At 47.5% G+C, this 144,179-nt stretch overlaps 3 protein-coding genes across 8 annotated transcripts in view; 1 reads left to right on the forward strand and 2 right to left on the reverse strand.

Annotated features, from left to right (window-relative positions):
- Positions 1 to 21,929, reverse strand: part of KIAA1671 (KIAA1671 ortholog) — a 186,173-nt gene extending 164,244 nt beyond the window's left edge. Inside the window, exon 1 of one of the 2 annotated variants that reach the window (XM_030860670.2) lies at positions 21,852 to 21,929. The gene's annotated coding sequence lies outside the window, so the exon portion shown is untranslated. Of the gene's footprint in view, positions 1 to 21,297; positions 21,354 to 21,851 lie in introns of those variants that run through there. The other variant, XM_030860667.2, reaches the window with a different exon arrangement.
- Positions 21,930 to 32,179: 10,250 nt separating this feature from the next.
- Positions 32,180 to 36,524, forward strand: LHFPL7 (LHFPL tetraspan subfamily member 7). The gene is given in 4 exon segments (XM_060310134.1): positions 32,180 to 32,380; positions 33,168 to 33,306; positions 35,343 to 35,597; positions 36,505 to 36,524. Coding segments are annotated over 4 exon segments (615 nt in total).
- Positions 36,525 to 41,287: 4,763 nt separating this feature from the next.
- On the reverse strand, positions 41,288 to 119,152 carry SGSM1 (small G protein signaling modulator 1). Of its 5 annotated transcripts, none has more exons than XM_060311150.1 (25): positions 118,919 to 119,152; positions 118,778 to 118,821; positions 97,016 to 97,091; positions 93,669 to 93,831; positions 91,058 to 91,210; positions 88,106 to 88,173; positions 87,710 to 87,855; positions 87,446 to 87,577; positions 86,034 to 86,158; positions 81,317 to 81,384; positions 79,986 to 80,149; positions 79,665 to 79,797; positions 72,905 to 73,034; positions 70,360 to 70,424; positions 68,338 to 68,483; positions 64,803 to 64,931; positions 59,720 to 59,902; positions 58,405 to 58,473; positions 56,497 to 57,087; positions 54,809 to 54,933; positions 52,494 to 52,576; positions 49,133 to 49,242; positions 47,661 to 47,757; positions 46,388 to 46,555; positions 41,288 to 43,447 (listed from the first exon to the last, which is right to left on the reverse strand). In XM_060311150.1, the coding sequence occupies exons 1-25, from the start codon at positions 118,935 to 118,937 to the stop codon at positions 43,359 to 43,361; spliced, it is 3,276 nt and encodes a 1,091-aa protein (XP_060167133.1). In that variant the 5' UTR covers positions 118,938 to 119,152; the 3' UTR covers positions 41,288 to 43,358. The 5 variants fall into 5 exon arrangements, with proteins under 5 accessions (XP_060167133.1, XP_060167132.1, XP_060167131.1 ...); XM_060311149.1 differs by lacking the exons at positions 118,778 to 118,821; positions 118,919 to 119,152 and adding exons at positions 109,120 to 109,282; positions 111,645 to 111,691 and having other exon boundaries at positions 87,710 to 87,852; XM_060311148.1 differs by lacking the exons at positions 118,778 to 118,821; positions 118,919 to 119,152 and adding exons at positions 109,120 to 109,282; positions 111,645 to 111,691.
- Positions 119,153 to 144,179: the final 25,027 nt, after the last annotated feature.

Consider the following 144,179-nt stretch of genomic DNA (forward strand, 5'->3'; position numbering starts at 1 on the left):
CTAATTACACCTGGTAATAAAGAGAGCAATACCCTTGGGGGTGGCAGCATTTACAGTCTGGTCTCCGCCTACGCACTTTCCGCATCCGGGGTTTCCGCATCCACGGATTCAACAGACCGCGCACCGTGTACTGTGTTTCCCACCCGCAGTTGGTTGCATCCGAGGATGAGGAAGCCACCGATACGGAAGGCCGCCTATCCTAGACTGGACTTAAGCATCCGCGGATTTGGGTACCCGGGTGACTCTCAAAACCAATCCCCCTCAGATACCGAGGGATGACTGAATTTAGTTGAAATCTGCTGACACGGTTTGATTGCCTTTGTACCTTGAAAGTAAACTTCTGTTTATGGCCAGAGATACTGGCTTTTCCAATTTTGTTGTTGTTGTTTTCGTTTTTTGCGGTACGCGGGCCTCTCACTGCTGTGGCCTCTCCCGTTGCGGAGCACAGGCTCCGGACGCACAGGCTCAGCGGTCATGGCTCACGGGCCCAGCCGCTCCGCGGCATGTGGGATCTTCCCGGACCGGGGCGCGAACCCGTGTGCCCTGCATCGGCAGGCGGACTCTCAACCACTGCGCCACCAGGGAAGCCCGGCTTTTCTAATTTTTACATAGATTTGTTTCAGTACACCTAGGTGGGGTGGCTTTAAAGTGTTAGGTGACTGGGGCTTCCCTGGTGGCGCAGTGGTTGAGAATCCGCCTGCCGATGCAGGGGACACGGGTTCGCGCCCCGGTCCGGGAAGATCCCACATGCCGCGGAGCAGCTGGGCCCGTGAGCCATGACCGCTGGGCCTGAGCGTCCGGAGCCTGTGCTCCTTAACGGAAGAGGCCACAGCAGTGAGAGGCCCGTGTACCACCAAAAAAAAAAAAAAAAAAAAAAGTATTAGGTGACTAATAACATAGAAAGTATACAGGCATACCTCGTTTTTTGGCCCTTCGAAGATACTACGTTTTTCACAAATTGAAGGTCAGTAGCAACCCTCCGTCGAGCAAGTCTATAGGTGCCGTTTTCCAACAGCCTTTGCTCACTTCCTGTCTGTGTCACATTTGGTAACTCTCGCGATATTTCAAACCCTCCACCAGCAAAAAGGTTACGATTAGCTGAAGGCTCAGATGATGACCAGCATTTCTGAGCAATAAAGTATTTTTTTAATTAAGGTACGTATATTGTCTTTTTAGACATCATGCTATTGCATCCTTAACAGACTACAGTATAGTGTAAACATAACTTTTATGTGCATTGGGAATCCAAAAGTTCATGTGACTCGCTTTTTTATCGTATTGGCTTTCTTGTGGTGGTCTGGAACCGAACTCGCAGTATCTCCGAGGTATGCCTGTAGAGACGGGGCAAAAATTATGAAGATGGTGTGGGGATGACAGAGCTTGGGGAACTCAGCACTCATTCATTCATCATTCATTCATTAACTCACTCACTCTAGCGAAGATGCAGACACACACATGTCCCTCGGGTATTTTTGTGATAAATTCCTAGCTTTAGCCAGAGTCGAGTGACATGTTATATGGGCGTGCCTCTTGGGCCAGGTGCCCGTAAGAATCACCTGGGGAGATTTCTTTTTTAAAACAGATGCTCGGGCCCCACCCCAGACCCACGGAGTATGAGCCTCCAAATGGTGGTCCCAGCACCTGTATTTTCTTAAAGCTGCCGGGGGTGGGAGGGTATTTCTTCTGAACAGCCAAGTGCCAGGTATTCAGCCGCTGCTTCCTCCCCAGTGACCCAGAAGGTGGGACTACGTTGCCCAGAGAGCATCCCGGAAGAATAAGATCCGGGCCGTAAGCGTTTCTCCCAAAAAAAGACACGTGCCGGGGTGTGCCCTGGGTCAGTGAGAATCGAGTTCTTTAGCGTTTCCTCAGCATCTAACCCAGTCCAGCATCCCCGTGGCGGCCCTGGGGCTCATCCTGAGAAAGTTCCCAGTCGGGTGGGAGAGGCCAAAATATTTCCAGAAAACGCATCCCGTGATGCAGCAGACATTCTAACAGGAACTGAGGCCTCACAAATACAGCTTCTAAGAATCTCTCACAAAAATCAGATGCCAGCCACACCTATTAGGATGGCTGGTGTTTTTAAAAAAAAAAAAAAACAGAAAATAACAGGTGTTGGTGGGATGCGGTTGTACGTTGCTGGTGGGAATGTAAAATGGTGCAGCTGCTGTGGAAAACAGTATGGTGGTTCCCCAAATAATTAAAAATAGAATTATCATACCATCCATCAATCCTAGTTCTGGGTAACTACCTAAAATAATTGAAAGGAGGATCTCAAAGCGATATTTGTACACCCATGTTAATAGCAGCATTCTTCACAACAGCTAAAATGTGGTAGTAACCCAAGTGTCCAGGTACACGACTGAGGAATGGATAAACAAAGTGTGGTGTTTATGTACAATGAAATAGTATTCAGCCTTAAAATGGAAGGAAATTCTGACAAAGGCTACAACGTGGGTGAACCTTGAGGACATTATGCTCAGTGAAATAAGCCAGACACAGAAGGACAAATATTGCATGAGCCCACTTACATAAGGTATCTAGACTAGTCAAATTCACAGAGACAGAAAGTGGAGTAACAGTTATCAGGGGATGCGGGAAGCTGGGAATGGGGAGCTAGTGTTTGGTGGGTGCAGTTTCAGTTTTGCCAAATGAAAAGAATTCTGGAGATGGATGGTGATGACGGTAGCATATTTAATGCCGCTGCACGGTACACCTAAAAATGGTTAAGATGCTAAATTTACATTATGTGTACTTCACCACAATTTTAATATAATTTTTATTTTTGAAATCTGGTGCCAGATTTTGCTGCCTGGGTTCAAATCCCAGTTCTACCATGGTGGCCTTAGGCAAGTTATTTTGCCTTTCTGTACCTTAGTTACCACAACTGTAAAAAGGGTATAAAAATAACAATCCCTGCCTTATGGGGCCACTGGGAGGATGAAATGAGTTAATCGTTATAAAGCGCAGAGCAGCGTGCCTGGTTCACAGCATGTGTTCAATGTGTTAACAGCTATATGATGGTGGTGGCTGTTATTACCATCCCCCCTCTGAGCTTTTGGAGGACACCCACATGAAAAATATGTAGGTACAGGGGAGTGTATTTTTGGCCTCGTGGTTTGGTTAATGCCAGGTGCCACTTATGAGTAAGGAATAAAGACTATGTACTGCAGGTGAGAAAGTGGAGAAATTAAACTCAGTGAGGACAGAGGCCAATTCAGCAATAAAATGTCCCTGCCCGGAGCCCAGAGTCAAGAGCCCTCTGCCCTCAGCTTGCTGGGTGACACAGGTCAAAGACCCTGCCCTCTCTGGGCTTCAGCAACCCCAGCTCTCCCACCCCACCCCGCTGCGAATCTAAGGGTGAGAAACCAGTCCACAGAACAACCTGTGAGCACATCACACCCCTGGGCCCCACCAGAACCCCGGGGGAGGGAAGGGGGGGGAAGGTGGGTGCCCGCAAGTGACCACAGGGTTAGAGGGACTTGGACACACTCAGGCCTTTCTGTTTCTGACTCACACCCCAGCAGGAAGTTGGGGGTGGATCCTGCCTACCATCCACCCATTCGCCTCACCAAGGCCAATGACCCCATTTGTCAAGGGCCCAGACAGCAGAACACAGAGTCCCTGGCCTTGGACCAATATTTTATCCAGCATCTCTGGACAGGAAGGGCCCCTGAGGGTTCACATCATCCATCCCTCTGCCTCCATCACCCTTTGGTTTCCCCCTTTTCAAAGAAACACATCCCCAAGTTTGCAAGGTCATCCAATAAACACACTCAGATGCATCCAATGCTGATACTGTGGAAACATTATTATTATATTAATATAATTTTATATTATAATTATATATATAATAATATAATATAATATAATATATAATATATAATAATATATTATTATATTATATATTAATATACTAATTATAATTAATATATATTATATTATTATATATATATTATTATTATTATATATTATATATTATTATAAATATATATAATATAGAATATATAATAATTATATTAATATAATATAATATAATATATTAATAATAACAGCTTCCAAAGACATGCCAAGCTAATAAGAACTTCACAGGCAGCATCTCAATCGATCCTCATAACAGCACATTCAAATTGGTTCTCCCGTCATTCCCATTGTACAGACAGGAAGACTGAGGCTGGGGGCTCAACTTGCCCAGAGTCACACAAGCAGCAAATGGTGAAGCCAAAGACTTGAGCCCAGGCTTCCTGGACACAAGAGCCTGCCTGCTCTCCTCCATCTACCCCCTCCCCCATTACATGGCCATTTACTGAGCCCCTACTACAGGCCCAACCCTTATCAGTCCTTTGAAGCAGGCCTATCACACCCATTTGGCAGATGAGGAAACGGAAGTAGAGGCAGGTGATGTGACTTGTCCAGAGGCAAGACTGGAACTGGGGTCTGTCTCTTTGTGGAACCGTGGTCCTCCACACTGGGCTGTGATTCTGCTGGTCCAGTTACCCCGCCTCGGTCTCCCCCTTCCCCTCCCCACTGGCAGGGTCCCTGGAAGGCTTTGTCCTACTGGGGCGGGGAGGACCGAGGCAGCATTTCTCCTGCAAAACCCGGCACACTCAGGCGCTGCCAGAGGTAGGTGGCCCATGGGCTGAGCCGGGGGTGGGCCCCAGCATGCGGGGGATGGGTGGGGGAAGGGCCAAACCCATTCCTCCACCTGCTGGGGTGCTGCGTGCTGGACTATCTTCAAGCCATGACCGGCCCGGTGGGCTCCCCAAGTCACCTGGCGGGTAGCCAGTGGGTGCTGGAGCTCCACCCAGACAGCTCGGGGGCTGTGTAGCACCCCCAGCCAGCTCACACTTGCTGTGGGGGGCAGCAAGGACGGGTGCCTCCAACAACAAGGGGGCTCAAGGGGGCCGGGAGGGTGTCGGGGGGAAGAAGCAGGAATTAGGTGGCAGGAATCCTGACATCTTGTCCCTGCGCAGCAGCTCCCAGCTGGCTCTGTGACCTTGAGAGAAACACGCACTCGAGGCCTTTTGTTCGCTCCCCTAGAAAGGAAGGCTTCCAAAGGAAAGGCACAAAACTCCAGACAGCCTGGTTAGGGCCCGGATCCAATGCCCGCCCCTGGGGATTCTGCCATCCTGCTCCGTAGACAGAGAGTTGCCAAATGTGGACCAATCCTCCAGGGAGGGATGCGCAGGGCTCAGCGTTCCCGGCTGCAGCGGGGCCAAGGGCCCCGAGTCGCCGGCTCAGGATGGGGAGAGGAAGGAGCAGGTTGTCAGGGGCCTTGGAGACCAGTGATGGGTAGACTTGTTTGGTTCCCAGCCAGCGGCCTCCCGCAGGGCATGCAGTAGGCACGTGGCCAGCCCACGCGGAACGGAGGGGAGCGTGGATGGTGCAGGGAAACCCGTCCCTGCTGCTGAAAAAATAAGCCAAAGCTCCCATCCACCGCCGGTGAGTCAGCAGTGTCATTGCAAGAACCAAGGGAGGCCATATGAAATGAGTAGGGACTTTGGCTCCCCGTTCTGCCCGTGCTGGCTGTGTTTGCTGAGTCACCTCCCTCTTGAGGCTCAGTTTTCTCATTTGCAAACAGGGACCAATATTGCTGACCTGGTAGGGTCATCCTCAGGTTGCACCGTATGAAATTACAATATTCCACCATTGTTGGGCTACAAAAACGGCACTTTCACACGTTCAACCCAATACGTGGACGGGGGCAGCGTACAGCATGCGAGCGGTCAACGCTGAAATTTAAGTCTCTCCTCTGTTCTAGCAGAAGACTGTGTTTTTCTCATTCATGGGACAAAATGGAAAATATCTCATCACACCCCCCTCCCCCAAATATAACAACGACACGACAGGATAAAACACCTCACTTTGTGGGTGGCCCGTTAAGAGTTTACAATGTATGGTCCCAAGTACATCAGGGCATGGGGTGTGTATGTACCACAGTGATAACGCAGCGGAAGGAAGGCTGGCATTGAAATATTTTTATCCAAAAAAAAAAAAGGAAAAGGCACTGTAAAGGCCCAGTTGTGGCAGATAGGTTTTTTTTTTTTAATTTTTAAAAATTTTTTAACATCTTTATTAGAATATAATTGCTTTACAATGGTGTCAGTTTCTGCTTTATAACAAAGTGAATCAGTTATACAGCAGATAGTTTTTTGAAAGTAACTTGTAAAGCATTTACCATATTCTTAACTTGCAGTCTTTGCAGACTTGCGCACATATATTCCTCTTTCAGAATAGTTTTGCAAATTGTACACAGACAAAAAGAGAGGGAACTTTTGAGTAAAGAAATTGCATTTATAAATGATCTGTATTAGAATGTAATAAATCTCCAGTTATAGTAAAAAAAAAAAAAACAGGCTTTAAGTGATGTATTTCCCCATGCTTTAGATCAAATATAACCAGCACGTTGAACATCTTTTTTCATATTTTTAAGTTTTTAAAAAATGAGTCAAAATGTCGTCGAGCCATACAATGGAGTATCATTCGGCCATAAAAAGGAATGGAGTCCTGATACACTTGACAACACGGCTGAACCCTGAAAACGTTATGCTGAGTAAAAGGAGTTAGAATTAAAACTACGTACAGTATGATTCCATTTATATAAAATGTCCAAAATAGGCAAATTCGAGAGACAGAAAGTAGATTAATGGTTACCAGGGGCTGGGGGAATCGGAAGGAAGTGGGGAATGACTGCAAATGAATACGAAATCTCTTTTTGTGGTCATAAAAATGTCCTAAAATTGTGAATATACTAAAAACCACTGAACTATATACTTTCTTAATTCTTTTTATTTAAAAGTTTTTAAGGTATAATTGACATACAATATTATATTAGGTTCAAGTGTATATGTTGCAAAATGATTACCACAATAAGTCTGGCTAACATCCATCACCACTCATAATTACAAAAAGTTTTTTGCTTGTGATGAAACTTTTAAGATCTACTCTCTTAGCAGCTTTCACATATGCAACACAATATTATGAACTTAGAGTCACCGTGCTGTACATTACATCCCCAGGACTTGTTGCATAACTGCAAGTTTGTACCTTTTGATCACCCATTTCAACCCCCAGGCCCCCAGCCCCCACTTGGCAACCACCAATCTGTTCTTTGTATCTATGTACTGGAGGTCTTGTTTTTGTTTGGGGTTTGTTTGGGTTTTTTTTAGATTACACATACAAATGAGATCATCTGGTATTTGTCTTCCTCTATCTGACTTATTTCACTTAGGTTAATCCTCTTGAGGTCCACCCATGTTGTCACAAATGGCAAGATTTCACTCCTTTTATGGCTGAATGATATTCCATTGTATATATATGCCACACCTTCTTTATCCACTCATTCATCGATGGACACTTAGGTTGCTTTCATATCTTGGCAATTATGAATAATGCTGCAATGAACACGGGGGTGCAGATGTCTTTTCAAGATAGTGTTTTCATTTTCTTTGGATAAATACCCAGAACTGGAATTGCTGGATCATATGGTAGTTCTATTTTTAACTGTAATTTGAATTGTACGCTTTAAATGAATGAATCATATGGTAAGTGAATTGTATTTCAATAAAGCTGTTACTTTAAAAAGTGAGTCAAGTTCAAGAAAAACATTAACTGAGGAACAGTCCCAGGTGGTACATAAATATGAAAACTTTTCAAGGTGATACAGGAATGACTGGAGTTTGGAAAACACAGAGTTGACGCATTAAATCCTCAAAACAGAGGCTCTACATGGGTTCACATCCCGCCTCCTGAGTGACCATGGGCTAGGGACTTCACCTCTCTGGACCTCAGTTTCCTCATCTGGAAAATGGGAACAAGAAGAGTTCCTGCCTCTCTGAGTCACCATGAGAATGAAGTGAGTTAGCACGTGCCTGGCACATCCTAGGGGGTCGATGGAAGGATCAGTGGGGGACCAGATCTTTCGGGTGGTTCTGACCATGCGTTCATGAGCACAGGGTCCCGAATTCAAATCTCTCAGAAATACCTTTTCCTGAGTAGGTGAAGTGAGATAAAGCATGTAAAGCATTTAGCAAGTGCTCAATAGACATTAACTTATTATTTTCGTTGTTGTTATCACTGTGATATCTGCCTGGGTGGTAACATTTTGGTTGATTTTTATTTTGTTTTTTATTTTTTGCTTGTGTTCTATAATGATTCTGTCTTGTTTCGGTACTAAGAACTACCCAAAGAATTATATTTCGTACTTAGCATCTTTCTCTAGTACGATCTTAGATTTCAGATAGAAGGGAAAACCAGCTGGGGTCCCGGCCTGTTCCAGCCGCCTACCCCGCCCCCTCACAGTAGACACACGCTGGAACTGAAGATTTCCCAGCATCGGTCGGCCTGTGGAAGCACAGTTAGAGGGAAACCCCCCGCCCGTACTCCAAGCCAACAGAAGGTGAAGATTGTAGCCAGAGCCCGAGGCAGCAGCCCGCAAGAGCAGTTATCCTCCCAACACCCTGCCTCCACGATCCACCCCCTAAAAGTACAGTTTGCGGGTGCAAATTTTGTACCATCCTCCACAACAACAGCCAGATTAATCACGCCCAAATTTGGGAGAGACACTTGGGATATACCGTGTCGTGGGTACAACATTCACTCTGGAGGATCCTGGGGGTACCCCCAGGATGCGGAGACCATCCTTCAGGGCAGCTGAAGTGGATAGACGGCCAGGAGGACTGCCGATGGGGGCAGGGGCATGGCACTGAAATGGACAAGGAAAACCTGGTTTTCTTTTTTTTTTTTTGGCTGTGCCATGAGGCATGCGGGATCTTAGTCCCCCAACCAGGGATTGAATCCACGTCCCCTGCATTGGAAGCACGGAATCTTAACCACTGGACCGCCAGGGAAGTCCCAAACCTGGATTTCAAGGTCAGCCCCAGAAGAACACTCACGGGACAGGTGCTCCAAATGACAGGCGTTGGGTTGGTGAGGGAGCTGCCTGTCGTCCACCAGCTGCGTGTAGTGCCAGCAAACCCAATAATAACAACCGCTGTGGTTGCCTTTTATTGATCACTGACTGTGTGCTGAGTGTTTCATCACACTCTCAAAGGTGTGAAGCCATGGTTAAACATACTCCCAAGCAGTGTGGAATCAGACAGCAGGACAATGGTGTTAATAACAGCAACGACGATTCATGACTAGGAAATAACGCATAGCGAGCACTTAGCATAGTGTCTGGCTCAGTCCATGTTGTTTTAGATGTACAAATGATGACGATGAGGTGCTGACTATGGGTCCAGTTGTGCTAGGACCTTTACATATCATAGTACAACAACCCTATAAGGTGAGACCTACTATTAGCCCCATTTTACAGAGAAGAAGACTGAGGGCGGATGAGGTTGTTTAACTCGCCCGTGGTCACTGAGCTGGTAAAGCACGCCATCGCTTGACCCCATGGATGTCGCCAACCCCAAATTCACTTCTGAAAGCCAGGCTCCATTAACTGTCCTGCCCGATGGCTCCCCAAACCCCTTCCCTCTCTCTGAGGGTCCCCACTGGTGCCAGGTGACTGCCTAATTTCAGACCTGCTTAGAGGTGGCCAGCCGACCCTGTCCCTCTTCCCAGCTGTGGCTGAGCCCATCCTTCTGAAGCCACTGCGGGCGCCCAGGGAGAAAGAAGAAGGGTTCTCGGTGAGCTCATTTACAGGGGCCACCTCCAGCTGCTGGGACCAGCCAGCGGCTTTAATTTGGACAAATGCCCAGGACTCAGTGGGGACAGGAAGCATCCCTGAGCGATAAAGATCAGGACCGGCTTGTGAGCGTGCCAGGAGCGCTCTGTGTCGGCCAAACCAGCTGGCCCAACCCCCATTCTCAGCAGCCCCCACTGCTGGCCCTGGCCCTGCCAGGAGGTGGTCAGGGTGTCCCCCCCAGCCTAACGTCCAAACCTGCCAGTTGTAGATTACAGCATTGCTAGAAAGGGGCGCAGCGCTCAAAACAGGGGAAAATATGCATAGTGTAAAACGGTAGCTCGTAAACATGAAGCATTTGCTGTATCCCAGGCATCTCTCTAAGCACTTCACAGACATCGACTCATTTAATCCTCACAGCCACCTTACTTCACGGAGGAGAAACTGAGGCTCAGAGAAGGAAAGTGACCTGCCCAAGGTCACACAGCTAGGAGATTCCAGAGCCAGGATTTGGATTCAAGCCACCTGAGAATAAAGCCCACACTCTAAACCGCAGAATGCAGTGCTGACATCTCTCCATCACATGTACTGTGCACAAGTCTAAAACTCACACCGCAAAACATGAGCCCAGGTTATCTTTCGACTGTGGGATTGTATGAGTCTTACCTCCTCCTTTCTGTTTATCTGTATTTGTAAATGTTTGACAATGAACATGTACTGTAGCATGACGTAAACATATTGTACTAAGGATAAAAAGAGAATAAAAATTATTAATTTGGAAAATGAACTGAGAATCATCCGTTAGAGCACTGAACAGTTATCTCCTGCCACCACCTTCAGGCAGAAGGGCTGGCCAGGTGTAAATAGTAAAGGATATAGAAACCCCGTGGTACTGCAGAAGGATGCATGCGCACAGTGGGGGCTTTACTTAACATCACCACCCACCCCAGTAGACCAGCACAAACATCAACTGGCCATTCACCCCAACATTCACCTACGTGACCTCGCTGGGAGCTCCCGGCCGGGCTGAAAGACGGGCATCAGCACCCACGCTCCATGGCACAGACACCCATGCAGAGAGAAGAAGCCACGCCCAGGGCTGGCGACAAAACAGAGGCAGCAGGTGACCCCAGGGCTGCATGGCTCTCAACCGAGCAGTGTCATCATGGTGGGCCGCTGCCGCGGTCCACAGAAGAGCCACCTTCCCGGGGGTGACCCGGGCCTTGGCACAGGAACTGGGCGACGCCCAGGAAGCCCCTGCGGTCGGCCAGCCGAGCTCACTAAAGCCAGGGCAGATGGCTCACACTTGCTCTGCTGGGTCAGCTAGCATTCTGGGCATTCCAAAAATTCCTCCAGAGCTTTTTGCTGCCCCCCTTCACCCCATCCCCCCCTTTAATGAAGGAAAAGGAGGAGGGCAGAGGGGCTGAGATGAAGGCATCTGGCTAAAGGCGACACTTGGACATCTCATCATCTCCTCCCTGCAGTTAAATCCCACAGTAACCAGGCACACCTCACCTCTCCAAGAAGGAGGTGGAATGCTGGTTGCCAAAGCTTCCCGTCTCATCCAAGTCTGAGCTCTGAGCGTGTCAAGGGAAACGGTTTTGCTTCGAGGCTGCCAGGAGGCGGGGCCGGGAGAACAGGGTCCCCACCCCGGTGCCCCCATGGGCCCCACACCCGCCATCACAGCCCTGGGCACGCTGCCCTGTAACCCCTCATCTGTCCCCTCTGGGAGGGCAGGAGCTGTATCCCAGGCACCTCTGAGACCCAGGGCCCAGCCCAGGCCCTGGTACACAGTAGGTGCTTAATTAATAACAAAGATGAAAATGACCAACTATCCCAAAAGAGGACAGGGATACACTGCCTGGGAAGTTCTGAGGGAAGAGATGGTATTTTCAACATGGTCATGGGGAGGTGGGAGGACACACTGCGTTGAGTTATTATCATAGGGGTTGGCAGGTGGCAGACCTGAGTTCAGATCCAGCCTCTGCCACTTCTTGCCTCAAGCTAAGAGACTTGAGGAAGGCTTCAGGTCTCTGAGGCTCGATTTTCTCATCTGTAAAATGGGTTAGTAATACCACCTGTCCAAGTCATTCTGAGGACTGACAGAAGACGTAGATGTAATACCTCCGTAACAAGGCAGTTGGTACACAGTAGGTCTTCAACAAAGGGTGGGATTTTGTTGTTGTTTTTTTTGGTTTTTTCCTGGGCCCTACGTTTCAAAGGTCTGGTCTTGAGTCTTCCCAAAAGGCGCAGCAAGAATAAAAGGCTCTGGGATCTACTCATCCAGTTGCCCCTCCCCCTGTGAAAAAGGCCCAGAGCGGGAAGGGGCTTACCCAAGGACACACAGCAGAGAAGTAGGTACTCAGGGGTCCTGACTAGTGGCCGATAACTCAGTCTAATATACTCTGTATTCTCTCCCATGGCCTCGGACCCCTTCTCATGCCAAGCAAGTCCCTGGCAGGCAGGCAATCCATTCTAGAAACAAAGACATGAGATTTCCAGGGCTGGGGCCTAAAATGAAAGGGAGAGACAAACTTGGGCAGCTTCCCAGGCCAAAGGGCCCTGGGAGTTCCCCAACGAGTCACTCCGCAGCCCAGCCCAGGGCACTGGGCAGGGCTTGGCAGGCACTGTGCCCACTAAGGCCCAGGCTCCATGTCTGGGCAGGCAGGGTGGCGGGAGTTCACGGAGTGACCTCGGTGGACCCAACGTGCCCGCTGGCCTCCCTCTGCCGGTGGGCCCCGCACACCCTGGGCTTCCTTCCCACAGCGGCGCCTCACCACGCCTCAGGTAAACAGGATGGCACCCAGAAAGGGCTTCCTTCACTGAGGAAGCAAAACAAAAAGAAACGTCAACACAGAGCCACAACCCTGACCTGGAGCCTTTGAAAGTGCAGCTGACTCTCCAAGGAGAGTCACACACAAAAGGGCTGCCACTGGCTGGTAGCTCTGGGAGAGGAGGTTCACCACACCGGGACTCCGTTTCCTCATCTGTAAAATGGGAACGACACTAGCATTGAGAAAAGATTGGATATAATAATGCACAAGGAACTAGAGTATAAGAAGCAGTCCATCAACGCTAATTATTATTTTGAATTACTGCTACTATGACTACTTCTGCTACTACAAACAAGGAAGATTTATATAGTGATTCATAAAGTCATTCCTTGGTATAACTTACAGAGAGTTTTTAAGAATACTAAACTGATCTTTTTATGGGTCAGCGATCCCATTTTTAAAGTGCCTACTATGTGCACGGTTATCTCACCTAACCCCACAACCACCCCACAGGGAAAATCCTAGAGTCTTCTTTCTGCAGATGAGGACTGAGGCTCAGAGAGGCAAAGTCACTTGCCCAGAGTCACACAGCAATGACACAGTACAGATGGGACGGAACACTAGGATTGTCTAGCTTGGCCTGCTTTACCGCCAGGGAGGCAGCAAAGGAGGGATTGAAGGCACATGGGCTGAGTCAGGCTGCAAGGATCAGCATTCCCCCTTCCTAGTAGAGGCCCTGGGCATGGGGCTCCCTCTCTGAGCCTCAGTTTTCTCATCTGTAAAATGGGGACATAAGAATCAAATAGGGCTTCCCTGGTGGCGCAGTGGTTGAGAGTCCGCCTGCCAATGCAGGGGACACGGGTTCGTGCCCCGGTCCGGGAAGATCCCACATGCCGCGGAGCAGCTGGCCCGTGAGCCATGGCCGCTGAGCCTGCGCATCCGGAGCCTGTGGTCCGCAACGGGAGAGGCCACAACAGTGAGAGGCCCGCATACCGCAAAAAAAAAAAAAAAAGAATCAAATAAAACAATGATGAGCACAGTGCCTGGGACAGAATGAAAACTCCCTACTTATTATTTTTATTTTACTCTAAATAACATTTAGTGTTCTCAAAAGCCAGGTCTCAGCAGATGGAGGAAGAGCAGACTCAGTCATCTCCCCAAACTTCTGAAGGCACAGGAGCCAAGGCAGACCATCAGGTACACACAGGTCAAAGGCTGTCCTCTCTCACCTTCAGTGACACCTTGGCCCATCTGAGACTCACTTCACCGATGGGGAAATGCCCAGAGAGGTGAAGTGACCTACACAGGGTCACACAGGTATCCCATGCTGGCGCTACCCAACTCTTCTCCAAAAATCCAGCCCTGACATCAAGCAGATCCCATTTTCCCCATGGCCAGCACGGGATTTGCCAAGCGATAGCTACAGGATAAATTTTCATTGAATGAAAGAGTCAGTGTGACTTCTAACCCTGCACCTAGCTCAGGTGGCCTCCAGCCGATACTCATAACCAGGGGCTCCCTGAAACCTGCTGATTGTTTCCACAAAGGGAAGGTGTGAATATTCCTTAAACTCAGAGCATCCAAGACCCCTCCCTGGCCGGAAGGGGGCTGAGTGGATAGTCAAGGCTCGCCTTGGGGACAGAACGTCAAGTAAACAGTGATCCGTTAACTGACAGCCCTCCAGCTACAGCAGAAGGGGAAAAACACTTGCTGGGAAGCAGGGGTCCTAAGTCACTCCTTTCCCCAGGACCCTGGTGCTCCAAGGACCAGAAGCAACCTCACAGACCTTCATACATAACAATGATACTAGTAATAATGACAATAGTATTATTGTAAAAATGACACATGTAGGGACTTCCCTGGTGGTGCAGTGGTTAAGAATTCGTCTGCCAATGCAAGGGACACGGGTTCGAGTCCTGGTCTGGGAAGATCCCACATGCCTCAGAGCAACTAAGCCTGTGCACCACAACTACTGAGCCTGAGCTCTAGAGCCCACGAGCCACAACTACTGAACCCGCATGCCACAACTACTGAAGCCTGCGTGCCTAGAGCCCGTGCTCTGCAAAAGAGAAGCCACTGCAATGAGAAGCCTGCACGCCGCAATGAAGAGTAGCCTCCACTCGCCGCAACTAGAGAAAGCCCGTGTGCAGCAACGAAGACCCACGCAGCCAAAAAAAAATTAATTAATTAATTTAAAAAAATGACACATGTACATTCATTATAGGGCACTATGTACTAACTCATTTAATGCTCATCCACCTCAGGAGGAAGGCACCATTGTTACTCCCATTTTACAGAGGAGTAAACTGAGGCACAGAGAGACCAACTGTCTTGCCTAAGGTCGCACAGTTGGAGAATAGTGGAGGTGGGGTCTGAACACAGGCAGTCTGGATCCGGAGTCTCTGCATTATTCCCAAGGGATGTTGGGAATATCTAATTCTAGAACCAATTCTGCAGAACCGATATCCAGTTTTGCAGAATTCCTCACTCCACCCTAATTAGGAACCCCCACCCCCATCCCAGCTCCGCAGTCACAGGACCATTTATATGTCATCTACTTCATGCCAAGTGTTTCACAGTCCTTCTTGCTAATGGTCATAAGCACCCTGCGTCCATTTTACAAACAGGAAAACTGAGGTTCCGAGAGGTGATGAGACTGGTTGAGGGTCACGAGGACCATAAGGAGCAGAGCTGGGATTTGAAGCCAGATTGATCACCTCCACAGCCTCCCCTTGGCCTCACTGGGATCTCCCAGTCCACTGGCTACAGGTACCAGAGCCTGAGGAACAAAGTCCAGAGCAAAAACCACCATCAAGACGATTATCCCTCACCTTCGCACCTCATGTCACAGAAAGCACCTCCTTATCCAATACTGTTTCAAGCTTCACAGCAGCTCTGCCAGAGAAGACGCATTATTCCCATTTTCCAGATGAGGAAACTGAGGCTCAGAGAGGTGAACTTCCTGTTCTGGGAGTTCTCACAAACCGGGTCGCCTTACCCAGACCCCTGCTTTGATGTGTCCCCCACAAATCATGAGCCACGATGCTCACTGCCACCTCTGGGCGGACCCTCCACCTTGGCAAGGACCTTCCTGACCCATGTGGCAGGCTGTATTCCTGCTCAGAAGATATATACTAGCTCCCTCTCAGCCTCCATGAGAGGATCGTACTTCCATCTCATTGATATTGAGTTTGGCCACGTGACTTGCTTTGGCCAAGAGAATGAGGGCAGAAATGACACCTTCCCAGTTCCAAGGGGAGGCTTTCGGAGTCTCTGCAGGTTCCCAGTGAGCTCCTGAGCATCTGTTGTCCACCACAGAAGAGCACGTCCTGGCTGGCTGCTGCCTGTCAGCCTGGGTACCAAGATGAAGATACACAGGGCAGACGGGAACCCAAACCAAAGCCTGGAATCCAGCCTCCCTGCCAAGCCCAGGCAAGGTCAGCCAAGCCATCTGATGACCCCCAAGTACGAAACAAATGTTTGCTGTTAAAAGTCACTGCAGGGACTTCCCTGGTGGCACAGTGGTTAAGAGTCTGCCTGCCAATGCAGGGGACACGGGTTCGAGCCCTGGTCCGGGAAGATCCCACATGCCGCGGAGCAACTAAGCCCATGCGCCACAACTACTAAGCCTGCACTTTAGAGCCCGCGAGCCACAACTACTGAGCCCGTGTGCCACAGCTACTGAAGCCCACATGCCTAGAGCCTGTGCTCCGCAACAAGAGAAGCCACCACAATGAGAAGCCCGTGCACCACGATGAAGAATAGCCCCACTCACCACAACTAGAGAAAGCCCATGCACAGCAACAAAGACCCAATGCAGACAAAAAAAAAAATCACTGTGATTTGGGAGATGTTTGTTACACAGTATTATCATGGAGAAACCTGACTGACACAAAGGACTATGTGTTTCCAGCCTTGGAAGGAGTAGGAAAGGTACAGCCACTCTGGAGGGAAACTGAGCAGGTGAGATCAACATTCTAAACACCCTATATCCCAACTGTTCCCCATCTTGGAATGTGCCCTCCCATCGACTACAACAAGTATGCAAAGACACATGAGCAGGGATGTCACCGTGACACTGTGTGTTATAGCAAGAAAACAAACCACTCAATGCTCACCAGCAGGGCATGTGCTCAATAACTAATAGCACCTTCAGGCATTGAAGTATTGTTCAGTTTTTTAAAAGAGTGCAGTAAGTCAACACGGTCTAAAATGGGTCCACATTTATTTTTAATTTCTGCGTGAAATTCTTTGTCTTATGATTGTTGTTGTTCAAAGCATATGTCCACATATACCGATTCATTTCTTTATTCCACAACTGTTTACTAAGGAAACAGCAGTGAAGACAAATAGGGTTTCTGCCTTCTTGGAGCGTCATCTAGAGGGGGAGGAAGCAATACCACCTCCACTACAACCACCACAAGGAACAAGAAGCAACACATACCGAGCACTGACCATGTGCCTGTTCCTTTTCACTTCCTCCTCACAGCAACCCTCAGAGGTAAGACCCGTTATTATCTCCATTTGCCGATGAGGAAACTGTGGCTCAGAGAGGTTAAGTCACCTGCCCAAGGTCACACAGACAATAAGTGGCAGAACCAAGATGCAATTCTTTCCATCTGGTTCCAGAGTGGACCAAAAAAACCCCAAAAAACAACTTAAGATAGCAGAGTGTGATAAGGGCTTGGGAAGAAGTAAACAGAGCATATGTATGTGGAAAGTTTCTGGAGGGTCGAGGGAACTGCTGACTGCGTTATCTCTGAGGAATGGGATTGGGGGTCTTGGGCGGGATTTTACTTTTCACTTAACGTAAATTCATTTTGCCGTTTTTGAAGTGTTTGGTATGTTACATGTTATTTTACCATAATATATATATTATATGTTATTATTATACTGTGTGTGTGAGTGTGTGTGTGTGTGTGTGTGTGTGTGTGTATGTGTATCTCTTCTGACTCAGTGATGTAAATATCCAAAGATCAGCCTTTGGGGATGTATTTTATATTCTCAGTGGAGACAAGGCTATACAACATTTCAAAGGTCACTCAACTGAGCAATTAGCAAATGTGGCAGTGATAACTACTTCTCAGAAGTCAATCCATAATCATTTCCATATTTGTCTCAATTTGCCTTCCCCCTCCCTTCCTCCCATCCAATTGACCAGATTTCTGTGGAGTGAATTCCTAAGGGCAGAGGCTCTTTTGACTTGCCCATAGAAGATGCTCAATAAAATATCCATCACATTGAAGGAAAAAAAAATTTGTGTGTGCATGTGTGTGTATCTCTCAATTCAAACTTTGTTAGCTTCTTTGTGAATGACGGGAGTTTCGGTAGTGGTCTTGGGCAGAAGGACCCCTCAAAGCCTCAGTTTTATAAACTGCAGAATCAAGGGTCCCCAAAGCAGGCATCGCCTGTGTTTGTTGTGAAGAATAAAAAAAGAACAAAAGAGCTTCGCCCAGAACCCAGCACATGTAAAGGGTTCAGTGAAAAGCAGTTGCTCTGATGTGTTATGTGCTTTCTCTACATTCTCTCCAATCCTCCCATTTTACAGAGAAAGAAATTGAGGTCCCAGGAGGGGAATGGCTTGTCTGGGGTCACACTCCTATAATCTGGATGGGTGAGTGGGGGAAGAAATGTGAAACTCCTGGACAGAGATTCCCCCTGCCCTCCTCTCAATCCCAAACCTGCCAAAGCCTTCCTGTTTGGGTATTTAGGGAGCGGCAGGGGGTGTAAAGAGAATTTTTGTTGCCAATGGTCTAACTTTTATTTCTTCAACACACCCTGTATTCTGGGTATACCAATGAGCACACAGTTCTCCTAATGGCCCTGCCTTTGCCTGTCCTGCTCCTGCTGCCTGCAATGTCCTCATCCCTGCCCTCTCCTCCTTTAAGACTCAGCTCAAGTGTCACCCGTGGTCGCCCAACGTCCCCCCCGCCCACCCACCAAACACACCAGGTTGGAAGAGGCAAGCACCACATGCCTGAAACACTATATATATATATAGTGTGTGTGTGTATGTGTGTGTGTGTGTGTGTGTGTGTGTGTGTGTGTATATATATATATATATATACACATAATGACATGCCGTGATGACATCTATTATAATAATCATACCCACTACTTAGTGGGCACAGACCAGTGTGGACACTATGCCTGGTAATGTCCATGCACTGCTTCTCTCAACTTGTATAACAACCCTTTGAGGGAGGGGAGTATCCTATCATGAGCCCATTTTACAGATGAGGACACTGAGTCTCAAACCAAATACCATGGCCTCAGACCACAGCCAGGAAGGGGCAGCGCCAGGGTTTGCCCCCAAGTCTCCCTGGCCGACTCCCTCCTTTCTATCCCTGCCTCCTCCTGGAAGCCTCCCTGGGTTTACCCCTGCTGCACCCTGACCCAACCTCACCAACATTTGTGGCTTCTCTATTCAACTTCCCTAACTCCAAACATCCTGGATTTGCAAGCTGGAAGCAAGTTCAAATCCCTGCTCTGCCACTGGCAGCTGACAAAGACCTCACCGCCACAACACTGAGTCCTGAATCTGTAAAATGGGACTGACGAGCCCCACCCCCTCACACAGGAAGATGGTGAGGGTTCCAAGGTAAAGTCCCCTCAGATGTTTATGACCCTCCCAGGGCAGGTGACAACAGATGCTCAGGAAGGTTTGCTGACTTGAATGAAATACTGACACTTAAAATATTCAGGCCACCTCCACTGGGGGTTTCCTTCTCCAGATTGACTGCCATGCCTCCAGGAAGGGGTCTTCAACCGCGTGGCTCTTGAAACACAACACTGACCACTGTCTCTATCCAAGTTCAGTTCCGTCATCACCTCTCACCTGGATTTTTCGAGCAGTCTCCAGCCTCCTGGCACACCATCTCCCATCCAGCCTCCCCAAGAGATGGGCAAGCTTCCCAAAACACACATCTGACTCCATCCCTCTCCCCCAGAGAAACTCCCACAGTGCCCCAGTGCCCCAGTATAAAGTCCAAACCCCTGGGAATGGTTGTCCTGGCCCCTGCCAGGATCTCCAGCCAACACCCTATGCTCCCTCCTCCGTCCAGGCACCCAGGCCTTTCTGTTCCCTCTTTCCAGCACATAACGCCATCCTCTACCCACGGGCACGCTCTCCAAGAAACAAACCCCCTGCCCACCATCCCCCACTCCAGGTCAGAAGCCCTCAGCCCCTCTTCCCATTATCACAGCTCTCTCCTTCTGAGCAACTGCCTCTTTTCACAAAGAATTTACCCCTTAAGGGTGTGCCTCCTCTTTGACATGGTGTCTTGAAATATTTGTTGAATGAATTAATTAATGAATGCACATTTAAAACATCCCTCTGGGGCTCTTTTTCTGAGATGGTCAGAGATGTATTCTGGTGATGCTGAGAGGGGAGAAAGGCTCGCGGCCAGATAGTGGGCTGTTCCATTCTCCTGCCAAAGTCAGCCCTGAATAAAAGCCAGCCCCCAGGACCTCCAAGGGGGGGTGGGGCACCTCCAGACTAAGAATCTGGGGTGAGGGTTATACCCCCAACATCAAGAATCAGTACAGCTGCCTCACTGGACTGCAGGGCAAGCTGATTGCTCACAGCTAGATCGCAAGCCAGGAGGACAGACCCTATATTGCCCTGGGTCCACCATTTCTAGTGTCTGCCACATAGTAGGTGCTCAATACACACACTGGTTGACCGAATGAGCTTCTCACATGTCTAGACACTGTACTGAATGAAACCCTGTACTTCTGTAGGATAATTGCACCCTTGTCAAGCATGCAAATCCTTTAAAAAGGATTCCCCATAAAACCACCAGGACCGTGCCTAGTGGATGCACAACTCCCTCTGGAACTGTCCCAAGGATGAGACACCGGTGTCTGAGGGTGAATGCATGTTTGTCCAGGAGCTTCGATGGATTAGCGAAGGGAAAGCTGGGCCAAGGGAGAAGTCTTGTCCAAATGCCCTGGTTACTGATTAGCCAAACCCTAGAGCTTCTCTCTGCAAGGGGGATCAGAGGGGCAATTAAACCCCTTTGGAAGAAAGACTAAGTTAAATATCTGCCTAATCCTGCAGTTTAAAAAGACGGCAAGTTGGGTTTCTGGAGCCTTCCTTCAGATACCTGAGGGGAAGCGGCAGGGCATGAGACAAGGGAGAGACCACAGAACGAGGGCCCACTAATATTTACAGAGCCTGTACCTGTTTCAGACCTTTTATACCTATTAATCCTGCCAGGCACCCAGACGAGAGAGGACTGTGACCCCCACCCCCACTCCATTTCGCCCGAAAGGGAGACCCGGGCTCAGAGAGGTTAAGTGTTTTGTCCAAGGTCACAAAGAAGCTGCAAAGAAAAAGCACTTTCTTTGTGCAACAGGTATAGCCCTTTCCTTTCCAAAAGGTAATGGCAGCTCCTGTCTGGAGAAAGTTCAGTCCCGCGGGCAGGAAGCCCTGGCCACCTAGGCGGCGCGCGGAGGTCACACGGCAGCCCCACTACCGACCGGCTACCGACCAGCGGAGAAGCAGGGTTTCAGGGCGCGGCGCCGCGGCTCCGTGCCGAGTGTGTGCTAGGAGGGTGTGGAAAGGTCGGGCCCGGCTCGGGGGTCAACGGGCCGCTTCCCTTCCCCTGGGTCCCGCCTGTAGCCCTAGGCAGCGCCGCCAGCGGGGTGGGGGCCACCCGAGCCTACCGGGAGCAGGGGGATTGAGCCTTAATCCCATCAGGGCGCCTCTGCCCTGAGAAGGCGCGCGGAGGGGTGCGCAGGCCCTGCAGGGAGGGCGCGTCCGGAGCCCCGGAGCCCGTGGGGCCCCGCGCGCTGCTCTCTCCACCGCTCCAGGTGCCCGGAGGATCCCTTCGCCCCGGGCTCCGCCTCGATCAGCACCCCCGCTTCCCAGTGTCCACCTCCTGGGCCTCCAACCTGCACGGACGTCCGGATCCTAGCAGTTCCAGGCTGGGTACGGATCTCCAGCGATACCCCAGCTCCCGGCCACCAGATCTCCTCTCGGAATCACTCCCAAGGCTCGGACCAGTGGGGGTCAGAGGAGAGGGATCAACTAGCTCCCAGTTTCCAATCACCGTCCACAGTCACCCCCAGGCTGGGGATCGTATGGGACCCCAGGCCACCAGTGCCCGATCCACTCCTGGGATCGACTCCCAAGTCTTCAACCGGGTGGCGTGGGATCCATTGGCTGCCCAGTGAGGGATCTTCCCGCGGGATCCACTCCCAAGTCTCGAGAGACAGACCTCCCGGCTCCCAAATCGAGATGCCTTCTCCCCGCAGACCCAAAGCCCCGGGAGATCCACCGGGTCCCCACCTCTTCCCCGGCCAACTTTGCCAACTTTTCTCCCGGGGCCTCAGCCGAGCAGAAACTTGGCGGCCATCGCCGGCCGCCGCCTCCCCGGCCCCCTTGCAGGCCGGGGACAGGGGGCGGATGGCCTGCCCCCATCTACCGCCGCCGCCGCTCAACCTACCCTAGAGCCGCCGCCGCCGGCCCGCCGTGCCTCCACCTGCCCGCAGCCCTTGGCACCTGCCCGCGCCGCCCGCGGCCCAGCGCAGCCTAGCCTGCTGGGGGCGGGGCCTCGGGCGTGGAAGCGCCCCCGTCGCCGTGGGAACCGTGGCCGGCGGCGCCTGCGCGGTGGGCCCCGGGGCGGAGCGCAGCCGGCGGACCCGTGCTCTCGGCCGGCGCCGGGGCCGGGGGACGGTGAGACAGGTCAGGGGTCACGAGTTTGCCCCGACACTCCTCCCAGAAGCGGTCCCGGCCCTCGAGCCCCGACCCCGCCGCGCTGGACTCAGAACGTTGTTCATGATCCCCGCCCGCATTCCCGGGGTCAGCCCGCGGCTCTGGCTAGGATCCCCCGCAATGGACACAGACCGGCCGCCGGGTCTGCGCCCCCAAGAGCCTAATGCAGCCCGGGAACTCAGGAGGCGCACGGTTAGAGCCTCGCCCATTGAATCTCTTGGGCTGCGGGCGCCGGCTTGGGTGGGTGGGGGTGGAGGGGCGGTCTGCGCGAGGCGCTCGCGTCGCCTCGCGGCAATCAGGGGAATTGCACCCGGGACCGCACGACCAGGGGCTTGGCAGGAGGTTGTTCACTCCCGCTGGGGCGCCTACTGTATGCCACGCCTGCTGCCATTGTGTTGAGGTAGGGGTTGAGGTGTGAGGCATTTAGAGACTTTTTGGACAAGTTGAGAGAATCGAAGGAAGTTGCTCCTGAATGGGAAAATGCCTGTTTTGCTATCCTTTACTCATTTCATTCCACAGGTCTTTATTAAGCACCTGCAGTATGCTGGATGTCAGGGACCCAGTGGTGAAGCATCTGGCAATATACAGGCTCTCGTGGAGCTTACAGACATTGTAAACAATATTTGCACGAATAAATTGAATTGTATTTGTGACTCGTGCTTTCTTCCTTAGGAAGGAAATGTACGGAGAGTTAACTGAAGGATCTAAAATCATACATGAATTTATTGTACGTCAGTTAGACCTCAATAAAGTCAAAGAGAGGAAAAAGAACATCACGCTGTGTGGCTTCAGGAGAATTGGCAGGGATCTCTCTTACCTGTCTTTCTCTCAATTTGTGTGTGTGTGTAAGAAGGCACCCCTGTTACAGGAGATACATACATCATATCTCTTGTTTCTTTTAATCTGCACTTTTGGAGTAAGTATCAGCATTTTATCAAGCAGCAGCCTGAGACTTGCCCACAGTGATGGAACCCAGAAGTGGTGAGGCAGTGGCCCCATGACGCCCATGGCTGCATTGGTTCTTCGTTGCTGCACGCGGGCTTCTCATTGTGGTGGCTTCTCTTGTTGCAGAGCACGGGCTCTAGGTGCGCAGGCTTCAGTAGTTGTGGCACGTGGGCTCGGTAGTTGTGGCTTGCAGGCTCTAGAGCGCAGGCTCAGTAGTTGTGGTAGACAGGCTTAGTTGCTCTGCGGTATGTGGGATCTTCCCGGACCAGGGATCGAACCTGGTTCCCTTGCATTGGCAGGCGGACTCTTAACCACTGTGCCACCAGGGAAGTCCCAACGTCTTACATCTTAGAATAATCTCCTGTATCTGGATGTCTTGAGAACAGCCATCAGTAGGACCCAACTGAGTGGCTTTTAAATACGACTACCACTCCCAGGGCGGAGTCTTTGTGGTGGGGGACAGAGAATGGTTGGATTGAAAGTTAAAATGCCTCAAAATCAACCTTTAAGCAGGACTTTTGCATTACATGTATATTATATGAGCAAAGGCAAATCGTCTGCTGTCCTCTCCAGAACTTCTGGAGGCAGGGGCTTTTATCTCTTTAGTTCACTCCTTATTCTTAGTGCCTAGAGCAGAGCTTGGTACATAGTAAGTGCTCAATAAATACTGCCCTTAATAAATATTGGATTAAATGCATGAATGGCCAACAGCTGATGGGGTACCCTCTACTATCTCTCCTCCATAACCTTATCAGAACTTCCTGTCTCTCCCAGGCACATCTCAATGAACCAGAACATGTGGGCTGAGGATTCTGTTGAACTGGATGTCTCTCAGCTCCCCATCCAGCTTAGTCCTCCATCTTGGCCTCTCCTCTCTATCCCAGAACTTAAGTGGGGGAAGGGAGAAGACAGTCCTTTTTCTGCCACCTGTCACAGAAACCCCAAACCCAGATGTGTCCCCAGCCCTAGCCAGCCCACCCCCAACTCTACACCCCAAGAAATGCCCAGTGTCAGTTCTACCCACATCAAGCTTTGAGGGGAAATCTCAGATGTGCCAAACTACAACTCCCAGAGCCCTCCTGGCCCCAGAAGGGGCGGGACTTCCTGGCTCAGCCCCACCTTAGCTGATTCTCTCTGTGTTCCTGTGTCTTCCTTCCCAGGTGAGAGGCTGCCAGCCAGCACACACCCAGAGATTACACCCTGACCAAAGAGGTGTCAGGTTGTACATTGTTTTCAGAGCCAACACCCCACCCACCACTCCCAGCCCTGGCTTTTCTCTTCCTGAGGAGAGAGGACAGTGCCACCCAGGGACTTTCCCAGAACCCCTTCTCTGCCGTTGTTTGCCCCCTCTTCCAGAATGTTTGTCCTGAACTGGCAGCTCTGTCCAGTAGAGCTTTCTGCAATGACAGAGATGTTCTATATCTGCACTGTCCAACATCAATCGCAGATGACTACTGAGCACTTGAAATTCGGCCATTGTGTCCGAGGAGCAGAATTTTTTATTTCGTTTCATTTTAATTAACTTAAATAACCACACGTGGCTACAGCTACTGTATTGAACAGAACTCACACACTCCTTGGCAAAGACCATATTCACACATTTTCATTGATGTATATTTATTCATTTTGTTTCTCCCGTAATTTACCTGCTCCTTGAAGGGGAGAGCCAGTACGTTCTTTGAAATGTTTTCTCTCAACACCAGGCCTTTGCCCATGCCGTGGCCTCTGTCTGGAACACTTTGCCCTCCATCATCTGTAACAACTATGTGTCCTTCAGATCTTAGTTTTAAAGTCAACTCCTCCAAGAAGCCATCCCTGATTACCATCCCTTACCCACATGCCGAAGCTTCTGAGTCTTCTAGCCCCAACTAGACACTGATGACACTGTAGTATAATTGCCCAATTACTTCTCTGTCTCACTTTCTAGACTATGAGCTCCTTGGGAGCAGAGACTAGCATAATACCTGAATCAGAGCTGACCCCCAATAAATATTTATGGAGTTCAACGTTGAATAAATGTTTTCACATGATACAATCCAATGCCTCATTCACAGTAGTGATACTAATGAAAGCTGTAATTTATTGAGCTGTCTCATTAAACGCCACAACAATCCTATAAGAGATGCTATATTATCTCCTTTTCACAGGTAAGTGATCTGAAGCTCAGAGAGGTTAAGTAAATCATTCAAGGTCACACAGCTAGGATCACAGCCTGGGTTCCCTAGAAAACAGAGCCTGAGGCAAGATTTATAAGCTAATGCCTTATTAGGGATGAAATCCCAGCTTAACAAGAGTGAAGGAAAAGGGACTGTGAGACTGAGAAGGAGAGAGAGCAAATATAAGACGTGTCTTACTAAGTTGGCCACAGCTTTCCAAGAAAATACGGCTGGGAGTTCCACTGCTCAGGGCAGCTCTGGAGAAGCCACGTGAAACATGCAGGGATAAAGGGCAAGAACTTCATCTGCCGGCCCGTCCCCTTTCCTGTCTGCCATTAGTGACCATTGGGCCCAACTGCTCCTCATGTCTGAGCTGCGTTACCTACACCTCCAGGCAGCCATGAGGGAAGCCAGTTCTACACCCAGAGCTTCACCTGAGTCTAGAAGAGGAGGAAGCAGAACCCTATTCCCAGCCCCCAGCCAAGGATCCAGTCAGGTCGGACTGGACCACAGCTGGGGTCGTTGGGAGACCAAGCCACGACTCAGGCCTCATCACCGCAGGCTGAGCTGGCCAAGTGGCTGCAGCAACTGACCCAGGCCGCCTGCAGGGGCAGGTGAGCGGAGGCTTATGGCATCCAGTGCTGCTGGGTGGCCAGGAAGGACACAGCTAAGCACACCTGAGAAGGTGCATCCTTCAAGCCTGAGAGATATCACACTGGGATTCAGATCCAGTTCAGACTAGCTCCAAAGCCCTTCCACAAATACTGATTGAAGGAAAGAAAAAGAAAAAGAATAAATACGTGACTGAATGAGTGGGGAAAAAACCCTGGCAATCATCTCTTCAAAACCCTGGTGTATTCCAGAGGCTCTCATTTTACAGTGGAAAGACTGAGGCCCAGTAAAGCAGAGATCCCCTGACCAAGGCCACACTGAGTGTGGGTGGCAGAGCTGGGACTCCAGGCTCGGTCTCAGGCATCACTGAACCTTCCTGCTTCTGACAGCACCAACTGATGTGTCTCATTTGTCGTGTCAGCATTCATAGCATCAGAGTGACGCCTCTTGTTCTCACCTTCCCAGCATCCGCGGCCCATCCTCTGCTAATAGCACCTTGGTTTTCCTCCTAGAAACCAACCCAGCCCCCACCTTTAGTCCATGTAGTTCTAGCGCGGTGAGCCTCATGACATGCTTACTCTAATCCCCATTCTCCAACTCTCAATCCCTAATCCTTGAGCCCAGGTCCTAGGTCTGGCCAATCAGAGCATCCCATTTCCCTGGCCACAATGATGGGACCCAAGCTTGTCCAGTGAGCGTTAATCACAGCAATTGCGGCAACTATGTGCAAAGAGGAGCTTTTTTTTCTCTGGGGCTGCTAAGCCTGGAGGCACCAGAAGCCAACACTGTTAGAATCTGCCTGAAAGCGAACCTAACTCAGCAGAAAATGGAGCTGAGAGATGGAGAGAGAAAGAGAGGTCCATTGCTTGTTCACCTGGAGCCAGCTGTGCCTGAAGCTGTCCCACAGAATTTTCAGTTATGTAAGCCAATGCATTTCTCGTTTCTAGTTGAGCCAATTGGAGCTGCACTTCCATCACTTACCGCAAAGACAAGACAAGCGCCTATTCTGTGCCAAGTTTTATGCTGAATGTGGGAGACAAAGATTTTTCAGATCCAGTGCCTACTCTCCGCAGGTTTACAGCCTGCAGGGTAGGTATCCAGATCCCAGAGAAATATCCCTCAACTAGAATTACCAAGGCAGAAAAGTAGAGAGCACAGTGGCAAGAATTTCAACACCTGGTGTTTAATCGTAGATCGGTTAATCCCTATTCATGCCTTCTCCTACCCAGGAAACCCCATACCCTCACCCCATCCTGATTTGGGGCTGCCTTTTCCCTCTTTGCCCAACCCACCCAGCAGCCCAGTGAAAGCCTGTCGATTTAAGGAACTGGGAAGGAAAATACACACACACATGCACGCGCACACGCACACACACACGCGCACACACACACACACACACACAAACCCCTCAGGCCAGCTTATCACACACTTGGGCTTTGTTCAGCAGCCTGAATGTTTCCTTCAAACAGAAGGACACCTGTTATGAGGTCGCAGACGTATGTTCAAAGCTGGAGCCTGAGAAGAAGTGGCCACGTTGGAGGGTCTTGACCTGAAGTGTGGTGAGTCTGGAGGGAAGAGGGATGTGAGGTCAGGATGGGGAGAGAGGAAAGTATTGTCCAGGAACCATAATGGGCTTTAAGGGTCCATGAGTCCCTGAAATTACAATACTGTGTGTGTGTGTGGGGGGGGGGTGTATACAAGTAAATCTGCATGAAGAATGCATCCATGCTTTTAAATCCTATTTTCAAAGGAATTCATCACCTTCAAAAGGTTAAGTCCCACTGGTCTAGGATATGGCCATCTTTCTGCAGGTGGGTGTTTTAGTCTACTCAGCCTGCTATAACATAGTGCCACAGACTAAGTGGCTTATAACCAACAGAAATTTATTTCTCTCAGTTCTGGAGGCTAGGAATTCCAAGATCAGGTAGCTTTGGTGTCTAGTGAGAGCACGCTTCCTGGTATATAGATGGCTGTCTTCTTGCTATGTCTTCACATGGCAGAAGGGGCAAGAGTGCCCCCTGGGGTCTCTTTGTAAGGGCACGAATGCCATTCATAAGTCCACCCTCATGACCTCATCACTTCCCAAATGCCCATCTCTCAATACCATCACCACTGGGGTTAGCATTTCAACATGTGATTTTGGGGGGCACACAAACAGTCCACTGCAATGGGGAAACAGAGGCTTGGAGCCATTACATTACATCATAATTCGACCAGCTCACACAGCCAACTTGTAATGGAACTGGAAAAGCACCAGAAGTAGGGCTGACCTGGCTGTGCAGCTAGGAGAATGAGACAAGGGATGCGGGTCAAAGTCCTCCCCTAAACCCGACTTGCCCATCTTCAGATCTCAGCCTGGATGTCACCTGGCACCCAGGCTGGATCAGGTGCCCCTCCTCTGTGCCTGCCCCAACATCGCCCTGGGCTTTCTCTTGGTGTGACGCTGTGTCTGTTTGCATCTGTTGATCGATGGGTTGGCGAAATACACATCTCAGACTTCATTTAGGCTACACCACACTCAGATATCTCCACCTCTCCTAACAAACCGGTCCCTCCTGCAGCTTCCCTATCTCAAGTAAGGGCAGCCCCTCCATTCCAGGGGCCAAGGTCAAAAGCCCTGGCGGCATCCTTGCCTCCTCTTGGTCCCTCACACTCCAAGTCCAATCCATAAGCAAAGCCGGTTGGCCGGACCTACCTTTTTCCTTCAACAAAGATCCAGAATCCGCCCCCACCCTCCCTCTCTCCTCTCTCTCGGGTCCACTGATGTCTCTCACCTGACTGACTGAAGTTGCCTCTGGTTGCTTCTTCCTCGCCCTTCCTTCTGCCTCTCCTCCATGCAGAAGCCAGTGATCTTTTTTTTTTTTTCTGTATGTGGGCTTCTCACTGTTGTGGCCTCTCCTGTTGTGGAGCACAGGCTCCGGACGCGCAGGCTCAGCGGCCACGGCTCACGGGCCTAGCCGCTCCGCAGCATATGGGATCTTCCCAGACCGGGGCACGAACCTGTGTCCCCTGCATCGGCAGGCGGACTCTCAACCACTGCGCCACCAGGGAAGCCCCAGAGTGATCTTTTTAAAACACTGGGACAGGTGACGTCACATCTCTGCTCGAGACCACCCACAGACTCCCCATCTCACTCAGAAAGTAAAAGCCAAAGATCTATCATTGCCTACGAGGCCCACCACTCTCCCCCTTTCCTCATTCCTTCCAGTTACCGGGTCCTCCTCGCTTCTGCCAACACGCCAAGTACACGCTTACCACAGGGCCTTTGCACCTGCTCCTCCCTCTGCCTGGAATTTCCTCCCCCATAAATCCACATGGCTTCCTCCCTCCGCTCTTACTCAAAGGTCACCTTCTGGGCTTCCCTGGTGGCGCAGTGGTTGAGAGTCCGCCTGCCGATGCAGGGGACACGGGTTCGTGCCCCGATCCGGGAAGATCCCACATGCCGCGGAGCGGCTGGGCCCGTGAGCCATGGCCGCTGAGCCTGCGCGTCCGGAGCCTGTGCTCCGCAACGGGAGAGGCCACAACAGTGAGAGGCCCGCGTACAGCCAAAAAAAAAAAAAAAAAAAAAAGGTCAAAGGTCACCTTCTCATGGGGCTTTCCTGACCATCCCCCAGTCACTCACCATCTCCCTTCCCAGCTTCATTTTCCTCTGTGGCACTTATTTACATCAGGCATCTTATATATTATTTCCTTATTGTCTCTCTCTCCCACTAGAGTGTAAGCTCCATGAGGACAGTCGTTTTGTCTGTTTTCCTCACTGCTAAACCCCCACCACCTAGAACAGTTCTCGGAACATAGTAGATACTCAATAAATATTTGTTGACTGGATGGACAGATGATGGACCATATTCTTCCACCCTGTTTGTCTGCCTTGCCCACGAAACCCTAAGCTCCTTGAGGGCAGGCACTATGTTCTGTTCACCACTGTATCTGTGAAGGTCACACAGGGTTGGGCACATAAAAGTTGAATGAATGAATGATCAATTCCTTCCAGTTCACAGACGAGGACACGGACAGCAGGATGATGGGGACATACCAAGGCTCTAGCAGCCACCTCTAAATACCCGAATCCCAGTTCCCCTTCTGCCATGGCTGGCTATGGCTACCCTGGCCATCCATGCTCACTGGCTGGAGCAGGTGGGAGCGTTGACCAAATTCTAACCCTGGGTAGCTCCTAAAAAACGCTGGGGTATTTGACTTTTAAACTAATTTCTTAATATCACTTTGGGTTTAGGTCCCAGAGTCAGGAGCCTGATTCCCTGAGTTTGAGTCCCTGGTCCACCACTCATTTCCTGAGGCTTCGTTTTGTCATCTGTAAAATGGGAACTCAGATAACAGTACTACCCACCCTATCATAGAGGGACCACAGTCTTGAATTGAATGAGGCACTGAAAGAGTTTAGAATGGGGCTTGATGAGTGCTCAGGAATTGTCAACTGCCATTAACAGTTAAGCACTGAGCTGGAGGAGAAAATATTCAGTCCCTTTCATGTTTCCCTTAGGTGGATTCCAGGTAATTGAAGCCTGGCCGGATGTGGTTTCGGGTTATAATGCCTCATTTAAGTTTCTGGGCACCTGGACGGTTGGTGTGATTTTCCCAGGTGACACTGAGCACATTATCTGGAGAACAAAACTTCTTTCAAGGTCAGAAACGCCCGGAGAGGCACTGGGGCGGCCAGAGAGAGGCAAATCACGGGCCTCAGTCAGCTCTGGGCTCCCCAGCTTCCTGGCTGGAATTACACCCCTCGGGATCCTGCCAGCCCCAAAGTTGAGGCTGATTTTGGTGTAGGACAAAAATCCATCCTCCCTTCCTCAAGGGGCCATGTCTCATTTGCTGGCTAGCTGCCGTGAGGTTTTTCTAATCCTGGGAATAAAATGTCTGTGCCACCTTACCCTGACCTACCTTCCCAGGCTTAGCTCAGCCCCTCTCCCTGCAGCACACCTGCATTTGACCCCCTAGAACCTTCACAACACCCCTACCCCCATTTCCAGAGAGACGAGGTGACCTCCCCAAGGTCATGGGGGGAAACGTGGTTTGTTGCTTCTTTCTACCACATCATCCTGCTCAGTGATTGAACCCAACACCACGTGCCCCCTGGGATTTAGAATCTGCTTTTACAGATGGAGAAGCTGAGGCCCAGAGCAATGGGGCAGCTTGCTGCAGGTCACACAGCTGGGAAGTGGTAGAGGGACTGGCTGGCCTCCAAGCCCAGGATTCCGGCCACGTTTAAAGTGCTGGCTGGGCTTAGAGTCCCAAAGTGAAACCCAAGGTTGAAGTCCTGGAAAGTCTGTGTAGGTGCCCTTGGCTGGCTCAGCTGCTTTTGATCCCGGGTGCCCTTAGGCTGCCTCAGCCCTTCTGGGCCTCACTTCTGACCATCAATGACAATGCTGGCTATTAGCAAACCACCATCCTGCCTCAGCATCCTCACCCAACCTCTATTATTATTTTGGTAAGACTGGACTTGAAATCAACTCTCTTTCTCCTTAAAATAGATTTTAGTTTAAGATGGATAACCAGTATCATGCCAAAAAATAGAACAAAAACACCACAACAAACACAAGGAAACTCCAACTACATCCCCAGAATCTCACTAGACCCCACTGCTTGCTCAGGGCTCCCTGTCTTTTAAAAAGAGGAGATTGACAGATGCTTGGGAGATGATTAAGACCCTTTAGCTCCAACAGACATTTTCTCCTTGGTGTAAAGAGAAGGAGAATTAAAAACTAAGTAACTCTTGGCATTTAAGGCTGGGTTCAGGTGCCACCTGACTGTCCCTCAAGGGTCATATGTGGCACCGCATGAAACAGCGATATATAAAACAATGCCATTTACATACATGAAAAATACACATATACTGAACAATATTGATTTTGCAAAAATACCTCCAAACAAAAAGATACACATTAAATAAGGGTTAGGGATTGAGAGGAGATAACTGATGGGCAGGGTAGAAGCAGACCTTTTGGAAAGTGCAAGCCTTGGTAGGCAGAGCGAATGAATGAAGGAATAAATGAATGAATGAATGAAACACGAGAGGGGGCTCACATGGACCAGTGATGATCATTTCCCGAGGACTGGTTGTGCTCCAAGGTCTGTTTAAGCACTAACATTCATTCTAAAATTTGGAGTTTCGACTTCCAGAACTTGTTGGGAAAAGACCCACCCTCACCCCAGTTATTAACACCTCCAAGTCCACCTCCCAGGCCGAAGGGAGGCTAATGACCTGTGATCTGAAGACAGGACCAGATCCCTGGCTGGCCGGGGAGCGGGGGACACCTTTGCCAGCCCCTGTTTCTCTCCTTCCACTAATCTTGTCCCTTGACCTCTAAGTCACTGACATTCCCTGATGGTGGGCAGCGTGTGGGCAACTCTGGGGCTTTCCCTAACCTGCATCTCAGCCCTCAGCCTCATCTCTCCTGCCTGGTTCCAGACCACCACTTTCTCCTTTGGTGTCCTCACCTGCTGCTCCTGGCTTCAGGGTAACAGCTGGAACCAGAGCTGTGGGACCTTCAGGTCCCCAGATTATATTCCTGACTTTGCCTGGAAGGTGAGGCGTGGTCTCATCCATTCACTGGGACCTGGCGGTGGGGCACTCTTAAACCCATCAGAGTAAAAAAAAAAAAAAAAGCCAATTTCTGCTCACCTTCTAACCTCTGACTCGGTAGGTGCGGGGTGGGGTCTGGCTATCCGCATTTTAGCAAACACCCAGGATGATCCTGAAAGCAGCTGCCAGCATGCAGTGCCTTTGTACAAATTAGGAAAAGGGCGCCCCTTCTTCAGGACACTATACTGCCACCTGCTGGAAAAGTACTGTAGTCAATATGCATTTCTGTGATGACTCCCAAACGCGTCTCCTGGAGTTGTGCAGTGCACAACCTGTACACACCTACCTGGTCAGCCTCTATCTAAGCGCTGCTAGGTTTGAAAACCACAGCTAAGGTGTTGAAAGTCACTGCAAATTGCCAAATTCAACAATGGGCACAATGGGTTGGGACTCCCAGTTCAGCACCTCTAAGGAAGATTACACAGCCTTCAAAACCGATTACAAAGGTGCCTCTCTTGGTGACTCTGCTGTATAGCAGGTACTCAATAAAGGGAGGGTATGGTGGTTGTAGATCTAGATCTTAATCCTGACTCTATCTCTTAAGTAGCTGTGTGCTCTGAGGGAAATGACTCCAATTCCTTATACCTCTGTTTGTTTATATGTAAAACAGGGATAATAATAGCACAGACCTTGTGGGATTTTGAGGACTCAGTAGCTGATCAGTTAAGCAGAGAGAGCAGAGACTGCCCCCACCCCAGACAACACCCTCCCTCCTTTCTCTTCCTGGCAGGTCTCAGCTGTGATGCTCCTTGGAGGCTGACTCCTATTGGCCTTCAGTGCAATTCTCTTCCTGTCCTGGGCCTTAGCCCCCAAAGGGCTGTGCCCAAGGAGGGGCAGCGGCCCAATGCCAGGGGTGCAGGCAGCAGCAGGTAAATCTTCTATCACATATGTGGTCCAGACATGTTTGTGGAATGAATGAATGGATGGATGGATGGATGGATGGATGAGCCTGTAAGCAGAGTCTTGCCTCCTAGTTGAATCTCAGAGATAAACCCTAGGATTGTAGACTATTCCAGGTCCTTTAACAAGCCAGAAGTTGGAGGTAGGGAATGGTATCCTTAACATCACCCTCTCTTGCCCTTATCCAAACCCAGTCTTAATAGTCTGTCCTCCTTTGTTTCTCTCCCATCCATCCACTTTGCATCATTTTCACCAGGACCATCATATACAGTTGGGCAGGTTGTGCACTGCACAAGGGCATCCAGCTGAGGGCTGAGAGCTGCTGAAATCTAGCCATGCTCCAATTCCTAAGCTGTGAAACTGCAGGGCTGCGTCTGCCCGGCTGCATCTGCTTTTCTCTAATTCACACATCGGCTTGGGATGATCTAGCTCAGGTCTTGACTGAACCTTCATCCAATTAATTCTCCACCATCTCTCACCTGGTTTAGAGGTGACCACCTCACACGTCTCCCTGCTGCCACCCTTGCCCCCTAGAGTCTGTTTGCCACACTCTGGCCAAGTGGGTCCTGTTAAAGCTGAAATCTGACCATGCCACTCGGACTGGCTTATCCACGCCAATGACTTCCTGTTACCGATGAGGCTCCACTGATGAAGCCCTCATTCGCTCACTGACCTCATCTCTTACCTGCTCCGCCAGGCTCAGCATGCTCTGGCCAAACTGGCTTGCTTTCTGTTGCTCATGAAAACCAAGCTTGTTCCCTCTGCCTGGAATTCTCTCTTCTCAGATCTTCACATCTTACTCCTCCCACTTCATTAAGGGCTTTGCTCAAATATCACTGCCTCAGTGGGGTCTTCCATGACCTCAAGGTAAGGGAGCTTCCCTCTCCTTAGAGTCTCGTTCCTCTTACCTTGCTTTCCATTTTTCATAGCTCTTACCTGCCTGCTTGATAATATCTTATCTGCCTGCTTGATTACTGTGCATCTCTCTCCACTAGAACATCAGCTCCATGAGGGCAAGGACATATCTGCCTTGATATCACCAGCATCTAACACGGTACTTTGCACATAATAGTTGCTCATTAAATATTTGTTGACTCAATGGATGGAAAATCAGTCCTTGTCCTCCAATGTCTACTGGGGATGGGGTGTATTAGGCAGTTATAACTCAGTGGATATTTGGCACAAGAGGATGAGCACAGGATGCAAAGAAAAACTCCAAGAGGTACCAGACCCAGTGTGTGGAAGGTGTTAAGGAAGGCTTCCTTGAGGAGGCATCACTGAGATGAATCTGGAAGGATGAGTGGGAGTTAACCAAATGTAGAAGGGTGTTTCAGGTAATGGGAACATCATGGGCAAAGGCATAGAGAAAAGAGCAAGGCATGTGCAGGGAACTTCAAGTGGACGAGAGTGGCTGAAGGGTGGCTGCAGGTCACGTGACTCTCCTGCACGGGGAGTGCCTTCTAGGTGCAGAGGTGTCGGTTCATTTTCTTAGTATCATTAGTACCTTTGACAGAGTGCCTAACAGTTTTGATGAATGAGTGCATGGATGGATGGATGGGTTGGTGAATGGATGGAGTAGGTGGGTAAGTAGGTGGACGAGCTGATGGATGCATCAATAAACATATTACTGGAAGGATGGATGAATAGATAGATGGATGGAAGGATGGGGAAGATGGGTAGACTGGAATACGGATAGATGGATGGATGGATGAATTGGTGCAAGGCAGGTGGCTAAGTGGGTGGATGGTTGGATGGATGGATGGATGAGTGAATGGATAGGTAGGTGTAGGAATGGAGAGAATGAGTGGATGGGTGAGTAGATGGACAGATGGGTGGAAGGCTAAGCTGAGTGATAGGTGGATAAAAGGATAGATGAACCAATAAATAAGTGAGTGGATGGATGGATGGGTGGGGGGATAGGAGGGTGGATGAGTGAGTCCTGGGATGGAAAGGCAGCCCAGAGCCCCTTGACCGACACACTGGTTTTCCTTGCTGCTGTTTCTAGCCATCGCCACCATTGTGGGCCTGCTGGTTTTCCCGATCAGCTTGGCCTCCCCATTTGCCAAGGAAGCCTGCTCAGCCTCCTCTGTGTACCACGGTGGTCAGTGCCAGCTGGGCTGGGGCTATGTGACTGCCATCTTCCACACAGTCCTGGCCAGCCTCCTGCCCATGTTCAGGTGGCTCCACGTGACCGAGGTCCAGCGGAGGACCATCCTCTTCTCCAGTGACACTGAGAGCATCATCCTTGTGCCAGAAATGAGCAAATTAAAATATCTCAGGAGGAGCAAAAAGAGCCCATGCAACAGTAGTATGAAATCACCACGCACCCAGGTTCAAATCCCACCTCTGCTGCTTCCTTGCTGTGTGACCTCAGACAAGACACTTCACTTCTCTGGGCCTCGGTGTATACTTCTGTAAGATGGGAGTGTGTGTGAAATAATGCCTACCTCATAGGGTTGTTATGAGAATTAACTTAAGATGCTGTGTATAAATAAAGCCCTTAGCAGGATGTTAGGCACTAGTATTCAATAAACTTTAGCTATAATTATTATAATCCCTATCTCACAGGACTGTGGTGAGGATAAATCTATTCATGAAAAGTGCCTGGGGCAATTCTGAATCCGTGGTCACCACTCAAATACTACATCTTTTAATAAGTATGTGGATATTCTCTATGAGAGAATAAAATAAAAATATCCTTCCCTTTTTATAACTCCTCCTCTTGGAGAATTTGAAAATTTTTCATTTTCCCATCAAACGTCTAGTGAGTGCCCCTTATAGATGAGAGTTGGTCCAGTGCTGGGGTGGGGATTGAGGGGGTGTCAGGCAGTAAGGACCTATCTCACCCCTCCATGGACAATCCCACTGACGTGGAAACTTCACTGTTATTTGGGGAACATGAGGCCCCTCACGATCCAGTCCGAACCTCTCTCTCCAGCTTCTTTCTTGTCATTCACCCAACCCTGCACCTCTCCCTCCAGCCACACTGAATTCTGAGCTCACAGTAGGTCTCTTCACAGCTCCACCCCTTTGTACACATTGCTCTCTCTGCCAGGGATGGAGTCAGTCTGTTGCCTTTGCTTATCAAGACCCATTGCCCTTCTTTGGGAAGAGCGCCCTAATCTGCCCTTGGGGAATGACCCTCAGCAACTCTCTGACCACCCCAGGCTTTAGGATGGACAAATGAGTCCTTCTGGCCAGTCAAACCCAGTCAGAATGATTGGTTCAGAGATGGGCATGGGACCTGTATAAGCCAACATGGACAAGAGTGGAACCACCAGATAGACAAAGATGGAGCTCTAAAGACTTCACTTGAGTAGCTGGATGCAGCCACGCCTGCTCCGCTACCTGCAAGAGACATAGTCACAGGCAGCTCCAGGCCGGTACCCCTCTAGTTAGACTGCCCAGAAGAAAGAGTGAACTGCTCTCTTCCCAGGGATGGAATCTGATTGGCCAGAACTGAGTCATGTGCCCACCTTGGGGGGAGGGGCTTGTCAGCAATCTCAATAGACCATAACTATAGTTATAACGTAGGAGATACATTTCCCCAGAAGATGGGAGAAGTTGCTGGTCCTAGAATGGGGCAAGGATGCCAGGCAAGCAAAAACATTTGATACCAAACTCTCTCTTTAAGGGAAGCTTTATTATCTGCATTTCACAAAAGTGAAAACTGAAGCTCAGAGAGACAAAGTCACTTGCCCAAAGTCACACAGCTGATCAGTGGCAGAGCTGGGATTTGAATCCAGGTCTGTCAGACTCTGTGATGGAGGCAAAATAACACCTGAATTTGTGATCTCTGCCCCGACCCAGCTCACCAAACTCTTTTGGTTTTAAATGTTCAACTAAGAACATCTGTAAATAACAATATTATATTATTAGAGCGATTCTATTATTTTGAAAACACACAAACCACAGAGAATGCAGCTCGCATTCGTCTTTCAGAAAAAAACAATAAGGACAATAATTACTTTAAAAAGTAATAGAATAATGGAATAAAGTAATAGAAAACCTAGGAAGCCACCACATGGTATCCAAATGGACTCGAAGACCAGTGGTATGTTTCAAGTGTCATCAGCACTTTGATGTGAGTCAGGCTTCTGTGGGAAGATTCCAGGAGGCCCAGGCAGCATCCCAGTGCAAAAAGCAGCAAGTAGATGCCGCCAAGAAGAAGCCCAAACTCAGCTTCAGGTCACCCACCTGCGCTAGGGATGAGCCGCCTGCTCTATGTAATAACCTTACAGTAGCTCCCAAGTTCCTTAATTTTCTCCTTCAGCAATTTCAGCAATGCCAAAGGGAGCAAATCTGCAGGCTATGAAGCAGAAGCATTTACACAGACACTGTCTTTATTTGACAAGAGCCAGAGGAATCTGTCTGTCTTATTTTCTGTTCAGCATAAGAGGTATTCTTTATTTGCAGGAGCCCTTTACCTGCTGAGGCTGGAAATCATTGTGCCCACAAGACTGAATAAAGCAAGCCAGGAAGATACTGCAGGATTCCTGCCCAGCACCCCGATGTAATGGAAAGTCCCTAGGGAACGGCATCGTTCTGTAGGTCATTTGAATTCTACTAGGTTGACTTAGCAACGGATTGGCAAGCTGGCACTTCAAAGAGGATCAAACTGTGCTCCTTGTAGAGTCTATACCTGTCCTGGGCTCAAGCTCTCAATGTGCAGCAGCTTAAAAGCCTGCAGCACAGAGACCCGAGAGCCCTTCCCTGACTCAGCAGAACCCGATGCAAACTGCAGAGTCAGAGCGGGTTTTGCTCCTGCCAAGAACTGATGGCCTCACCACACCTAACTCCAGTTGCTCTGTCATAGCCCCAGAGGGCTCAGAGCTCATCCCTTCCCCAGTTCTCCTTCAGGAGCTGTGTCAAAGATTCACCTGAGAACCTGAGCAAGACAGATGATGGGAACTCAGGGAAACTGAGGTCCCAACCAGGAAATCATCCCCAGTGATGCTAGGGGCAGAGGGTCCCAGTGGAAAGAGGGGGGCCAGGACTGAATCCAGACCCAAGGGAGGCATTATTACCCCCAGTTCACAGAAATGAAAACCAAGGCTCAGAGAGGCAAGGTCACTTGCCCAAAGCCACACAGCCAGGAAGCGGCAGAGTTGGGATCCTAAGTCATCCCTCCCCAAGCATGTGGATAAAGATATAGGACCTGATTTTAGTTGGTGTGGTGAGAAAGTCACTCCCACTTCAATCCTCCTTGAAGTCCTCCAAGAAGAAAGGCTCGTCTGGTGCTAGCACGTCTTTAACCTCTCAAACCCTTAGCGCATCTCTTCTTAACGGCAAGAGAGCAAGCTTCAGAAAGCCTTTGGTGGGAAATAGTATTTTGGCAAAATAAGATTTATTTTTACAACCATCTTCTGTTTATGCAAATGATTCTGGCTTGCCATAAGTTTGAAGTTTTAAAAAATGAGTTGATTTAAAGAAAACTAGTAAAGGGACTTTCCCTGGCGGTCCAGTGGTTAAGATTCCACGCTTCCACTGCAGGGAGTGCAGGTTCGCTCCCTGATCGGGGAACTAAGACCCCACATGCAACACGGTGTGGCCGAAAAGTAAAAAGAAAAAAGAAGACTAGTAAAGATATAATAGTACAGATGGTACACAGATATGGTCCAAATCATAAAGGTGGACTGCAGGTGACTTGAGTTTGATGCTGTCATAAAACCTGGGGAGAAGACTCATTGATTGATGGATCTAATGTCTCTCAGACTTGAGTATCTGTTGAAAAGGAAAGAGATCTAAACTACTTCCTCCCACTGCCCTTGACTGTACCCTCACCTCCTTTCTCCGATGGGCTGCTGGGACCTCAGGCCTGGGAGAGAAGGAGGGAGGGGTAAGAAGGAAGATGAAACAGGATGGCATAAATGGTTGCAGCCGTTCTGAAACGGGATGGTCGGGGCCTCCCAAACTCTTTGCATGAGTGCTTCTCAGTTGCCCCATGGCCTCTCCCACAAGCCAAATGGAAAGCTCGAGGTGAAAAGAAAATGGAATGTGATTTAGAAGAGAGATGACAGAGCAGCCAGAGGGTCTAAACCCAGCAGTGTTGTTCTGAATGAGAACAGCAACATTCAGTCAGAAGACATGGTGACGGACAGTGTCCACATGCCCATGGCTACAAGGAAAGGAGGCAGAAGGGGCAGAGGAGAGGAATCGGAGGGATGGGGGAAGGAGAAGATAAAGAAATGGAGGAAAAGATGGAGGAGGTGGCGGAGGAAGAAGAAGAAAAAGGGGGGAGAAGGGGTTCACAGTGACAACTGTGTGTGCCATACGCATGGCAGCAAAGACCCCTTCTCCATTCCTGCTTCGAGTCACGAAAACGTGCCTAGTGGCCCAAGACTCATCTTCTCACATCTATGCAAGGTGCAAATGCATGTGTTTAGGAAAACCTTTACAAAAGCAAAACATTCTCTTAGGATTTTTTTCCCACAAAATACATCATCCTTTACCGTAAGTCAATAGTGCATGTAACTGCCCATTTGTACACACATAACAGGTATGCTGGTGGTACCCAGGTCTGGTGGTTCCAGGCAGCTGCAAGAATAGTGGGGTCCTCCAGGAGGAGGACCATGTGTACCAAGCTATGGCTGGAGCTGGGGAAATGAGACCAGTGGCTTCAAAGGATGGTCAGAACATCAGGACCAGTCTTTGCTCTCAGAAGTTTCTCCCAGGAAGAAGCAGACCTTCCCACTAAGACAGCCCCATGTGGGCCAGCAAAAGACAAGTCCCCACCTTCCCGCTGCTGTGTGGCTTCAGACTTACCTCTGCTGACAATCTTCCAAGAAAGTGGTGACTTGGGCTCAGCCAGGCCACCAATGCCACCTGAAACTCCTTTACTTGGCTGGCCTATTTGGAAACTAACTTTTTCTATAGAAAACCTGAAGTTTTGATGGGTGCTCATTAGATTAAATCAAGCTTTGCTTCTGCAGCGGAAAACCAGAAGTTTCCCTTGGTGCATGGTTCGAGGCTGCTGGGGGTGGAGATCCATGTGAGGTCTCCATTGCCCAAAGACTGTGGTTCAGAATGACAGCCGTGAGTGGGAATCATAGATATTGAGGAGATAAGTTGATGGTCTATGGGAACACTGGGGGTGAGAGAGGAGCTAGCTCAGCAGTGGGGATACAGTGAGGCATCAACTTAGAGGTATACTCTTGAGTCCAATGGCTGACCATCTTGGGACCCCTCCTGTGCATGGACCTTGGGATACATGGTAGACTGTTTGCAAAAATACTCAATTATTTCCGTGCCTGTATTTACAGCCCTTTTCATTGTCACTTTTCAAAACCTCCCATCAACTGGCGGAATCTATTTCTCCATCCTTTCAATCTGAGCTCAGCCATATGACTTCTTTGACCAAAAGAATATAGTAGAAATAACTTTATGCCAATTCCAATCCTAGGTCTCAAGAGGCATTGCACACTTCTGTTTGCTCTCTTAGAAACTGCCATCATGGCCATGTAAACAAGCCTGAGCTAGCCTAATGGAGGATGAGAGATACATGGCCCAGTTTCTCCCACTATCCTAGCCAACAGCTGGCCAACTGTCAAAAGCAGAGTTGCCTGGCTGGCCATCAGCTGATCAGAGACACACAAAGAAGTCGAGCTGAGACCAGAAGAACCGCCCAGCTGAACCCAGCTCATATTGTTGACCTACAGAATCATCACAAGCTAAATAAATGGCTGTTTGAAGCCACTAAGATTTGGGGTGGTTTGTTACACAGCATTACTTGTGGTAACAGCTAACTGATACAAAGGATGAGATGAGATTCACCAGCCTTGAACTTTCAGGGGAAAGACCAGGGAGCTATCATAAGAATACGTCCCTCTCTGTGTCTGGGTCACTGAGGTGGGGTGGAGGGTGGGGTATGAGGACACAGTCTTCAGAAGCAAGCATGTCTTTTTTTCAAATTAAAAAGAAAATCCCCAAAGAAACAAAAAATAACCCAGGTTCACATGTTTCTGTTTATATATTTTCTCTCTATATAGACACAAGTCTGTAGTAAACTGTAACAAGATATGTTGGCAACACTGAGAAAAGGAGGGCACTCCATAGATAAAACAACTCGCACGCATACGATTCAGGGACACAAGGACACACACAACGTACAAAGATCCAAATAAACACAGTAAGCCGAATAAATAGGAGTTATTCCAAATCACAACCACGACGCTCTCTGGAACACCACGAGAGAAGGCAGAGAAGAGATTTTGTGCTGTACTTTCAGACTAGTCTGTCAAAAAATAAATAAGAATCGGAAGGTCTAGGACCTGGGTCTTGCTAAAATAACATCCTCTGTAGTGAACAGTTGAATGGCAATATAAACTTTTATCTGGAGGGGACTTTCATACATTTTCTCCCATCTTGGGAAGGTGGGGGACTAGGGCGAGGAGATGCATTTCTCACGGAGCGTTCTTTGGAAGCGAGGGCCATCTAGTCTCATCCATCCTGCCCAGGAGACCATACTCAGGCGGAAGTTCAGTGCAACCTATAGTGCTGGGTCCAAGGGAAGTGCCTTCACAAGCACGCCAGGCAGGGATTGCTCCCCTTCCTGGTTTGCTCAGGACGGAAGGACTAATGCACTCTCTCTGCGAAGGCTTCAAAGTGCTTGACGAGTCTCCTACCCTCTCCAAAATCCCACCTGCCATTCTTGGGACGAGCATCCCTCCCCAACTCTCCCTGTTTCTCCCGACTCTCGTACACTCTCGGAAGAGAAGGGCTGGCAGGACCACTCTCTTGGGAGGACAGGTAGGCAGGTAAACTAGCTTGCTTAGGGTCTGTTTGGGGATTGGTGACCCTGCGTGTGAAGACATGGAGGGGACCATTTCCAGTCTGGTCTGTGACCCTGGCACCAGTTCATCAGCTGATGTTTCTTTCCCAAGGAAACCACCCGCCATACCCTACCTGGGCCAACCTCTGTCCTCCTTTCCCTCCTTTGTCCTGAGTGAGCAAGGGCACTTAGAGAAAAGCCAGCCTCCCTAAACAAGTGGCTTGCACCAACACACATCTTCCAAGCTTCTGGAACATCAGACCCGATGTATGGAAGGAGAGGCGAGGTCCTCCCTAGGAAGAGAGGAAGGGGATGTGGACTCTGCCCTGCCCGGGGGCCCCTGAGCAGGACCCGGAAGAGGCCTATCTCATGCTTACAGACACTTCTCACAGGCAGACGTCTTTCTTTAAAAGAAGAAAAAAGTCTCTCCTGGGCCAGGTGGAGGAGAAAAAATGAGAAATATACAACGGTTGAAATCCCGGACCCCAAGAGAGATGTGCAAAGGACCCCATGTGCCTTTTCTAAATGGAAGAAAGTCTCAGGATGTAGGCGGCTCAGGTACAAAGAAAGTGGAGAGGGAGATACACTTGTAGCCCCTCCTCCAAGCCAGTGGTTCTCAAATGGGGCTATTTGGCAATGTCTAGAGGTGCTCCGGGATGTCACAAGGGGCTGGGGAGGAGGGTGCTACCGGCACGTAGTAGGTAGGGGCCAGGGATGCTGCTCAAATTCCAACAGTGCACAGGGCAGCATCCCTCCAAAAAGCATTAAATGTCAACAGTGCTCTGCTCCAGGCCAACCTTCCAGCCATGTTCTGGAACATCTCCAAAGGCCCCTTTCAAAGTACAGAGGTAGCCCCACAGACCTCTCCTATACCAGTTTCCAAAAAGTTCCCTCCCCAAGTCTCATCCGACAAGACAGTTGGAGGGATGGGAGAGAAGAGGGAGGAGACCATTCTGGGGACCATGAACGAAGATGTTCCCTCCGCACACCAACAACTCCCAACTCCCACAAGGGAGAAATCCCAGACTTGGGCAATCTTTGGTCAAACAGAAAAACGTAAGGCTGAACTGAAGGGGCAATCCCTCAATCCCACCTGCCTGGTGGCCAAAGTTGGGGTACTTTCTCTTTGCACAGAGGTCCATGCTCGGGAACAGATGCCAGGACATTGCTCCCTGGGCGGCCAGGAGGAGAAGCAGGCAGGACAGGCAGGTGGGCAGAGGCTTGGGTGACGCTGCCTGGGTGACGTGGTCCTCACTTGTTCTCAATCAGGGTCTGCACCTTGTACACGAGGTCCCGGGCCAGCTTCAGGACCTGCTTGGTGTTGTGTCGCTCGGCCATTTCTGAAAGAGCGGAAGTAAGATCTCATGAGCCTCCTTCTGTGTCCATCCTCGGGACGCACCTTCAGTGCCCAGAGAGGTCTCTGGGGCATCCCCATCATCATCATCATCTGGCGTCACCCCCAGAGCAGTTCTGGAAGCAGAGACTTTGGGGAAGGCCTGCATCTCCAGACCTCGGTTTTCTCATCTGTAAAATGGGAACCATAACAGTACCTACTTCACAAGGTTACTGTGAGATCAAACGAGACGAAGCTGACTCTCAGTGTGTGTGTTTAAAAAAAAAATTAGGTCCTGCCACCACCCTCCTACAAACATGATGACTGGACACCTTTTAAGAAAGCAATGCCAGGCACATGGTAGATGCTTAAAAGTAGAGAAGGAAGGAAGCAACAGAAGGAGAGGGGGAGGGGAGGGGAGAAAGGACCAGTAATCACTTTGTCGAGAGTGACATAAAATGATCAGCTCTTCAAAGCAGAATAATCCTAAACTTAGACATTTATCATAAAGAACTCATTTGGGGACTTCCCTGGTGGTCCAGTGGTAGTCCCCACCTTCCAGTGCAGGGGACGTGGGTTTGAATCCTGGTCAAGGAACTAAGATCCCACATGCCACGGGGCAACTAAGCCCACGTGCCACAACTACTGAGCCCACATGCTGCAAACTACAGAGCCCACGCGCTGTGGAGCCTGCGCACAACTAGAGAGAGACAACCTGCATGCCACAGCTAGAGAGAAGCCCGCATGCTGCAATGAAAGATCCTGCATGCCGCAACGAAGATCCTGCGTTCTGCAACTAAGACCCGACACAGGCAAGTAAATAAATAAATAAATAAAAGTTGAAATAAAAACAAATAAAATTAGGGATAAGTAACATTAAAAAAAAACCTCAGAAAAACAAAACAAAACAAGAAAGAAAGAAATGATTTGGTAGAAGAAAAACAAACAAAAAACACTAACACCGTGGTTCCCAAACTGGGTGCTGAGGAATCCCAGGGTGCCACAGTGAACACATGGAAACTTTGAGGGAAATACAGCTATCTTCCACACCTACTGAACACCACATAAACTGCTAATGCAAGTGAGTTTGCAAATTTCATGACATTCCTATTAACGGCTTTCTAGCTTTGCAAAAACTAGGTTTTCAGCAAGCAGTTGCCGTGATAAAAGCAACTATCATGTGAAAATCACTGTGGAATAGGAAATGAAGGTGGTGGGGTTCAAAATGATTCCAAGGTTTGAGAAGTTGTGCAAAGCCCAACAGGTGAACACACCCATTAGTAACTGTACTTATTTATTTATTTATTTTTATTTATTTATTTTGGCCACGCCGTGTGGCGTGTGGGATCTTAGTTCCCTGACCAGGGATTGAACCCATGTCCCTTGCATCAGGAGCACGGAGTCTTAACCACTGGACCGCCAGGGAAGTCCCAGTAACTGTACTTATTTAAATATAAAATAAAAATACGATTTTCTTTTGACTTACACGTATTATTTTTTCAAATGGCTACTAAGTTGTTAGGAGAGATATACTTATTAGGTGGTTTGGACCTAACTAGTTAGTGAATGGAACTTTTGGTCCGAGTGCACGAAAACTTTACGGAGACATCAGGGGTGCCATGAACTGAGAAAGTTTGAGAACCTCCACGCTAAGACAGGAATTGCTTTGGGTTCTCAATCACACCCTCAAACCAAAAACAACCTAGATGCCCAATCAGAAGGGACGGTTCAGTAAGTTATGAACAGTCACTTGAGGTATATTCTGCTGTCTTAAAAAATGATTATATAGAAGATGGTTTTTAAAACATTAAGCGGAAAAAACCCTAGATACAACTGGATTCTGAAATGGTAACAACATAAAAATATCCATTACTTTGGGAAAGACTAGATGGAAAAAACATTTTTTAAAAAATGAACCCACTAAGTACAGCGTGGTTTCCTGGATTGGATCCTGGAGCAGAAAAAGGACATTAGTTAAAAACCAAGTGAAATCAAGTCAGTCTGTAGTTTAGTTGATAATAATATATCAATGTTAATTGCTTTGTTCTACAAATGTACTAGGATCAGGTAACATATTAACATTAGGGGCAGCTGGGTGAAGTGTATTGGGAACTCTCTGTACTATCTTTGCAACTTTTCTCTAAATCTAAAATCATTCCAAAATAAAACAGCTTCTTTAAAGGAAACTAATAATGTTTCCAGTGTAAGGTCATCACAGGTGGCTTTTTTCTTCTTTTGCTTTTTCCAAAACCTTCCTTAGTTTAAGAAAATGTTTTAATAGTGATAATATTGATAGTAGCAACAGCTTCTATTCAGAGTAACAGCTATGAGCCAAGTACCATCTGACTGATGGGCTTTATATCCTTGTGGTCTCATTTAATCCTCCTGACATCTCTGTGAGGGAGGTGTTAGTACCATTTTATCCCCAAGGACTCTGAAGCCCAGAGACATAAAGTCACTTGCCCAAGTCACACAGCTCCCAGGTGGCAAGGCTGGGATCAGAATCCATCTCTGTTTGATTGTAAAGACTGTGCCTTTTTCATGCCATTTCAACTGCTTTCCTGTATCTGCTTTCCCTACACACGTCAACCTTCTGAAGAAGACACTGTTACTCCATTTCCCAGATGCGGAAGCAGATGTTTAGAGAGAGGGGAAGTGACGTGTCCATGGCACAGCTGATTAATGGCAGAGCCAGGGATGCTCCCTGAGCCTGATTTCAACACCTAGGCCCCTTCTGCCAGATCCCTGAGAAAAACACACAGGGATCACTCAGCATTACAAGATGTTAACTCATCCATTTGGAAATAGCTGCAAGAAGTGGGGAGAACCCTCCTCCATCCCCTTCATGGTGTATCAGTCTCAGTGACCCTCCATCCCTCTCCAGGCCCCAGGAAGGGGCCCTCCAGAAGCCTGCATCCCTCAGATAAGACCCTGGTCACATGGATACCATTAAAAAATTTGATGATGTCTGTGAAATCCATGTTGTTCTCCAAGATGATGTCACGGTAGACCTCCACCAGCGCCAGCGCGATGAACAGGACATAGTGGGCGGACGACACATGTTTGGCTGCCCAGATGGTCTCCCAAACAGAGAAGACGTCATCATAGATGAGTTCTGCCGGGACACCAACACACACGCGCAGGGGAAGGGTCAGTCACTGAGCTCACGGTGCTGCCCTCCCTCCGGAAAGATCCCAGGCCAGCCATGGTCCGCGCTTCTGTCCTGGAGCAGTGGACAGAGCTCAGGCCAGGAGACAGGAGACCTGGACGCTGTCATTTGACAGAAGCCTCAGTTTTCCCCTCTGTAGAATAGGCTATGCAAACCACGTGGGTTGTAAGTTTCCAACTCTGACATCCTGTAAGTGGAGGAACCGGGCACATGCAGATTTGATTTACATTGACCTGTCCTTGCCCTGCCCCTTGGTCAGTGTCCCCCTCTCTCCCTGCTCCCTCCATCTCTTTTAGCACCAGTGGGGGTATCTCCTTTTCCCCCTGCACCCAGGCAGAGCTGGCTGCTGTCTCTGGGTCTGGTAAAGAGATAGAATAGAGCAATGATGAAAAGTAAGGCTTCCTATGTCCAATAAACTCAGTCTGAATCCTGGCCCCATCACTTACTAGTAAGGTGACCTTGGGCTAGTTACTTCCCCTCCATGAGCCCTTCTCTTTCCTCATCTGTAAGTGCGGTGATACTAACAGTAATAAAGGACTGAAGAAATAATACATAGAAATGGCTCAGCACAGTGCCTGGACCTTAATAAACACCTCCGTACAGGTTAGATATTATTAGCATCACCCCAAATTGGCATGACAGCAATGCACCGTGTCAGACATCATTTCTAAGTCACGTGTGAAAGATGCTCTATGGGCTTCAGAGTTCTTGGCCTCTCATGAGCAGCTTAATAGAATGGAAGGGAACTGGGCTTAGGTAGCCAGAGTGGGGCTCAGATCCTGGCTTTATTATTCCTAGCTCTGAATTTAGTTCTTCTCAGTCTTAGTTTCCTCATCTGTAAAATGGGGATTGTGACAACACCTACTGCATAGTGTCTCTGCAAGATAAGTTGGGTGAACTGATAGTCAGAACTTAACAAATGGGCATTACTCTCTTCCACTGGCTTTGTTACAACACCTCCTAGCCTCACCTCCCTGGTACCTTTTCCCCTGAGATTCTGCTACAAAGAGTCTGAGAACAAGTTTCCAGTTTGAAGTCTTGAAATCAGTACCTCGCTTGAAATCCAGCAGGAACCAGCGGTAGCAGAAGTAGAAGTGAGTGTAGTCCCCATTCTGATGCATCAACTCGAAGAGCTCTGAGTCCAGGATCTGTCAGAGAAAGGAAAGATAGGCATCAGTCTCCTGGGCAAAGGCTAGACTAGAGGGGACAGCTGAATAAATGATGCTACCTCCCCACACCAGATACCACACAGCCCTTAACAACCAGGTGGAGTTTAAAAATGGGCAAAGGATTTGAGGTGGAAGTCAACCTAGCTCAACCTAACCCCATCATTTCTCTAAAGAAGATGTGCAAATAGCCAATAAGCACGAGAGATGCAACAAATGGGCATCATTAGCAATTAGGAAAATGCAAATCAAAACCATAATGAGAGACCACTTCACATGCACTAGGATGGCTATAATAAAAATGACAGACAACAAAACGTTGGTGAGGATGAAGAGATACTGGAACCCTTATATGTTGCTGGTGGGAATGCAAACTGGTGCAGCTGTAATTCCACTCCTAGGTATATCCCCAAGAGAAATGAAAACCTATGTCCATATAAAAACTTGTACATGAATGTACACAACAGCATTATTCATAACAGCAAAAAAAGTGGGAACCACTCAAGTGTTTATCAGTAGATGAATGGATAAACAAAATGCGGTCTATCCATGCAATGGAATATTCGGCAATAAAAAGGAATGATGTACAGATATATGCTATAACATGGATGGACCTTGAAAGCATGATGCTAAGTGAAAGAAGTCAGACACAAAAGGCCACATATTGTGTGACTCCATTTATATGAAATGTCCAGAATAGGTAAATCTATAGAAACAGAAAGTAGATTAGTAGTTGCCAGGAGCTGGGGAGGGATTGACATTAATGGGTATGGGGATTCTTTTTGGGGTGATGAAAGTGTTCTGAAATTAGATAGTGATGATGGTTTCACACCCGTGAATATTCTAAAAATCACTGAATTGAACATTTTAAAAGGGTGAATTTTATGGTACATGAATTGATCTCAAAAGAGGTGTGTGTGTGCATGTGTGTGTGTGTGTGTGTGTGTGTGAGAGAGAGAGAGAGAGACAGACAGACAGACAGACAGACAGAGACAGAGAGAGAGAGAGAGAGAGAGAGAGAGAGAAAGCAAGGGAGAGAGAAATATACTCAAATATTTCTTTGCAGAAAAGGACCAATACATTCAAACATCCTGTTAAGGGCGAGGGCCATGTCTTGTTCATCAGTGTAGCCACAGTGCCTGAACCAAATAAATGCTCAGTGAGAATGAATGTAGTGGAGTTGAGCTGTTGAGTGAAGGTTGAGTTGAATTGAGTTTTTTAGTTTAACTCAACTGGGCTGAGTTAAGTAGGATTGAGAGACTGAATCAAGTTAAACAAGGCGTGGCTATTAAGTTGGCTTGCGGTCCATTGGGCTGAGCCGGAATAAGTTATATTATTGAAAAGCACAAGGTCCTACCTGGATTAGCGACCTCATGTTGGCAAAGTGCGTGTCCATGGCGCCTCCGTGGGGGAAGTTCTGGTTCATCCTCTTCATGAGCTCGGTGAAGCAGCTGAAGGCAAGCGCCTCTGCGGGAAGAGCACAGGAGGAACAGTCAACTGCGCCACTGCCCAAGGAACCCGAGGTCCCAAAGTGATGGTCCGAGGCCCTGAGCTGGTTCACAAAGTCCACAGCCAAATGAGAAACATAAAGACAATGGAGTACAAATGTATACCATTTCAAGGAACACTCTCCAATTAATTACATACTTCCCACCTTTAGAGGTACTGAAGTGTTTTATTTTAGGAAACAATGGTGACAGCAAAATGCTCTGTTTTAAAGATCCCTATTTGCTATAACGAAAAGTTGACAATGTTTGGTCCCAAACTTTTTGAAAAAAAAATTCTACAGGGTTCATGAAATTCTCATGTCTGGGAACCACTGTATTAAAAGAGCAATTGTTAATATTGGAAGGGTGTTTGCAGGCCTTATGCAAAGAAAAGGTCAAATAACATTGGGAAATGCTGCTTAGAGAGCCACTACCTATATTAAGAATGAAAAGGCTCTGAGAAGTCATGTAATTTAAAAAATCTTTTATATTGTTCAACCCAGTGTTTAAAAAATTTATTTGAAAATAGTACCTTTTTTCTCTCTTAACACCTAGTAACTTTGGGGAAAGTTATGAGAAGGTTTCCAGAGGCACAGTAGGATCTCATTTATTTTTTAAAAGACTTTATTTTTCAGAACAGTTTACATTTACAGAAAAATTGGGAAGAGTGTACAGAGAGTTTCCATATACCCCACACCTCGTTCCCCCTATTACTAACATCTCCCATTAGTATGGTACGTTTGTTACAATTAATGACCCACTGATGATACATAATTGACTCAAGTCCATAGTTTTTTTACCTTATGTCCTTTTTCTGTGCCAAGAACTCATCCAAGGACTACATTACATACAACTGTCATCTCTCCCTAGGCTCCTCTTAGCTATGGCCGTGCCTCAGGCCTTCCTTGTTTTTGATGACCTTGATAGTTATGAAGAATACTTGTCAGGTATTCTACGGGATGCCTCCCTATTGGAATTTATCTGATGTTTTTCTCACGATAAGACTGGAATTATGGGTTATTGGGAGAAAGACGTAGGTGAGGTGCCATTTTAATCACATCATATCGAGGGTATACTGTATCAATGTGACTGAGGATGGTTGATGACCTTGGCCAGCTGATAGAGGCAGTGTTTTCAGGTTTCCCCACTGCATAGTTTCTCTCTCACCTCCCACCCCCTTCTACACTGAACTTTCTGGAAGCAAGTCACTATGCTCAGCTCTGAAGAGTTGGGAGTCATACTTCCCATTTTAAAACAGCCTTACTGAGGTTTACGTACCATAAAATCCACTCTTTTAAATGTATAATTCACTGGTTTTAGTATATTCACATCTGTGAACCAAAATCTCTAATTTCAGAACATTTTCATCACCCCCAAAAGACACTCTCTCTATATCAGAGGTCATCACCTATTCCCCTCTCCCTGCAGTCCCTGTCAACCACTAGTCTATTTTCTGTCTCTACAGATTTGTCCCTTCTGGCAGCAATCTTATTTTACTGTTGCTAAAAGGCCCAGCTTCTCACATGATCTTGGAGGCAGTTTTCATATCTTACTGGCTTCCTCATTAATAAGTTGAATAAAATCTTTGTCATGTGTTTATTTTATTTGTATGAGAGAGACACATTAACTTTTTGAAAATTGTATTTTATCAGTTCTGAAGGTCATCCACTGAGATGTTTGAGGGGATTAATCCAATGGAGACAAATTAAATCAAGTTACCTGTACATCCTCGGTGGCAACAGAACTTTTTCTGACCTTCTAGTTCTTTTTTTCTTTTTCTACTGATATTATGTATTTGTTTTCATTTCTGGCTTGTATACCTTCAGTAAGTTAATCTGAATTGGTGGCAGCAATGACTGGGGATTTGCTCTTATGGTCTGACTATTTGGTGATCTCTGTTGGGTGTATAATGAAAGCCTATTCTCTCTTGGGCGAGAGATGACAGAGAATCCAATTTTGTCGTCTTTTTTTCTTTGTTGTTTTTTTTTTTTTTTTTACCTGTTTGTCTATTTGCAAACTCAAATCAATTAAGAATTACATGCTCACTGGAAGAAAAACAACTAAGTTTTTGTGTTTCTGGTTCACTGTTTTCAGCAGTGTTTTATAGTTTTTGGTGTACAAATCTTGCACTTCGTCTGTTACATTTATTCATAAGCATTTTATTCTTTTAGATGCTATTGAAAATGGAACTGCTTTCCTAATATCATTTTTAGATTATTCATGGCAATTGTATAGAAATTCAACTGACTTTTATATAGGTCCTCTATCCTGCAACCCCGCTGAACTTGTTTATTAGTTTTAATGTGTTTTGGATTCCTTAGGATTTTCTATAGGCAAGATCATGCCATCTGAAAATATACATGGTTTTACTTCCTTTCCAATCTGGATGCCTTTTATTTCTTTTTCTTCCCTAATTGTAAAGGCGAGGGCCTTTTGTGGCAAAAGTGGGCATCTTTGTCTTACTCTTGATCTTAGGTGAGAAGTGTTCAGTATTTCACCGTTGAGTATGATGTTAGTTGTGGGTTTTTCTGCTGAATTTTGTCAGATGGCATCTCTTTGTCAACTGAGATGATCATGTGATTTTTGTCCTTTATTCTATGAATGTAGTGAATTACACTGATTGATTTTCATACATTGAACCAGCCTGGGATTCCTGGGATAAATCCCATTTGGTCTTGAAATATAATCCTTTTCATATATTGATGGATTCTAGTTTGCTAGTGTTTTGTTGAGGATTTTTGCCTTTGATTTCATAAAGGATGTTGGCCTGCAGTTTTCTTTTCTTGTGATGTCTTTGTCTGGTATTGGTATTAGGGTACCAGTGGGTCCTCGTACAAGAACCTGCCTTATAGGATGAGTTGAGATGTGTTCCCTCTTCTTCTCTGTTTTAGAAGAGTTTATGAAGTATTGGTATTCATTCTTTGTTAAGTGTTCGGTAGAATTCACTAGTGAAGCTGTCTGTGTCAGAGTTTTCCTTTGTTCTCACTCATGTTTATAAAACCAGTGGCTAGCAAAAGGTTGGATGGGTGTTGGACACCTGGAAATAAGTGTTGGTCAACATGGAATAAGAGAACTTTTTATTTCACTAGGACCTTGATGTGTTCACTGGACAGGCCTTCTGAGCACCTGTACTGACCCATTCCATGGAGTCACAGAGTCAGGTTAACCTCTCTTCTATGTAGTGGGAAGGAAACTGCATCCCCAGGTCTGGGGCAGGGAGGATACACTCACCGTCATCCAGAATGACCAACAGTGGAGCCAGGAGGTCACACATACCCTGGACATAGCCAATATCAATGTGCTGCCAGATGTAGCTACAAGAGAGACACAAGATGCCCAGTGATGGCCCCCACAATATGCCTCTCCAACCCCCTCCTCCTTTACTTCCATCCTGGTTTGGTCCCCATCTCTCACCTGGACCACTCCCTCAACCTCCTGCCTGCATCCCCATCCCCAGTCTCACTCTCTTCAAATATCCTATGCTCAGTCACCAGGGTGTCCTTCTTAAAGCTCAGCTCAAGGAGACCACTACATGCTCAAAAACCCCACTGCATGACAGGACAGTGTCCATACTCCTTAACTGGGGGTGCAAGGAGTTCATAGTTTCCTCCCAATCCCTCTTTACAGTCTCACACTTCACTTCCCAGTGCTTCTTCCCCTCCAGCTGCAGAGGTATTTACCTTTGTACAAATAAAGCATACATTCATGCCGCTGTGCTTTTGTCCCAGCAGCTTCCTCTGCCTGGAATTTCCATCTGTCCCTTAATAATAATAACTAATATTTACTAAGCATTTACCGTATGCTCTGTCCACTATACATGAACTGTATCATTTAATTCTCAAAATAATCATATGAAAAAGTTACTATTATTATCCCATTTCACAGGTAGGGGTAATGAGGCACAGAGAACCAAGTGACATGCACCAGGTCATACACCTAACAATAAACGGTAGAGACAGGATTTGAACCCAGGTGGCCTCACTCCAGAGTATGTGCTCTTAACTTCAGTGCTAAATGATTTATTTCTTCAGTGTCTTCTCTTTTTGCCAAAATTCATCTTGAAGGTCACACCACAGTGAGGCCTTCCGTGATTTCTCCTGGTGCCATACCTAGGTAAAAGTCAGTCTATCCTTCCTTCCCCTCCAGCACTATTTAATTTTAAGGTAGCATGCTATATTAAAGTTAATTATGTTTGTATCTCATCAACTAAATTTTGAGTGGCAGTAATTGCTTGGGAGACCATAAGACAGAATAGTTAAGAGGTGGTATTTATTAATAAGAACGGTTTGAACAGGGTTTGGCAATCCTTTTCTGAGAGGTCCAGATAAGAAGTATTTTCAGCTGTGTAGGCCATATGTTCTCTTTCTCAACTACATAACTTTGCAGAAGCAATCACAGATAATACGCAACCAAATGGGCATAGATAAATTCTAAAAAAAAATTTATTTACAAAAGCAAGTGGTAGGCTGGATTTGGCCCATGGGCTGTAGTAGTAGCTTGCAAACCCCTGAGTTAGAGTAGCATGTAAAGAAGTCCAGGGTGCACTGCTGAGTGTAAAAAGCAAGTTGTAGAAAAATAGTTTATAGTATAACCCAACGCAGATAAACATTTTTAAAAAATTAAAACGTGTGCATTCATATTATATTATACTATATATTACATAGTATAACTATATATTATATAGTATAATTACATGCTATATATTTATATAGTTATATAGCATTATATTACATTAAATATTAATTACTATCTAAATATCAATATATTAACATGTGTATATTCATATTATACTATATATTTATATAATTATATACTACATATGAAGCATAACTATATGTTATATAGTATAACATTGTATATTATATAATATACTATCTATTATATATGTGTATATATAGATATCTCATATATATGGCTTGGGAGGATATTCACTAAACTGTTAGCAGTAGTTTCTTCTTCTAGGTGAGTGGCATTAATGACTGGATATAAAAGGAGAAGTTTCTCTTTATACTTTATGAACTTCTGATTTCTTTGGTTGATTCAGGTTTTTAATAAGCATGGGTTACTTTCATATATCAAGAAATAAAATATTTACTATTTAATGAAAAGTAACAAGTAGCCCCAAATCCTGGCTTAAAGAAATAAAGCAGAGATTCTAGAGTCCGAGAGAAATGGGTGAGTTCCCGTACAGCCACTGCCCACCTGGAGGGACCCTGAGCAATGTGGTACCCCTCTGAGCCTCTATTTCCTCACCTATAAAAGGGGATAACACTTACCTCATAGGCTTGTTGTGAGGACCAAGTGACATGATGTTAGTAAAGGGCTCAGGACAGTGCCTGGTATACAGTAGGTGCTTAATAAATGCTCTCTATTATTATCATTACTGTAATTTTTATATAATTGTCAGGATGGGCTGGAATGAGATTCAAGGTGGGCATGGTGCCAGCTGCAGAGAGTGCAATTCTAAATGGGCTCCCCGTAGCCCACACCAGTGCCATCCCCTCCCAATCCCTGACTGATCCATCCCCCCCACCCACCCCAGCCACCTGCACATGATGTTCCGTAGCTTCTCCAGGTTGGCGGGTGTGAAGTACCAGTAGTTGCGGTCACACCTCTGCACGTCCTTCTCGATGCGGTGCAGGTTCACCGTGTACAGATCCAGCAGCTCTGGCTGCAGGCCCCCAGGAGGGGAGGAAAAGAACAATTACACCCCAACTCCTCACAGAGGCTGTCTTCCAGAGATTCTCTTTCCTCCTCCTAGCCCTCTCCTGCCATCACTGAAAAAAACTTCCTCTACCTGGACCAGTCAGATGTTCGACTTTATTTTTGTTGCTATTGTTTCCTGAGAAAGCCTCTTTCACTTTGTATGTTGAAAATTCTCTTTTTTTCCTTTATAAAACAACACAATCCTGGGACTTCCCTGGTGGGCCAGCGGTTAAGACTCCACACTCCCAATGCAGGGGGCCCGTGTTTGATCCCTGGTCAGGGAACTAGATCCCGCATGCTGCAACTAAGAGAGCCTGCAGGCTGCAACTAAAGATTCTGCACACCACAATGAAGATCCCGCAAACGGCAATGAAAATCCCGCATGCCGCAACTAAGACCCGGCACAGCCAAATAAAAAAATATATTAAAAAAAAAAACCAAAAAAAATAAAACACCACAATCCTATGAGATGTATAGAATTACTATCCCCATTTTATAGATGAAAAAAGTAAGATTGATATATATGTGTATCTATATGCTACAATATATATGTAGCAAACTAATAAAAAGCAAACAAAGAAATGAAAATACTTCTAGGAAAAACAAAATTTTTTGCAGGGAAAAAAAAACATATACAGGTTACTACATGGATTATGCATTAAATTCGTATAATAATATAACCATCGAACAGTCATTTAACTAAAATTACTATAACCATAGTGAATGGGTGGGGATTGGGATGGTTTCACTCGTGTGGTGGGTGGGGGCGGGGGGGGGGGGGAAGGAAGAAGACCGAATCCTCTTCCTCCTCAGTGGGGAGTCAATAGATATCAAAAACTGAAGAAAAACAAAAAAAAGATCAGTAAGTAGCAATACAAGTGTATTATTTACAGACATGAGGGTAAACACCAGATAAGTGGGGCAGAATAAGTAACTACTACTGCCTCTGGGGAGAGCCTAATGGGCAGAGGTGGGGCGCACAACTTCCAGTGTTTGGATCCAGCCTTGTCTGACTGTTTGACTCTTTGTGATAGAAATAAAAAGTCCTTTAAAAGAAAATGGATATACAACACCTGGCCCAAAAAAACCTCCCTTTCAGTTGATGTCCTTTGCTTTGGGCTTTTTGGCAAGAAAGTAAAATATTTAAAAGATACTGGACCTGAGTGTAAATCAGGATGCTCACCATCAAGGTTTCTATTGATCGCTATGGGCTGAGCACAGAGGCCTTGACTCACTAATTCTGAAAACAACTCAGGGAGGAAGGTACAAGATAGATAGGGAAACTGAGGCTCAGAAAGATAAAGTGATGGACCCAAGCTGGGATCTGAACCCAGCACTGTTTGTCTGCAAAGCCTGTGTTCTTTAAGTATTATATTATCTTCTCTCCCAAATGGGTTTCTACAGTGAAACCTTCGTGATGGGAAAAGGCAATGAACCAGAGGTCGTTCTGGATAACTGAGGTTTGTGGGACACTCCCACCCTCCTGAGGCTGCAGAAAATTGAGTGGAGGAGAATCCTGGTGACTTACAGAGTAGGTGACGCCACTAGAAGACACAGGGGATGCCTCGTTGTTGGCAGAAGTGGTCACGGCCAGAGAAGCGAGCACAGGGAAGAGACTTTCCATCTCAGGCTCCTCTGAGAGGTCGTCCTCACTGCCCACCTGGCTCTGCTTCCCTACCTCGATGCCCCTCCAGCCCTCCATCGCAGGGCCCTCCCTTTCGGGCAGAGCTACATCCATACTGCCAGTGATGGACACGAACTCGTCCATGCTCCCGTTGGCCAGGAGGTCGCTCTCCAGGCTGTCCTGAACAGCCAGCTCCTCACGGGGGACCTCATCCCGGGAAGTGGTGGCCTCGCTGCTCTGCCCGTCATCCACACTGCTGTCCCTGGGTCGAATCACCAGTGGGGCAGGGCGCTGGGCGTCCATGACGCTGTCCTCCGTGCTCAGGCTGGGTTCTGAGTGCTCCGAGAGGCCCGAGGAGAAGTTGTGGGAGGAAGGGTGGCCGGAGTCTGGGGAACAGGTGCCATTCACCAGGTTCCCGTTGGGGATCTTGGGCTGCTTCTCCTCCAACCTGCATTCTGCCTCCACCTGCTCCACCTCGTCCACAGACTCGAAGACCTGCAGACCAGGTGCACAAAGACAGATGGACTAGGATGTCTACTGTGGTGCTACTTCCAGCAGCAGCCTGAATATCCATCCACAGGGGACTGGTTCAAATACGGAACATGCCTGCCAGGGAACACTACACAGTCAGTAAAAAGACTGAGGCAGAACAAGGTGTAATATATGCTCCCATGTGTAGAAAATAAAAAACTGCTCCATATGCACACATAAGCGTAGAATAATCCAGAAAGAAACAAGGAAGCATTGCAGTTGACTCTGAGGAAGAATATCTTTTGTCATACAAAATTATGTGCACACAATTTTTTAAAGTAAAAAAATTAGTTAAACACAGAAGGAACAGGCTAAAAAAGCATCCATGGGGTGGACTATTATGGATCAATTTCCAAAATTAGTTAGATGCATATGAAATATCATGGAAAGTCTCCAGGACACATATCTAAGATTTATTTGTGGTTCTTTGTGTCTGTAGGCCATTTCCCGTCAAGGCAGACAGTATAAGATCATGTCCCAAGATCACTTGAAATATTTCTTCTGTGTGGTTATGTCACCAACTTGATTTACTGTTAATTTCATGTGCTTCTGGTTTTAAAAAGATTTCTTTTCGATTAAATTGCTTTTGGAGTTAACTTACCTAACTCCAAAGTCAAAACTAGAAAACAAAGTACATTCAGGGAAATGTAGCTTCTTTCCCTGTGCCCCTCACCCCACTTAAGTAACCATTTGATCAGTTTCTGGTTTATCCTTCCATCATTTTAGAAGACAGATGCAAATACATACATATATTAATATTTCCTCTGTTTATGCAAAAGGTGACATACTTTGCACATTTTTTCACTTTGTTTTTTTCTTTAATATTGAATGAGAATGTGTTAACTTTTCTTTGCACTGAATGAAATGAAAGGCTGTTGAACAATACATCTGATGGTATTTATTTAGAAATTTTAAAAGATTACTAAACATCGCAATATATTACATACTGTCTATGTATTTCTGTGTATGTAAAGGCATACAGAAGGGTCTGGAAGGATACACAGCAAATTGAAGATAGCAATGTTATTTCTAGGGAGGGCACGTGGGGATTAGGGATGGTCAAAGCCAAATTTAGTTTTCTCTGTAATATTTTAATTTTTTTAACAGGCAAAAGAGATTCATGTATTACTCGTGTAGGTAAAACTTCAATTTTTAATGCTAGCATAAAAAGCTAAAACAGATCAACCATGAGTGACCTGTATATGAGGGACCTCCAGTCCCATTATTCCAGGTTGGAGGGAGGGGGATGGGTGGGGAGGGGCGGGGCCTCCGGGAGGTCACCTGTGTGCTGCTGCTGGAGTCGCTCTGCAGGCGGATGTTCTGGCGGCCCGAACTGCAGCTCTGGGAGGACTGAGAGAAAAAGGGGTAGGATGGCGTGTGGGTGAGGCTGCATCCGGGCTCAGGGTCCCCACATTGAGCTCAGGAGGGGCTGCTGGGCTGGAAGTCAGTAAGTGTGGTCTTATCTCTACCCCTGACTCAGGCAAGTCCCTTCTCAGGGCCTCAGCTTCCTACCTATCAAATAAAAGTGGGGCGGTGGCTCACTCCCTACTCCCTGGAGCCTCCTCGGAGGCCACAGCAGCCACTGGACCTCCACCTCCCACCCACAACCAGAGAACCCCACCTTTAACTGCTCTGCACTTGAGACTTCCAACTAATATTTTAGTCCAACTCAAAGGACTGGTTGTATGCATGTCTATGTTCTACTCCTTCCCTGTATACGTGCTCCTTGCCCTATAACTTCTAGTTTCTGTCTATCCTGATGCTAAGCTTGGCCAAGTGACCTGCTTTGGCCAGTGGGGTGTTAGCAAACTCGACAGGGCAAACACAAAAAAAATGCTTGTGCATTTCTGCTTTCTCTCTTTAAGATCTGCTTTCACTGCGAGAACATGGCCAGGCTAGCCTGCTGGAGGATGAGAAGTGAGGAGCAGGGCCGAGTCACCCCAGATATGTGAGAGGCCAACGAAGATCAACAAACCTTCTAGCTGAGCAGAACTGCCCGGCTGACCCACAGACTCATGAGTAAAAAACATATGTTTACTGTTGGACATCATTGGCTTTGGGGGGTTGTTTGTGACACAGTATTAGTGTGGCAATTGATGGTGGATTTACCACTGGTGAAGGGAATTGACTTTCTTTTCATCCCCTGCTTTGGGATGCTAAACTGGAGATTCTATCAGGACAGATATGTCTGACCTGGTCACTGGAGCATTCTTGACATTCCTGACAGTACCTGGCACATAGTAGGTACTCAACAGCATTTGCTGAACAAATGAAAGTCTAACACTGTGCTGGGCACTTTATATATGCTAGCTTGTTTGAGTGGTACACAAATCTCCCCTATACAAATGATCATTCCCATTTCATAGATGAGGAAACTGAGGCCCAGAAGTAAAGGTGCTTGTCTGAGCCCCAGAGCTAAGAAATGAAGGGGCTGGAGTTTGAAGTCAGGTCTGTCTGACTCCAAAGTCACCTTCCACCTAAAAGCCAGGGGTGAGACTCTGTCCCAAGGCCCCAAACACCCAGCCCTCACCCTTCCTACAACAGCCTGATGGAGCAGAGCCCCGCCCCCTGCTCCCTGAGGGGAGCCACCCGTCACCTCATTGCTGATGGTGGAGTCCCGGTGCATCATCCGGTGCAGGTGGCTGTCCAGGCTGGCCCCCGAAGAGCACTTGGCCAGGGCGGCCGCGTGGGATTCCCGCTCCCTCTGCCGCACAATCGCTTCGCAGCCCAGCCACTCGGACATGGTCTGCGCATAGCAGGCATGCATCTGCTCATCCACCTGCCAAGGCAGACGCACGGTCACCTGGAATGGTGGGATCCCAGGGGACAACCAACCCAACCCAGAAGATGGTGGCTCTGACCTGGGACCCTGAGCCCTAGAAACACCCATCCAACGTTCACGGAGTTAACATCCAACAGACGTTAACTGAACACTATGTGCCAGGCACTGGCTAGGCCCTGGGGATGCACAAAAGTGAGCAAGTCAACTTCTTTCTTTCCATTTTTCCCTCCTTCCTTCCTATCTTCCTTCTTTTATTCATTCATTCATTCATACACTTATTCAAATATTTGTTGACAACCTACTCTGTGCCAGGCAGTATACTAAGCCTTGGGGATACTAAAGTGAGCAGACTGTTCCTTTCCTTCTTTATTACCTTCTTTTCCTTTTTCCTACTTCATTCATTCATTCATTCATTCACTTGTTCATCTAAGTTGATAAGTACCTACTATGTGCTAGGCACCAACCTAGGCATACGAACATAAGATGAGCAAGATGCCTCATTTGTCCATTCCTCCAGTCACTCAATGCACTTACCAGGGGCCTCCCAGGTGCCCAGCATGGGGGTAGGTGCTGAGAACACAAAGATGAATAAAAGTGACCCTTTCCTTTACTTACAGCAATGGCTTTAGAGAAGGGCCACAGGTTTCTAGTGTTTCCCTTGTGAGATTTCAGCAGAGAAGATCGGAGCTTACTTCATTTCTGTGTTGCACAGCCCAGGTAACTGAGGTTCTGAATCTGCCAGACCTCTGGGCACAAGTGGGGCAGACAAGCTGATGAAAGGGTGTGAGGGGGCAGGAAGGAGAAGAGGGAGGGCAGGGAGCCTGCCCCATGCCAGGGTTAGGAGGGGCGGGCGTCCTTTAGCTAGTCAGGACTTCCAGAGAGAGGCTCTGGGTCCACCCTGCCCAAGCCTGTCATGGGCAGCTCCCTCCCACTGACCTCCCGAAGACTCATCCAAGCCCACCTCCCTGTTCCCACTGCCATCCTAGGCTAGGCTTCCAGGACCCCTCACACAGATGACCTTCTTTCCTGGTGCCTGCTTGTCCCAGCCTGGCCCCTCCTGTCCATCTCCCACTCGGCAGTCTTCCTCCTGTTTCCTCTCCAGCCCTGCTTCTCACTGCTGCCCCCACCCCCCTCATCCTTTATGTCCGCACGCCCTTCCACCCCTCCCCACACAAATGCACACAGACACACACACATCGCATCATGCAGGCATCTCTCTTCCTAGAAGCCCTTCCTCAGTCTCCTCGCCTGGAAAGCAACCTCTTCAAAGAATTCAGGTAGGCTTCTGCCCGGTGGAGGTGCCTCCTCTGTGCTCTTAAAGCCCCTGAGTTTGCCTCCATCTGATTTTGCATGAACCCCCCTAAACTGGCAAAGACCTTATCTAATGCACCTCTGGGTTCCCAGTCCCGAGCACGGGGCCTGCCACACCGGAATCCTCATGCTGGTCCTGAGATCATTTTCGACAGCTCGTGGCACAGCCTCAGCATACGGAACCACAGTGTGAGAAAGTCTCCATATTCAACTTTTCTGATTATGAGGAAGGCCAGTCTGGCACTACCGTGTCTTTAATCCATCCTTAATACCTTATAATCTCCCTTCTAAACAAAGAGAGAGCGGCCTCAGGCAGCCTGTGACATCTAGGTAGAACTGAATTATTTCATTTTGTCACATTCTATTTATTTTTGGAGTTTCCTTCTCTTTTGGCAAGTCATATTGGCTTTCCATTGATGGCAGGGATATAAAATGCCTTTTTAAGTAAGTTATATAAATTTTTAAGTGAATCAATTCAGAGACAAATACTTAGTAAATCGTAGCACGGATGGTACACAGACATGGAGTGTAAAGTATGAATGGGTTTTGAAAACTCAGTATGAATAAAAGAATGTAAAATATCTCACTAATAATTTTTATATTGAGTACATGCTGAAATGGTAATATATTGGATATACTGGGTTAAATAAAATGTTATTAATTTCACCCTGATAAAATGACATAGAACCACACACACACACACACACACACACACACACACACACACACACAGAGGAGCGGATGCAAAAACTAATGAAATCCTAGGTTGTACTGTACCAATGTAAATGTTCTGTTTTTTTGTTTTTTGGGGTTTTTTTGGCTGCGAGGCCTTTGGGATCTCGGTTCCCTGACCAGGGATCGAACCCAGGGCCCCGGCAGTGAGAGTGCCGAGTCCTTACCACTGGACCGCCAGGCAATTTCCTTAATATGCTGGTTTTGATAATACACTATATATAATAGTTCTGTAAGATGTTTCCATTGGGGGAAGCGGCGTGATGGGTACCTAGGACCTCTGCATCACAACTTTTGCAACTTGGCATGAACTTAAAATTATGTTAAAATTAAAACTTTAAAAATATTAATTGTGTCTGTTTCTTTTTACTTTTTAAAATGTAACTACTAAAACATTTAAAATTCCATATGTGCTACAGTAATGAAGACAGTATGGTATTACCTGAAGATTACTAATTATAGTGTGGCATTAGATCAAAGGCACAGAATAGAGAATCCAGAAATAGATGCCACTCTATAAGCCCCACTGATTTTTTCTCCTTCACTTTTTTTAAAATTGAGGTATAGTTGATTCACAATATTACGTAAGTTTCAGGTGTACAACGCAGTGATTCACAGTTTTTAAAGGTTATACTCCATTCATAGTTACTATAAAATATTGGCTGTATTCCCTGTGCTGTACAATATATCCTTGTAGCTTATTTATTTTATACATAGTAGTTTGTACCTCTTAATCCCCACCTCTATCTTGCCCCTCCCCTCTTCCCTCTTCCCACTGGTAACAATTAGTTTGTTCCCTATATCTGTGAGTCTCTTTCTTTTTTGTTCCATTCACTAGTTTGCTTTATTTTTTAGATTCCAAGTATAAGTGATATCATACAGTATTGGTCTTTCTCTGCCTGACATTTCACTAAGCATAATACCCTCCAAATTCATCCATGTTGTTGCAAATGTACCCCAAATGATTTTTCACAAAGGTGCAGAAGCAGTTCAATGGAGAAAGGATAGCCTTTTCAACAAATGGTGCTGAAGCAATTGGACATCCAGAGGCAAAACCCAAACCAAACCAAACCAACAAACAAAAACTCTTGACTTAAATGACACACCATATCCAAAGATGAACTCAAAATGGATCATGGACATTTTAGGAAAAAATAGGAGAAAAACTCTTCAGGATTTGGGGCTGAGCAAAAAATTATTAGACTTGACACCAGAAGTACAATCCCTCAGAGGGAAAATTGATACACTGAACCTCCTCAAAAATCTAAAAATTTGTTCTGCAAAAGACCCTGTTAAGAAGACAAAAAGACAAGGTACAGACTGGGGGAATATATTTGCAAATGACATATATGACAAAGAATTAATATCTAGAGCATAAAAAGAACTCCCAAACTCAACCATAAAAAAATGAAACAATTCAACAAGAAAATGAACAGAAGCCATGATCTGACATTTCACTGAAGATTCACAGATGGCAAGTGAGCACGTGAAAAGATGTTCAGTATCACTAGTCAATTGGGAAACGCAAATTAAAACCACAATGAAATACCACGTACACATTCCTGTAAGTGGCTAACATAAAAACTAGTGATAACACTGGTGAGGATGCAGGTGTGGATCGCTCCTACAGTGCTAGCGGGAAGATAAAATGGTACAGCCACTGCAGAAGTTTGGTGGTTTCTTATAAAACAAAACAAAGTGTGAACTACCATGGGGCCCAGCAACTGCCTTCGAGCATTTATTCCACCTTATGCTCACATGGAAACCTGTATATGAAGGTTCACTGCAGCTTTATTTGTGATCACCAAAAAACTGGAAACAACCTGCCTACCCATCAACAGGTGGAGTTAAACTGTGGTCCATCCATACTGTGGAACACTACTCAGCCGTAAAAAGGAATCAAGAACTGATACGCACAGCAACTTGGGTGAGCTGCTACAGATTTACACTGAGTGGAAAAGGTCAATCCCCAAAGGTTATACACGGTACGATTCCATTTCTACAACATTCTGGAAACGACAAAGTTATAGAAACAGAGAATAGATCAGTGGTTGTCAGGGGTTAGGGATGGGAGTGAGTGGGAGGGAGGGAGGTTTGGCTATAAAAGGACACGAGGACCCTAGTAGCACTGGAAATGTTCAGTATGTTGACTGTGGTGGTGATACACAAACCCACACGTGTGATAAAATTGTAGAGAACTAAATAGACACACACACGAGTACAAGTAAAATGGAAAGCCTGATTAAGATTGATATATATATATATATACACACACACATACATATGTATAAGGATGTATTATACAGCACAGGGAATATGGTCAATATTTTATAATAACTATAAATGGAGTATAATCTATAAAAATTTTGAATCACTATGTTGAACACCTGAAACTAATATAATATTGCAAATAAACTATCTCTCAATTAAAAATATATACATATTTATTGTAAACAACAAAAAAGAAATGCAATAAAATATGGACTTTAATGTAAAAATAAAGATTGATACATTGCCAGTATATCTACGTCAATGTCAATACCCTGGCTGTGATATTATAGTTTTGCAAGAAGTTACCACTGGGGGAAGTTGGATAAAGGATGAGATATCTCTGCGTTATTTCTTACAAGTGCATGTGAATCTATCACTACCTCAAAATGAAAAAGTTATTCAAAAAAATGACATCTGTGGCGTTTGTTGTGTTTCTATTGGACTGCGCTGCCCCCAAGCTTCCTGACTCCCCAACATCTCCCTGCCCCACCTTGGTCCACCATGGGACCAGAGCTCCCCCAGCCCCACATTACCTGGGTCTTCTTGCTGCCAAAGACCCCACTGCCCATCAGGGGTAACCAACCTCCTTCCTTTCTGTTTCTGTCATCCCAAACTGGTAGTGGCCCAGGAGGAAGGGCCACACGGCTTTGCGGATCTCTGGCTGGATGCCCCCGTAGTAGATGAGACGCAGCAGCTCCCGCTCCTGGTAACTCTGTGGTAGGTGCGGGGAAACAAAGGATTTGCTCAACAGGAAACCAGGGGATGGACTCTGTGACCCAGCAGTCCCGCTTCTCAGACTTAGCCCTCAGTGATCATGCTGTGAACAAGCAAAGCCACATGGGCCCAGATATCCATCGCGGCATCATACAATAAAGCAAAACCCCAGGAACCCCCATAACTGCCCACCAATGGGGGAATGCTGCATCCCCACGTGGGAATACCACACGGAGAGTAACTGGGCAGCAGGCGCATTTATGAGAACCTACATAAAAGGACGTTCAGTGTATATTGTTAAGTGTAAAAAATAAGATGCAGAATAGGTCGAGGGTGAACCCATTTTTGTAAAAAACAAAAACAAACCCCAAAGGTCAGAATATAATGAATTAACATTTCTACTTAATTTTTAGTCAATTTTGTGTACTGTGCTTATTGGGGAATATTATCTCGGAGTTATTAATCTTGACTCAGCACTAAGAAAATTGTTTTAAAGCGAATTAAACCAAAAAGGAACCATTTCCATCTGATTCTTCGTACACTAATAGCTTTTGTGCACACAAGAATGACTTTAGCAACTGTTTGTTGTACTGTGGAATAGATTTGTCCTCTTTCTTTTTAAAAATTCATTTCCAGGCAAAGGCTTTGCAGATACAATTTGTCAAGCAGTCACGCTGGGGGACCAGAGGGTCCTACCTGTGTGTGTGTGTGTAAAGTGCCAATGACTGCCAGAAGGTTACCCTGAAGGGAACTAGGGTCCTGTTTCCTCCCACCTCTTTACTTCACATTATAAAATTAAAAGCATGTTTCATTTCTTAACACTAGTCTTAAATGTACCCAACCACAATGGCAAAACCAGCCATTTTGTTCCTGTTAGGAATTTTTATTCATATTGTATTGACAGCCTTGTCAATGCTGTATAAAAATTAGGGAGCTATTTGGGGCTGAGGCTGTGAACGCTTCATCAAAAATCTGTGTTCTCTTCTCCCGGAGTCCATAGCGGGACTCCATTTCCCAGCCTCCCTTGCAGGTAGGTGTGGCCAGGCGACTGGGTTCTGGCCAAAAGGATGTAAGAGGAAGTGACGTAATCCATTTTCAAGCCAGGGCTTTGAAGAAGCGGGTGTACTCCCTTCACGCTTTCCATTTCCCCTCTGCTGGCTGGAAGCAGATGACCACAAGGCCCCAGAAGATGGTGGGGCCACAAGACTGAGAGATCCCTGACCCTCTAGAGGGAGGAGAGATGCCCACTCACCAGGAATGCCCACCCAGGACTGTTAAGTGAGCAATAAATACACCTCTATGGTGTCAAGCAACTAAAATAGCAGGGACTATGTGTTACTGCAGTGCAGTCCTCCCTGACACAACGATGCAACCAAGCAGATTGTGAAAGGGTTGGAGGAGTGTTAGATGAAATATATTCATTTTTGACTATTTATTGTTTCAGCCAATTTGTCCTTAGGATACTGCCTCCCAGACTGGGGAGATTGCGAGGAGCATTGGGGGAACTTTCTTCTCTTTTTTTTGGCCACAGTACGCAGCCCATGGGATCTTAGTTCCCTGACCAGGCATCGAACCCGGGCCTTTGGCAGTGAAAGCACGGAGTCCTAACCACTGGACTGCCAGGGAATTCCCTGGGGAAGGGGAAGTTTCAAAATATAAATTCTTGGGCTCCACTCTTAGAGGTGCTCAATCAGTAAAGCTGGAGCCCCTGGAGTGGAGCCCAGAAGTCTATAAATCTTACGAATTCCTCAGGAAATGTGCACTCACTCTCACAGACTGCCAGGGATTATGAACACTATAACCTTTCAAGAAAGGTAAGCTGGCATATCTATTTAAATTTAAAATGGACATCAAACAGTTACATTTCTAGGACTCTACCCTCAAAATAAGAGAACTAGTACAGAAAGGTATATGCTTATAAAGATGTTAACTGCAGCACTGTTTGAAATAATTAAAAAAAAAAGAAAAAGGAACAGCCCAGATGTCCATCATTAGAGGAAGATTTGACTAAATTATGGTCCACCCACATATAAGGTGCTAAGGTTCTAACGTGTAATAGTTTACTTAGAGATCTGAAAGATGCCTTTGATATAAAAGTAAGTTGGTCACTTAAAATATGTTACCTCATTAAAAAAATGAGTTTCAGTTTTATCTATATAGACGTACCTGTGGATGTATAAGTACGGGAAATGTATAACAGGGTCTACACCAAACTGATACTATTCATTAATTCAGGGGATCAGAACTAGGGGGGTGCAGCAGAGAGATCATATTTAAAAACTTAAAAAAAATTCTGTACACCTGTGTTCTGCATTCTTTGAATCGTTACAGTAAGAAGGCATTCCTCCTGTAACTTAGAAAAACAACTATTTCTGGCAAAAAAAGAAAACCACCCTTCTGCTTGTCCAGGTTTGGGAATCAGTTTGTTTTTCCCACTGAGTCTCCTGGCATCCCCAGATTAATACACAGAATAGCACCTTCCCCCAACGTGGGGAAGCCAGGCTGAGCCAGGTGCTCACCAGCTTGGCGCTCCCCAGGGAGGAGGGATGCAGCTGACGGAGCCACCGCATTTACCCAGCGTGGAGGAAATGGGTATCTCCTCTGAAAGCCTGCACTTGGCAGCAAACCAGTATTTCTTAGAGTGGATTCTGCCTTCCACCATAGGTGGTACTTTTCCAACGAAGGTCCCTGTGGCCACATACATTGGAAGGAACGTTCCATATGCTCTCCCACACTCCCCCAATTTCCTGAGCGTGACAAGCATATCAGCATAGCCAAGGCTCTGACAAGTCCTGCAGGATACAGAAAGCTGTTTAAGCTTGTTTCCCAAATTATTTCTCCATGAAACTCTTCTCACACATAAACATTTCCCTTCCAGGAATATTTGTACTCTAATAAGAAAATCTTAGAAATCTATCTCCAGGTGAAATAGCTAATGGTAGAATTCTCGAGCCCTAAGACAAAGATGAGAGAAAAGGGTTTCATGTAGTGGTGGGTTTCCTTGGTCCAGCTGCCTCCCTCTAACTTAGCTACTCTCATCATTCTAAGTAGCCAACTGGACTGTAAATTCTTCTGGCCGGGAAGTCACAGCACATCATACAGGACCAAGCATACAGCTGATGCTTAATAAATGCTTACTGGCTGACTCATTCTTTACTCCTTCCAGACAAACATATGTATTTTCCACCCTCCCTGATCCTCATCCCAATGGGCAGAAGCAGGCTGTGGGTGTTGGAACTCTCGAGGAGGGGACCTTCAATTTGTGTATGGAGAACCCAAGGATGTCACAACACCTGAGTCCCCACGCAGGTGCGTCTATTCCTCAGATGATAAGAAGTCCCCCCATAGTCTCTGTCCCCGCAAAGTCTCTGCCCCACGGCAGGCCGAGCCAGGCCAAGCCTTACTGTGCTGTCCTGCAGGTACTGCTCCCAGATCTCGGCCGTCAGCCCGTGTCCAGCATCGCAGGGCAAGTCCGGAGACACGATCATGTGATTGACCAGGGCTGACAGGTGGGTCCTCACAGTGGACAGGTGTCTGCAGTAGGCAAGCCCTACCAGGGAGGAAGGAAAAGTGTCATTGTCCACCATCCAACACCCCCTGGCTTGTCTCACGGAGTCTCCAAAGTACTGTCCTACCCGCAATCTGATTGAACCCTCATGACCAGCAAACTGTCATCATCCTCCTTTTCCAGATAAGGAAGGTGAGGCTCGGAGAGGCAAAGTCACTTGCTGGCTTAACTGCTTAACAGCCCTGTGACCCTGGGGAAGTCATGTCACCTTTCTCAGCCCCAGCACCTCCTCTGCTGGAAACCGAGGCATTTAATTCACAGGCTGGAGGCAGGAAGAGGCCAGTGACTCCACGGGCTTGCTGTGCCCTGGGGTGCCTCCAATCCATACCAAGAGAAAGAGAATGGGAGAGAGGGGATGACTCGTTCAAACTGCAGCGGGATAAAGAAGGCCCTGGCCAATCAGTAGCTGGGGAGATGCTGAGGGCACTGGTTTGCTTTCAAAGATGGCCCTGGCCCTTCGAGCAATTCCCACCAACTTGCCCCCCTTCATTTGCTCCACCCTGGGTGCCGGGTCCACAGGAAGCACTCAGCCGGTGCTGGCCTATGTGCGCTTTGACCATGCCCGTTCCTTCTGGCTACCGACCCCCAACTCATCCTCGAGTCCCAGAGAGGACCCTGGACCATCTGGAGCCTGAGGACTCACCCCTACCAACAACAGGGGTAATCATGATGATTACGATGAGGATGATATGATAGCTAACATTTACATAGCACACTCTGTTCCAGGGAGCTGTTCCCAGAGCTTACGTAACTTAGTTGATTCTCACTACAACCCTGTGAAGCAGGCACTCTTACTGCGCCCATCTTATAGGTGGGGAAACTGAGGCACAGTCTGCGTGCATCACTTGCCCAGGTCACGTTGCTAGGTGTTGAGCTGGGATTTGAATGCAGACTGTCTGGCTCCAGAACCTGGGCTCTCAACCATCATCAGGGAGGAGCCACACCATGTGATGACATCAAGACCCATCTCAACCCCCAACCCTTCTACCAGGAAGCTCTTCCATTGTGGTTCCATAAATACTCACCCAATGCCTTCTTCACACCAGGCCCTGCATTAGGCACTAGGGATGGTAGTAACAGAACAGGCAAAAACCTTGATCTTGGGGAGCTCATGCTTTCCCTGTTTCTCCAGGCCGATACGACCTGCACTGTTTTTTCGCAGGCCCCAGCAGGATATACTAACACTTCCCTAGAATCCCTGAAATACACACATTGTACCTTCCCCATCTAGGCTGTGAGACAGGGGAAATAAAACCTGCTAAGAATCAAAATAGCAGAGTGGAAAAAACAGAGGCTTTGCCACCAGGCAGGCCTGGGCTTGAGTCCCAGCTCTGTCGCTTATTAGCCGTGTAACCTTGGGCAAGTCACTTTGCCTCTCTGTGCCTCAGTTTCCTCATCTGTTAATTGGAAATAATCAGAGCACCTGTATTCCGAATTTAGTTTTTAAGTTTTGGGGAAGGGATCAGGCCATCTTACTCTTCTGCTCCTGCCTATAGGAGAAGGGGACTGACACTTACTGAGCACCGACTGCATGCAATGCCAGGTGCTAGGGGCTTTATACACGCTTTCCATTCAATCCTGAAAACAAACCCTCTAAGGTGGGCACTGGAGATGCAATGGTGATTAAACCAAACCCCTTCCAGCAAGTGTTCACTGCCTCCCCTTAGGACCAAGGGAGACATTTTATGCCCAATCTGTAAATGAGGAAATTGAGGCTAAGAAAGGTTAATGTAACTTCACCAAAACTAGACACCTAGGAACTAGGAGTCAGGCTCCTTCCCCTGATATTGATGGCATGCAGTAGGCACTGAATAAATGCTCCCTGGAGACCACAATGGCAAATAAGGCCAATACGCACATCCATAGAAAGCTCTGGAAAGAATCTGGTACTTCATATTGTCACAGAGAAGCTTCAAGGGAGCCCTGTAGGAAGGAAGGAAGGGAAAGAAAGACACTTAGTACAGATCCACACATAGCCCAGGTTTGCTGGAGAGGAGCATAACTCGTTATCTCTAGGGAGCAGATTACAACCAGCCAGTCAAGTAGACTGGGGGTGTTACTGTTTCTATCTACACAGCATCACTGCCCCTTCCTCTGCTATCAGCTTGGGAGTTACCTCCTCCCCAACTCTGTCCCTAAGGTTTGGGTAGAGCTGATTCTACCCAGTACGTGACTCAGCTTGGAGTCACAGTTATTGGGTCGGGGGTGGGGGGCAGTGTCACATGATCCAACCTGGGCCAATGAAAATCAGCCCTGGAACTTTTGTTGGAACTACTAGAAAACAGACACTCTTTTCTCTGCTTGAGTTCCTAAGCCAGTGGGATGTAGGGCAGCAGCTGCTGGGATCCGTTTTTACTACTGCACAGGAAGGGCCAGCTTGAGAATGAAACCATCATAGACACAAGCAGAGCCAAGAGCCAAAGAAACAGACATCCCTCTGTGGAGCATCTCGATCCAGCCATGCCTGAAGCCACCATACCTCTGGATGTCTCAGTTCTATCAAGAGATTTTCATTTGCACCAGTTTGAAGTGGGTTTCTTTCAGCAGCAGAAAGTGTTTTGACATCTTTTTATTTTTTGATTGGAGTATGGTTGCTTTTCAATGTTGTGTTAGCCTCCACTGCACAACAAAATGAATCAGCCATACATACACAGCCACATGTCCGACTTCTAAAGTGACCCCGCTGAACCAAAGTGGAGCCAGACTGCGATTCGGACTCTGGCTGACTGCAAAGGCGGTAATGCCTCAGAGCTTCTCCTTGCATGGGAATTTGCGGGGGTGGGGGTGGGGGAACTGTTTTGGCTGAAAGAAGGCCTCAGAATTGATGGAGAAAACAGGACTGCTGAAGGTAGCGTTGTGCATTCTTGGAGAAAACAGAGTGGAGGAATATTACACCCGTTAAAAACCCAGCGAGACTGGGAAGGAGGCATGGCTGAAGTCCTCCAGTTATGCACGTGGAGGCATTAAACATTAAAGTCACCCTCTTTGTGCCCTCAGGCTGGTGAGGCTTGGCTTCCTCGGGTTACATAAGGACAGCACCACACTGACAGCTGCCCCACAGTGGCCTTGGCCATCTGCAAGGTGGTGAGTTCCCTATCATTACAGACGTGGAAGCAGATACTATGAGAGGTACTAGGTTAGAGCAGCATTTGTCAATTGTCCATATGCACCATCATCACAGAATCACTTGGGGTTTCTCCAGCATGTGGATTCCTAGGTCCTGCACAGACCTACTCAGTCACGATCTCCAGTAAGTGGTCCAGGAAGCAGTACGTGATGCCCAAAGTGATTCTGATGCCTATGAAAATGTGAGAATCTCTGGTCATTTCAGTGCTTCTCGAGCTTAAAAGTACACACGCGATCTTGGGACCTTGTTAAATGCAGAATCAGCTTCAGTAGGTCTGGCGTGAAGGACAGAGAATCTGCTCGGGTGATGGTACTGCTGGCGCGGAGACCACACCCTGAAGGCCAGGAAGTAAGTATATGGCTTTATCTGATGCTGGCCCCCATTTACACGCCCATGACTGAAGACTGGACCGCCCACTGGGACAGAGGCCCAGCAAGGAAAAAGGAATTCCATTCTCCCAGGCCAGGCCAGGCGGGGTCAATGGGAAACCTGACCAGTCTCAGGAATGGGCTGCGTAGTTCCAAGGAGACAAAGCCCTGTGGGCAAGGAGAGAGGTGATCTGGGGATTTAACTTTATGCAATAAATTAAAAAGCGTCATTTATTGAACATCACCATGTGCCAGGTACACGTGCTGGCCACTTCAAACCAGTATGTGATTTGTCCTTACAACAGCTACATGACGTAAGCATTAGTATCCCCACTTGTTGGAAGAGCAAACTGAGGCATGTTTGGTTGTCATTAAGTAATATTTCCAGCTTCTGCCTTCCAGGAGTGTGGTAGGACACACTTCCTGGTCCCTTGTTGGTGGGGCCAATGAGGTGTGAGTGAAAATGTAAGTGCTGCACTCGGGCTGGAGCATTTAACCACTGGTTAAACCCCATCCAGAGCTCCATTTCCCTCAGTCACCGTGATTCGCAATGTTCAAGATGGTGGTGGCTCCATCTGCCGGGCCCTTTAATGTGGAGAAACCAGAGCCCCCAGCTGACCCAGGATAGACACACAGCATGAATATGCACGATGGACAATCCTTTATTGTAATAAGCCACTGAGATTTCAGGATTGTTTGTTACAGCGTCATAATCTTGTTTATGCTGACCGATATATGTAAGGAAGCTCCAACAGCTAGACTTCACATGGCTAGGATTTAACCCAGACATGGACGATTCTATAGCCTATGTTCACTCCTCTGAATACAAGGCAAGGCAAGAAATGGGCATCTGCAAATCTCTGGTAAATGCTTCCGTTCCCTCCAACCACAGTCCAAGCCCCTCATACCTCTCATGGTTGCAGCCATTGGTTGAGCCACCATCAGCCGAGCCACTCTGTGAACAGGAAGATTTCCGTGGGCTGGGTTGCCATAGGGATGGCAGGTTGCTCACGGAGACATCCATCAGGTCCTGGGGGACTGTGGTGGGTAGAAGGGGCAGAGGAAGAGCCATGGTTAAAAGCCTATGTGGGTCACAGAAACCTCACCCCAAAGCAAGCAGCTCACCCCTAGACCAGCACAGGGATAGGGAAAGACTCTGAATGTCACAGCAGGAGACAGCGACCCCAAACCAGGTCCTTGAGCCCATCCGAGCCAATGAAAGCCACCACCAAGATTTCGGGCCCCCAGCAGATGGGCAGAGCCGATGAAAGCTGAAGAGACAGAAGGAGAACAGACAGAAAGAGATCAGAGCCAAGGAAACAGGCCCAATCCCCGAGCAGGAGGCCAAGCCTCACCATGTTGTCATTCAGTTGTCCTCATAGGAGGCTGGCAGGAAGGAAGGGGAGCCTGCTGGGGACGTCTGGGGAAGGCTGATGGCCTCGAGTCCCCAGAGGTAGGTCTCATGGGGAGCTCCTGGTGGTGAGATGTAAGGAAGCCTGACTCAACAGGTGAGGCAGGCCACCCAACAGCAAGGGGACCCAGTGGAGTCCCCACTGATGAGGGTGCCTGCACTGTCCATGGTCCTGGGCCTGTAGCTGCTCTACCAAGAGAGCCTCAAATAGGTTGGCAACCCCCCAGAATCATGTTGAGGGGGCATGTTGAAAAGCCATATGCCTGTATCCCACCCCTGACCTACTGAATTAAAGTAGGTCCTACTATATGCAGGCTGGATCCTGGAGATACAGCCCTTGAGTCCGTGCTTCAAAAACAGTTTTGAGGTAGCAGCCACATTTGAGAACCAAGAGGGCACAAATGATCTCCTAACTCTTGGACACTGGTGGTTCCCGATCAATTGCTCCCAAGGATATAGCACTTATAGTTTCCCTTACTGTCTTCTTTCCCAGGTCCATGGAAACCTCAGCATCTGCAATGCTGCAGAACAAACACACCGGTGACCCAGGCATTAGAATTTCTACAGTTAATTTCCTGGTCTCTTGGTGCAAAAAAGTTGTTTTCTCTGGGACAGGGCTTGGTAAATATTTTCTGTAAAGGGCCAGGTAGAAAATATTTTAGGGTTTGCAAGCCACTATCATAACCACTTGACTCTGCTGCTGTAATGCAAAAGCAGCCAAAAACAAAAGGCAAACAAATGAGCACGGCTATGTTCTAATAAAACTTCCTTTGTGGACACTACAATGTGAATTTCATATCATTTTCACGTGTCACAAAATATTATTCTTCTTTTGATTTTTTTTCGATTTTAAAAAATGTAAACACCATTCTTAGTTCATGAGCTATACAGAATGAGACTGGATTTGGCTCGTGGGCCATAGTCTGCCAAACCCTGCTTTAGGAAATTAAGAGGGGTACTCATTTGCCCCATGAGCCATGCCTCCTCAAGGATGACTGGTAATACCTGGCCTCTTCCCTTGGGCTCTAAGGAGAGGGGGAGCTGTGGATCTGGCCCCCCTAGTCGCCACAGATCCGTAGCTGACAGCGTCTGCCCCCACCCACTGACAGAATAGAAAGCTGCCTACAGAATGAGGTTCTTGAGGCCACCAAAAGTGGCTTGTTGCCCTACTCCTCCCCATAGACTCACCAATGAGCTGGACGAGAAAGACCAGTAGGCCCCTGTAAAATGTTCTAGAAAAAGTCCCAGTTCTCAGCACTTATCAGTTTCACGCAGATGTGGCAAGCATGCCTCCACCCCCAGCCTCTCACACCTTGCAGACATCATCAATGGATCCCTCTGCTACAGAACCCTCAACACTCCAAGCTGCGTCCTGCAGCACGGAGGTAGGACAGTGTGAGGGCATCAATATTTCTCCTGCCTCCACCTCCCCCGGGACCAAGACTCAAATGACAACATGGCAGAGGTGGCTGGCACCCAGCCCCAGGGGTGGGGAGAGCCCAGACATTACTGGGGGGCTGCGGCTTCTGGCTTGATGTGGGGAGGGTGGTGTCCCATGTGGTCTGCGCCCACCGACTGCCCCTGGCCACCACTAACGCGGACCGTCCCGCAGGAACCACCATCCAGGCAGGGCCCACGGAGACAGGGGAAGTGCCACCCACAGCACTGGAAGCAACTTAAGAGGCAAAATAAAAAGCCCTGGTGAAATGGAAGGTCTGCGGTGACAGGAACACTGAAAAGGCGAGAAGAACCAATTCCCTGAGGCTTGAAACCTTCCCCTGTCCTGTTCCACTTAGTTCCCATGGATTGTGTTTGATCAGAGGAAGAAAGAATGCTGTTACCTATAAAGTGCCTACTCTGTGCTCGGTGCACATCCCCTACTATATGCAGGGGATTGCCTTATCCCTAACGACCCTGTAAGGGATGCATTTTTTTTTTCCTATTTTGCAGAAGAGAAAAGTGAGGCTCAGAATGGTAACATAACTTACTCAAAGCCTCACCTTTTTGACTAAAGTCCCCCCTTCTCTTCCCACTAAGAAGAGCTGTCACTTCCCGAGCTCAAGTCCTATCATTATCCCCTTTTACAGATTAGAAGACTGAGGCACAGAGAGTTCAAGCAGCATGCCCAAGACTACTCAGCTAATAAGTGGTGGAGCCGGGATTCCAACCTAGAGGATCAGACCCCGAGATCCTATTCATACTCTCAGCTGTTTTCCTACTGGCTGTTGTCTCCCCAAACCATCCTTGCCCTAGACCAGCGGTTCTCAACTGGGGTGATGTTGGCCTCCCAAGGGACACTTGGTGATGTCTGGAGACATTCTGTCCGTGACTTGGGAGTTAGCTAGATGTTACTAGCATCTAGTGGGCAGGGATGCTGCTCAACATCCTATATAACATATAAGACTCTTCCCTCCTCCACCCACAAACAGTTATTCAGCCCAAAATGTCAACAGTGCCAAGGCTGAGAAACCCTGCACTGGGCAGGTGCTGTCCAATGTGAGGTACAAGCATAATTTAAAATTTCCTAGTAGCCACACTAAAAGGGTAAGAAGAAACAGATGAAGTCAATCAGCAATATGTGCTGTTTAACCCAATAAGCTCCAAACGTTATCTTTTTTTGTTTTTTGGCCGCATGGCGTGGCACGTGGGATCTTAGTTGCCCGACCATTGTTGACCAGGGATCGAACTCGCACCCCCTGCAGTGGAAGTGCAGAGTCTTAACCACTGGACCGCCAGGGAAGTCCCACCAAATGTTATCATTTTCACACAGAATCAATATAAAATAATTAATGAGATATTTTACATTCTTTTTCTTGGTACAAAATCTTCAAAATCCAGTGTGCATCGTACACTTACAATTTGGACTAGCCCCATTTCAAGTGCTCAGGACCATATGCGGCTCACACCTCCCATACCAGACAGTACAGAGACTGTCTTGGCGACAGAGGGGTCTGGAAATGCCCTTCTCTGACTGTGAACCCACCTAAATGCTTGAGAACTTGTCTTTGCCTCCTCTGTGCACCAGAAGCAGGCACAGAACCAGGTGGTGGAGACAGGGGTGAGAAGACACGGAAAGGGAGTTTAGAACCATCTGTGGCCACATCTTTCCTCCCACAGGGGAAAACTCTTCTCTTATCATTTAAGGCAGGCATCTGTATACTTTTTCTGCAAAAGGCCAGCCAGTAAATATTTTTGGCTTTGTGGGCCATGTGGTCTCTGCCCCAACTAGTCAACTCTGCGGCTGTGGCTTTTCAAGCAGCCACAGACCATATGTAAATGGATGGGTGTGGCCGTGTTCCAATAAAACTTTATTTACAAAAACAAGCAGTGGGCTGAATTTGGCCCACAAGAAGGGGTTTGCTGATTTCAGATTTAGGCACTTCCTCAGAAAGAACTTTACAGACCTTACAGATGAAAATCATAACATGACTGTTTTGTAAACTCTGTGACGCTCAGGGTCCTGAGAAAATCAACCAAGCATGGGGGTCACCATTTCCATGTGGGCTGAACCTGACCTTGAGGATGAAGGGAGTGAAACCACAATGCCCTCCCCTACCCTCCCATCAAAACAATCTGCATGGAGTGGATGTAAGAAGCACAAGCTCTGGAGCCAGACCATGTGGGTTCAAATGCCAGCCATGCCAAGGATTAGCTGGGCAATCCTGGACCAGTTTTTTAACCTTTCTGTGCCTCAGTTTCCTCCTTTGAACAAGGGGGGATGGTGATGACAGTGGTACCTGCCTTGGAGGGCTGTGGTGAGGATTAAGTGAATTAAGACATGGAGAGAGCACAGAAGTGGGCTCAGCACACAGTGTCACTTAGTACATGAGACCCACCGTTGCTCACAGGGCATCTGCCATATTAGGTGTGTGATGTATCATTGAGCTGACTTCTAAGAATATGATCCCGGGTGGGGACTGCTGTTATCCCAGTTCTACAGATGAGGAAATGAGGCCTGGAGAGGGCCAGTCACTTGGCCACATTGCAGTGGCAGACTTGAAAGTAGTAATGTGTTCTTTTCTCTAAACCAGCAGTTCTCATCCGGGGGCAATTGGGCCCCCAGAGGACACTTAGCAGTGTCTGGAGACATTTCTGGTTGTCACAACGTGGTGCTGGCGGTGGGGGCGGATTTACTACTCGGCACCTAGTGAGTGGAGACCAGGCATGCTGCTCAACACCCTACAGTGCACAGGACAGCCCCCAACCACAAAGAATTACTCCAGCCGAAATGTCAGTGGTGCTAAGATTGAGAAGCCCTGTTCGAAATACACTGTCTTGGTTGGGGTTTCCTTGAAGGCAGACAAGGATTCAAGTGCAAGTTGGGAGATGTTCCCAAGAAGCACAGGTAGGGGACAAGTGAAAGGACACAGGAGGGGAAGGGTGAAGAGGGTAACAAGCTGGTCACTGCATCAGTTACCATCATGGGCACCTGGCGCTTGATCTCGTGGGGGGCCTCCAGGACATGTGCAGACACACATTTCGGAGTGTTCTCACCTGAGGGGTGAGGAAGCTGGGGCATTTATACACCAGCTCCTACCGGACACTGGCGGAGGGCTGCTCCAGGGAGGCACTGATTGTAATCCACCCCACCCACCCACCCGGGCAGAAGGAACCCCGGTGGCTGGAGACACTAAGGCTGGCAGCTGGCAGTGGAGCTGCCTGCACAGAGGGTGTGGGTGGGTGCAGCTAGCATCTGTTGCCCTGGCACGTGCAGGGCCACAACAGGCTAACGTGGATATTCCCCAAATAAGTAAGACGTTCAGCACCCAGCCTGGCTCCCAGCAAGAGCCTACAAATTGTTTGTTGGATGAGGCCCTGTGGAGAGAGCTGCCTGGGAAGGCAGCCACAGGGCACTGGCCTCTCTGATAAATCAGCTCTCTGTGGGGGGCGGAGGGGGGCGGGGGCGTGCGCCATGTGAGCCATAGTACCGCAGAGAGGCTAGGATGGCTTCAGCCCCTGATCCTGGGCAGGAACGGATATGGCAATACACGTCAGGACGCTCCATGGCTCTTAAAGACACAGGAACATGAGGCTTTGCTCCTAACTGAATACACGTGAAAACACAGGCTAACCCAAGCAACATAAGACCTTACCACCAAGCCTGCCCCCGTCCCAGCTCCGACAGCAGTGGACGTGAACTGGAGCGTTAAGCAGCCTGGCACGATTAGTCCAACCTAGCCAGGGAGGGTGTCTGCTTTCAAAAGAGCCTCTCACTGCCCAGCGTGGTCACTTAAGCAAAGGGAATCTCAGAGCCATTATCCATCAAATGGGAACAGGGCTGCAGAGGGTTAAATATTTAAAATAAGGTTTATAGAAAGAGCCTATAACTTATTATTGATTTGTTTAACAGACATCCACACAGTGCTTAACAAATGTCAGGCCTCCTTCTGAGAACTTTTCAAATATTAATTCATTTCATCGTCACCACAGCCCTCTGGTAATGAAGATCTTCATAGCAACAGTTCCCATTCACTAAGCATCTACTTCATGGCAGTCACCATGCAAACTGTAGGACACATGTTTTAATCTTGTGTGCCAGTGCCCAGGGCTTCCCTTCCCCTCTGCTGGCTTTTATTTATTTATTTGTTTGTTTATTTATTTATGGCCGCGCTGCGCGGCTTGCTTGATCTTAGTTCCCCGACTAGGGATTGAACCTGCGCCCTCAGCAGTGAAAATGCAGAGTCCTAACCACTGGACCACCAGGAAATTTCCCCCCTCTGCTGTCTTGACAACCATTTATTGAGGGCCTACTGTATGCGAGGCCTCATTCTATGGGCATTACATTGACCAGCTTATTATCTCATTGAATCCTTACAACAATACATTGAAGTAAAATAATAATAACAACATAATAGCATGTGAATGTTCTTTCTGTGCCAAGTGCTTTATCTCATTTGATCCTCGCAAGAGTCCCATGAAATAGGTGCTATGAATAGGTCCCCATTTTACAGATGAGGAAACCAAGGCACAGAGGGGTGAAGTGACTTGCCCAAGTGCAACCAGGATTCCAGAGCCCATATCACTGCTGCTACCCCATGCCACCTTGTGCCCATGGACATCTTTATTAGCTAAGTAGAGAGTGCTTATTTGTTTTCATTTGGGGAAAATCAAGGCTGCCAAGACCCCAACTTCCTGATTCCAGGTCCCCCTGCTGGCCCCAGAATCCACATCTCTTGTCCTCTAGTTCCACATGGCTGAAGTCAACTTCAGCACCAGCTAACAGGTGGATCCCTGGGCCCAGGGCCAGGGCAGCTTACCGAATTCGGACTGCATGCCAGGGTAGATGATCCTGAACACGTAATCCGTGGCCTCCTCATCTTCCTTGTCTGAAGACGTGGACTCGGACGAACCCTGAGGGCTTCGCTTGCGCAGTCTGGGAAATACTTTGCCCTGAAAGAACAAATCCCAGTGCGTGGTCCCTGGGACTCACCTGTCTCCACAACCTGCACAGCCCGAGGGTCTCTGCGGGGCATGCAAGAGCCTATGCAGCCACATAAGGGCCCATGGGCAAGAACAGCCAGCCACTCCCCATGGCTTACCCCTACCCCAGCCTCCCTGGGGCTCCCACGATCACTCACCTTCCCCCGCTGAGACCAGAGTGGCGGGTCCAGCTGCCCGTGAGGGAGGAGCCCATTCTCCAGGCACGAGAGGAACTGCAGGAGGTGACCTCCCTTGGGGAAGCGGAAGGGCGGCCTCTGGATCCCGTCCTGGCTGACCAACACCACTGTCCCACCGCTGTCCACTGCCACCGCGACCCGGCCAGAGGAGACCCAGCAGGAAGTCACTATGAGACATGGTGATGGGCCCCCGCCCAGGCATGCCCAGCCAGACCCAGCGGTCCTGCTCTAAGGCTCTGGGAAAGGTCTGGGAAGAAGCTCAGGGGCAGCTGTCACCTCCTCTGAGTCCCCCTCATCCCACCCACCAAGGTCATCAACTGGGGAACTACAGGACAAGGTCAAGAAGAAGGTGCTTGGCCTCCCTGCATTCACCCACCAAAGGAAAAAGGTACCCCCAAACACCCTATGCCCCTCAAACACACTCTACAAATTGACCTGACCTATTTTTGTATGGAGGCTTTCAGACAGACCCATTTTTAGGGCAGTAATTGACTCTTTTTTTTTTTTAATTTATTTATGTATTCATTTATTTTAGTAATTGACTCTTGCTAGCATGTATTAAGCATTTACTGTATACATGCATAGCACGTTAAAGGCACTGTCTTATTGTAATATTCAAAAGAGCACTATGAGGCATATCTATTACTGCCTATTTTGCATATGATAAAACTGAGGCTCAGAGAGGTTATGTAACTTGCCCAAGGTCACACAGCTGGTGAGTGGCAGGACCTGGATCTGAACCCACGTCTGTCTCATTAAATAATTTAAATCACTGTGTTTTGTGTCTTGGTGATGTACAGATTCCTTTCTTAATAAAGCAAGATGGCCCTCTGCTTGTTCAGAATATACCTTCCTTGAGCTGTAAAGGAGAACTCTAGCTATAAATCTTTGATTTTCAGAACACTGACTTTGGAGGGACAAAGGCCTGGGTTTGAGACCAGACTGGGGAGCTTAGGAAGTATATCAACGTGCCACGCTGCTTCCTCACCTCTAAAATGGGAATGATGGAGCCCCTACCGCTGGGTTGTTGCAACGATTAGATAACAAGCATGTGAATAGTGAGAACTGTGCCTGATACATGGGTTTAATGCTGAGCCCTTAACAAATGCCATTTGATCCTCACAGCAACCCCATGAACAGACGCTGTTATGATTTCCATTTTACAGATGGGGAAACCGAGGCTCAGAGAGGTGAAGTCACTTGTCTGAGGTTGCACAGGTAATAAGTGGGTGGGGCAGGCAGGGGGTCCAGGAGGAACACACCCCAGCCCCATGCTCACCCTCAGTCCCTACCTTGCTGGTGGCAATGCAGGTAGACAATCTCCTCCAGGCGGATGGTCATGGCATAGTCCCAGTAGACGCTAGAAGGGGAGAGAGGGTCAAGCTTGCATGATGTCTGCCCAACTCGCCATGGGGAAGCCCAATCCATGGGCTCCTCCACCCTCCTCACCAGGACCACCTATCCCCAACATCCATGTCCCAGTCTTCCCAGACTCTATCTCCCCTTCTTCTGGTTCCAGTACCCCAATTTTCCAAGGAATCCCCCCTACACACACATTTCTTTAACCCCAGTCCATGTGGCTAAGGCTGATCTCTCCTACCCTCCCCCACCTCAAGGACTCCAGGAATGGGCACCTGACCCTGGTGTCTTGGCCACTCAGTATATGACACTGTTCCAGCCACTGTGAGTGGTTCACAGATTGCCCCATGATGCAAGCAGAGCCAATGAGACTCAATTATTGGATTTATGTTAGAAATCTCTGGGAAGGAGATGCTCCTTTCTGCTAGGAGAGTAGTGGTTAGGAGATAGAACTCTGGAGATGTAGAGGGCCATGGCAAGAAAAAGCCTGCCTGTGAATGCAGTCAACAGTTGGGAAAGTAGAGCCAAGAGATGGAAAGAGTTCAGGTCCTCATTTGAGTCCCTGGATCCAGCCATGCCTGAAGCCACCACCCTGGATTTTTCAGTTCATGTGAGCCAATGATTAAGGCAGTTTGAGTTTGGTTTTCTGTCACCAGCATCTAAGATAAGAGTATTGACCAACTCCAGGCCACCATGTGGTTAGAACAGCCACTCAACAGCCTTAACTGCACAGGTCTCAGCAGGGTGACTTGAAGGCTTCCATGAATCTCATTTTCCTCCTCTATAAAACGGGGCTCATAATAATATCTACTGCATCGTGTTGCTGTGAGGATTAAATGGAATCACATATTTGAAGGGCTTAACACAGTGGTGATGCATGAAAAGGTACTTGGTGAACAGTCCCTGTGATGATTTACTTAAGGTTTTCCATTTCCAGCTCAATGCCTACTGCTGTCTTGAAACAGATTGCCCTTCCCCTCAGAACACAGTGGACAGTGGGGGCCACAGGAGTGCACTGTTCAAGTTTCCTTCAGATCTTGCTGTGGGGAGCAGAGCTGACCAACCAACAGCTTCAGAGGCCGCCCCTGTGGATCCACCACATCTGTGCTAAGGTCATGCTTCACTTGAGCTGCTTTTAGTCAGGACTGAGCACGTGGGGGTGACAGTGTAGGTCTATTCTTGTGGGCTGGGAGACTCCTCCAATGGTCAACTTTAGCCCAGGGATTCCCTACTGATCTGGCCAAATGTTCTTAGAACTGCACTGTGTCCGAGATTCTTCTGGGCCAGTCTTCCTTCCTTTCCCCATCCCTTCCCAGTAATGAGAACAGCTTCTCGGTCTGCCCGCCTCGTCCTGCTCCTCACTTTGATCCTTTGCAGGTTCTTCCCCCATTACATCTCTTCTGCACGTCTACTCCTGTCTTGGTGTCTGCTTCTTGGAGGACACTAACACAGGCGTCAAGGTCAGGCAGGGTTTAAATCCCACTCCTGCCACCTACGTGGAGCCAGTCTTTCCCCGTCTCTGGGCCTCAGTTTCCTCTGATGTGAAGCAAGGAAGTTGGAATATATGCTCTCCGAGGGTCCTTCCTGCACAGGTCTATACCAGAATCAGTCTCGCCAGGATCCATGGAGTGACTGTCCTTGGACGATGGTCAAGTATACAAGCGTTTTTCTGAGAAGCAGCCTCTTCCGAGCCCCTCACAAGGCGAGTCTCAGTGAGGAGTTCCTTCCCAGGGCTTCCACACCAGGCCCATCACACAGGGCTGCAATTGCCTGTTTTCTCCTCTGTCTCTCCAAGAGGTGCTGTGGGGGCCACAGGAGTGCCCCCAGTTCCTGGAGAGGGACTGGGCTTTTTGTTCACTTCTGCAAAATGCTTAAAGAATGTTCATAATGAATGGTAAATGCTGGATCCTGGAATGCCCAGGAAACAAGGCAACTCTCCAATTACCACCAGACACCAGCAAGGAGGATCTCTGTGGCCACAGGTCCTTTGGATCCACCTAAATTAACACCAACAAACCCCATGACCGGGATGCCTTTCCAGCTGCCAGGCTTCCTGCTAAGGGCTTTATATGCATTTTCTTATTGACTCTTCCCTGTATGTCTCTTCAGAGGTTCCATTACCACATCCCCACTTTACAGATGAACAAACTGAGGCTCAGGGAGGTGAAGTTGATTATCCAACTGGGAAGGAACAAGAGTTGAGTTTCTGTTTTCGTTTTACATGTTCTAACGGCTTCTAGAGTGGAATTTCTGGGTCATATAGCAAGGGTATGTTATAAGAAACTTCCAAACTTGTTTGTAAAGTGGTTGGACCATCAGCAGTGTATGAGGGTTCCAGCTGTTCCACATGGCAGGGCTGAGATTTGAGCCAAGTCTGGGCTGACTCCAGAGACCAAATATCCACCTTTCTGGTGGTATTTCCCCTCAAACATCAGGAAACCCAGCTGGGGAGTCATGATCCTGGCTGTGTAAGAGGGAAGTCTGGCTGGGAAAAGAGGAAAGAGGTCCTGAACCTCCTCCTCCTTATCGTCATTGTCCCTTGATCCCCAGAGGGATGCTGGAGCCCCTGGGTTCCCCCCTTTCCCATGCCAACATGCACATTTCTGACCCCTGGCTGTTTTTATTCCAGTGAACCTCAGTTCCAGGCAAGGATAACAAGATAGATGGGGGTTCAGAGCCCAGGGCTGGGGAAGTTCCCAACCCCATTAGCAGTGACCTTTGACGTGCAGATTCAGCTGGAACTAAATATTGAAGCACTTATGATATGCCTGTCCACAGAGGAAAAGATGATGCAGAAACAGGCAGAAACAGAGTCCCCGATGATTTGAGCTGGAGGGAAGGTGCTTGGCAACCATTTGGTCCAATGTCTTTCCCAAAACATTAACATCAAAAGTTTCCTGCCCACACAATCCTGGGCTTAGGTCCAACCAACAAACAGAGTCCTTGTGTTGTTGAAAGCTTTGATGTTTGGTGGAAGACACGTCAATGTTTAGGAACCCCTGCAGACCCTTGGGGAACCCTTCATGTTTTGGAGAGCTCATCCTGTCCACCCACCTCATTTGATAGGAGAGGGAAGCTGAGGCCCAGAAAGGGGGAGTGATGTACCCCAGGTCATCCAGTGAGGTGAGGACCGAGCAAGGACTTGTTCCCATCACATCCATTTATTCATTGCTTATTCGTTGTCTCCTTCAGTACAATGTAAATACAGTGTAAGCTCTGAAAGATCGATTTTCCTCTCCTTTTACGCATCTGTTCTCTCTCTTGGACCAAGCACAGTGTCTAGCACACGGTAGGTACTCAGTTAACATTTGATGAATGAATCCAGGTCCCCTGACTTCCCTGCTTTGCTTCACAATTATTTGATATCTAAAGGGCGAGACAGTCGGAACACAAGTCGTAACAGATTTATTATGATTTTGTAAATGCTAAGAAGGAGATTCAGGGGACCTCCGTGGGACCTGAACTCAGCTGGGAGGTCAGGGAAGGCCTGATACAGAGATTTCCGATGAACAAGCTGATATAAGGTTCAAGGGCAAGAGCATTTCCTCGGCTCCCACACTGCTCCTCCCAGAAGGTGTTGCCATCAGAAACTCAGGAGTCTGGCTGGAGCTGAATTACGTGGCCCAGCTGAGGACTGACTGCACCTCCCAATGACCGTCTCTGAGGACAGACGGTAACCCTTGCCCAGGAAGTGATCAGCTTAGAGAATGATATTAATCACACCAAAGCCTGGCGTTAATCGCACCGAGGCTTAACACTACACAGAATACAGTGATAGTGCTCTGGTCACGGCTCTTGGAAAGAGTTCTTCTTTTTTATATATAAATATATATATTTATACTTACAAATATGTATATATATTTATAGATGAAATCCTATAATTTCATGATGTTTGTTTGCTACTGCAGGACAATATGAAAGGCAGAGGGGATGATGGGATGGCTGTTAGGGCTGCATCATGGGTACCTGAGTTCTATTTTTATGTTAGAAATTCCTCATAATCAAAAGTTTTGAAGAAATCGAGAACATGTATAATAATAATAATAGAGCCCGATGGTGGGCTCAGAGCAGCAAAACCCATCATCCCTCCTCCCCACCGGCAGCCAAGACTCCCCCAGCTGAAATCACCGGGCGGGCTGCACCTCTGCATGGCGGCTTCCCTGTGTTTTTCCTAAACTTTCCCTAATTGCGCTGGAACACAGGGGATCGCAGGCAGGGAATCCCTGGTCCCCGGGTCTCTTTGAAGTGTGACTCCAAGGCCTTTGCTGGGTCTTATAACTCGCAGGGTATTACAGGAGATACAGACCTGGACCAGATGCTCACAACCAACACCTCTGGCCTTCCTTTTGCATTGAGTGATGGGTAAGGTGGCAGGAGACTGGGGAGTATTTGCCATTTGCGGGCTTACGAGATCTTTGTTACGATTTCTCTCTCCGGGTGGTGTTTGCCCAGGGCACTGCCTAATACCTATATCCTAAGATTCTTCCAGTCAGTTCCCAGATCCTCCTGAGTTACCCACAAGGCCACAGCTGCAGGGAGGCTGGACCAAGTGGCCATACCAACCAGACGGAGCAGGGGCAGAGGCGGGGCACAAGGGACAGGGCACAAACATCCCTGCGCCGAGGGGAAGGGAGGCTCCCAGCACCCTACCTCTTCTCGTAGTCCAGGTCCCCCACAGACCCGTTCATCAGCTGGTTGGGCGTCCACTTCAAGGTCATGACGTCAGCTGTCTGGTGCAGGGACAGATACCCCGGCACAGCCTCCATGTCATCCCTCTGCAGAGACAGCAGGACTCAGGCCTGATCATAGCGCTGGCATCACAGTGGACACGGGCCCTGGCCCATGTGACTCAAGGGCACACAACCAGAACCAAGAGGTTGGCTCATTCCCTCCACGGCCATGTCCATCTGGAAGACCCCGAGCCTCCCTCCAGATGGCTGTGCTAAGCCAACCACCACGACGGGTTTGGTTCTACGGAGTCCAGCTGTGAAGGCCGCCCACCCCACCCTTTCATGTGGCTCAGGAGCCCTGATGCAAGGGTGGAGTCGGGGGGGAATCTTTAGAACCAGGAAGGGGGCTCTGTCCTCTCAATAACACCCTTTCCAAAACGGAAGGCATGTATCTGCCATCACTGTGCCCAGTCTTAAGGGAGAAAGAGATGGCAGCCGAGTTCTGTTCCACAGATATCGCCCAGAACGCCCTCCCCAAATACCCTCTCCATACTCCCCGCCCGGGAGCCCCATCCTCTGCCTTCCCAATATGCCTGCAGGGCTTCTCACCTGCTCTGCTCTATCCCAAGTGGGGTTTGGCAGAGGGGGCTGTCTCCAAGCCTCACACATGAGAGGCAGCCCTCCTCCCCCCAGATTCACCCCACAACATGTGGAGACAGACAACTAACATTTACTGAGCACCGAGGGTGTACCGAGCACGGCTCCACTCCATAAATATCTCAACCACACATGCCAGCAACCCCGGGAGGAAGCATCTTTGCCGTATTTCATCGATTCTAAGATACACAATTTTTTTTCACATTTTAGTGCACCTGAAACGGTGCATAGCAGGTTCAGTACAAATGAGTGAACTAAATGAGTGAGTGATTACAACAGAGAATGATAGATAGACAGCTGGCTGGACAGATGGATGGACAGATGAACTGGAAAACAAATGGACAAGTGCAGACATGGATTGATGATGGGTAGATGGATGGATTAATAGATGAATATAATTATGGGTGGATGGATGGAGGTAACGATGGGTAGATGGCCGTATGGACGTAATGATGGGTAGATGGATGGATGAATGAATGGGTGGTTGGGTGGATATAAATACAGGCCGATGGATAAAGAAATAGTGATGGATGCATGGATAGAGTGATGGGTGAATACAGAGACTGGAAGAGAGGAGACTGGCTGGGTGGGTGGAGACTTTGACAGATGGATGAATAGATGGGTGAATGGGTGGATGGATGGATAGATGAGCAACCAGGAGCCAGAGGGAACTCCTCCTCTACAACCTGGAGCCAGACCCCCAGTGGAAGAACTGGGCCCAAGATGAACTCTCACCGGCTGAACCAGAACGTTGTTCTTGCCATAGAGCAGGGTGGCCCGGGAGTTCTGGTGCAGGGACTCTACGTAGTCACGGGCGGAGAGGGACGGCCGGTCATCCATGCTGCTGCTCGAATGCCTTTTCTGGATCTGGCAATGTGCGGGGAGGTGGCAGATGAGGTCTGGAGTGACCACCAAGGCCCCGGTCCACTCCCCACCTCCACACCAAGTCCAGAACTCAGCCAGACTCCCTCCCAGTGCCCCACCGTCCACCCCACTCACGCAGAGGGCCGGACGCTTGGTGGGCGAGTCCTGTCGCAGGTGCAAGCTGTGGATGCGGTGCCTCTGGACAAGCTCGTCAGCTGAGGGGTCCGTCCAGAAGTGATCGGAGGTCTTCATCTTGGTGTACTCCAGGGCGCAGGGTCCTACTGTGGAGCAGACAGGGGCTGGGAAGCCACCTCCCTGGAAAGTCCTCCCTCCCTTCTACGCCCAGATGGACCACTTATTTAACCGCCTCTCCCCTCCAGGCAGCTAGCATGACCCAGGGTCCTGCTGAAGAGAAACCAGCACAAGACCCTGAAAGCAAGAGGCTGGAGGGAGGCGAGAGAGGCCCTTAGGAGGTGCCCCCGGAGCTGAGACCAGAGATCCAGAGGAAGCTCAGAGCACTGGACCACTTACCCAACAAAGATGCAAGGATGGGGCCATCCACGGGGTCCATCAGGAGGGCTTCCTTCTCGTAATACTTACTAGCAAGAGAGGAAAGGACATGCAGGGTTGTATGGTGACCAGCGGAGGGTGCACAATCAACTACAACCTGAAGGTTAAGAGCAGACTGGGTTCAATGCCTCTCTGGTCACCCAGTACCTCTGTGAGCCTCAGCTGCCCCATCTGTAAAATGGGGATAATAATAATATGTCTCATAGGGCTGCCAAAGGACGTTTGAGAGAGACAACAGATGTAAGGCACTTAACACAGTGCTTGGCTATAACAGCTTAATACATGGCTTATTAATAATACATTATTATTAATAATGAGAGTAACAGAAAAAATCATTAGAAGGCTGCCGAGGCCTGGCTGTTCTGTCTGCTTCTCTTGCATCTTCCATTTCAAACATGAAGTCACTTAGAGGCTCAGATGATGTCTGCCCTTCCAATATTATTGAGGCAAACATAGGCTTTTTAGCTGTGGTGTGTCCTCAAAAGCTGTAATAATAGGCCTTCCTGTCTGGAAAACTAAAGCAGATGACGCTGGCCTGACACGCTCAAAAATGCCTCCGGCCTCTGACTCTCCAAAATAACATGCAATGGTGTCAATACGTTCGTGCTGAGTGTTTTGTTTTTTGAGTTGTTGTGCACTGGTTTCTAATTCTTTGCAAACTCATACAATCTAGAAACTAACAGAACTTCAGAATTGGAAAGGACCTTGTTCTGACCTCCTGAGGGATCTCAGGCCCAGAGAAGGTAAGTGACTTGCTGGAGGGCACACAGCAGGTGGATGCAGGCTACACCCAGCAAGCTTAGCTCTTCTTCCCTTCCTACAACAGGGGGTGAAGAACACAGGATCTGGAGTCGGACTGAGTGGGAGCCCAGCTCGGCCACTCCCTCCCTCGCTGTGTGTCCCTGGGCAGGTGACTACCTTCTCTAAGCTGCGTTCGGTGCCCTCAGCTGTAAAGTGGGAAGAATGACAGAACTCACCCACTTGCGGATGCTGGGAGGAGCAAATGTCCAACTGCATGTATTAAGTCCCAACACCGTGAAGTTCTCACTAAATGTGGCAATATCATTGTAATTTTACCCCGAAGAAATCTTCAATCAACCATAAAATTGGCTGAGGCAGAATGACACATCCTGGACATGCTCAACATCAAGTTTATACATTTTGGTGTCAGATCTGAAGCTAATACTTTGAGACACTTTCCAGTCCACCACTCATATTCTATTCCAAAAATCAGCACAGTTATGTGATCGTAACCTGGAAATAATGCCTTAAAATAGGAGGTAGGTTGGGAGCAAGATGTGACTATATAGGGTAGCCCCACGGAGTTTCTTCCGGGTGATGGGTTTCTTTGGAACAGTTCTATAGCCTGAGTGTGGTGTTGGTTTTATGAAACTATGCATGTGTTAAAATTTCATAGAATTATATAGCAAAAAAAAAAAAAGAATGTACCAATACTGTTGGTTTAACAGTATTGCATCAATGGCAATTTCTTGGTTTTAAGACTCGTACTACAGTTATGTAGGATGTTAACACTGAGGGTAGGCAAGAACCCTCTGTACTACTGCTTCAATTCTGTGTGAACCTAAAATTCAAATTACAGTGTTAATGAAGAAATAGTAGGTTGGTATTGCTGCTCAAATAAATTACTAAATAAATATGACCAACGTTTTCAGCGGGAAAACACAAGGTCATATGCCAAAGGCAATTAACTACAGAGACCCTGGACCCATAACAAGACAGGGGGCAGAGATGTGTTATAATTTACTAGGAGGTGAAGAGGTGAACTGGAACTCCAGAGCCTGGATTTCTTTCAGTTCCTCTCCTGCCTCCGGGCCTTTGCACCTGCTGTTCCCTTTGCTGAGAACACTCTTCCCCACACTGTTTCACAGTATCCCATCTTCTGGGATACTTTCCCTGACCACCCAGAGGAAGTTAAACACCACCCACCTGTCCTGGTACACTCATCACAAATTATCACAATTACTATTTGCCTGTTTTCCCTGCTACAATGTGAGTTTCATGAGGGGAAGGACTTTGGTTTGTACTTTCATACATATTTTCCTAGCAAACAGGCAAAGAATAAAAGATGAGAACAATGATACCCACTCTGTGTGAGGATGTGGTTAAACAGGCATTTTCACATACTGAAAGATGGAAAGATTCTCAGATATATTTCTTTCTTTCTTCCATCCTCTCTGTCTCTCTTGCTGGAAAGGGGTGCTGGCCACGAGGAGTCTCAGATCATAGATCCTTCAGTAGATCTCCACTGTTCTTTTCGTAATATCCAAGTTCTTAAACATGACAGGCAAGACCAGTGTATCCCCAACATCTAGGTTAGTGCCTGGCACATAGTATATGCTCATTAAATATTTATTGGGTGAATGAATGGATGCACGGATGAATGTTTGCCAAGAGGACTTACACTGTAAAACCTTTATACCATGTCAATCTGAGCTAGGAGAGAAAATGTAAAAAATATCACTATGCATTCCCAAAATGCTGTGTACTCACTAACTCCTTTTCTCACCTCTTCTCCAGAGTGGCAGCAATTCCCATCCTGTCCCATTCACCAGAAGAGACAACAGAGGCACAGAGAAGCTAAGTGAGTCCCCTAGGGCCACATAGTGAATAGACTGTGGGCTTCATTCATGGGAAAAGGAACATCTCTAAGATTGCAAGATCCTTACACCCCACCCCAATTCCAGAGACCCTGCATTGCTATTAAGCACCCAAATATTCCCAAGGTTCTAAGCTAGGCTAGTTCAGAGTCAAACATCCAGAAGGCCCTTATTTAATCACCTTCACATCAAGTGTATATCAAGGGGGCAAAGGGTAAGCAGCTTTGCGTGAGAGTGCAATTCCTAAGAAGGCCAGCAGGTGGTGGCAGAGCGCACCCAGGTGTCTTCCACTCACCTGCTGTTTTCCACAAGGTAATGAACAATTTTGTCCAGGACCTTCTCAAACAAGGCTGTACGGATCCACAGGTGCTTGATGGCGAGTGGGGACAGGTTGGGCAGTTTTGGCAGCTTTCTCACATTCTCCTGGAGGCCCTGTATCTGGTTTCGCCTTCAAGACCAGTAAAGGAAGAGAATAGATATTCACAAAAGAGGAAATCCAACGGGATCAATATGCAAAGAGGAAAGTGTCCAACTTCTCTGAGAAATCAAGGAATGTCAATTAGAACAACAACAAGAGCCCATATTGCTCCTGGAGAATGGGAAAACAGTTGAAAAAATAATACCGAGTGAGTGTGAAGCTGTGGTAAAACTGACACTTTCCTACACTGTGGATGGGTGAGCCAGATTCTCATACTGAAATGTCTTTGTTTTTTTAACATCTTTATTGGAGTATAATTGCTTTACAATGGTGTGTTAGTTTCTGCTTTATAACAAAGTGAATCAGTTATACATATACATATGTTCCGATATTTCTTCCCTCTTGTGTTCCCTTCCCTCCCACCCTCCCTATCCCACCCCTCTAGGTGGTCACAAACCACCGAGCAGATCTCCCCGTGCTATGCGGCTGCTTCCCACTAGCTATCTACCTTACGTTTGGTAGTGTATATATGTCCATGCCACTCTCTCACTTTGTCACAGCTTACCTTTCCCCCTCCCCGTATCCTCAAGTCCATTCTCTAGTAGGTCTGTGTCTTTATTCCTGTCTTGCTCCTATTGAAATTTCTGTCCCCCTCTCTTACTTTCTCTCTCTTGGCTGGAAAAGAGTGCTGGCCAGGAAGAGTCTTGGATTATAGATCTTTTGGTGGCTCCCCATTGCTCTGGAGAAGGGAGCTTTTTAACATGACTAGCAGGGCACTCCATGACCTCGCCCGTTTGCCTCTCCAGCCACCTCCTTATTACTCTCTGCCTCTGACCCCATGATCCAGCCAGACAGAGATATCTGTGGATCCCTGAGGCTGTGAAGCTCTCATATGAGGACTTTCGTGAACTGCTGCTTCTTCCCGGCTTCCCCCGCCCACCCTATTCCCTGGCTGACTCCTTCTCACTCTTGAGGTCTCAGCGAGGGCACCCCCTCCTACAGGAAGCCCTCTTGCACCAGCTGAAGCTGGGGAGGGGCCCCTCCTCTGTGTTCCCTCAACCTCTGCAGCTTAACTTCCCACTCACTTCTCTGTCTTCCCCTCCACACTGTGACCTCGAGGGTATGGACAATGCAACTGCTTTTAAAATAAAATATTGAGTCTACCAAGTGGCAAGCCTTGGCCCTTTTTCACGCCTGTATCTCCAGGGCCCAGCACAGTGCCTGGCATATACAAAGGGCTCAGTAAATATGTCCATGAATGAATAATTGCACAAATGAATGAATGGACACCTGGAATGGACATCTCTCATTCCTCCATTAGAAAGTTGCTCCCAATGTTATGGAAGGTCCATGGAAATCCATCCCTTTTAAGAAGTTATCAGCAAACACCTGGGAATTTAGCAGATGGACTGGAAGGCACCTAAAGACCAGGTGGCTGAGGAGTCAGATTCCAAATGGGAGTTGGCAATGCCAAATCCATAGCCTTACCCATCATGCAGTTCTGGCCAGCAGTCCGGGGCTGGCAGGGCCTAAAGGGCAAGGAAAGGGCCATTTCTCATCCAGTGAAGTAGAGTAACCACTCATGGCAGAGAGGGCAAACACATGACATGCACGCCTCTCTCTCCCTTCTGTTGCCCATAACAGGCATGGCTAATCAATCCAATTCCTCTTTCCCATGTAGTCCACTCACAGCTCCAGAATCTTTCGCAACACAACTCTCTGTGCAGCTACTAGGACCAAATGGGTTTGAAACCTATTTGCCATCCCTGACCAGGCTCCAGGTAGAGGGTTTGGCTGTGCAGTTGGGACGCTGGGGGTGGCTCGGGTGGAAGGCCCTCATGTGCACACTCTCAGGCCATGAGCCTCCCCCCAGTACACACAATCAGCCACTAAGACAACATCCCCTTCAGTGGCTGCTTCACTGTGAGCATCTGTCCACACAGACAGAGACCATGTTGGTTATGTTAAACTTTGATCTTCCTGCATTTGGCAGAGGTTTGGCTCAGAGTAGGCACTTATTCACTTTCCAGTTGTTTCTTGGGCATCTCCCGGGTGCTGAGCACTGTCTCAGACACTGGGGACCTAATGGGGGATAGCACAGGTGCAGCTGCCTGCCCTCAAGGAGTTCAGAGTCAAGTGGGGGAGACAGACGACAATCAAGTAAACAGTAAATGAATAAACTACAGATGGTGATAACAACTGGGGAGACAATAAACAGAGGGATATAAAAGAGAAATGGTGTGAGGGTTGAAATTTACCATTAATTAGGGGAAGGCCTGAGGATGACAAGGAACCAGCCATGGAAGATGAGGGGTGTGAACTGGGTGGAGGGTACAGTGTGTGCAAAGGACCTGGGGTGTGAAAGAATCTGGCGGGTTGGAGGAGCAGAATGGAGAGTGGAGAGGGTGCAGGCTCTCACCGAGCCCGGGGAGGAGCAGGGGCTATCCTCTGGGGGTACCCTAGCCTGTACCCCGTTCTCAGCACTTACGCGCTCTCGATCAGCTGCTCCAGGTCCTGCACCTTGCGGCTCAGCTCCTCTGCTGGCGGGAAGCTCTTGCCCACTTTCATGAAGAGAGCTGCGATCTTGTTGCTGCGCAGGAAGCCAGCCGCTCGCCTCCGCAGGCCATGCAGGACGCAGGCCTCCACAGCCGCTGCAGGGACACAACGATCAGCAGGCCCTGCCCATGCTCCCCAGTGCCCAGCCTGGCTCTGAGCTTCCAACACACACAGGTACCTTGAAGATCCGGGGACCCCAGAATCACAAATTTCGTGACAGCATCATAGCAAAAAGCACGTATACCTCTCCACCATCCAGCCCCTTAAAAGGGAGCAAGGGGGCTTAGTGGTGAACCCACGCGGGCCGCCCAAGGTCAGATCATCTCTGTTCACATTCTCTCCTGGCCAATAACCAGCTGTGTGACAGGGGTCAATTACTTCCCCTCCCTGTGCCTCAGTTTCCTCATCTGTAAAACGGGGATGGTATGAACATTAACCTCGTGAGGTTACTGTTAGGATGAGGTGGAAAAAATGCACGGAAAGCACTTTGCCAGAGCCTGGCACATAGTGTGTGCTTTACGAATGTTAGCTATTACTCCTGTCCATGAGGGAGGGGAGCCTGGACCATGTGACTGCTGAGCTCTATTCCGGTTAGGGAGTCACACTGTTGTCACTACTACTGTGACTCCAGTAACAGCTAACATCATGGATCTCATCTGAGCTCTGCCACAGCCAGGCAGAAAGTAAAACCATCCATTTTTCAGATGTGGAAACTGAGGCTCCCAGAGGTAAACTGAACTGTCCAGGGCCACCCAGCAAATGAGTGATGGAGCTGGGATTCAAACCCACATCTGAACCCAAGGTGTGCTCACAACACCTGTGCCTCCACAAAGGGCCTTTGAAGAGAGGATTCAGTCATAATCTTCCCATTTCTGTGTTTCCCCTGGAGGCCCTGCCCAGTCCTCCTCAAATAAGAGACCTAGGGTGTAGCCTGGGTTCTACCACTAACTTGCTGTGTGACCTTAGGCAAATAACTTTCCCCCTCTGGTCCTCAGTGTTCCCTTCTGAGAAACAGACCCTGTGCAGGCCATTCTGATGGCCCCTATCTTATATCTGATACTCTCAGCAGCCTTTATTTATCTTCTTACTTTCCATCTTACACAGCAGACTGGGAGCTCTCTGGTATGCACTGGAGCATAATCAATGTTTATGGGAAAATGTTAATTTATAATAAGAGCTACCCCTTCTTGGGCACCTACTCAGCCAGTGTTAAGGTTTACCTTCCCTGATCCCCGTGGCAAAACTCATTAAGCAAGTGTTCTAGTTACTGTCTTTTCAGAAGAGCACACCAGCACTCAAGAGCCTGGCCAAGGGCTTCCCTGGTGGCGCAGTGGTTGGGAGTCTGCCTGCCGATGCAGGGGGTGCGGGTTCGTGCCCTGGTCGGGGAAGATCCCACATGCCGCGGAGCGGCTGGGCCCGTGAGCCATGGCCGCTGAGCCTGCGTGTCCAGAGCCTGTGCTCCGCAATGGGAGAGGCCACGCAGTGAGAGGCCCGCGTACCGCAAAAAAAAAAAAAAAAAAAAAAAAAAGAGGCTGGCCAAGGTCATGCCATGTGCAAGGAGAAATACTGAGAGGTTTCAGTTTAATTGCTTGTGTTGCTTTTGTTGTTGTTGTTAGCAATGACTTGGCTTTGAAGGATTGTTCACATGTTGCCTAATCTGCTCATGGATTTAAAATATTCTGGGTGATGATCTCTAAAATATCTTCAGTTTTGCTTACATACCCAGAACTTTCATTTCTTTATACTGATTAAGTTCATGATCCATTCTGGCTTGGTAGACATTATTCCATGCTTTCCGACAATGGCTCATAAGGAACAATGGACAAAAGAAACCTCAGGGACATCCCTCAGGTCTCATTTAGAGCCAGCAGATTTCTCTCACCCCCAAACTCTGATCAGAGTTAGAGAATTATTATGATTTTTATCACTCTCTAGTCTTCTAAGTCTTTAATTGGTAGGTATGCTAGTGAGTCCCAAAATAGACATGCATATCATGTCTTTTGCAAATAAAAATGTCCAGGAGAAAAAAGAAAGCCAGAGATACGTATCTATATTTATATAGAGAGATATATATTCCCATATTTGTGTGTGTGTATATACATGTGCACGCATAAATGTGTATTTTTATACATAACGTAACATCTTACAGAAAAACCCCAATGAACTTTTTGGCCAACCCAATATATACATAAAACATATTTCTGGGACTTCCCTGGTAGTCCAGTGGTTAAGACTCGGCGCTTTCACTGCCATGGGCCCAGGTTTGATCTCTGCTCAGGGAACTAAGATCCCACAAGCCAGGAGGTGCAGCCAATATATATATATATATATATATGTGTGTATATATATATTTATTTAAATAAATGCATTATCACCTAAAAAAATAAGATCTTGCCCAAGGTCACCCAACCAAGAAATGGCAGAGGTGGGATGTGAACAGAGGTGGGCTGCAAGGGGCTGAGCTGACGTCAGTGGTCTCCCAGGTCATGGCATGTGCTCGGCCAGCTGTAGGCCCATGGGTGGTGTCCCCGGCCATCTGGATGGAGGCTGATGGGCCCCTCTATAGGGCCAAGACCGTGAGGGGGGTATTACAGCTTGTCCTTTGTTATGAGACTCCAATCACGAAATAAAAAGGTGTTCAGGGAGAAAGAAACACTCCCACGTATACGTACACACTGCTTAGGCACTGAATCTGACTTCAGGGACACGGTAAGACACCTGTCTCTAGCCATTGTGAAAGTACAGTAAGAACCTGGCAGCGAGGTTATTCCTGGAACCCTGTGGGCCTCGCAGATTCAAGGAGAGAAGTCTCAGTCACGCTCTGAGCCTGCCTCCTTTGCTGAGCCAGCTGGAAGAGATCCCTCGGGATGTGTCTATGGCTCTTGATTCCTTTCTTTTTTTTTAAAGTCCTCATTCATCCTCTCTCTTTACCTGGGTGAGGAAAGGATGTAGAGCCCATCCCTTAGATGCAAGACCCTTGGTCGCTTGGGGTAGGGTCAGTGCGAACGGAACCCACGGGAGGGAAGGCATCCTTCTATGTCAACCATGATTACCTTTTCCCGGGGTGCAGATGTCATTCTTAATTTCTTCTCTACTTCCAAATCTTTTCTCTACTTCCAAATTCCCTAATGGAGTCCCTTTAGAATCCAAAAATAACCTCGCAGTTAAAAAGCAAAAGAATGACATGAGAACTTTGCTCAAAGAAAGACGCCACATCCCCAAGGCAGCCCACAGAGGGAAAAAAAAGCCGCTTTTCAAGGCCACGGGCCACTAACTCACCACAGAAAGAGATGATGTGGCTGCTGTCTTCATGGACAAACTTGCGCGTGACGGCTTCCTCCATAATCTGCTTCACCTGGAAGGCAGAGGCACCAGAGGGGGAGACCCAAACCCACTCGGGGTGCAGACACCTCAAAGGGCTACATCACTCCCCACGGTGTTCTCAGGCTGCTTGGGATGTTTTGGTAACTGCTTTCCTTCCACATCCTCCCTGCTGTGTTTTCTGTAGGGCTAGGGCCTGTGGCCTCTGATAGCTGCACACTTCACACTGAACTAAATTATTTTTTCAGGCTCTCTGCACAGTGGGCTTCTCTTGAGGTGTCACGAAAAATGTCCTCTCCTTCCTGACTGTCCACATCATCTAAGGCATCCCACCTCTAACTCCTTCCATCCCCTGTTATGGTTTCTTCAGAGTACTTCCTGTCCTATTTGTTTACTGTCTGTCTCCATCTTCTACAATATAATTTCCCCAAGGGCAGGGCCTTGTCTGCCTTTTTTCACGGCTGTATCCATGGAGGCTAGAACAGTGCCTGGTCCGCAGTAGGTCTCCATAAATATTTTCTAAGTGAGTGGATGAATGAATGAATGAATGAAACGGGTATATTAAAAAAAACAGGAAGGTGTAGTATGAAGAATCAGCCCTGGAATCCTGTAGACCACAGTTCAAATCCCTGCTCAGGTACCTACCAGCTGGATTTGTGATCTTATTTTGGGAAACAGAGGCTTAGCAACGTGTAGAAATTCACCCAGAAACGTAGAGCTGGCCCAGAGTGGAGACAGAATCCAAGCTGGGTCTGACCCCCCAGGCTGTGTGTTTTTCATACTACATTCACTCATTCAACAAATATTTATTGAACACCTGTGATGTGCCAGGCACAGGGGACACAGCGCTGAAAGGGCAGCCATGCCTCTGCTTATGGAGGTGGCCCTTTGGTGGCCTGAATGCCCTTCTGCTCTGCTGGATTCTGGGCCCCACTGTGTCTGGAGTCACTGTAGCACTTTAGCAAAGTGTTTCTCCCCTCTAAGGCCTCAGTTTGCCCACCTGGAGGTTGAGGAGGTCAGAAGAGATGACCTCAAAACCTGGTCCCCGCTCTACATCTCTGGGGCTGTGACGTGGGGATCCGGAATCCACCCCCATCGATGAGCCCCTACTCCCTTCTGGCTGCCCTGCAGCCCACCTACACTCGGCCTGGCCAGCCCATCCACGTGCCTGTCTGAGAGCAGTCTCAGGCTCTCAGTGTCCCTCTCTCCTTTCCTTCTGATTGCCTTCTGGAGGGGAAGACAGAACCCAAAGCATCCTTGGCCATGTTCTCCGGAAAAACACATGGCAGTGACCACCTGAGAGCTGACACAGCACCTCCCCCGACACAACCAAGTCAGCACCCGCACCGTGAACAGCTCCCGGCCACCAAGCCCAGCAAGCTCTAAGCCTGGTTTTGCCAGCAGCATTTCAAAGTCTGAAAACTATCTAACTGAGCCTGTGGAACTGGTCCCAATTACAAATGGGGAAACTGAGGTTCAGGAAGATGAACTAGCCCACCCAAGGCCATACGGCTAGGAAGCAGCAGAGCTGGAATTCCAACTTATAAAAATGTTTCTCATTTTGGCTCCAGCTGCCATATCCTGGCCCGTCTAGCTGCTAGCTGTATTTCCTCAGGCAGCCCATGTCGCCTCTCTGAACCTTAGTTTTCTCACTGGGTAAAGGGCTTGTAGGAACAGCACCTACAAGGGGCAATGGGAGGACTGCACAAGGTAATGCACCCCATGTGCTGAGTACAGAGCCTGGTGTGCAGTGTACCTGCGATAAACGTTAGCTGCATGTAGGTCATTGCCCTACCGAGAACCTCACACCTGGCCTCCTTTACCGTTATTCTGGTCCTGCCTGAAACATCACCTGTTAAGATTAAATTTCCTTGCTTGGGGGCCCACAGTGGCTGCTTTTTGTAACATCCATCAGATTTGTGATGATTTTGTCAGCATCTGTCCTCCCTGCCAAGCTGTGGACCCCATGAGGGCAAGCACTCCGTGTCTCTCTGCTTAACAACTGTGGTTCCAGCACACAGTAGGTGTTCAATAAAGTTCTGTTTGAGGAATGAATGGCTTGAAAGATCATGATTGACTTCTGCTTTGGTAGAATATTCTAGTTGAAAAACATGCTTTCTTATCACTATAATCATGGGTAAATGGAGTAGCCGTATAATGACAAACAAAGGCACAGAGAGGCGGAGTAACCTGCCCAGAGTCACACAGCCGGTGACGAATGGATTCAGGGCTTGGACCCAGGTTTATCCGACTCCAGGGGTTGAGCCTCTTCTACAACATGCCGTTAAGCCCACATGGTCTCAGAGCATTTGTCCCCCTCTCTGCCCTCCTCAGCCTCAGGTACCTGCCTCCCTCTTTTCTCTGCTCCCAGCACCTAGACTTGGACATCCTTTGGGAATAGAGGCTGAGGGAGTGAGTTCAGGCCAAATAGTGGTGACAGTAGACTGTCAGGGAGGCATGGGGGTGGGTGTCCAGGCAGCTGGATCGGGAGTACTTTCAAAAGCACAGTGAGTAATCAACAGCCAAGAATTGGGAGCCAAGCAGACGTGGGTTCAAATCCTGGCTCAGCCACTTACTAGCTGTAGGAGCTTAGGCAAACTCCCTTACCTATAGCTCCAATTTCTACAGAATCGTTTCACTGACTCTTTTGGCTCCACCATTGAAACAGACTTAGAGTCCAACCATTTTTCCTCCCCTCCACCAGCACTGCCCAGGTGCCAGTGATGCTGGTCCAAGTCATATCTCTCCTAGATTGACACTGTAACCTCTCACTGGTCTCCCTGCATCTACATCCTAGAGGCTGTCTTAACAGCCTTAACTGTGTCCAGAAGGATCTTGTTAAAAGGTAAGTCAACAGAACAACCAGACAGAAGGCCAATAAGGAAACAGGGGACTTGGACGACATTATAGACCAACTGGACCTAACAAACACATGGACTGTCCAACCAACAAGAGCAGAATACACACTTTTCTCAAGTGTACATGGAATAGTCTTCAGATTAGTGTGTTAGGACACAAAACAAGTCTTAATAAATTTTAAAAGACTGAAATCAAAGAAAGTATCTCTTCCGATCACAATGGAATGAAGCTAGAAATCAACAGCAGAAGGAAAACTGGGAAATCCAGAAATAACTGAAAATTTAAACACACGCTTAAACAATGAGTCAAAGAAGAAATCACAAGAAAAATCAACAAACGTCTTGAGACAAAAGAAAATGAAAACACAACATGCAAACATTTATGGGATGAAAGGGAAGCAGTGATAAGAGGGAAATTTACAGTTGGAAATACTTACGTTAAAGAATAAAGATCCCAAATCAGCAATCTAACTTTACACCTTAACGAACTATAAAAGAATAAACTAAACCCAAAGCTAGCAGAGGGGAATCAAGATTAGAAATAAACAAAATAGAGAACAGAAAAAATTAACAAAAGCAAGAGTTGGTTCAAACAATCAGCAAAACTGACAAACCTTTAAGCTGGACTGACTAAGAAAAAAGGAGAGGGCTTCCCCTCTGAGAACCAGCCCTCGGATACTGAGTTCAAGGTGGAGAGAGCTGCAGGGATGGAGTAAGACAGTCCTGCCCTGAAGGGGCCCTTAGTTCAAAGAGCCACAAGCTAAGAGAGGTGGGAGGTAAGTGCGATGGGGACCAGCAGAGCTCCTCGGGTGGGGCCCAGAAGCACCAGCACTGGCACCAGCTGGGAACTGGTCAGAGAGAGGTACAGATGCTCAGCCTCACCCTGGACCTACTGAATCAGAAACTCTGAGGTGGTGATCAAGCCCTCCAGGTGATCTCAAGCACGCTCAGACTGTACTCAAGGATCTAAGGGGATGGAAAAGGAGAGGCGGGGAGAGTGCGGAAGGGTGGGGGAGGATATAAAATATAAAATAAGGAGCTGCCCCCAAATCCTTAAGAAAGAGGCGTAGCAGTCACAGCTGTCTCTGGGGACCCCCCCCACACAGGCTGCCCCTTCTGGGAACCTCTCCCTCCCACCCTGATCAGACTGGGGGCAGCAGCGGGTCCTGGCTCCCCAACGTTAATGTCACGGGGTGCTGCACGCTTCCCTTGCCTTAGTCAACAGCCCTTTATTAAAGTCACCTTGGGAAGCACTTGCTTCCTATCGGCACCCTGACTGCACACACACATTGTCTCAACTCCAGAATCTGCAGAGCGGAGAAGGCCGTCTGCTTGCAGCTGTGGATCCTGAAATTCAAAGGGTCACACAGCTGGGAAGCCGGCTGCAGGGAGGAGCCCGTGGCTGCCTGGCTCTGGGCCTCTTGTCCTGGGGATGGATCTGGGGGTGGGTGGTGGAGGGGAGAATGCAGCACCCAGGGTGTTCTCAGCCTGAACAAGGGGTTCCGGCGAGTGAGGGCCCCTCCCCACCTCCGTTGGCTCCCAGCTGTGGGCTAGAATATCTTCCCAGAAGTTCATAACAGGCTGATAGCCGGAGGCCAGGAGAGGAAATTAAAAGGCAATGCTGTGGGAGCCTCCCCCAGAAGGTCACTGAGAGTCTTGCAGAAGAGGGCATGGTCTCGCCGCAAGAAGAAAGAGGCTGCTGCCCACTCCTGCGAGGGGGGGACCCATCCCCGGGGACAGGTCAGCACTGGGGGCGGGGGAAGAGGGTCTGGCAGCTGCAGAAGACTTCTGAAATTAGCTCAACCACCTTCCCCCTCTCACACCCCCAGACATGGTCTTGAACTTGGTCCACGCTGGAGGCAGACAGACTGAGGGACCGTGGGGTGGTTTGGAGACAGTGGCAGTGGCAGGGTGCCATCCTGGCTCCTTGCGGCCTGCGTGATTTTCTAAGCTTTGGACCAGGAATCCCGCCCCATTTGGGCAGCACAGAGGCAGTGACTATGGTTGGCGCCACTCTAGAGCCACACAGACCTGTATTCTCATCCCAGCCCGGCCACTCACGTCCAGTGTGAGCTCGATCGAGTCGTGCCCCTGCTGGCACCTCAGTTTCCTCATCTGTAAAGTGGAACCTATCACCCCCTGGGGCTGTGCTGAGAGTTAAATGCGATGTGACTGGTGAAAGGGTAGGCCGGGCTGGCACACAGTAGAAGCTTTATGACGCTAAAGCTTACCCTCACTTTTTTGGGCACTCGCTGTGTTCCGGGGACTATCTGTAAGCACAACCTTAATGAGGTCATTTCCCAAGTTATTCCCATTTTATAGATGGGGAAACTGACACACAAACATTAGCTAACTTGACCCAGGTCATGCAGAGGCAGCAGGATTCAGACCCAGGGCCTTTGTTCTAACAAATACTTTGTCTGTCACTGCAGAAGCAGAGGCCACTGTGAACCAAACGCTTCTGTTATTCTCCTTTTGTTTTGTCATTCTGCTTTTGTTATTAGAATAAAAGAGAATGTATACTAAGAGCATCTACGAAGTGCCAGGTGATCTGTATAGAATGTCTGATTTAATCCTCATGGGAGCATTATTATCCCCATTTTAGAGATGGATAAAGTGAGGCACAGAGAGTTTATACAACTTGCCTGTAGGTCACACAGCCAGGACTTGAAGCCAGGTCTGACGGCCTGAACTGAAGCCCTGCCTCCAGCCCTGCCCAATGCTGGGTCAGGCCCTCTGAAATCCCAAGGTGCTGAGAAACCTGTGAGGAGGGATTCTCCAGTGTCTCCCAACTTGGGGATGGAAAGAGGCACTGAACTGGGAGTCAGAAGACCTGGGTCACCTGGATGTGACCCTGCCAACTACATCCCACTGTGGGGGCCCTTCAGAGGCAGGGGCACCTCAAAGGTCACAGTGGTCGGGAAACTGTGATCCCTCTCCAGCTCCATTCTAAGGAGTCCTCCAACAACTGCTTGCATTTCTCCAACGATGGGGAGCTCACTCTTTTTGGAACCAGCTTCTCAGCTCTAAGGACAGGATGTGAGGAGGCAGTTGAGAGAGGCTAAGAGCCCAAGAGGTGGAGTCACTGACCTGGGGTCCAATCCTTGGCCACTCACTGCCCACATGATGCTAGACAAGCTTCCCCATCTGTAAAGTGGGGTGGATGGTCTTAGCACCCCTACCTCACAGGGGTAATGTGAGGCTTGAATGAGACTGTGGAGACTGTACTTGGCACACAGTAGGGATGCTACAAACAGTAATGACTCTTGACATGGTAGTGACGGTCAGGTTCACTGAGTGGCCCACGGTGGATATCCATGAGGGTTAGTTAGTTAGGTGAATGGCCAATTGCTAAGGGGCCCTTTCAGCTCTATTCACCAACCCCAACTTCCTCTGGCTGTGGCCCAGCCGTGCCTTCACATCAGGCCTCAGAGCACCTACCCCACCCCACCGCGGGCCCCACCCGGCAACCATTCAGAAATATGCCCTGCCCTCCCCCATCCCTCCCTCCCTCTACCTGCAAATATTTAAACAGCATAAAAGGAGGAGTAATCTCAGGAGGGAGACAGGGAAATCCGGGCCAATCTGCAAAGCCGGAAGGGGGGCTCCTGGTGGCTCCCCGGGCTGCCCTGTGTCTCTCCTCCTCACACCTGCCACCTGCGCACACCCAGGTACCCTCATGTTGCCCACCTGGAACCCTGCCAGCTTCCAAATGGACTTGCTCCTCCTCCCTGACTCTCCACACTGTGCTGTGTTCACTCCTCTAAGCCCCGATGGGAATCACATGGCCCAGTATGCAGGGCTGTCACAAGGATTACGGAAAATACAGGCAGGGGACCTCAAACGAGACCCAGCACACAGCTGGCACCATATAAAGGGAGGCATTTTAGTGACGTGAGTAAGAACATGGGCTTGGGAGCCACCAGGCCCAGGTCAAACTCCAGCTCTGCTGTTCGCTGGGGGACCTCGGGCCTCGGTTTCCTCATCTGTGAAATGGGGATGATGTCTGCACCACCTCACAGGGGTGCTATGTGAGGATTCCACAGACAAAACAGGCACAGTGCTCAGAACCGCCCTGTCTAAAACGGAGCCTCTTGCATGGCACCCTAGAACTTATCACAGCCTGATCGTCACTACACGTCTGTGGATTTATTCGTTCAGTGTCCGTCTCTCCCAAGTAAACCTTGAGCCCCTCGGACAAGCAGTTCAATATATATTTGGTGATCACTTTGATTATACCAATAACACGAATACCAGTAGCCGATGCTTATGGAGCTGGGTTCCAGGCAGTGTCCTAAGCCCCTTGGATGCCTGATCTCGTTTGCTATGTGTGTAAGGCTGGGGTCAGCAAACTTCTTCTGTAGTAAGTCAGACAGCAAATACTTCAGGCTTTAGGATAGCGGTGCCATATAAAATACAGGATGCCCAGTAAAATCTAAATTTCAGATAAACAAGAAATACATATATATATTTGGTATAAGTATGTTCCAAATAGCGAATGGTAAATACTTTTGCTAAAACATTACTGTTTCCCTGAAAGTCAAATGTAATTGGGCTTTCTGAATTTTCATTTGCTAAATCTGGCAAACCTCTTTTTTAGACCACGTACAGTCTACGTCACAGAGTCTCTTTTGTTTTTACAACGCTTTGCAATGTAAAAAGCACTCCTGGCTCAAGGGCAGCACACAAACAGGCTGCATTTGGGCCACGGGGACCCCTGGTTTAAAGCACCCAGCACAGTGCCTGTGGCACATAGGAGGCCTAAATAAACATCACCAGAGCTGCCACCTGCTCGGCGGAGGCCTTAGAGCATCCGCACACCAGCTGGGGTCTCAGGTGGTAGGTGCCTGGTGGTGCAGGTGGGTGAGTAATGCTTAGGTAGCAACAGCTTCTGAGATGGAGGCCCCTAGGCAGCCTGACTCTTACATCTACAAGAAACTCACGGTGGAGAGGACTGTTAGATTAGGATGCCTGGAGGGCCTTCGAAATGGTTTTAAAAATAACTCTCAGGGACTTCCCTGGTGGTGCAGTGGTTGAGAATCCGCCTGCCAATGTTCGAGTCCTGGTCTGGGAAGATCCCACAGGCCGCGGAGCAACTAAGCCAGTGCACCACAGCTACTGAGGCTGTGCTCTAGAGCCCGTGAGCCACAACTACTGAGCCAGCGCACCACAACTACTGAAGCCCACGCGCCTAGAGCCCGTGCTCCGCAACAAGAGAAGCCACCACAATGAGAAGCACGTGCACCACAACAAAGAGTAGCCCCTGCTCGCCGCAACTAGAGAAAGCCCGCGTGCAGCAACGAAGACCCAACACAGACAAAAATAAATAAAAAACAAAACAAAACTCTCAGCATGTGGGGAAAGTGGGGAGAAAAGGGGGGTGGCTCAAAGGCCCCCTCGACAATGACTGGGGTGAGGGGGGTGAGAGGTGGATAGGCTGGGCCACTCTGCAGGCACCCCGGATGCTGAGAACAAGAAGCCGATACCTTAAGAGGCCAGTATTTCCAGCTCTGCCTCAGAACGCAGGTCCCCAAAGGCAACGCAATGGGCTCACCTCCACGCCTTTGCCTAGGTGGTGCCTTCTGCCAGATGCCCCTCCCTGCATGCTCCAGCTGGCTAACTGCAACTCAGGCTTCAGCCCAGGGGTCCCCTCCTCCTGGGAGCCTTCCTGGACTTTCCATACCCCAAGCGGGGATAAGCATGCCTCTTCCACGTTCCGCTAACACCTGCCTTCCCATAACGTATCACATGAACCAAAACTGTCAAAACTGACTGCTCAGTCAGTCAACATTCACAGAGCGCCTCCTATGTGTGCAGCATTAGGTGGCAAGCAGATAGAGTCCCTGTCCTCATGGAGGTCACAGTCAAGCAAGGTGGAAAGACATTAACTAAATCACACCAACGGGTAGATAATGACGAAGTGAGACCAGTTCTCTGCAGTGAAAGAACTTGGTTCTATGAGAACAGATAACAAGGAAACTGGGTGGGTGGGGAGGTCAGGGAGGGCTTCCTGCAGGAGGTGACGCTCAAGATCTGAAGTACAAGTAGAAATGAACTTTCTGGGCTTCGGATTCACCAACTCTAAAGCATAGGGAAAAAAAATTCCTCCTGCTACTGCCCCCACAGAGGTGCCCTGGAGCTCAAAGGAAGGAACAGATGTACGGACAGTGTGGCAGGGAAAAGCACTACATGGGAATAGCTGGCGGCTCTGTATTTTTTAATTTGATATGGGCGAGGCACGCAGGAGGTGAGAGTTGGGAGGGGCTGGAACAGGGCTGAGGCTGATGGGTGGGGCGGGGCGGGGGGAGGGAAAGGAATATTTTGGGAAGCTCCAAAGCAGACACAGATGTGGGGGCTGGATGGGACCGCCTGGCAAGCTATAACTATTCCCATGGTGTGGCTCCACCTGCCTTTCCTGCCAAATCCTGTCCCTTCCCAGTCACACGTGCATTCCTTCTGTGTGACCCATGTGACTCCCACCACCTGACATTCGCTTCTGCAGTAGCCTCCACCTGACATCCCCACCCACCCTTACATCCACCTCCAGCTCTGGAAAAACCACCCAGTGCTCCAGAACCAGATAATGTGACCTTCTTACTCCCTCCTGAGACCCCCTCGAGTTGATGTGATGCCCCCTCCCTTTCCCAACTCCTAGAGTAACACCCACTGCACAGCCATGAGCACTGGACTCTGGAATCAAACTTCCAGAATTCATATCCCAGCTCATGCACGCATGATCTCGGGCAACTCATGTCCCTTCTCTGAGCCTCAGCATTCTCATCCATAAAATGGTGTTATTCATATTAGTGTTATATTAGTATTTGTATTAGAGATTAGTATTGTCTCAAAGGCATAAAATAATACATTTTGTACATTTTGTAGCAATATATCTTGGATCTGTCTCTGAAGGCAAAAGAAATAAAAGCAAAAATAAACAAATGAGACCTAATTAAACTTAAAAGCTTTTGCACAGCAAGAGAAACCATTGACGAAACAAAAAGACAACCTACGGAATGGGAGAAAATATATGCAAATGATATGACCGATAAGGGGTTGATATCCAAAATATATATAAACACCTCAGACAACTCAATATAAAGCATTAAACACAATAGCAGCTACATAGTAGGTGCTTTATGCATTTGTTTTATGTAAGAACAACCAGCATTTATTTATAAAGTGCTCACTGTGTGCCTGGCACTGTGTTTAGGGGGTTTATCTCATCCAATCCTTGTGGCAATTTGGAGAAATGGATACAATTAGCCTCCTCATTTTACAAACGAGGAAACTGAGTCTCAGTGAGATTAAATGACTTTCCAAGAGCACAAGGTTTTCAAATGGCAGGGCAGGGATTCAAACCCATGACTACCTGCTCTGCACTGACCCTGGCACACAGTAGGTTCATTCATTCATTCAACAGACACCTACGGATGCTTCCCACAAGCTGGGTAGGAGCTTTACATATGTGAGCCCAAAGATTCACAATAATATAGGTGTCATTGCTACTATTCTCATTTTTCCAACGAAGCAGCAGACCTGGGAGGGACAAAGGTCATCTGGCCTGTGAAGAGGCTGGGATCTGAATCAAGGTCTCCTGCTCCAGAGTCCCAAGTCACGGTGGGGACGCTAGCAGCCAGGTGGCCAATGCACCAGCTCCCTCAGCCCAGTGAAGCCCAATGTCACAGTCACAGCCAGGGTCCAGCAGCACCTGCCAGCTCCACCTCTGCCCCAGCCATCATCTTTCATGACCCATCTCTCCCCGCTCGCCAGGCACCTCCTAGCTCCCTCTCTCTGCCACACGTCGGTTCCCGAAGGAAAATCAGAGTCATGAAAAGAATGTCCAAGCTGAAATGCTTATTACTAAATGAAAGAAGCCACTCTGAAAAGGCAACATACTGTATGATTCCAACTGTACGACGTTCTGGAAAAAGCAAAACTATGGAGACAGTAAAAAGATGGGTAGTTGCCAGGGGTTGGGGGGAGAGAAGGATGACTAGGGTGGAGCACAGAGGATTTTAGGGCAGTGAAACTGTTCTGTGTGATGCTCTAATGGTGGATACACGTCCCTATGCATTTGTCCACACCCACAGCATGCACATCACCAAGACTGAATCCTAGCGTAGCTATGAACTTGGGGTGATAATGTGTCAATGCAGATTCCTCCATTGTAACAAATGTCCCATTCTGGTGGGGGGTCCATAGTGGGGAAGGCTGTGCATGTGTGGGGTGGGGAGTGTAAGGGAAATCTCTGTACTTTTCATTTAATTTTTACTGTGAACCTAAACTACTCTAAAAAAATAAAGTCTGTTTCTTAAAAAAATGTCTTTACCTTACTCTGCCACTCATGGAGAATGTCGGCGGGGGTCCCAGCTTTTGGGCAAACAGGCTGAGTCTCCTTTCAAAGAGACTCCTCCTTGCCTTCAGCCTGCGTGGTCTGCAGGGCGCTCTGGGGCCTCGCAGAGCAGGGGTCTGAAGGTGTCTGGCACTAGGACCTCAGCAACCACAGGGAATGGATCAAGCTTCCTTTTCGGGATTCTCTCTCCTCTGCAGTTCCAGGACTGATCTGCCCCACCCTCACGCCCACATCCTTCCACCCTGCCCACCACATCCACACAGGTAAGGAAGGCAAAGCCACAGGGGTGTCCTTCTGCAGTCCCATCCGTGTGATGGGAATGAGCAGATAAATAAATAAATGATGAAGTGGTGGCATGTGGATTTTCAGAGGGTTAGAAAAGCCCTCCCTCCGGTTCCTCACTCTTAAACGCCCTAAAGGTGGCTATGGGGCTTGCAGGAGAAGCAAATGCCTCTCCCGGGCCGCTGCCGGTCCCGCCCCAGTTAATAGTTTACTGACGTGCTATAAATAGGCACCAGGCATTGTTTCCGAAGAGCAGAAAGACCCGCCAGCCAGCGGGGCTCGGAAGGAGAGGTGTTCCGGGGCTGAGAATGGAGTTCCCACCAACAGGTCTGTCATCGCCACCCTGCACAGGTGCCCCAGACCCCTCGACAAGGAGTCTTCCCCAGTGCCTGATTCTAAGACCATTCACCTGGGGACATCCTGGCCAAAAGGTCCCTCCGGCCAACACTCCCACACCCAGCCCCGGATGGACATGGAGAAGCCTTGAAGGCCATCCCCCGGCCGCCCCCCATCCCCAGGAAAAAGGGCCCGCGTGTTTCACATTCTCAGCCCACACCATGGACACCCACCAGCTTTCTCCCGGTTGCTCTGCCTACTGCGTGTGGCGGCTCCCCTGGCAACATGCCCCGTTTCCACAGACCCACGGGCCTCAAGGATGAGGAAGGCACACACGGACTCCAGAGGGTGCCGAGATTCTCTGGAAAGCTGCCCAAAATCTGGGGGTCTGGGCGGCTGCAGGAAAGAAAGAAACGGAATTCCCAGATGGTTCACACTCAGGATGGACCAGAAAATGGACTAACCACCTCCAGCCAACCTTAAGAGGAAAAGCAGTGAGATAGTGTGTTTAAGGGCTGGGTTAGAATCCTGGTTCTTACGGGCTCTCCGACCTTGGGCAAGTCACTTCACTTGCTCTGTGCTTCAGTTTACTCATCTGTAAAATGGGACAATAAATAGGACCTACCCCTACCTCTGAGGTAGGGGTAGGTCCTATTTATTAAGGATTTTTTAAAGATCAAATATGTTAATGGATATAAAGCACTTAGCACAACGTCTAGAACATGATAGAACTTTCTGGACATGCTGTATCCCTGTATCGTCCAATATGGTATCACTAGCCACGTGGGGCTATTGAAACGTGCCTAGTGCCGTTGAGGAACAGTATTTAAAATGTAATTTTACTTGATTTAAATGTAAATAGGCACACGTGACTAGTAGCCCACATTGGACAGTGCAGGTCTAGAATATAGTAGGTGCCCAATAAATGCTCATTATGATTATTATTAGAGATTGATATTATTATTAGAGGACTCACTGGGTTAGAAATTAGGAGACACTATTTCATTTCTGAGCACGTGGAGGTTGGGAAACTGTACTGTATTCACCTTTGTATCCCAGCATCTTTCAGGATTTTTTTTTTTTTTTTTAATCTGTGAAAGGTTTATTTAAAACCATATTAAAGGACACCAACTGTATTAGGGTATCTGGGTTGTGGATCCTCTACAGGTCCTGAGGATGATGGAGGATACCCTCTCCATACAGCAAGTACAAAGTGTTTGTACAATTTCAGGGTTTTGCACACCCCAGAGTAAAAATCTCTGATCCAGCAGACACCTGCGCACAGCAGGTCCCCAGGCAGCACTTGGGATCACAGCCAGGCACGGAGCATCAGAGTGGCCACCTCTACTGTTAGGGGCTGAGCTCCAAATGCAGGACCCTCAGGCTGTGAAGGTGGATGTCTGTGGTTTGTTGGCCTAGTTACCATCTCCCTGTCTGGTCATTTCACCTTGACTCTCCTCTGGGTCCCCTCCTTTACTCTCACAGGGCTGACTCCACACTTCACCCCTCCAGGCTTGACCAATCAGAGCAATCCATCCCACAGCCATTGGCGCAAAAGGAGCACATGACCCAGGCTGGTCGGATGAGATGTAATCCTAAGACTTCTGCTAGAACCGTGGGGAAGGAGAAGCTCTGTTTGTCTCGATGTCAAGCTGGCATATTGTTTCCTGAGAGCGGCTGGGCAACCCTCTACCTCCCCATAGAGAGGAAGCATAAAGCTTACACAGACAAAAGCAGCACAGAGAGGTGGAGAGAGATGGTCCTGGTAACATCACTGGAACCCCTGGATACAGCTGTACATAAAGCCGGATCACTACAAACTTCCCAAACCCTTGAACCAATAGATCCATTTCTTAGCCTCTCTTTCCCTTTCTGCTTTATATTTATATGTTTATTTACTGTTTTAACTAGTTTATTTTTAGCAAGTTATTATCCAACTTGAATTGGACGGGGCTGGCTAAAATACCCTGCTCTGCTGCTTTGCAGCTGTGTGACCTTACTTAGTCTCGTTTCTCAACCTCTATGAGCTTCAATTTCCTCTTCAGCAAAGAGGAGTTGCTATTCTGTACGTACTCTATAGGAAAATTGCTTTGTGGATTAAATGAGACAGAGTAAAGCACTTAGAGTAGCGTTTAATAAATGGTAGTAGTAAAAATGTCTTTATTTCTTAAAAAAAAAGAAATGATAGCTGCTCTAATTCTAACTTTCTATTTCAACATAATTCACTAAATAACAATAATTAGAGGAGAATTCATTCAATGCCCCAAGTATCGCCAAGTCCCTTGATCTCTTGGGGCTTCAGTTATCCGATTTTTGTATGGGGTCTACGGCAATAGGACCTGTTACTGTCCTTCACAAATGCCCAGAATCTGAGTTCCTTCAAGATTTTGTAAAGAAAAAGCACAAAAAAACTATTCATCTCCTATCTTCTTGTACTACTAAAAGAAAGAAAAATACGCTGCCCCCACTGGAGTTCAGCCCTCCTAGCTGCCTCACCTGGGGGCTCACAGCAGCTAAGCGGCAGGGCCAGCAGGCTCACGAGGGTTTCTGACCTCCTGAGGCTGAGGGATTACCTCCACGGGGGCCGATGAGCAGTCAGACACAGAGGGAACCTCCAGCTGCCCACCCGAGGATGGCAATGCCATCAGTCAAGACTCAGCCTTGCAGACTCCTACTCAAGGGCTCAGTCCCGCTGGATCCCCTTCCTAGGCTACAGCACTGCTGCTGTGGTCCTGGCACCCCCCAGCCCGAGGCTTACCCAAGGAGATCATGATCCCATGCTGAGGGCATCTGCAAGTTCAACGTGACCAGAAAGGGCAGCAAAATGTCCTTCTGCAAACGAGTTCCATCTCACTCTTAACTGAGTGAGCCAAGCACCGTGCCTGGTCCCTCCACAAATACTGTCAAACCCCCGTGTGACGGCATAAACGAGTGGTAGATGATGCCCTGGCCATCTGATACACAAGGAAACTCAAGCCAGAGAGATTCCCACAGCTCCTAAACGGCAGGGCTGCAACCTGAACTCAAGGCTGTCTGGCTCCAAAGCTTGGCCTTATCCCTAACTCCACACTCTCGTCACAGCTTATAACCACATTGGTTTTGGCTCCAGAGTGCAGAGCTGGGTCCTGGAGCCAGACCCCCGAGCTGTACCACTTACAGTCTCCACGACCGCACGGGTGTTACTTGCCATCTCTGTGCCTCAATATCCTTCTCTATTAGGGAGAACGTTTTATCCACTCCACGGGGCACTGAGATACTTAAATGAAGTCCTTCATATAAAATGCTCAGTAAATGCTGTTTAAAAAAACTTGATCCCATTAGAATGGCTTTAGTCGAGCCCTTGTTTTCCTTGAGTGAAGGCTCCCCAAAAGTCTTATCAGCTACTGAGTATAATAAGTCTTAAATACAGACTTGGCAAATTCAGAGTAGAGAAAACACAGGAGAGACTTGGCTCTTATAAAGAGATGCCGGTCAAATTAGATGGCTCGATGTTCTTAGAATCCCTGAGCCGTCCGACCTTGTCCACTTAGAAAGCAGGAGAATGAGACAGGGAGAAGGGACCCGCTAGGAGGCCACAGGTCGTTAGACGCAGAGTTGGGACAAGGACTCAGGTGTCCTCACCTCCCATCCTGGGGTCTGCAGCCAACAACTGTGGGTCCAACTGGGTGACAGAAATGCACTTTCCCACCTGCCAACCAGCAGCAAAAGCTACCACCCTCTCGCAGAGCCCCTCAGGAGGTTACTGCAGGGGGGACCCAGCCAGACTTCACGGGAGACATATCTAGGCAGGAAAGCCAGAGTCCCTCCTGCCACCCCCATCACATCGAACCCAAGCCCACCACTATCCAAAGCTCCCGGAAGCCGCATTGCCAGAGATACAAAAAAAGCATCAAACCAGACTATGTGTGGATATAGCTGCATTATTCATGAGAACTTCTGCCGTTTTAAGTTCGAAAACACGACACACACCAACTGATTTGCGTCAACCCTGCAAGCAACAGAGAGCCCCAAAATATCCCACCCAGTATTCCTGCTTTTGTTCATTCGATCAGCAAGCGTTTTCGGAACCTCCACTTGGCCCAGCAGAGGAGTGTGGGGCTGTGATTTCCAGCCCAAGAATGGAAAGCTCGGAAAGAACTAGATAGAAGTTTCCTCTCTTGCCTAATGACTTTGTATCCTCATTTGTCCCCTCCATGTATTGCCTGCCTGCAGCCACACATAGGTGAACTCACACTCCCCCCATGCTCAAAATCCCCCCACGGCTCCCATCTCACTCAGAGTAAAAGCCAAAGCTTCCGAGGGCCACAGGCCCTGCACGATGGGCCTCCTGTTCCTTCTCTGACCTCATCTCATCCTCCTTCATTCTTTTTCCCTTTGCTCCAGCCTCGCTGGCCTCCTCGCTATTCACTGTTCCCCACTCAAGGGCTTTGTATATGCTGTTCCCTCTGTCAGGAACACCCTTCCCACAGACGTCTGCCAAGCAGACAATGTCACCCTGTCAGAAAGGCCATCCCAGAGTGCCCCCTCTGGAGCACGCTTCTCACCACTCTCCACCACCTTTCCTGCTTTATTTTCCTCATAGCTCCTGTCACTATATTTATTGTGTTATCTGTCCCCCAACTAGACTGTAAGCTTCACGAGAGCATGTGAGCAGGGATGTTGCTTTGTTCACTTCTCAATCTGCAGTTCCTACAACAGTGCCTGGCACCTAGTAGATGCTCAATAAATATTTGTGGAAAGAAGGAAAGAAGAGAGGAAGTTTTCTTCTAAGAGCTGGCAGAAAGGGTCTGTCCTGGCCCCTGCTGCCAAATGAAACTTCCTGAAGTACAACTCCAAGCAAGACCTCCCCTGTTCATAAATCTTCTAGAGCTCCCTACTATCTGATGGAGCAAAGGCTGCCGCCTGGCATCCACAGCCCTGCACAAGCTGGGGCTAATGGACCTTTCCTGACTCATCTCCTTGCCCTACACACATCTGACCCCCAAGCCTGCTTCCGGGGACTCTGCTGTAGCTTGTAGCTCCCTACCTCTGCCCTCTGTGAATCAGGGGCCACGAGGCCACCCTTCAGATCCTGAGAATGTGGGACTTGAATCCTGGCTTCTCCACAGGCTGGCTGTGCAACCTTAAAGCGAGCTGCTTACCATCTCTGTGCCTCCAGGTCCTCTTCTATAAAGTGAAGGAGATGGTTATTCTCCCTCTTAGGGCTGTCTTTCTGAGTAAAGAAGGTGGCATGTGGGGGCCAATCAGCAAAGCAGTGCTGTTCTGAGCTGGATACTTCCTTGTGATGGGGGCTGTCCTGTGCTCTGTAGGATGTTGAGCAGCATTCCTGGTCTCTTCCCACTAGATGCCAGTAGCACCCCCAGCTATGACAACCAAAAATGTCTCCAGATGTTGCCAAATGTCCCCTGGGGTAGGGCTGCCAGATTTAGCAATACATACTCATTCTAAAAAACTGTTTGTTGTTTATCTGAAATTTGGATTTAACTGTATGACCTGTATGTTATCTGGCAATCCTACCTGGGGGGCAAAATTGTGCCCCCTCCTTCACTAAGAGCCACCGGGTTAGACTGACACCACCACAGGGTCCTAGTACTAACATCAGCTGTTTCCCTCTTGATTTCCTCCAACCTTCTCAACACGTCCCACCTACCTCCCCTCTCATGATCCCCCACTCAGGAGCTGGGAGGCTGAGTCCCCAGACAAGCCCAGCTCAGCCACTGTGAGGATGGCTCCCCAGGACAGCCCTCACACCAGCTCCAGTGTGCAGAGCGTAGCTTCCTCTCTAGCACCCACCTCATCGCCCTGCCTCTTTCTCAGGGTCTCTCCTCCGGCCCACAAGCCCCTGCCTTCTCCCCTCCAATTAAGAGGCCTCCCAGGCCCAGCCCTGAGGCAGGAAAACAAGGCAGTTAGACACTCTGCTTCCCTTATCAACTCGTGTCACGTGGCTAGCTCCTTTAGTGGCAGTCGTCATGGCAACGGGAAGCCAGTCCCTGAGGCTCTGGGAACCAAAACAAAATTAAGGGGTGGAGGTGGGGAGGCAAAAGGAGGGGAGGGCTAATCGAGCCAGGAAGGAGCCAGGATAGAGTTGGTTGGATTTAACTGGAGGAAATTATGCTGAGGCCACGCTGTCCCCAGCTTTCCCTGGGTGGTGCTGGGGAGACAGAAAATAAAAAGATTCCTGTCCTGGAGAAGCTCAGACTAACGTGGTGGGTGTTTTCACATGGTTTACCCTGATAGGTGAGTAATTTTCACCCCCATTATGAATAAACTGAAACCCAGATACGTGTGAAGGTAAAGACAGATGTTTGTCCAAGTTGTACAATTGATAAGCAATGAGTTTCGGCTCCACCCTCTTCTTTCCATATTCCTCATGTCCTCCCCACTCCTTTCCTCTTGCTTTTAGGATAAGACCACATGCTCTGCCCCCTCTGCATGTGGCACCATTGTCCTTTCTCTCTGCACTCCAGCCACTTCCTAGTCCTTCCATTCCTTGTCTGTAGTGCTCCCTCCAGCCACAAAGTCTTTGCATGTGCAGTTCCCTCTGCCAGGAATGGTTTTCCTCTGTCTCTTGCTACCTCATACCTTCACCTAAAAAGCCTACTTATCCTTCACACATCTTCTTAAACATCACTTCCTCCGAGAAGCCCTCCTGAGCCACCTGCATGCAGTTATATGTTCTTGTGATGCCAAGTGCTTCTACTTCAGACCTCAGTGCACAGCCTGCAATCATCCTTTTAATTACATTCGGATGTCTGTCAGGGTCTGTCCACCGTACTGGAATGTAAGCCCCCAGAGGGCAGGGCCGATCTTGTTCACTGTGGGATCCACAGAGCCCAGCTGAGTCAGCACTAGATGGAACTTCCAGCCCCACAGGCTCTACTAGCCTTTGTAGCTTCAGTGGCTCAGACAAAGTTTGCAGACCTGCTTGGCTTATCTACAGAAACTGACTGTTAAGCCGCCCCTTCCAGAAAGAAGGATGGGAGGGGCCTCTGGGCGAGGCTGTGACAGGCAGGGATGTGGTTCTGAACCCAGAGGGTGGAGAGAAGGAAGACCTCAATCAATTCCCAGTTTTCTAAGCAAAGAGCTCCCCTTCACCATTCCATTGGAGATGCTCTCCAAAGAGGTAGGCAGAGGAAGGAAAGGAGAGAGGAGATCTGCTTTGGGGGGCATGGATTTGTCACCACGCCCTTGGGGGCACCCATGCTGAACAGGGGGCTCACAGACAGAAGACTGTTCCGCTTCACTGGTTCTGTGCCCTTGAAACACTTCGCTTACTCTCCCTGGGCCAGTTTTCTTATCTGTACAATGGAAATTATACCACCCACACATGCTGAGATTGTGGCACTGTGTAGATGTGGATGGGCATGTTTGTGATTTAGGGGGTAAGACAGCCTGGCTCTAACACCAGACAGACCAGGGGGATAAGTCCCTTCTGGGCTGTGTGCTCTTGAGGAATTTACTCCTCCTCTCTGAGCCTCAGTTTCCTTGTCTGAAAATGGGAACAACCTCATTCACTTCATAAAATTACTGTGCACACAGGATACAGCACAGAGTAGCCCCCAGTAAGTGGAAGCACTAATTACTAAAACGATGTGCCCCACGAAATGCAAAATTTAGAAACAGCTATCAACTTGCAACTATAAGTCTTGCCTTCTGATTGCAGATCGGGGTCAATGGGCACTCGAGGTCCTTTGCCGAAACTTGCAAGGTTCTGCCTCTGCACCCCGCCCCCCCTGCCCCCCACCCAGGCATCAAGCAGGATGCCAAGAGGTCCCTCTGACCAGGAGATGGCCTCGGCCTCGAGCCAGGCAGAAAGCTCATCCCAAGCCCCAAACTCAGCTGCTCCCAGGAGAGAGAATGCAGCCTCAGACCGCTGGCCACCAGGGGAAAAGTCCCCCACAGCCTGGCCAATAACCCAAACTAGACTGACATGGATGGGACCTCCAGGGACACTGAACCAATGCTCCCTCCTCCAGATATGGAAACTGTGTCCCTGAGAGGGGAAGGAACTCGTCCAGGGCATCGAGGGAGCTGGTAGCAGAGCTGGGTTCAGGGCCCCAGCTGGAGGCCTGCCCAGAACCAGGGAAGCACTCCCTCCAAGATGTTCACAAGCTCTTCTGCCTGTAGGTCCCCTCCCCCAACCTCTTGTTGAACCAGTCAAGCATTTCCTTAAAAACACAGCCACTCCAGGTGAAAACATTTGGGGAGCACATTTTACACCCAGGTTTAATTAAACAATGAACAAAAAAATTGTATGTTTTTAACCTGAAGGGTTTTGGGCGGGAGGTCTATACACACTTCCCCCCGAAACAATCAGAATATGTAGGTTTTGATGGAAAGAGGGTCTAGACAGAGCTTTCTTCAGGTCCCCACAGGGGTCTCTAAGAGGCCTGAGCTGAAAAGTTCTGGGCCTTTCTGAGGGATTCCATGTAGCCTGTATGTCTCCTTATTCAGAAACGCTAGAATGGGCAGTCAGCCTGGAGCTGATTCTTTTAGCAACAATGGGACATGCCACACACTGAGACATATGCACAGACACATGCCCACGCTCCCCAAGCGGGGAGGGGGAGCAACAGGTTCCAGCCTCCAGGCTGCCCTTGGTGGTATCTGCCACCGTGCGGGGAGGGGCTTCTTGGTGGACAGCACTGTTACCAGATACTGACACCCTCAACATACACAGAGGCACAGGATCAGGTCAGCCCCCGAGGGCTGCGGCCATTCCTGGTCTAGGGCTGAGCACTTAGGATGCAGATGTGAGGCAGGCTCAGCAGCAATGGGGTCCCACGTGGAGGGATGCGGGTGACATGAGGAGGGCGATGCACACACACGGACACAGCCTCACTCATACACACATGGTCACAGCTCACTCATTCACACACAGACTCATGCATCCCATGTCACATGCACACACACAGTCACAACCTCACTCATTCACAGAGATTCCCACATCACACAGATACACATCATAATCACAAAAACAGATAAACACACAGACACACGGATGCATGTACACATAGAGATACACTTAGATATCTCCAGGCAGATGCACACATGTTCTCAGATACACATACTCACAGCTACATGTCCTCACCCACACAGACATGTGCATGCACGTACACACACAAAAAAACACACGCAGTCCAGGTATCTAAATGCTTCCCCAGGCACCCATCACTATAGATTCTCCCACTCTCCGAGAAGTCATGAACTATTAACTCTAAGGCTAGACTGGGCTTCCGTCTAACCCCAGGGAGAGTGAAGGGGCAGAGGGGCAGCTGAACCCTGACTAATTCTCACCCTCGTTCGAGGGTGGGGGGGGTGGGGGTCAGGGGGGGCCTGCCTGCCAGGGGAGCATGCACACATGCCTCAAATGGAGTAACCCACTGACCTGGGACTCTCAGGGAGGGAGTCCCCTGGCTCCTGGGGGTGGCTCCAAGGACTGAGAATTTCGGGGAGGGGTAGGTGGGGAGCTTTATTTCCCCGTAGTGACTTCCTCCCCTTTCCCAAAGTCTCGTGCTCCTGCTGCAGTCCCATCCAGTCCGTCCCCAGCAACATGCCCTGTCAGCCCCGCCAAGTGCTTTTCTCACCTTGGCGAGACCCACCAACCTGCTCTTCCACAAGAGGGGGTCCTACTCAGACACATCCAGGTGTGCCTCCACCTGGAGGGCCCTCACACAGCAGTCGCCCCTGCACACAGCACAAAAACACCCAGGGCCCCCCACCAATAATCTCACCCCCAAGCTCACCCGCTTCTAGCCCCGTGGGGTCAGCACCCACGCAGGGTAGCTCCACACCCCAGGAGGCCACCGCTCCTTTGCAGACGCTTTCCGGGCTGGCTGCGGTGGCTCCCTTCCCTGTGGGTCGCGCCCCCGGCCCCCGCCCGGCACTTACCTCCTTCTTGACGGTGCGCAGCAACCTCTGCCGGGTCTCCGCCTCTGTGGGGTGACACGGGGGAACTGCCGCTCAGCCGAGGGCTGGGGGCCGCGGCTCGGGGCTGCCCTCCCGCCGCCCCCGCGCCCCGCGTCCCCTTACCCGCCAGCCCTGAAGCCATGGCTGCGCCCGCAGCGATCCAAGTGCGGCCGGCGGCGGTGGCTCCTAGGGGCTTCTCCCGGCTGCTGCGGCCGCGGCGGGGCGGGGCGAGCGCCGAGTGACGGTCAAGGCGCCAGACGTCAGGCCGGGCCGCAGCTGCCCCACCCTCCGAAGAGCCACGCTGGGCCGCCCAGGCCCTAGCTGAGGCTCCGCGCGGCCCGACACACACGCTCACCCCCGCGCATCCGGCGCGTCCCGCGCATCCCGCGCCTGGACCTCCCTCCTGAGGGACCGCCCCCACACCTCCATGCCCACCCGCTTTCTATGCGGCCGGGAAGGACAGCATCATTTATTCAATGTCTGCTGTGTGCCAGGCTTGGAAGTGGCGGGAGACGGTGGGGCTACTATCGACACTCTACTAGCTTCGGTTTTCTTATCTTTAAAGTGGGTATAATATGATCACCTCATGGGAATAATATGAGACTTAAATGAAGTACTGAATGTAAAGTGCTTAGCACACACCTAGGAAAAAAAGGCCAGCAACCATAAAAGATAGCTGTGCTGCTACTATTACTGTTGTTGTTGTTATTATTATTATTACAGGCATACCTCGTTTTATTCTGCTTTGCTTTTTTTTTCATTTTAAAAACTTTACCATGGACATTTTCAAACATATATAAAAGTAGAGAGAATAGCATAATAAACCGGATTTATTATAACTGGGGATGGCCCCAGTTATTAATATACAGCCAATCTTTTCTTTTTTATACCTCATTTGTGTCCTACCCCCTGACACCATTATCATTTCATCTATAAATATTTCAGTGTATCTCTGAAATATAAGAACTCTTTTTGTTTACAACAAAACCCCAATCTCATTATCAGACCTAAAAACTAACACTAAATTCTTAATAACAACAAATATCCAGTCAGTGTTCACATTTTCCCAGTCAACTTATAGATTTCAGTCTATTTTCAACTAAAGTATTGCTTGTGTCTTATACCCTTTACTGCACTTTGCAGATATTGTGGGTTTTGTTTTTTACAAATGGAAAGTTTGTGGCAACCCTGAATTTAGCAAGTGTATTGGTGCTATTTTCCCGATAGCATTCGTTTCCTTTGTGTCTCTGTCACATTTTGGTAATTCTCACAATATTTCAAACCCTCCACCTGCAAAAAGATTGACTCCTCAATGAAGGCTTGCATGACAGCATTTTTTAGCAATAAAGTATTTTGAAATTAAGATTTGTCCATTTTTTTAGACATAATGCTATTGCACACTTAATGGACTGCAGTATAGTATAAACATAACTTTTATAAGCACTGGGAAACTGAAACATTTGTGTGACTTGCTTTATTTTGCTATTCACGCTTTTTTTGTGATGATCTGGAACTGAAGCCGCCATATCTTTGAGGTATGCGGTATTATTAAGAATCTTCCAAGGCACACTGGTTCTCCATCCAGGAGATGCCAGGCCTTGAGGGGCTCCCTCCCCCACATGCAGGTCATTGGGAGAGTGGGGTCCTGGCAGGACCCCAATAGGGGCACCTGTCAGCCAGGATCTCCAGGGCTGGGCAGGCAATGGGCTCTTTGGGACCAAGGTTTGTTCCACAAAGTTCCTGACTGCATCCACCCAGGATGCATCTCAGATCTATATTTATTGAGCACCTACTATGTGCCAGGTTACTGTGCTGGGGATACTGAAGTGAGCAAGACAGACAAAATGCCTCACTTTGTGGGGCTTAGGGAATAGACAACAAAATAAATAAGCAGATGATATAGTAGGATGGAAGCTTCTGGAGAAAAATAAAGTAGGCAAAGCAGAGAGGGAGGGCCCAGACGGGTGGGCTTTGTATTTTGAAGTGGGGTAGCTGAGAGAGGCCCCACTGAAGAGATGTCATTTGAGCAAAGGCAAAGGAGTAGGCTGTGGGGATTTCTGGAGGAAGAGCATTCCAGGCAAAGGGAAGAGCAAGTGCAAAGACCCTGAGGTGGGAGTGCGCCCACAGAGTGTGATGACAAGCTGAGAAGCCAGTGGGGCTGGAGTGGCACAAACAAGGAGCACAATGGTGGGCCAAAGTCCTGTAAGGCCTTGAAGTCCACTTTAGGATTTGCATCCTGCCCCAGAGGGGCCCCCACTATTCAGTTTTCCTTTCAGAAGGACTGAGGACAGCTCAGAGTGTGCCCTCTCCCTGCAGCTGTGGATCCAGAGTCCCCTCTTTTCCATTTGTCAGTGTCAGGGGCCTTTGACCATAAGCCACAGGTTCTGACTTTGGCTAACTTAGCAAGAGGGAATAGACTGGAAGGATAATGGGCATTCCCAGAGTCCAAGGGAGGCTGCAAGACTCAGAAATGGGATGAAAACCAAGGCAGCTCTGGAAGGCCAGAAAGAGACTCTTGGGAATAGTCGTCTGACAAAGACTTTAGAGCACCACCACTCAGGTGACAGGAGCTCCACCTATTTAAGGCCCTGCTCCAGAGAGGGAGCATCTGATTGGTCTGGCCTGGGTCACACAGCCTGCTCCTTCTGTGGGAGGACCTCAGCACCTCACTATCTCCAGTGCAGGTGCCCAGAATATGAGAAAGTTGCCTATTGGCAAAAGAAAAAAAAAAAAGGTAATACACGAAGTGAACAGCAGTCAGAATTCTGACCTCAGGGCTCAAGAGATTGACCCAGTGGTTCTGTCCTTGACTGTGCCCCTAGGGTAACTGTGGTACTTTAGAAACGCAGGATGCCCAGGCCCCACTATGGGGAGCCATTTCTCAAAACCCACGTTTTTCCTTCTGCCAAGCACTAGGCATGGATAGGTGACCTGTGATGGTCCCTCCTTGAAAACCTGGAGCTTTTCTTCCAAAAAGAAAGACTTGATGAAGCTTGCTTTAATAGCAACAGGAAGATGGGCATCGGTGGGACCTGGATTTGCTCAGGTTTCTGAACCAGGAGCTTGGCTCTCTCCGCTGAAGTTAGACCGCTCACCACTTGGGGCGCCATCACCTAAGATCAGCTTGGAAAGATCCCAAAGCCCTCCTCAGGGTCTGAGAATTCCACCATCTGACTCACAGCTACCCAGGCTTTGCCTCATACCTGTGCTGCTGACCACTGGTGCAGCTGCGGGAACCAGAGAGAAAGGCCTGTTTCTCCTGCAGTGTCTCTTTAGCGCCCTCTACTGAGAAAACTCAGCATCGTGCTCAGTATAAAAGACAATCTTAATGCAGTCTTGATTATTATGGAGGAGCCTCCCTTGGACTCCGGGAATGCCCGTTTTTCTTCTTAAGTTAGCCAAAGTCAGCTTCTGTGGCTTATGGCCAAAGACCCCTGAATACTTCCATTCACTATGGAAGAAAGAATTTGGAGTTGAAAAGCAATACACTGATTACTGGCACAACGGCATGACCCTATTGTGAAGTCATTGACCTAGAGTTTTCTCTTACCTGCAGTTGAAAACACCTTGCTGATAAAATTATTCTATGTAATGTGTTCATCTGTTTACATGAACATTTGTAAAAAAAAAAAAGTGACCTGCTTTTTCCCTTGAAAATGAACATCTAGGGCTTCCCTGGTGGTGCAGTGGTTGAGAGTCCGCCTGCCGATGCAGGGGACACAGGTTCGTGCCCCGGTCTGGGAGGATCCCACATGCCGCGGAGCGGCTGGGCCCGTGAGCCATGGCCGCTGAGCCTGCGCGTCCGGAGCCTGTGCTCCGCAACGGGAGAGGCCACAACAGTGAGAGGCCCGCGTACCACACACACACAAAAAAGAACATCTCTCTATGTCAATAAATATAGATCTAGATCATCCCAGGCACATGGAAGAGCAGGTGCAAAGCCCCTGGGGCGGGAATGAGCATGCCTAGACAAAGAAGAGAATGGATGTGGTGGAGACTGTAACACAGTGAGTACTTAAGGCTCCTCCAGTCCATAACTCCCTAAAAAAACCCAGGAGAGTCTTGATTTCCTTCTTACCTTCTCATTCCACATTCTATCCATCAGCAAGCCTTTTTAATTTACTGTGGTAACAGTCACATAACATTCACCATTCTAACCATTTTAAAGTGGACAATTCAGTGGTATTTAGTACATTCACAATGTGATGAAGCCATCACCACTCTCTAGTTCCAGAACACTTCTTCATCTCAAAAGGAAGCCCTGTACCCATTAAGCAGTCACTCCACATTTCCCCCTTCCCCCAACTTTTGGCAACCACTAATCTGCTTTTTGTACCTATCAGTTTGCCTGTTCTGGAGATTTTATGTAAGTTAAATGATCAGTAGGTAGGTAGCCTTGTGTCCAGCTTCTTTGACACACCATATTTTTGAGATTCATCTATGTTGTAGCATGTATCAGTACTTCATTCCTTTTTACGGCTTAAGAATTTCCATTTTATGGACATACCACATTTTGTTTCTTCATTCATTAGTGGACGGACATTTGGATTGTTTCCACTTTTTGGCTGTTGTGAATAATGTTGCTATGGATAGTGCTGTATACTTCAGTGTACAAGATTTTATGTGGACAAATATTTTTATTTAGCTTGGAGTGTAATTGCTGGGTGCTATAGACTGAGTGTTGATGTTCCCCTCAAATTTATATGTTGACATCTAATCCCCAGTGTGACAGTATTTGGAGGTAGGACCTTTTGGAGGTGATTAGGTCAGGGGGATGGAACCCTCATGAATGAGATTAGTGCCCTTATAAGATACCCCAGAGAGCTCTTTGGCCCCTTCCACCACGTGAAGACACAGCAAGAAGATAGCCATCTATGAATCAGGAAGTGGGCTCTCACCAGACACTGAATTTGTCAGTGCCTCGATCTTGGACTCTCTGGTCTTCAGAACTGTGAGAAATAAATTTCTGTTGTTTATAAGCCACCTAGTCTATGGTATTTTGTTATAACAGTCCAAACTGACTAAGACATGGGTCACATGGTCATTCTATGCTTAACGTTTTGAGGAACCTCCATATTCTTTTCCATAGTGACTGTACCATTTTGTATTCCTACCAGCAATGTACAAGGATTTCAATTTTTTCACATCCTTGCTAAAACCTATTTTCCTTTTTAAAAATTATAGTCATCCTAGTGGGTGTGAAGTGGTATCTGATTGTGATTTTGATTTGCATTTCCCTAATGACTAATGATGTTGAACATCTTTTCATATGCTTGTAAGCCATTTGTATAACTTCTTTGGAGAAGTTTTATTCTAGTCTTTTGCTCACTTTAAATTGAATTGTCTTTTTGTTGGTGAGTTGTATGAATTCTTTATGTATTCTGGATACTAGACTCTTATTACATATATGGCTTGCAAATATTTTCTTCCATTCTGTGGGTTATCTTTTCTCTTTCTTGATAGCAGCCTATTGAGATAGTGCAAAAAACGTTTTAAATTTTTATAAAGTCCAATTTATGTATTTTTTCTTTTGTTGCTTGTGATTAAAAAAAATTTTTTTTTTGGTCCGCTCCACAGGGCATGTGGAATCTTAGTTCCCCAACCAGGGATTGAACCTGTGCCCCCTGCATTGGAGGCATGGAGTCTTAACCACTGGACCACCAGGGAAGTCCCTGTTGCTTGTGATTTTGATGCCATATCTAAGAAACCATATCCAAAACCAAGGTTATGCCTATTTGCCCCTATGTTTTCTTCTAAGAGTTTTATAGGTACAGCTCTTATATTTAAGTCTCCAATCCATTTTGAGTTAAGTTTTATATATGGTGTGAGGTAAGGGTCCAACTTCATTTGCATGTGGATATCCAGTTGTCCCAGTACCCTTTTTTCAAGAAACTATTGTTTCTAAAAATAAAGCTACCATATGATCCAGCAATCCCACTCCTGGACATATATCCAGAGAAAACCATAGTTCAAAAAGATACATGCACCCCAGTGTTCACTGCAGCACTATTTACAATAGCCAGGACATGGAAATAACCTAAATGTCCATCAAGAGAGGAATGGATAAAGAAGATGTGGTACATATATACAATGGAATATTACTCAGCCATAAAAACAAATGAAATAATGCCATTTGCAGCAACATGGATGGACCTAGAGATTGTCATACTGAGTGAAGTAAGTCAGACAAAGAAGACAAATATCGTATGATATCACTTATATGTGGAATTTTAAAAAATGGTATTTACAAAACAGAACTTATTTACAAAATAAGTTCTTATTTGCAAAACAGAAGTAGAGTTACAAATGTAGAAAACAATCTTATGGTTAGCAAGGGGGGAGTGTGGGGCGAGGGATAACTTGGGAGATTGGGCTTGACGTATACACCCTACCATATATAAAATAGATAAGTAATAAGGACCTACTGTATAGCACAGGGAACTGTACTCAATACTATGTAATGACCTATATGGGAAAAGAATCTAAAAAAGAGTGGATATATGTATATGTATAACGGATTCACTGTGCTGTACAGCAGAAAGTAACACAACATTGTAAATCAACTATACTCCAATTAAAAAAAAAAAGAAACTATTGTTTCTCCATTGAATGTCTTGGCAGCCTCTTGAAAACCAATTGATCATAGATGTATGGTCTCCTTTCTGGGCCCCCAATTTTATTCAGTTGATCTATATAACTATCCTTATTCCAGCACCTCAGTTTTGATAACTGTAAGGAAGTGTGAATCTACCAATTTTGTTCTTTTTAAAGATTGTTCTGACTATTTGAGGACTCTTGATATTCCATATGAATTTTTGGATCAGTTTTTTCATTTCTGCAAAAATGGTGTTGGGAATTTCCCTAAGGATTGTACTAATCTGTAGACAGTTTGGGGGAGTATTGCCAAAGTTTATAAAGTGGTTTCACAGTCATCACTTGGTCCTCATATTGTCCTTACGAGGTAAAGGTTACAATCAGTGTTTCCCATTCTACACACAAGGAAACTGAGATCAATGAGATGGAATAACAAAGCCCAAGGTCTGGCTGTTAGGAGGTGACAGATCCAGGGCATGGAAAGCAGAAGGAATAATACATGCAGGGTTCAGAGGTGACAGCCAGTATGATACATTTGGGGAATTACATGTTGGTCAGTAAATTGAATACTGGGGTGTTGAAAGTGGGGTGGCTGAGAAAGCTCTGGGGTCCACTCAGGGAGGCAGCACCATATACTGGTTAAGACCACAGTCTCTGGTCAGACATACACAAGACTGAATTTCAACTCAGCTACTTGCCAGCTGTGTGACCTTGATCATGTCCCTTAACCTTCCTGAACTTCAGTTTCCTCATTTATAAGATGGGGGCAATAATGATCAATATAAGCTTGTGAGAATGAAATGGATGCCAAGTGCTATATTCCTGGCATACAGAAAATGCTCAAGAAATAATAGTCTCTAGGGACTTCCCTGGTGGCGCAGTGGTTAAGAATCCACCTGCCAAGGCAGGGGACATGGGTTCGAGCCCTGGTCTAGGAAGATCCCACATGCCACGGAGCAACTAAGCCCATGCGCCACAACTACTGAGCCTGTGCTCTAGAGCCCAAGAGCCACAACAACTGAGCCCTCGTGCCACAACTACTGAGCCTGTGCTCTAGAGCCCATGAGCCACAACTACTGAGCCCTCGTGCTACAACTACTGAGGCTGCGCTCTAGAGCCCACGAGCCACAACTACTGAGCCCGCATGCCACAACTACTGAAGCTCGCATGCCTAGAGCCTGTGCTCCACAACAAGAGAAGCCACTGCAATGAGAAGCCCACACACCACAATGAAGAGTAGCCCCAGCTCGCCGCAACTAGAGAAAGCCCACACTCAGCAACAAAGACTCAACACAGCCAAAAATAAACAAATAAATTTATAAAAAAACCTGTCTCCAGTCTCCAAACTTCAAAATCTGATTGGCTTAGCCTAGCCAATGAACTGACTCTATCCTGGGTCAGGTGGCCCTATCTGCTCCAGTCAGCTGTAGCCAGAGGGCTGAAGTTATTTGGTGTGAACATTGTTACTGAAGCAGAACGAAGAGTATGTGGCTCAAGAGTGTGCCTATGAGTGAGGCCTAGAGAAGGTGGGAGAGAAAAGTGTTCCAGATGGTCTCTGAGGGCTCCAGGATGTCCTGGTTCCTGTGCCACAGGCATTGCCTTCTGAACATCATTCCTTATCCTCTAGGCCTCACTTTTCTCATCTATAAAATGGGAGAGTGTTAATTCTACTTGTCTATCTATCTCCCAGTGCACCTGTGAAGATAAGAATCAAATGACATCGTGTTTATGGAGACTCTTGGTGTACATGCCATGTAAGTACATATGACTGTTAATTTACTGAAGTGATAAAATTATGTTATTGAGCTGCTAAAGCAGATCTTAGTCAAGGCTCTTGGGACAGGAAAGACACTCACTCTGAGTCACTTAAATTGATGGAAAGATATGGGGGGTGGATTTGACAGAAGAAAAGGACAAGCCAAATAGCATCTCTGGCTGTGTGAAGTTTAATGATTTTCTCTTGCTGTGTGTGGCTCCATTCTCTTTGCCGATGGGTCTTTCTCCCTTTACTAATGCATGGGAAGGAGACTTACTTTGAATTGTGTGCTCTTTCCAGCAGTACGTTTGCAGTTTTCTTTGCCACACCACACGGCATGTGGGATCTTAGTTCCCCAACCAGGGATTGAACCCATGCCTGTGCCCCCTGCATTGAGAGCACAGAGTCTTAATCACTGGACCACCAGGGAAGTCCCTCCAGCAGTGTGCTTTTCAAAAAATTGTTATGAACATATGTTACCTTTTCACAAAATAGAAAATAATAATGATAATAATAAAGATGATGGGGTAGGGTCTCAGCAGGAATTGCAAGTACCGGCCTGTTTTGTGAATCTTGCCTCCTCGTGAATCAGCTACTTCTCCAGGACACCTTAGTTTCTTCTTTTGGAGTGTGGCATTAGAAACCAAGATCTGGGCACGAGGTATCTTCTGCTTGGCCTCATTCTGCCTCCTTCTCTTCACACTCCCTTCGAGGTCTTGGGTTTCCAGTTTCCTGGAGGAATGCACAAATGAGAGATAAATTTGCGTTAGAAACAAAGACAGAGGGCTTCCCTGGTGGTGCAGTGGTTAAGAATCTGCCTGCCAATGCAGGAGACACGGGTTCGAGCCCTCGTCCAGGAAGATCCCACATGCTGCGGAGCAACTAAGCCCGTGTGCCACAACTACAGAGCCTGCGCTCTAGAGCCCACAAGTCACAACTACTGAAGCCTGCATGACACAGCTACTGAAGCCCGAGCACCTAGAGCCCGTGATCCACAACAGGAGGAGCCACCGCACCGAGGTGGCTGCAACAAAGAGTAGCCCCTGCACTCCGCAACTAGAGAAAGCCTGTGCACGGCAACAAAGACCCAATGCAGCCAAAAATAAATAAATAAATTTTAAAAAATTATAAAAGAAACGAAGACAGAGCAGAAGCAAGGTCCAGGATACAGGAACCCGAGCTCTGGCTGCTTCTCAAGCAAACTGTTCTTTCAGGTCGGCTTTTGCTTCCTAGACTCCAGAAGTGTGGATCCTGAACCAGAGGAAAATGAGCTGGGTGATGGCCTGACATGTCCAAAAGAGCCTGGGCAGGTGATGAGGGGACCCTAATGACAAGGCTGCTCCTCACTGTGCCCTCGGCAGAAGCAGGGCCACCGGTAGCAAAGGCCAGAGCCTACATCTCAGCACAGTCTTGCCTTTGGTGTCACCGGGCTCCCTACTTGCAACAAGGGGGCTCTGCCTTGGAGTACCTCCAGGCTCTGACTTAAGGCAGGGGCAATCGTGCCTGCAAAAACAGGGTTATTCTTAGTGCCAGGTCCTGTGGTCGCTATGGAGGTGTTTTGCTGAGGGGGGCCCCAGGTGTTCAGGCCACGCTTCCCCCATTGCAGCTTGTGGTTCTCGGGGACCCACTCACTTCTGCTGTAATGCTGACTGCTGCAAAGGGGCAGCTCATATCTGGGGCAGATCTGCAAAAAAACCCAACAAGCAAACAAACAAAAAACAAAAGAAGAACCATCACACAAACAATAATCTGCTCACCAGGGAACCACGTCACTGACACTTGGATGCACCTCCTTCATGGCTCATTTTTAGGTGAGCCCCCCGCCCATTATCCCATAGGTAATAGGGAGTCCTTAAGAACTCCTGGGCTGGAAGAGTTCTCTCAACAACTTAATTTTGAAGCTCAAAAGACAATTTGGGGAAGCTACGTGGGCCTTAAAAGATCCAGTTACAACACAGGAGCACCTCAATACATAAGGCAAATGCTAACAGCCATAAAAGGGGAAATCAACAGTAACACAATCATAGTAGGGGACTTTTAACATCCCACTTTCACCAATGGACAGATCATCCAAAATGAAAATACATAAGGAAATACAAGCTTTAAATGATACATTAAACAAGATGGAGTTACTTGACATTTACAGGACATTTCATCCAAAAACAACAGAATACACTTTCTTCTCAAGTGCTCATGGAATATTCTCCAGGATAGATCGTATCTTGGGTCACAAATCAAATTTAAGAAAATTGAAATCATATCAAGTATCTTTTCCAACCACAACACTATGAGACTAGATATCAATTACAGGAAAAAATCTGTAAAAAATACAAACACATGGAGGCTAAATAATACACTACTTAATAACCAAGAGATCATTGAAGAAATCAAAGAGGATATCAAAAAATACCTAGAAACAAATGACAATGAAAACACAATGACCCAAAACCTACGGGATGCAGCAAAAGCAGTTCTAAGAGGGAAGTTTGTAGCAATACAATCCTACCTCAAGAAACAAAAACATCTCAAATAAACAACCTAACCTTACACCTAAAGCAATTAGAGAAAGAAGAACAAAAAAACCCCAAAGTTAGCAGATGGAAAAAAATCATAAAGATCAGATCAGAAATAAATGAAAAAGAAATGAAGGAAACAATAGCAAAGATCAATAAAACTAAAAGCTGGTTCTTTGAGAAGATAAACAAAATTGATAAACCATTAGCCAGACTCATCAAGAAAAAAAGGGAGAAGACTCGAATCAATAGAATTAGAAATGAAAAAGGAGAAGTAACAAATGACACTGCAGAAATACAAAGGATCATGAGAGATTACTACAAGCAACTCTATGCCAATAAAATGGACAACCTGGAAGAAATGGACAAATTCTTAGAAAAGCACAACCTTCTGAGACTGAACCAGGATGAAATAGAAAATATAAACAGACCAATCACAAGCACTGAAATTGAGACTGTGATTTAAAATCTTCCAACAAACAAAAGCCCAGGACCAGATGGCTTCACAGGTGAATTCTATCAAACATTTAGAGATGAGCTAACACTTATCCTTCTCAAAGCCCTGTTAGGACTAGCAGGGCCTGAGTTAGGAGTAGTGTCAGGGCCTTAATTAGGGACAGTGTCAGGCCTTAGTTAGGGACAGTGTCAGGGCCTTAGTTAGGACTAGCATCAGAGCCTTTGTTAGGTATAATATGAGGGCCTGAGTTAGGAGTAGTGTCAGGGCTTTAGTTAGGGTCAGTGTCATGGCCAGAGTTAGGTGTACTGTCAGGGCCTTAGATAGGGACAGTATCAGGTCCTGAGTTAGTAGTAGTGTCAAGGCGTTACTTACAGACAGTGTCAGGGCTTTAGTTAGGAGTAGCATCAGAGCCTTTGTTAGTTATCGTGCTAGGGGCTGAGTTAGGAGTAGTGTCAGGGCCTTAGTTAGGGACAGTGTCAGGGCCTTAGTTAGGACTAGCATCAGAGCCTTTGTTAGGTACTGTGTCAGGGCCTATGTTAGGAGCAGTGTCAGGTCCTTAGTTAGGGACAGTGTCAGGGCCTGAGATAGGATTAGTGCCATGGCCTGAGTTAGGAGTAGTGTCAGGCCTTAGTTAGGATTAGCATCAGAGCCTTTGTTAGGAACAATCTTGTCTTGTCCTGATCTTAGAGGAATTGGTTTCAGTTTTTCACCATTGAGAATGATGTTGGCTGTGGGTTTGTCATATATGGCCTTTATTATGTCGAGGTAAGTTCACTCTGTGCCTACTTTCTGGAGGGTTTTTTATCATAAATGGGTGTTGAATTTTGTCGAAAGCTTTTTCTGCATCTCAATAGATAATCAATATTACCTCAATAGAGATAGTCATATGGTTTTTCTCCTTCAATTTGTTAATATGGTTTATCACATTGATTGATTTGCGTATATCGAAGAATCCTTGCATTCCTGAGATAAACCCCACTTGATCATGGTGTATGATCCTTTTAATGTGCTGTTGGATTTTGTGTGCTAGTATTTTGTTGAGGATTTTTGTATCTATGATCATCAGTGATATTGTCCTGTAGTTTTCTTTCTTTGTGACATCTTTGTCTGGTTTTGGTATCAGGGTGGTGGTGGCCTCGTAGAATGAGTTTGGGAGTGTCCCTCCCTCTACTATATTTTGGAACATAGAGAATAGACTTGAGGACATGGGGCAGGGGAAGGGTAAGCTGGGATGAAGTGAGAGAGTGGCATATACACTACCAAATGTAAAATAGATAGCTAGTGGGAAGCAGCCACATAGCACAGGGAGATCAGTTCGGTGCTTTGTGACCACCTAGAGGGGTGGGATAGGGAGGGTGGGAGGGAGGGAGACGCAAGAGGGAGGGGATATGGGGATATATGTATACGTATAGCTGATTCACTTTGTTATAAAGCAGAAACTAACACACCATTGTAAAGCAATTATACTCCAATAAAGATGTTTTAAAAAAAAAGGATCCAGTTAATGTGATTTTTGGAGGCTTAAAGGGGTGACCCTGTGAAATCAGGAAAACAAATGGTAAGGAAATTAAACTCAAATTGAGCATTTATTCCTAGGAAGATGGCCTTACACTTGCACATATGGGTGGTGGTGCACCAAAGTGGTTTTACTGTCATTCAGGAGAGGAATCCCACAGTGATATCGAGGAAGCCACAACTATCCACCTACAGGATTAATTTGTTTAAATGTCCTAATGCCACATGAATGCCTTGCTGTGGTTTGTCACAAACTCCTGATTCAAAAAGGTCTGTTTTTCTTTCCACATAGATGGAAAACAATCTGAAAAAGACATATATGTATGTATAACTGAATCACTTTGCTGTACACCTGAAACTAACCCAACACTGTAAATGAACTATGATTTTTTTAAAGGTAAAAAATAAATATACATAAAAAATGCTAATAACCTATAATGAAAACCTATAGTTTTCTGTTATCCTGATTTCTTGTGAAACCGGTCAGAAATTTGTATATTCCTTCAATATGTTAGGGTTTACTCCTCTTCTTAACTTGATTATCAAATAATCCAAGAGCCTAATCATTGATTCTGTTTGAAATTTATCTCTTCCTCTTCATAAATTATTGCTTTGGGTATGATACAAAAAATTTCTGTTATATTTCTCATTGTTCGGTGCATTTATAAATATATGTGCCACATTACTGACTGTATTCCACTTGGACTGGGTGACCAACAGAATTGTTGTACACACTTGAATTTCCTAACTGAACACCATAGCTTGTTCATTAAGCGAAATGGTTCCTGATCTTGCATATTTGGGGCCTGAAAATTGCAGGGGAATATGTATTGGATAGGAAAATTTTTTTTTATCCGGCTGTGCTACGTGGCTTGCAAAATCTTAGTTCCCAGACGAGGGATTGAACCTGTGCCCTCAGCAGTGAAAGCGTGGAGTCCTAACCACTGGAGCACCAGGGAATTCCTGGAAATTTTTAATTTTGGTTGTTAAGGACGCAAAAAACCACCACACATCCACTGTCTCCATCATTTCATAAAAGAAAAACCGGGACTTCCCTGGTGGCGCAGTGGTTAAGAATCCGCCTGCCAATGCAGGGCACATGGGTTCGAGCCCTGGTCTGGGAAGATCCCACATGCCGCAGAGCAACTAAGCCCGTGTGCCACAACTACTAAGCCTGAGCTCTAGAGCCCGCGAGCCACAACTACTGAGCCCGCGTGCCACAACTACTGAAGCCCGCACGCCTAGAGCCCGTGCTCCACAACAAGAGAAGCCACTGTCATGAGAAGCCCGCGCACCGCAACGAAGAGTAGCCCCCCACTCTCCGCAACTATAGAAAGTCCGCGGGCAGCAACGAAGACCCAACGCAGGCAAAAATAATAAATAAATTAAAAAATGAAAAGAAAAACCATCTTAACACCTAAAGGATAGGAAGGACCTAATTTCAGCCCTAAAAAAAAAAAAAAAAAGGCCTTTCCCGGGCAGGGACAGCTGGTGTTTGTACACTGACAATTTCACTGCAGAAACCTTCTGCCCCAGGCTTATGGATTTGAATCTTGTCTCTGATACTTCCTAGCTGTGTGACTTTGAGTAAGCAACTTTGCCTCTCTGTGCCTCACTGCCTCCTTCTCCAGGTCATTGTGAGGATTAAATGATTTAACCTATGTAAATTAAAGCCCTTGCTACAGAGGCTGGTGTAGATTGATCGTCGCCGAAACTCACGAGTGACAACAGCGCCACCTAGTGGCTCTTCATCCCAGGTACAGACAAGCTGCTTCGGAGGAGGCATCCACACGGGCAGTGAGTGGGAACCATGTGTAATGGCCAAGGCTGAGGGAGAAATAAGCAGAAAAGCCACAAATATTCATGGAATTATAAATAAAGTTGGATTCTCACTTTATGCCATATACAAAAGTTAATTCAAAACTGATCAAATATCTAAACGTAAGAGCTAATCCTATAAAACTCGAAGAAGAATACAGCAAAAATCTACATGACGTTGGGTTTGGCAATGATTTCTTGGATGTGACACCAAAAGCACAGGCAACAAAATAAAAATAGATAAATGACTACATCAAAATTAAAAACTTATGTGCATCAAAGGACACAATCAACAGAGTGAAAAAGGTAACCCAGGGGATGGGAGACAATATTTGCAAATCATTCATAAGGGGTTAATACTCAGGATATATAAGGAACTCTTACAATCCAATAACAAAAAACTAATGTCACCATTCAAAAATGGGCAAAGGATTTGAATAAACATTTGTTCAAAAGTGTATACAAATGGTCAGCAAGCATGTGAAAAGATGCTCAACATTACTAATCATTAGTGAAATGCAAATCAAAACTACAAGGAGGTGCCACCTCACATCCATCAGAATGGTTACTATCAAAGAAACAAAAGACAAGTGTTGGTGAGGATGTGGAGAAATTGGAAACTTTGTGCATTGTTGGTGGGAATGTAAAATGCTGCAGCCACTATGGAAAACAGTGTGGTGGTTACTAAAAAATTTTAAATAGAATTACCACATGACCCAGCAACTTCACTTCTGGGTATATACCCAAATGAATTGAAAGCAAGATCTCAAAGAGATATTTGTACACCCATGTTCATAGCAGCATCAATTACTAGAGCTAATCCACGGAAGCAATCTCCATCGTCAGACGCATGAATAAAGAAAATGTTATATATATATATATATATATATATATATATATATGTCATATACACACACACAATGCAATAATATTCCATTGGACACAATGAAATACCAGTCCTGGGTCATTCTAAGGAAATTGTTCCATCCAAGTATCAAATGGTTTTCTAAATTTATAACCCATCACAGGCTCAAAGTCATGCCTCATTTTAATTGGCCTCCTATTTGGCCCATGACTTTCTTGCATAGACTTATTTTACTAGAACTTGTAATTGGCTTCCTTAGTTGTTACTGACATAACAAGCATATGTGTTCTCCTTATTTCCAAGATTTTCAGTCACAGCTTCTTTTTTTTAATTTTTTTTTATTGAAGTATAGATGATTTACAATGTTGTGTTAATTTCTTCTGTGCAGCAGAGTGATTCAATTATACATATATACATTCTTTTTTATATTCTTTTCCATTATGGTTTATCACAGGATACTGAATATAGTTCCTTATGATATACAATAGGATCTTGTTGTTTATCCATTCTACATGTAATATTTTGCAACTACTAACCCCAAACTCCGTCCATCCTTCCCTCACCCCCTTCCCCTTGGCAACCACAAGTTTGTTCTCTGTGAGTCTGTTTCTGTTTCATAGATAGGTTCATTTGTGCTGCATTTTAGATTACACATATAAGTGATATAATATGGTATTTGTCCTTCACTTTCTTACTTCACTTAGTATGATAATTCTAGTTGCATCCATGTTGTTGTAAATGGCATTATTTCATTCTTTTTTTATGGCTGAGTAGTAGTATTCCATTGTATATATGTGCCACATCTTCTTTATCCATTCATCTGCCAATGGACATTTAGGTTGTTTCCATGTCTTGGCTATTGTGAATAGTGCTGCTATGAACACAGGGGTGCATTTATTTTTTTGAATTATAGTTTTGTCCAGATATATGCCCAGGAGTGGGACTGCTGGATCATATGGTAATTCTATTTTTAGTTTTCTGAGGAACCTCCATACTGTTTTCCATAGTGGCTGCACCAACTTATTAATACATTCCAACCAACAGTGTAGGTGGGTTCCTTTTTCTCTACACCCTCTTCAGCATTTGTTATTTGTAGATTTTTTAATGATGGCCATTCTGACTGGTACGAGGTGGTACCTCTTTGTATTGTAGTTTTGATTTGCATTTCTCTAATAATTAGTGATGTTAAGCATCTTTTCTTTTTTTTTTAAACACCTTTATTAGAGTATAATTGCTTTACAATGGTGTGCTAGTTTCTGCTTTATAACAAAGTGAGCATCTTTTCATGTGCCTGTTGGCCACCTGTATGTCTTCTTTGGAGAAATGTCTATTTAGGTCTTCTGCCCATTTTTCAATTGGGTTGTTTGTTTTTTTTGTTGTTGTTGAGTTGTATGAGTTGTTTGTATATTTTGGAAATAAAGCTCTTGCAAATATTTTCTCCCATTCCATAGGTTGTCTTTTCATTTTGTTTATGGTTCTCAGTCATAACTTTTTTTTAGTCATAAGTTCTTTTTTTTTTTCGGTACGCGGGCCTCTCACTGCTGCGGGTCTCTCACAGGCTCTGGACACGCAGGCTCAGTGGCCATGGCTCACGGGCCCAGCCACTCTGCGGCATGTGGGATCTTCCCAGTCCGGGGCACAAACCCGCGTCCCCTGCATCGGCAGGCGGACTCTCAACCACTGCGCCACCAGGGAAGCCCTAATAAAATTTTTAAATGGCAAAGCCAAAGAATGACAGAACCTGGAGGCAATTAACAAAAAGACTGATACAACAAATATCATTTACAAAAACAACCTCCAATAGTTAGCTGAAATATCACTGCAAATCCACTTGTAGGAATCTGTGCCAGGGAGACAACTAGGGATGAGCCCAGGTTTGAGTCCAAAGACAGCCACAGTAGCTACAACTGAGTTAGTTATATTGGCCACAGCAGGGATTTAGTTCAAGTATCAAGTGCTAAGGACATAAGTTTCTGGAGTTCCAAGTGAACATCATTTGGTAAAGTCACTCGGCAGGTTAATCCGCGGATGGCTGATGGGTGGGATCAGGTGGGCCCAAGGGCAGGCAGAGCCACTCCCCCTCCTACCTTCCCATCCCACTGACACTCGTAGCATCTCTTAATTCACCAGGTGCAGCTTAGAGTTGGCTGCATTTGGGCCAGGATGGAGGCGGCGCCGGAAGAGGCTGGGCAGCAGGGTTGAAAACGAAATTGAGGTGGGCCTGCACCGGGCACCTGCCCTGCTTGGGGTGAGGCGCATCCCACAAAGCGGCCAGGCTAGTTCTCCCTCCAATCCCACCCCTGCTTGGTGACTGCTTTGGGGGCACAGGGTTGTGTCCTGGGAAGGGCTAACCCTTTTAGAAAGGAGCTTTGCACCTCTAACCCTGCAGAAATCGGCGCTCAGACACTGTGGGGCTGGAGGAGAGGGACCCGAGGGCACAAAACTGTGGGTGCGTCATGCACAGATCTTCCTAATTGCAGAAGAGGAAGGAGGGTAGGTGAGCTGTGTGGGCTGAGGACCAAGACTGGAGATAGGTGGGTGGAGTAGCAGTTCAGAGGGTGTGTGTGTGTGTGTGTGTGTGTGTGTGTGTGTTAGAGAAAGTCTAGGGGACACTGTGTGTGTGTGTGTGTGTGTGTGTGTGTTAGAGAAAGTCTAGGGGACACCGTGTGTGTGTGTGTGTGTGTGTGTGTTAGAGAAAGTCTAGGGGACACCGTGTGTGTGTGTGTGTGTGTGTTAGAGAAAGTCTAGGGGACACCGTGTGTGTATGTGTGTTAGAGAAAGTCTAGGGGACACCGTGTGTGTGTGTGTGTGTGTGTGTGTGTGTGTGTTAGAGAAAGTCTAGGGGATACCCAGGCTCCTCACTGTGCTATGGGGATGCCTAGTAGGTAAGAAGAACCCAGTACACACCTGACTCGTACTAGCAAGCACTTTGACCATAGTGTCTCGTGAATCTGTGTGTGGAAAAGAATCAAAATCAACAATTTTCTTAAATTCCCATGAGTATCTTCCCAGGTCCCCTGTCTTTTACTACAGGACACTTCTCTGACAATTTAGGGGCAGTCCCTCTTGTTGGTGTGACTGGAAAACGTGTGTAGCTAGAAACCTGATGCTTTATTTGAAGTCGTAGTTTAAAAAAAAGTTCCCAGGCAACTACGCAGAGATGTTTAACAAAACCATGTTTTTTAAGGGCCTCCCCCCTTCAGGGTCATCGCCTTCAGGACAGCAATGACCGGCAGGGCCAGGGTTCGAGCCCGAGGCAGAGCGTGCAATCCAGCATCCGTGGAGCCTGCTAAGCCTGAGGTGGCTAGGGGGTCCTGAAGTACCCAGAACCGACCCACCACGGAGCTTCTCTGACATAGTGAGACGTGGCACGGCAGCGAGCTTCCTAATGTTCCTAAAGATGCCTTGCTGAGTCAGTACAGTTCAGGTTTAGAGTTCTCTCCTGCTGAGAGGGAACTAATGCATCTTGTAAGAAAAGTCAGATTCCACGGCTGTCGGTGTGGGTAGGCTTTATCTACCTGGATATCCTCTCTACCCCTTCCCTTTCATGTGCATCTTCATAGATGCAAACAGACTTTCTTCCAAACCCCAGTGGATGGAAAGTCATCTACATCTCTTGGTCTCAGCCAGTGACTCCTCTTTGGGGAGTGATTTCAAAATGGGCAATTTCAGGCAAGTGTTTGAACAGACTGAGTTGGATAGAATTTTTTAGTCTTGTTTAAAACTTGCTATCCCTGCTGTCTCTACGCACTTCTGTCCTCTCTTATCCCGCATCCACTTTGCATGCTTTAGGGGGTCTTGCTTTGAACTCTGATGGGTCCCAGTGCTGGCCAGCAGTCACATGACCCCATCAGGTCCTGTTTCTTCGCCTCCCCCACCTGCTCAAGCCTCAACCCTTCCTGCTGCTCCTCCCCCGTCTTAATTTTCAGCCTTTAACATCAACTCCTATGTCACTGAGACAAATAAAGCATCAAAGCAGAACTTCAATGCTGTCTTCACCGAATCTCCACATCCTGGCCTTGGCCCCTCACCCAAGACCCTAGGGCACTGGCTCTGCTCCTACCTAAAGGAAAAATCTCCTGGGCCCCTTAGCCAATTCTCTATCCCCTGGCATCTCTCCTGCAATTCTCCTATCTCCCAAGTCCTAGGTCATCCCCATCTGCCTACAACCAGCTGAGTTGACTGCCATCCAACGAGAATCCTCTCCTGGATCTGCTTTCCTCACAATTACTTCCTTTCTCTTTGCTTCTCATCAACGAAGTCTTGTCTCTATTCTGAACTCCAATCCTTATCTCCCTCTTGTCCCTTCACTCCAATCAGGTGCTCTCCCCATTGCTCCACTGAAATGGCTCTTGTCAGGCTTCCTCAGTATCCTCCACTTTGTCAAATCCGTCCTAGGTCTTGCCTATCACTTGTACTTGGAATAGCTGAGCCCTCCTTTCTCCTTGATTAACTCCTTCCATGTGGTGGTCAGGTCACCGCACACCCTTGGTTTTCCGCCAACCTCACTGGTCACTGCTGTAGCTTCCCTTGGCTGGGTTCTCCTCCTGTCCTGTCCATATGCCCAGGACCTAGTCCTTGGGCCTCTTCTCCTTGGTACATGCACTCACACCCTTGGTCATCTTTTCAGTATCATGGCTTTAGGTGCGATCTGGTATGTGGACAAGTTCCCTCTCCTGCACTAAACGAACATCCCCATGCATGTCTCATGCTCCTGATTTGCCCTCCCAGACAATTCCTAACTACTTCATCTGAAGAAATCCCTTTCTTCCAGTTGTTTAGGCGAAAGTCTTTGGATTCATCCTCTCTTGACCTCAAACCCTTCACATAAACAACCAGGAAATACTGTTGTCCCTGACGTTCAAAAAATATCCAATCTCTGATCATTTCTCATCCCCTCTATTACTACCCTCTGGGCCAAACCACCAGCATCCCTGGCTGGACCCCACAAATGGCCTCATAACTGGTCTTCTTGCTTCTGCCCTGGTCTCATCCTCAGTCTGTTCCCAGCACAGAGCCAGTAAATTGGATTCACGTTCAACCCACAGCCTGTAAGCGTTCCCATTTTCTCAGTCACAGGAGATTTCCTTAACATGGCCTCCCTCCCACTACCTCTCCGGGTCCCCCTGCTTCCCCCTCCCTTGTTCATCTTGCTCTCCCTTCAATATTTCTTCCTTAGGAGCTTGCTCTTTCCTCCACCTGAGGCTTGTGTAACCTTGTTAACTCACTGCCTCTGAGTCTTTGTTTCAGCGTCAACTTCGCACTGAGGCTCTGCTTTGTCCCCCATGAATTAATGCAACCAGCCCCTTTCATACCCCACCTTCCCAATAACTCCCAATTTTCCATACTTGGCTTTGTTCTACTTTTTTCATTTCCCTAGCAATTATCATATTCATGCCATATAAGTTAGTCATCAATTTATTTTCTGTCACTGGAATATGAGATTTTCAAGGAAGTTCCTTTGCTTTATGCTCTGATACATGCATCGTGGCACATGGCAGGCATATGATAATTTTTGGGTGACGGTCGAACATATGGATAACATTACTCTTTATTTTTATCTCCAAAAACTTGCAGGCTCAGCAACCTCATCAAATCCAGCCTAGACTCAAGCAGCTGTGGGGTGTTAGCCACGTGGCTGGGGCTGGACCACCAACAGAAGCAGAAGGAACACCGCAGCCTTCAGGTAAAAAGAGGGAAGAAGAAAGATATGCTGAGGGGCAGAGGATACTTAATATGTGACGGTACATGACAGCGATAAAATTCTAGACAGATAGCCTCGGTGCTCCCGTGATGTTTGGCAGGATGGGAAGAAGGTACAGCTCTCAACTATCTCCTGCAGTGAATTATCTGGCTATCAATGCTTTATTCCCCTTATACTTTAAGGCTTATGGAAAAAGAAATAGAGGTCATTATTCATTAGCTAATTCAATGTAATTGCTTTTCAAATTTAGAAAATGCATTGGTATGACAACTATAAGTTAACTAGTTCGGGGAACAAGATTTTTCTTGGGTTCGTGAATCGCTATACTGAAAGGTTGAGCAGTTCCTCAAATGTTTACCTACGTTGTATTATCCTCACAGGTGAACGGTTATCATTATACAGGTAAGCCCACAGGCTCAGATGTTGTCGTTTGCCAAGGATTTGGGTAATGCAGTGAAACCTTAGATCTGATTCTCCAACCACCTTTTTAAAACATTTTTTAAATTTGTATTGTGGTAAGAACAATAGAGCTCTACCCTCTTATTGTATTTTTTTTTTCATGTACAGCACGGTATTAACTATAGGCACAATGTCGTCCCGCAGATCTCAAGAACTAACTTACCTTGCATAACTCTAATTTTACACCTGTTGATTAGCAAATCCCTATTTCCCCTCTCCCACTCCCTGAAAACCACCATTCTACTCTCCGCTTCTGAGTGTGACTATTTTCATTGTATAAGTGGAATTATGCAGTATTTGTCCTTTTGTGACTGTCTTCAAGGTTCATTCACGTTGTTACATATTGCAAGATTTTTCTAAAATTTATTTTTATTTATTTATTTTTGGCTTCATTGGGTCTTCGTTGCTATGCCTGGGCTTTCTCTAGTTGTGGCGAGCGGGGGCTACTCTTTGTTGTGGTGCATGGGCTTCTCATTGTGGTGGCTTCTCTTGCGGAGCACGGGTTCTAGGCGTGCGGGCTTCAGTAGTTGTGGCACATGGGCTCAGTAGTTGTGGTGCACGGGCTTAGTTGCTCCGCGGCATGTGGGATCTTCCCGGACCAGGGCTTAAACTATTATATATACTCATATGTGAGGATATATATGATATATACATATATATGGGCAAAGGATCTGAATAGACATTTCTCCAAATAAAATATACAAATGGCCAATAATCACATGAGAAGATGCTCAACATCATCAGCCATCAGGGAAATGCAAATTAAAGCCACAATGAAATGCCACTTCCTATCTACTAGGATTGCTAAAAGTTAAAAAGGAAGATGTTAACAAGTGTTGGCAAGGATGTGGAAAAATTGAAACCAACCATTATACACTGCTGGTATAAGTATGGCCTCTTTGGGAAACAGTCTGGCATTTCCTCAATGTGCTAAATATAGCATTACCATACGACCCAGCAATTCCACTCCAGGTTATATACCCAAAAGAAATAAAAACATATCCACCACAATTGGTATATGAATGTCCACAGCATCACTATTCATACTAGCTTGAGCATAAACAACCCAAATGTTCATCAACTGGTACATGGATAAACACAAATGTGGTATATCTATACAATGATATATTATTTGTCAATAAAATGGAATGAAGTAGCAATACATGCTACAGCATGGATGAACCCTGAAAATATTATGCTAAGTGAAAGAAGCCAGTCAGAGAAGATCACATATTATATGACTCAATTTATATGAAATGTGATGAGTAGGCAAATGCATAGGGACAGTAAGTGAACTAGTGGTGGTTTAAGGACCGGGGGAATTGGGTGGAAACAAGGAGTGACTGCTCATTGTTCAGGTGTTTCTTCTTTGGGTGATGAAAATATTCTAAAATCGCGTGATGGTTGCACCACTCAGTAAGTATACTAAAAACCACTGGACTGCACACTTAAATGGCTGAATTGCATGTTATGTGAATTAATCTTAGTAAAGCTATATATACTGCAATTACCTGTAGGATTTTAAACCACTTCTTTCTTACATGCTTCCATGCAATAACGTCAGGAATAATACCATATATTACGATTATTCCACAGGTATGACAACAGAACCTATAGGGTGGATGGTATTACTTGGGAGAAGCCTCCCAGCTCTACATTTACAAGATCGGATGGCAGTGAAACCTCCTTTGTAGACTGTTACAGGGAGGTATGAAATTTTATTTCTTCAAACATACTTGTCTTAAAATTTTTCATATTATACAGTTAAGTATATTTCTCAAGTCTTATTTAGACACATATATATGTATTTGTATATATTCTCCTTTTGGGGTATTATAGCTTGGCTTATATCTATTATCCATGTATAGAGTGTTTTGTGTATAGGGTAATGTCACATAATTAGAATGGCTCCAAGATGGCCCTCCCTGTCAGGCTTAGAAGTGGCTATGGTAGTTTTGAACATGTAAATGGATTGTTAGGTAGAAAATAAAATATGGTAAGACTTCAGGAATGAGAACTTTATGTAGGAGTTTCAGCCCTACAGAACTTGGTTCAAAAAGAAGAAAAAAATGACCAATTACAATCTGAAATGATGTCTATTACGTGCTAAATCTCATAATCTCCGTTGCTGTGCACGGGCTTTCTCTAGTTTCGGCGAGTAGGGAATACTCTTCATTGCGGTGTGTGGTCTTCTCATTGCGGTGGCTTAGTTGCTCTGCAACATGTGGGATCTTCCCGGACCACGGAACGAACCCGCGTGCCCTGCATTGTCAGGCGGATTCTTAACCACTGCGCCACCAGGGAAGTCCTTCCTTTTTTATTTATTTATTTTTTTTTGCGGTACGTGGGCCTCTCACTGCTGTGGCCTCTCCTGTTGCGGAGCACAGGCTCCGGACGCGCAGGCTCAGCGGCCATGGCTCACGGGCCTAGCCGCTCCGCTGCATGTGGGATCTTCCCGGACCGCAGCACGAACCCACGTCCCCTGCATCAGCAGGCTGAGTCTCAACCACTGCGCCACCAGGGAAGCCCTACCTCCTATATTTTAATTTGCGTGCTCACAAATAAACTCAGGCCAGTTGGTGAGGTTGGTTTTCTAGCTTTAGCAGATGAGAGAAACGTAATTAAAGGAATGGCAGATATTTGTGGCAAATGGAAAGAACTTATAAATGGATGTTTTAAAAAAAGCTTGTATTATATTGGGACTCCAAACATAGCTACTTGGAACAATTGCAGGTACACAGCCCTCTGACATCCCTTCAAGGGAGGGTTATTATGACATTATCCTCATTTGTGTTTCACACTTATTACTTGTTCATTCAATCCCAAGAGCATTTAGTGCCTATTGTATATCTTGGGTATACATTAGTAAGACAATTTAGTTCTCAGCTCTTAAGGCACTTGCATTCTCATGGCAGACAGAGAGATGACAAACAAGAAGAAAACTATTCTAACAGTTATAAGGGATATGGAGATAATTAAAATCGGGTGGTATTATGGAGAATATCTGGTGGCTATTAGTCTGCAAGGTCATGGAAAGCTTCTCTGCGAAGCTGACATGTAAATGGAAGCAAGGAGCAAGCTAGGTGCGGATGAGGGAGAAGAGGTAGTACAAACGCACTATTTTCGGGGTGGGCATTGTGTACCCAGAGCCCAAACTAGGCTGGAGTGTTCTCTAGAGAAGTAAATTGGATTTTATTGTCAAATCATATTGTGTAGATATTTGTAAGATTTCTGTCTAATATACAGAGAATGGGCTGTATGGGGGTAAAAATGGAGGCAGGGAAACCAGGGAGGAGGTTATTAAATCAGTTGACTTAAATGATGATGGTGGCCTGGAGCAGGGTGGGAGAAGTAGGTGAAAATGGAGAGGACATAGTGAAGGCTTGGTTGTAATAAGTGAGGGGATTGTCCTGGGATGAGATAGGCACAGATGGAACTGCAAACTGATATATCAATAAGTTAATTTTAAAAGGCTAATTTCTGGCTTGAATAAAGTCTAATGAGAGTCAGGGAGACTCAGTGATCTCATCTGTTACCATTTTGTGGCTCTACCATCTCAACAAGAGGACTCCAAGGTTGTCATGTTAGAAGAGAAGAGGTAGAAGCAGCAGACTGGCTCTTAGGTCCCTTAGACTGAAAGTGATAGGCTGATGCACTACTTTCACTCATATTTCTTTGTTAAAATTCAGTCCTACAGCCTGAA

This window comes from Globicephala melas, chromosome 13 (assembly GCF_963455315.2).
Source record: "Globicephala melas chromosome 13, mGloMel1.2, whole genome shotgun sequence".
NCBI classification, from domain to species: domain Eukaryota; kingdom Metazoa; phylum Chordata; class Mammalia; order Artiodactyla; family Delphinidae; genus Globicephala; species Globicephala melas.

Coding starts and splice junctions, on each gene's coding strand:
- SGSM1 (XM_060311148.1), bottom strand. CDS start 111,676: ATGCCCTCAGCATGGGATCATGATCTCCTTGG. Junction 54,934..56,496: donor CTAGTGGCGTCACCTACTCT/GTAAGTCACCAG, acceptor GGGGGCCTGCAG/CCAGAGCTGCTGGATCTGTA. Junction 49,243..52,493: donor GTTGGTCATTCTGGATGACG/GTGAGTGTATCC, acceptor CTCTTCCCGCAG/AGGCGCTTGCCTTCAGCTGC.